The 144,179-nt window shown below is 32.7% G+C and overlaps 13 protein-coding genes and 1 long non-coding RNA gene across 16 annotated transcripts in view; 6 read left to right on the plus strand and 8 right to left on the minus strand.

Moving 5' to 3' along the window:
* Positions 1–2,111: 2,111 nt before the first annotated feature.
* On the minus strand, positions 2,112–2,741 carry LOC120577352 (uncharacterized). Its single transcript, XM_039828557.1, has 2 exons — positions 2,640–2,741; positions 2,112–2,517 (listed from the first exon to the last, which is right to left on the minus strand). The coding sequence occupies exons 1-2, from the start codon at positions 2,709–2,711 to the stop codon at positions 2,239–2,241; spliced, it is 351 nt and encodes a 116-aa protein (XP_039684491.1). The 5' UTR covers positions 2,712–2,741; the 3' UTR covers positions 2,112–2,238.
* Positions 2,742–3,888: 1,147 nt separating this feature from the next.
* LOC25502702 (60S ribosomal protein L34) lies at positions 3,889–7,721 on the plus strand. Its single transcript, XM_013590253.3, has 4 exons — positions 3,889–4,047; positions 4,135–4,214; positions 6,636–6,745; positions 7,358–7,721. The coding sequence occupies exons 1-4, from the start codon at positions 3,969–3,971 to the stop codon at positions 7,449–7,451; spliced, it is 363 nt and encodes a 120-aa protein (XP_013445707.1). The 5' UTR covers positions 3,889–3,968; the 3' UTR covers positions 7,452–7,721.
* A 10,043-nt stretch (positions 7,722–17,764) lies between these two features.
* Positions 17,765–20,620, minus strand: LOC25502704 (protein FEZ). The gene is made up of 3 exons (XM_013590255.3): positions 20,189–20,620; positions 19,321–19,625; positions 17,765–18,535 (listed from the first exon to the last, which is right to left on the minus strand). The coding sequence occupies exons 1-3, from the start codon at positions 20,367–20,369 to the stop codon at positions 17,834–17,836; spliced, it is 1,188 nt and encodes a 395-aa protein (XP_013445709.1). The 5' UTR covers positions 20,370–20,620; the 3' UTR covers positions 17,765–17,833.
* Positions 20,621–36,115: 15,495 nt separating this feature from the next.
* LOC25502705 (uncharacterized) lies at positions 36,116–38,231 on the minus strand. The gene is made up of 2 exons (XM_039829080.1): positions 37,388–38,231; positions 36,116–36,174 (listed from the first exon to the last, which is right to left on the minus strand). The coding sequence occupies exons 1-2, from the start codon at positions 38,229–38,231 to the stop codon at positions 36,116–36,118; spliced, it is 903 nt and encodes a 300-aa protein (XP_039685014.1).
* Positions 38,232–54,328: 16,097 nt separating this feature from the next.
* LOC25502706 (uncharacterized) lies at positions 54,329–62,064 on the minus strand. 2 transcript variants are annotated; one of them, XR_003007574.2, is made up of 11 exons: positions 61,673–62,064; positions 60,450–60,541; positions 59,951–60,058; positions 59,065–59,147; positions 58,735–58,868; positions 57,608–57,657; positions 57,229–57,321; positions 55,840–55,931; positions 54,913–55,019; positions 54,489–54,593; positions 54,329–54,376 (listed from the first exon to the last, which is right to left on the minus strand). XR_003007574.2 is itself a non-coding variant. In XM_013590258.3 (10 exons), exons 1-10 carry the CDS (start codon positions 61,889–61,891, stop codon positions 54,555–54,557), a joined length of 1,017 nt encoding a protein of 338 aa, XP_013445712.1. In that variant the 5' UTR covers positions 61,892–62,063; the 3' UTR covers positions 54,378–54,554. The 2 variants fall into 2 exon arrangements, 1 of the variants encoding a protein (XP_013445712.1); XM_013590258.3 differs by lacking the exon at positions 54,329–54,376 and having other exon boundaries at positions 54,378–54,593; positions 61,673–62,063.
* Positions 62,065–65,994: 3,930 nt separating this feature from the next.
* On the minus strand, positions 65,995–71,168 carry LOC25502708 (centromere protein C). Its single transcript, XM_013590261.3, has 11 exons — positions 70,936–71,168; positions 69,893–70,098; positions 69,705–69,793; positions 69,509–69,617; positions 69,245–69,405; positions 68,221–69,089; positions 68,056–68,131; positions 67,691–67,788; positions 66,809–66,920; positions 66,625–66,732; positions 65,995–66,392 (listed from the first exon to the last, which is right to left on the minus strand). The coding sequence occupies exons 1-11, from the start codon at positions 71,074–71,076 to the stop codon at positions 66,268–66,270; spliced, it is 2,094 nt and encodes a 697-aa protein (XP_013445715.1). The 5' UTR covers positions 71,077–71,168; the 3' UTR covers positions 65,995–66,267.
* A 2,355-nt stretch (positions 71,169–73,523) lies between these two features.
* Positions 73,524–77,298, minus strand: LOC25502709 (stemmadenine O-acetyltransferase). Its single transcript, XM_013590262.2, has 2 exons — positions 76,204–77,298; positions 73,524–73,622 (listed from the first exon to the last, which is right to left on the minus strand). The coding sequence occupies exons 1-2, from the start codon at positions 77,296–77,298 to the stop codon at positions 73,524–73,526; spliced, it is 1,194 nt and encodes a 397-aa protein (XP_013445716.2).
* Positions 77,299–78,899: 1,601 nt separating this feature from the next.
* LOC25502710 (stemmadenine O-acetyltransferase) lies at positions 78,900–80,099 on the plus strand. Its single transcript, XM_013590263.2, has one exon. It carries the CDS (start codon positions 78,900–78,902, stop codon positions 80,097–80,099), a length of 1,200 nt encoding a protein of 399 aa, XP_013445717.2.
* A 10,364-nt stretch (positions 80,100–90,463) lies between these two features.
* LOC11410435 (probable methyltransferase PMT2) lies at positions 90,464–95,428 on the plus strand. 2 transcript variants are annotated; one of them, XM_024772390.2, is made up of 7 exons: positions 90,464–90,705; positions 91,552–92,203; positions 92,568–92,778; positions 92,884–93,178; positions 93,546–93,917; positions 94,023–94,100; positions 94,838–95,428. In XM_024772390.2, exons 2-7 carry the CDS (start codon positions 91,559–91,561, stop codon positions 95,067–95,069), a joined length of 1,833 nt encoding a protein of 610 aa, XP_024628158.1. In that variant the 5' UTR covers positions 90,464–90,705; positions 91,552–91,558; the 3' UTR covers positions 95,070–95,428. The 2 variants fall into 2 exon arrangements, with proteins under 2 accessions (XP_024628158.1, XP_003628357.1); XM_003628309.4 differs by lacking the exon at positions 90,464–90,705 and adding an exon at positions 90,746–90,893.
* A 6,510-nt stretch (positions 95,429–101,938) lies between these two features.
* Positions 101,939–104,074, plus strand: LOC11409823 (protein PHYTOCHROME KINASE SUBSTRATE 1). The gene has a single exon (XM_003628313.3). The coding sequence runs from the start codon at positions 102,237–102,239 to the stop codon at positions 103,710–103,712; it is 1,476 nt and encodes a 491-aa protein (XP_003628361.1). The 5' UTR covers positions 101,939–102,236; the 3' UTR covers positions 103,713–104,074.
* A 6,804-nt stretch (positions 104,075–110,878) lies between these two features.
* On the minus strand, positions 110,879–117,654 carry LOC11407794 (protein HGH1 homolog). Its single transcript, XM_003628315.4, has 9 exons — positions 117,521–117,654; positions 117,304–117,426; positions 116,252–116,449; positions 115,674–115,752; positions 115,152–115,297; positions 114,384–114,497; positions 113,548–113,679; positions 111,349–111,462; positions 110,879–111,225 (listed from the first exon to the last, which is right to left on the minus strand). Exons 1-9 carry the CDS (start codon positions 117,572–117,574, stop codon positions 111,175–111,177), a joined length of 1,011 nt encoding a protein of 336 aa, XP_003628363.1. The 5' UTR covers positions 117,575–117,654; the 3' UTR covers positions 110,879–111,174.
* Positions 117,655–127,638: 9,984 nt separating this feature from the next.
* LOC11406253 (probable hexosyltransferase MUCI70) lies at positions 127,639–133,353 on the plus strand. Its single transcript, XM_003628318.4, has 8 exons — positions 127,639–127,965; positions 128,823–129,088; positions 129,227–129,340; positions 130,667–131,022; positions 131,720–131,931; positions 132,024–132,277; positions 132,377–132,555; positions 132,757–133,353. The coding sequence occupies exons 2-8, from the start codon at positions 128,863–128,865 to the stop codon at positions 132,826–132,828; spliced, it is 1,413 nt and encodes a 470-aa protein (XP_003628366.2). The 5' UTR covers positions 127,639–127,965; positions 128,823–128,862; the 3' UTR covers positions 132,829–133,353.
* Positions 133,354–133,402: 49 nt separating this feature from the next.
* LOC11405300 (acidic endochitinase) lies at positions 133,403–137,658 on the minus strand. Its single transcript, XM_003628319.3, has one exon. It carries the CDS (start codon positions 134,432–134,434, stop codon positions 133,541–133,543), a length of 894 nt encoding a protein of 297 aa, XP_003628367.1. The 5' UTR covers positions 134,435–137,658; the 3' UTR covers positions 133,403–133,540.
* Positions 137,659–142,843: 5,185 nt separating this feature from the next.
* LOC11410847 (uncharacterized) overlaps positions 142,844–144,179 on the plus strand; it is a 4,641-nt gene continuing 3,305 nt past the window's right edge. The window contains exon 1 of the long non-coding RNA XR_003007744.2: positions 142,844–142,956. This is a non-coding gene — a long non-coding RNA (uncharacterized lncRNA). The remainder of the gene's footprint in view (positions 142,957–144,179) is intronic.

Consider the following 144,179-nt stretch of genomic DNA (forward strand, 5'->3'; position numbering starts at 1 on the left):
AACAATTTCATTATCAAGTATTTACGTCCACACAATCAATCAAGTCATAATTCAATTAAGAGTCATCACCACATCATCATTAATCATTTAGCATATATGCAATCACCAACAAAATCACAATCCCTTAACATATATGCATTCACCGACAATATCACAATCAATTAACTTATATGTATTCACCAACAATATCACAATCAATCAACATAGAATTGACATATATATATATATATATATATATATATATATATATATATATAATAATCAACATCAACTATATAATATAACTCAACAACTTCATATACTTTCTCATAATCCAAGTAAAGAAGTAAATACAACACGTTACGATAAACCTCGTATTCAACACCGAAGAATCATTCACTTATCTTCATTTAATCATATAAATCTATTCACGAAAGATTTATAAGGTAATCGGTATTAAAGAACCATTTTTGACAAAGTCCGTATCAAGTAGCAAAACTAATTCATTTTTAAAACAAAACCAAGTTAGATTCAACAAGATATAGGTTAATTAATCTTAAACACATTAATTGAACTCATAGTACACAAGTTTTGAAGTTTGGAAACAAACGATAAGTTTTGGGTTGACTTGGAAATAATTATGCTAAGTTTCCTTAAAATTTCTTCAAGACCCTCTTGGAGTGTTTTCATTATAACTCAAAATCCACAAAACATTTTTAAGTCAAACTAAATCCATTGGAAAGCTAACAAAATTATCTAAAACTTTCATGTTTACACTAAAGGCCAATTCAAAACGGAAATGGGTTAAAAAGAACAAAAACGCAGAAAACGGAAGTCCTGACAGCACGCACGGCCCGTGCCGTGCAATCGCACGGCCGTGCCAAAAAAGGCAGAGTGTACACGCGGACTGTGCCATGCACACGCACGGCCGTGCTCTTCTGACAGCATAGCTTTTATCATTTTTTCCGTTTTCACCCTTTCGCGCATAAAATTCAAATCGTTAATCGGAATTTGATGTCGTTTTCGCCTACGCACTCATGTCATTCAGCTCTATCGTAACCTACATAAAAATTCAAGTTTCAGCCATCCCAAAAATCATTTTCCAAAACCTCACATAATCACTTATTGGCAAAAACGCTTAAACATCGACATTTATTCCGAAAAACTTGTTTTCTCCCAAACGTCTCGACTAACACAACCACAACATGAAAACATAAATTCTTCTAGGTTCAATTCATTCAACCATGTCAAAAACTCAGTCAACAACCTCATGCAACAAAATTCATTTTGGTCCTTCACATGAACAACTTAACTTAAACTTCACAAAATGAAATACCCATGGTACAAATCAGTAACAACAACATATCTAATTCAGCAACAACTTCATTTAAACATGAATTCATCACAATCAACAACAACAACACTAATTTATGCCAATTTGGGCAAAATCAACAAAGTATACATATAAACATATATTGAGCATGTAATTTCATCATCAAGAACTTGATTATCAACAAATTCATATACCCAAACATCACATCAAAGCATAAGCATGAATTTCATTAATTAAATTCAAAATAATCACTTATTTCAATTAAGCACTTATGCATAGAATTAGGGAAGAAATTAAACTAAAGGATTATGAATGAAATCTAACCCCCTTACCTCAATAAGCAATAATCCCAGCAAAAGCTTCAATTTAGCTCCTTGAATCTCTATCACCTCTTGGTTCCTCAAGCTTTCTCCCTTCTAACCCTTTTGCTCATTCTCTTGAACTTTCTCTCTCTACCTCTCTCAAAATTCTTATGAAATGAAAATGAAAACCTATTTTTTCTAAAGACAAGAGTTTATATAGGCTCCTCACAATTGGGCTTAACCCTAAATGTCTTAATGGGCTTAACCCATTTACTAAATCATTCACAAAAATGTTTCTACTCACTTAACAGTAAAATAATAATAACGGTCACTTACCGACTCACATCTAATTACCGCAATAGTAACTTAGTAAAATAATGGTTCTCACTTGAAACACTAAAAGTAACCCTCACATAGAAATTAACCCTTTTTACACTAGAACCCATTAAAATGCACCCAATGATAAATAATCACACACAAGCACATAAAAACACATATTAAAACAATTAAAATAAATCTAGCGAAAATCGGGCTGTTACAACATCTACCAATTCAATCAGAATCATCATAAACAACCACAACAAAACATAAACAAAATCATAGATAATGAAATTACTCAATTAATCAAAAACTACCAACTAAAAATGGATAATCAACAGTATGCTTGGACAAATCTTCAATCTTGCTGACTGAAAGTCCATTGTCTGGAATGGCAGAACTTTCAATCTTCTGAACCTTTGTCTTCATCTGGAAAATGAGCTTGAATTCCTGTGTAGTAGTGTGATAATAACCAACGTTTGGAGCAATTGAAAAATAGAACATCTTGTATGCATCTTCTTCAGCCAACTTTTTCTGAAAAACATACAACAACTGCTTGCGAACAGTGGCATGAATCTTGTCACCCTGCCAAAACAACAATAACAAACCAAATATCAAATATGATAAAAGAGGTACATGTCATCGTAATTGCGCAACAAACACACAATAAACCCCAATTCAAAAACACACCAATCAAATACACATACCTTCTCATCAATCAACACCATCTCCAAAGAGTTTGGCTGATCAAGGTTCAGAAATGCAGGGACCTCCCACATTCTAAGGATCTTGACCTTAAAACGCCACCCCTCCCTCCAAGGGACAACCGCTGCCAATGAATCAAAACAACTATCCATGACAAAGTCACGAAATCGAAGACAAAAAAAAAAAAACAGGAACTCAAACCCAACTAAATGACAAAATAAAACTAGAGACAACCAATTGAAAACAGAAACCAGACCACACAACTATTTATACACCAGGAAGAAGGCAATAGAGAGAGTACAACATAAAGATAAAACTGACAAAAAAAGAATATGTACATCCAAAATAAAACAAAATGGAAGATTAAGATGTGGGAAGATCTTCCCAAAAAGGACAAAAAACATCGCCATAACCAAACCTGATTGAAATCAAGTGATGTCTCCCCTCAAAAACGCAAAGCCATGTGGGAAAAAAAAAGTTGGCCGAAAAAAAAAACATAAACCACCGGAATTGGAGATGACTAGGAGAAATCACGCAAAATTGAGTCAAGATCTTCTCCATTTATTTCCCTCTCCATTTCCTCCATTTAGAGAGATAAAGACACATAAAAAGTAAAAAATAATTAATGATGGTGAAACCCACTTAATGGGGTCAATATCCTCTTAATTTATAAATTTCTCAATTTGTTCTATTTACATAGATAAAGACACATAAAAAGTAAAAAATAATTAATGATGGTGGGACCCCCACTTATTTTTTTGTGTCTATCTCTCTCTAACTTGCAACAAATGGAAAAATTTATAAATGGAGAGGATCTTGACCCCACTTAATGATAGAACCCACCACCTATTTTGTGTCTATCTCTATCCAAATTGTATCTTCAATTTATTTTTATAAATTGAGATGATCTTAACCCCGCAAAATTGACATGTCTTTTTATAGATAGACGAAATGACAAAGTCATTATAAATTCACACACACAAGTGGAGATACCGGAGTTCGAACTCCGATCATGGCATCCAACCTAACAATTTCTGCATTTTACCAGTTGAGCTATGACTTCTGGATAATTGGCATATGTCTTTTGTAAGAGTTATTGATTATTGATTTCTTTTATGAGTAGAGAGTTGCCATCTCATCATCAATATTTTATGAAGAAAATAAATAAATTATGATTCGGGTATTTTAGTGTAACGTGACACATGTTCAACTTGTGACCGTCCAAGTCTCATAAAAGACTACAGCCCTTAGATCTAGGTCACGTTGAAGCCCTCTTTTTATACATCTGCATTCATCATCCTTCTCCGTCTCGTCGCTGAAAGAAGAAGAAAATGGTTCAGAGGCTTACCTACCGCAGGCGCCACAGCTATGCCACCAAATCCAACCAACACAGGGTTGTCAAAACACCCGGTAACTAACTTCTCTTCTCTTCTTCTCTTCACTTTGTTGTCGTTTAATACTTGTAGAGTTCGTTCTAATTGGATTTGTTGAATGCAGGTGGTAAGCTTGTTTATCAGACAACCAAGAAGAGAGCTAGTGGACCTAAATGCCCTGTTACTGGAAAGAGGATTCAAGGGGTATGTCTGTCTTTTTCATTTCTTTTGATCTAGAATTTTTTTTTTGGTAGATAGACGAAATGACAAAGTCATCGTAAACTGACACACACACAAGTGGAGGTACCGGGGTTCGAACCCCGGTCATGGCATCCGGCCTAACAATTTCGGCATTTTTGCCGGTTGAGTTAGGACTTCTGGATTGATCTGGAAAACTTTATTAATTAATTTTCATTATTGTAATTGCAAAATGCTCCAAGATATGCTCTGATGGTAAATAACAATGTTACCAAGATTAAATGCACTGTCAGTGTAATCTAGTTTTACACTGATGTTCAGTGAGAAACAAAATATTTTGCCGTTATGTTTTAGAATGGGGTTTGAAGTGTTGTTATGTCGCAATATGACGAGTTCTCATTTTATTTGGGTGTGAAATTAATTTACAGCGACAATGCATCTTCGTTCAACTCATAATGTAATACTATTAGTATAGTAGCTGATCGAGTTGTGAGGTTGTAAGTTTATTGTAATAGTCTAAGGGTGTGTTTGGATGGAGAGTTTAAGAGGGAAGGGAAGGGATGACTTACTTTTCATTTTGAAATTACGACACTATAAAATGTCTTTTAAAAATTGAAATAATAACATGATAAATGATCATATAATACTTCAATCACACTTAATTAATTTGAAAAAAAGATCTCATATTGTCTGTAATTTAGAAAAGGAAAGTAAGCCCTCCCCTCCATTCCCCCTTAAACCCTCGATCCAAACACACAAGAATAATATTTTTTGTAATGAAGAATGAAATATCCAGCTAAGTAGTTGGTTTGATTAGTGATTTGGTGTTTTGTTTTACTTTTTTTGATTGCAAAGTGGTTGCTGTTATTGATGCACATAGTAATTTTTTATGTAACAATGAGGTTGGACTATCTTTTCAAAAATCAAAACAACTATACGATGTTTCCTAAATTTTTGGGATCTTATATATATATAGACTTTTCCACCTTGTTCAAAAGTTTAGTTCTATGTTGTTAGTAGCGCACTGTTGCGTTATTTGCGGCGAAAATTGCGGGACCTAATCGCTGTGGCATCCACTATTAGGGTTTTAGGAGAAATTCCTCATTTTCTTTTTAAGAGTATAATTGTCATTTTGAACCCTTTTAAGGGTAATGTTATGTTCTTTCTGTTATGTTCTTGCTCACAGACAATTGTTATGTTCTTCCTCCTTTTATTTCAACTCTGTTATGTTTTTATTCCCTTTTTAAGTTTTATTGCTTTGAGTATTTGTCTACTTTTTACACCGGTTTTTTGTCATTGCAATGGCGGTTATCCCTCTATCTGCTATACCGCTGTATCATGTTAGGGGATCGCTGCTACACTATTTGGGATTAACAACGTATGTTTATTTGTTAATCAACTAGACTAGAATAGTATTCAATTCAATATTCATTCCAAAAGAAAAGGAAAACTAGTACTGGATGTGATGGTGGACTGTGGGCGGAGTTTTTCATTATAATGTCCTGTCTTTGAAATTGTATTTTGTGGAGCTGGTACAGAATCGGTCTGCAACATCTTATTTTGAATTTAAGCTAAAATGTTGATTTGTGCCACACTTTATTATAGCTGGTCTATTTTAATTGCTGTCATTTGTATGTTGGTTTATGTATAGAATAAATTACCAGACATTGTACCAAAAAAAAAGAATAAAATACCAGACATAGGAATCACATAAATTGAGTGAGTTAAGTAGTTTAAACGACTAGAATAATGAAATTTGGTTGCATCGTCTCCGTATGATTTGCTGATGCACTTTAGCATATATTTATTTATCAAGGTTGTTAAAGGTTTTGCCTAGCCTTGAGGTGACGATTGCTAACATCCATTCATCTTACTAATGAAAGGTCTCAACACTATTAGAAAAATAACAGTAAAACAGGTTATAATTTTGCACTTTTTTGATTTTTTTTTTTGAGGGGCACTTTTTTGTTATTATTAACTAATAAATGATTACATGTATTATAGGATAAAGATGTATAATATTCTAATTACAAATGTCCTAAGCTGCTTGATGTTAAAAGTCCCAAAGTTTGACGAGTACTTATTTTAAAACATTGTAACAATTTTACATGCTTCCGCATTAGTCATGTTGGATGGCTTGTCTGTCAAATTATCTAACTGTTTCCAGAAAAGGCAGTCCTAATCCCTCGTGGTGCCTTGTATAAGTCCTTTATGCATGCCTTTTAGTGCCTTTAACTCCCCTGTTTTTAACCTAACAACCTAACTTAGTGATTGTTTTATGTAAGTGTATTTATGCTACATTGATACTTTTGGGCACTAGTTATAGCTTTTGCATTACTCAGGCACGTTTTTACTAGTAATTGGTGAATACGTATCAATGGTTTGAGTCATGAGGCTACAATGCTTATTAACACTTTACAATTGCAGATTCCACATCTAAGACCCACTGAGTACAAGAGATCTAGGTTACCTAGAAACAGGAGGACTGTGAATCGTGCCTATGGTGGAGTTTTATCTGGAGGTGCTGTTAGAGAAAGGTTTGTTCTGTTTAACTTTTTTTGGTTTATATCTTGTATAATTTTCATGATTTACATTAATGTACTCCCTCCGTTTCAAAATGAATGTCGTTTAAGATTTTTACACACATATTAAGAAATCCAATGATTAGAAAAAAGGGAATAGTAATTTTACCAAATTATCCCTATCAACTTTTGGTTTCCTTAATATTATAATAAATACAAAGTAAAAGTAATGTTTTGGAAGTAGTGTATGTAGGGGTACAGTTGGAAAGATGTGATTAGTATTTCATTGGAAATCAAAAGTGACAATCATTTTGAAACAATTTTTTTCCCTAGAAGTGACACTCTTTTTGAAGAGGGGTAACCTTGGGGCAACTGGTAAAGTTGTTGTCATGTGACTGAAAGGTCACGGGTTCAAGTCCTGGAAACGTCTCTTATGTAACAGGGTAAGACTACGTACAATGCACCAAAAAATTGTGGGACCCCTTCCTGGACCCTGCGTATGCGGGAGCTTTACTGGGTTGCCCTTAAATGATACTCTTTTTGGGAAACGGATGGAGTATTATTTTTTGTATCTTACATATTATAAAAATAAGTTGACATTGCTTAATCATGTCTCTGGTTTTGTAGAATCATCCGTGCTTTCTTGGTTGAAGAGCAAAAGATCGTCAAGAAAGTCTTGAAGATCCAAAAGACAAAGGAAAAGCAAGCTTTGAAGGGTTAAGTTTCATTAAACGAGATAAAGATCTTTTTGGAGGAGTTTTAGGTTTGAGTGATTATAGTAAAAGCACAAAATTTATTAGAGCTGTTCTCTTGTTAGTTTTGTGCTTGTTTGGCTTCTTTGAACTCATTCTAGTGCAACTGTTAGCTATCCATTGTGATACAGTTTTGTTTGTCTCAATTTTCTCTTGTTTTACTTTTCATGTTTTTCTCTAAATATATGTTCGTACTTATAATATTATTGCATTAACATATCTTCCATTCTTTACTGCAATTTTACTGCTGAGAAAATACCATTGGCTCTTGCGAAGCTAGAATCTTGAGAAAATACCATTGGATGTTGATTCCAGTTGTACTGAGTGCATGTTTGAAATCAATTGTGTTGACGAAGTTACGGTGCCACTTTTTTTGTTGAAGCTGTAAACATGCAGTAATGCTTACAGTGCTACAATTTCTATATATTGGTTTCCATTTACTGATACATACACTGGATTCTATACCTGAATATGCAGTTCAGTATAAAGAACCGTCAAATAGTGGCTATACCATTGCTGTGCATTGTATCGTAACATAATTTAAACAAACCACCTTTATTTAGGTGTTGTGATTGACAACAACGATGATAGCTGATTCGATTCAACTATTGGGACCAGGTTTTGCTGTTGTAAAAATAACATGCAATTTCACGCAGTTTTAGATCTCAGCTGTTCATCTTGCAGTTTTTATCTCAACTGTTCATCTCAAATTGAACAGTTGATATTGAAAAATGTGTTTTTTGTTAAAACAATTTTGGCCGTTCAATTATAATCGAATTGTTATCATTGATTACAGCACCCTGCGGTAACATCAAAGGAATCCTATTCCCAATTATTGGATTAAGAAATGGTAATGGATAAGTTGGTTAAAGCACTCAAAATATGGATTAGTTGCAATTATGACTTTTGAGTGCGGATGTTATTTGGCACTTCAACAACTGTTGTTTTTTATTTATTTATTTATTTTTAAGATTAAGAAGTTAAATTAGTCTATCTAAGTTGAACATCATATACTTTAACGTGGAGCACATTTTAAGATCTCAAACTAACATGACTTTACCAACCAAAGTGAATTGAATAAGTTATCGTTGATAATGTGTTTTTGGACTACCGAGTTGCATTTGAAAATGAACAATTCTGTTTTCGGTATTAATGCCAAATAAATGGCTCTCAGAAAAATTCACCTGTTAATCTGAATACTAATTTGAAGCCCTTTAAAACTGTATTAATCTTTAAATACCATAGAGATGGATAATATGATGTTCGTATCCATTTTATATTCATGCGAGTATCTGTCAAGTGAGTAATCTAATCTACTGATTTTTAAGTACCTAAAAGTATATATAAATGTCTATAAATAATATTTATGAATATTTATTTAGATGTGCACGAGCATATACAAATATTCAGGAATACTATTTTAACTGTTTTTGTTAATTTTTTTTAATAATTACTTATAATTTAACAACAAAGGTTAACATCATTCATTTTCTTTTTTTCTTTTCTCCAAAACTTAATAACATTCATACATGATAATTTTCATACATTTCATTTATAAACATAAAAAGTTCATCAACTTATATAAAAAAGATGTGTTTTTTAACAAGAATTGAAAAAGGTCTTTTATATGGCAATTTCTATGGTACACTCAATAAAATTGAGTGTACCGGTACACCCATATGTTAAATGAATAGTTTAATGAGTTATTTTTTTTTAGAAAAAATATATTTTCTATTGGTTACAATTATAATAATTATATTTTATTTCTCAAAAGTGTCGGCAAATCAAAATTCAAATTTTTTTAATTTTTAATACCCATAATAGTGAATATTGATTATTTTTTTGGATAAAATGTTAAAAAATTAGTATGATTCTTATAAAGGATGAAATGACATTTTTTCTTATAAAATAATATTTTCTAAAATATAAAAGTTGATAAATATCTCTTTATTACAGAAAAATGATCGATAACTTATTGATTTATGGAATAAGTGTACCAGTACACTTTAATTTAAGGGTGTACCATAGAAACTCCCCTTTTATATTACGTAATTTACTTATTTTAATAATGAATAAGGATATTCATGGTGATGGATAGCATTGAATTGGCATTTTTATTTATTAAGCAACAAGTAGTTGAAATATTTTATTTAGGTATCACCCTGTATCTGAGATGAATTTTAATCCAAAACAAAACCAAAAACAAAGTCTTACAAAAATATAACCCACTGTGAAGTCTTACAAAAATATAACCCAAAACAAAACCAAAAAGCAGAATTTAATCTATGCCCACACAAACAAAAGGGCTACGACATCAAGTATGGTAGTCAAAAGCATTATGAACAAATTTTGCCTTCAGTCACTAGTAAGAAAACAACATAAATTTGTTCAAGAGGTGATAATTAGAGCTTCCTTTATTATTAAAAATCATGCTGTTCCGATCTTTCCAAATAACCCATGCACAAGAGAACCAAATTAAGTGCATTATAGATCGCCACGATTTTGAAAAACCCTAAACTGAATAAAATGATCCGCAATTTCAGATAGATCAACCGATCAAATACCAAGCCAACTATAGAAAACATGTCAAAGAGAACTGAAAATATTACACAGAGAATAATTTACGCTGCACAACATGATATATATAATTCTTTAGGACAAAATTGACAAAAAAATTTCGATAAAACCTCAACAACACAACAAGGTAATCAACTTAATTTTTTCTAAAGATAAAATCAATTACAACGAAGAGAATAGTGTTCACATCTTACTGCTTATTTGTTTTTTTTTTAATATAAATAAAAATTTAGATTAGAGGAGAAACATATTATAGGATACTCAAAATAAGTAGCACTCATATGGTGACTCGCCTAGTTTTAGAAGCAAAGATAACTCACCTTAATCTATAATGATCTAATGTAGGGAGTAATATTGAGTATGGTATGATGCACTTGTCTTGTTGTGGGTGTTCGTTTACCTATATAAGTATTGTATGACCTTATATTGAATCAATGAAAATTTTCAGTATTATCTTTAGTTTCATAGATAGGAGTAGTTAGAGTAATTTAATACTTGTGATATTCATCACCTATCAATTGGTGCTTTCATTGAGAGAATGGTCAACATTTATGTGTGTCTTCAACATAAAGGTCCTCTAAGATGAAGCAGTGGGATCCTGGAAAATTGATTCAATCAACCTATTTTTACAACCTTGAGGACAACGTTGATATTGAAGGGGTAGATAATGATAGGATATTCAAAATAAGGAGCACTCATGTGGTGATTCGTCTAGTTCTAGAAGCAAAGATGACTCGTCCTTGCAAGTTTATGAATAACCTCCAACTTAATTCTTATTGATAATTTACAATGAAATTTACGTATAATCTACCAACTTTAAAATTACAGATTTACGTTCAAGTCGTTTCTACACTTGTGAGTGAAATGTCTAATAATTTGTATCGGTGTCACCAAAATTGGCTACTTGTTTGGTTTTAGGGGGAACTCTCCAACTGGAGTTTGCAATTTTTTTTATGATGTTTGATTTTCATAATGAGAAGTAATTTTGGTTTCAGAATAATTTTTAAGTCGAATGAACTATCCATTTGAACATTCACGTTGGAAAATTACTGTTGACATATCATATAAAGCTGAAAATACCAGTAAAAGACGCCAATGCCCCCGCGACAGTTAACTGCAGAGAAAAAAAATCGATGGCAGTTAACTTTCGAGGAAAACTTCGACAGTTAACTGCCGATGCATTCTGAACATATGCAGAAACAAAAACTCAGTTTTCCAGTTTCTTCATTCTTCAAAAACTTCCAAAAACATCTCTAATTCCTTCAATTCGATTTTGGAGCAAAATCAAGTTAATCATATCCATTTAATCACAAGTAAGTACCTTGACTCATTTTTAATCATGATGTTAGTTTGTGTAGGTTATTTTTTTTAAAAATTGAGTAGTTTGCATGTGGTTAGGGTTGATATAGGAATTGACAATTTGATGATTGCATGTGTAGTTTATGAATTGATAAATGAATGTAGTTGTTGTAATTGATGTTTAAGTATAATGTGGTTTTGAATGGTGTCAAATGAGCACATTTTGAATATGTTTGATACTTTGCACATAAAGTATTTGATAAAATGCCCCAATGAGAATTATATTGATTATTTAGTCAGTTTAGGTTATGGAAATGATGTTAATTTTAGTTTGATAAAGTGTATATTGATTATTGATTATTTAGTTAGTGTAGGTTATGAGAATTATATTGAATGATATTTAGGTTATGATGCACACAAATTATATTGAATGATGTTTAGGTTACGATGGAAATAATGCACAAATTATATTGAATGATGTTTAGGTTTATAGATCCGATCATAATAATGTTCAATATTTTGTTTGTTTCCGCTATTGATTCATATTTGTTCAACATGTTTTATGAAATATGTTTTTTTAAGACCTAAATTTTCAACAATTATAACAAAAAAAAGATGTATTCTTAATTAAAAACCATACAAAAATCACCTAAAGAAATACACACTTAATTTTGTCCCAACATAAATTATTCTACATCTCATATTTCTAAATGTTAACTCGTGACGCAATATTAACCCTAGATTTAATTTATGCAAAATGTCATCTCTAATTTTAATCTAATTTTTCCCTCCACACTTTTGCATTTAATGTTTATCTAAGTAAAATAAAATTATGTTCCTAATTATAAGCTGTTTTTTTTTGTTAATCCGTGACACAATATTAACCCTAGATCTAACCTAATTTTTTCACGTGACTTTACTATATTAACCCTAGATTTAATTTATGCAAAATATAATCTCTTATTTCTAAATGTTATCCCGTGACGCAATATTACCCCTAGATTTAATCTAATTTTTTCGCGTGACTTTACTATATTAACCCTAGATTTAATTTATGCAAAATGTCATCTCTTATTTCTAAATGTTAACCCGTGACACAATATTAACCCTAGATTTAATCTAATTTTTTCGCGTGACTTTACTATATTAATCCTAGATTTAACCTATATTTTTTGCGTGACTTTACTATATTAACCCTGGATTTATCTCTTATTTCTAAATGTTCACCCGTGACGCATATTAACCCTAGATTTCATCTAATTTTTTCGCGTGACTTTACTATATTAATCCTAGATTCAATTTATGAAAAATCTCATCTCTTATCACTACTAAAAAAACAGCGTTTTCGGACGGAATTTTCGGACGGATACAATTTTGTCTGAATTTTTTGGACGGATTTGGGACGGTTTTAACAGAGCGAAATTTCCGTCCCAAAATCGTGTGAAAATTGCATGACATGTTCAAACATGGTCTTTTCCCATGAATTTCGCACAGATTTCTTTAAAAAAACAATTCTGTCCCAAAACCGTGTGAAATATTGAGACGGATTTCGGACGGCTTATATTTTTGAGGGTTTTATTTGGGAGAGTTTCATCTCCCGCTTATCTCACAAAATTTCCCTCGCGTGTTCTTCTCTCATTACCCTAAAATTTCATCTCCCTCTCTCATAACCCTAAAACCCTCAAAAATCAATTTCTCAGTGTGCTACTCTTCAATCAACTTCTCGTGTCCTTCTCTTCAATCAATTTCTTCCAAAATCTTCTCAATCTGGTTAATCAATTTCTCAAGCTCACCAAGGTTAGATTCTCTTCTCTTCTCTTCATATCTGATGATTCTTTGTATTTTTTTAATTTCTCAATGTTTTCTTCAACAAATCAAGCATGTTACCATAAACTTGTACCTGGTTCTTGTTCAATTTTAGGGTTTATTTTGTTTTACTTATTAGGGTTTTTAGTGTGCTTAACTACCTAGACTTAGATTCATGTTTGCTGTTGAAAATAATTGTGGGTTTTGTGCTTAATTTTATTGTGCCTGCTTAATCACTTTCACGATTTCTTTGTTCAATTTCAAGTACTTGGATTTTTTTTCTTCTGTTTTGTTAAAGATTCAATTTTGTTTTCATCAATGACCTTATTGCATACCCTTGTTGTTTTTTTGGTATGACCCTTGGAGGTAGTTTAGACCAATAAAGACATTAATATTGGTATTAGTAGCTTACCCTAAAATATTTGTCAAAATAAAGACCACCAAATGTATTAGGAAGCTAAAAAGATAAAATAACTATTTGAAAGTTTGGCTCAAAGAGTTAGAAAGTTTTCTGTAAAAAGCTCTTGTCACAATATTTTCATTCATAAAACCACTATGTTAGAAAGCTTAAACATTCAATATTTCAATTCATCAGAAAAGCTTTGAGCAAGTAACAGGTCATTCTTTTGTCCTCCATTTATTATTTTCAAATCATGTCAATTGACATAAAATATTTGTGTGAACTTCTTATTGCACTTATTCTAATTAAATTCTAACATATCTCAATAAATTTCTAAAAATCATTATGTTACTGTTTTTGAGTTTTGACACAAATAGCTTGAAAAATATTGTGAAATAACTTTGATCTTGTGTGAAGCTTTGTTATGATTGTACAAGACTCAATCGTTGTAATGGTATTCACTTCTACTTTCTATTCTATTTCTTCTAGTTTGTATTATAGAGAAGTGTTCACTGTTATTATTAGTATCTATAGGTAAAGTTGATATGTGGTCTACATTTTCCATTAAAACAAATGCTGAACATCCTTTAGATTGGTACTGATGGATTGTTTATGATGCTTTTCCAAAGTAAAGCAAGCTCCCTTTTGCAACAAGTAATATTCTAAATTAGTAAAGCAAGCCCCCTTTTAGTGTGTGTATTTCCAACAATTGAATAAGTATCATCATCTATGGGACATCTCTAGAAGAAAAAAAATTCAAAACAATCATTAGTAATCTTAATTTCATTAGTACTTTGCATAGGTACATTTACTAGTAAGTGTTTTGAGGACCAAATATTTACCTTTACATTTGTGATGTCTACATTATGCTCTCCAAGAAAGCTTAAAAACTCTTTGAAGTTCTCTTCAATTGGATGATAGTATCCACTTTATGGCCAAATAGCCTTCATTTTTGTGTAGTGGATAATAATTAATAACAACTTCAGCTATGATGATTTATAGAAAGAGTTTAATTGGTATTTACACATATATTCAATTACATATCACCACGTAGATAACTTTGAAAATATTGTATCAACTAATATAACAGCATAACAGTAAGATATGATTGAATATATATGTGTGGAAAACTTTTTTCAAGTGTATATTGATTGAATCCTTATGAAAGCATGGATGGAATTTGAAAATAGTACCTCAAGAACACCTTGATTTGCTACTAGTCTACCAGCTGTTGTGGTTGCACCACCAGCAAGAAAGCTTGAATGTAGAAGAAGAAGAAGAAGAGATGATGGATAATGGTTGGTGAGCGAGACAATGATGAAGGGTTTAGGGATCAAAGTGATAATAAGGAATGAATTTGTTTCTGTTAATATTTCTAATAATTTTTTTACTATGTTCTGCCTTGATGTTTTACTATGTTCAGCCTTGATATGTACATTATGCCATTTGTTTTTCTGGTGTGCTTTTATTGTTAGTGCTGGTCTAATTGCCTTGGTTTGTTAGGTCTGTTTTGCTTGGGAGTTAATCAAATTGTTGTTTTAGATGTCTGGAAGAGGTACTAACAGAGGTGGAAAAAAATGCTTCGAAGTATACTATTGGTTCATGCTCAAATGCCTTTAAGGAAAAAAACATGGAACAAGAGCTCTTAAAATGGAAAGAAAAGGTAAAAGAGCAAGAACGTATAAACCAAGAGCAAAAACAAAAATTGGAGCAGCAACAAAAAAGAATTGAGTCAAATGAAAGCATGCTTGCAACTTTATTTGAAAAGTTGAATATGCCATTGCCTCCAAAATTTTCTTGTGCGACACTTATGCAAGATAAACCAAATGATGTTGGTGAAGCCTCTAATGGAAACAATGATGATAATTTTGGATTTGAATGATAAGTTTGGCCCAACTGATTTTCTGGTTGTTGCTGCCAGTTTCTCTGTTTTTTTTTTTATGAATTATGTGTTTGACTGCTGCTATCTTGTATTTGGCTTTGTCAAGGGAGTTCCTTTTGGTTGGAGTTATGTTTCCAAACCTGTTTACCTTGGTTTTTTTGGCTATTTACTTTTTGAGGGCAGTTGTTGGCTCCCCTATCCCTTCTAGTGCACTTGATTGTGTTACTTTTATTGTTGAGTATTGACTAATGAACAATTTAGTCATGTTAGTTTGTGATATATTGTGTTAGAACATTGAGCACTTTTATAAATCTAGTTTATATAATTTTGTTTCAGACAATGAGCATTCGTTTACTCTTGAATTATTATTTATTTTCATTTGATTTAGTATGTATTATTGAATATAAATTTTACATATTGGAATTTATCCCAACCTCATTAAATAATATGAATTATGGCAATTCTGTAAAATGAAAATAAAATTATAACCACGGTCGAAAAGCGTGGAAAATATTTTAAAGCAATTTTAATCCGTTTGAAAATCGTTTGAAAATTTATCTTAAATCCGTCTGAAAACCGTAGGAAATTATAACTCATTTCCGTCCGAAAACCGTTGGAAATTAAATTCAATTCCGTCCGAAATCCGTTTGAAATTTAGTCCAATATCCCACAAATTTGTTTGTGCGAAAACCGTACGAAATCCGCCTGAAATATATTTCGGATGGAATTTCGGAAAACGCATTTCCGTTCGAATTCCGTAAATTCCGTCCCAAAACCGTCCGAAATTTCGTCCGAAAATGACCTTTTTAAATGTTAACTCGTGACACAATATTAACCCTAGATTTAACCTAATTTTTTCGCGTGACTTTACTATATTAACCCTGGATTTATCTCTTATTTCTCAATTTTAACCCGTGACGCAATACTAATCCTAGATTTAACCTAATTTTTTCGCGTGACTTTACTATATTAATCCTAGATTTAATTTATGCAAAATGTCATCTCTTATTTCTAAATGTTAACCCGTGACGCAATATTAACCCTAGATTTAACTTAATTTTTTCGCGTGACTTTACTATATTAACCTTGAATTTAATTTATGCAAAATGTCATCTCTAATTTTAACCTAATTTTTCCTCCTCACTTTTGCATTTAATGTTTATCTAAAGTAAAATAAGATTATGTTCCTAATTATAAGCTGTTTTTTTTTTTTAAAAAGTAATAACCGTTAACCCGTCTCGCTATACTTAACCTAATCTCTTACTTATAAATGTTAACCCGTCTCGCTATACTTAACCTATTATGTTACGTTACTTATAAATGTTAATCCGTCTCGCTATACTTAACCTAATTTTTCTCTCATACTTTTGCATTTAATGTTTATCTAAAGTAAAATAAAATTATCTTCCTAATTATATGTTGTTTTTTTGAAAAGGAATAACGTTTAACTCATCTCTCGCTATACTTAACATAATCTTTTACTTATAAATGATAACTCGTCTTGCCATATTTAACCTATTATGTTACGTTACGGTATGAAGGACGATATCATATAAAATTATGTTATGGTACAGTACCAATGTCTATGCTTCTTAATATTATGAAATACTATATGACAATCATGACATTCATCTAAACTATTTTGTTACCTATTACCGTTAAATGTTACCTAGTTAATATAACTTTTAACCAAAATTAGTTTTTAGCACCGCATGACCAAACACATAATACACATACTTCGTTTATTTTTTGACCAATACACATACTTAGTTTACTTTTTGACCAAAATACACATACTTAGATACACACATTAAACGTTAAAATGGACGGCAGTGGTCAACACATGTACATGTCGAAGAAGAGGTCTTCTTCCAAATATGTTTTGCAATTACCGTCATTGATTTGCTTTATCTCTTTTAATTTTCTTTTGAAATTTAACATTACTACCAAAATTCTATTTTCCAAACTCTTGCATTCGCATCTCTTCTCAAGTTACATGAAATTCAAAGTCTCAAGAAATACAAAAATCTACAAGCAAATAAATAGTACAGAAATCTAAGTTGAAAAAACGTTAGACTTACTACTCTAGTTCTAGTTCCTAACAAAAGTTACTCCTAAGTAGACAACTCAATTGGTAAACTAAAGAACCAATTCTAATCGAACTTCAAACATTAATACTAACTACTAATTTGCTACTCCCTCGGGTCTTTTTTACAAGAAAATAATTGATTTTTCATATACATTGAATAATTTACGTATCTGGTCTAGAATCTAAACCAAATACATACTTTATTCAATTTATTTAAAAAAGTCATGTTTCTTTTAAAAAGGACGGAGGAAGTAACAAATAAACTAGCTCAATGACCTATAGTTTAACAAATTAAACCCTAAGTATAACACTTGGTAGTAGAATAACTAGAGGGTTCATCAGAAGTACAAGAGGAAGTATCCCAAACAAGACTTGATGACTTCCAAGCATCACCAATATTGAGAGGCACACTGAATGGAAATCCAATGGGTCGAACCGTATCCATCTCTTGTTGATCATCAACACGAGGCACGTTCATATTCGGAATGTTAGCCAATAATGGATACCCATTATTGTAATGGTCTTGTAAATTACCAATGTAGTTTGAAGTTGTTACTTCAGATGACATACCTAATAGCAAGGAAGAAAAATCCATTGAAGTTTTGTTACAAGATGTTTCAAGAGGAGATGAAAATACTAAGCCAGTGCTTAGGTTAAGATCTTGATCATTTGAAATTGGTAAACGGTATAAGGGTTTGTAAATCAATGGATCAATAATTGGATTATTATAAGATGGAACATCTAAGGGACAAAGTGTAGTACTACTAGAAGAGGTTAAGTTTTGTGTTAGGTTATTAGTAGAAGTACTAGAGTGACTTGCAAAGCTAGGTTTCTTTGTTAAGATCATGTTTGATGAACAAAATTGGTTATGGTTTCCATCATTTGTTGTTAGAACATTGGAGGTTGATGTTTCAAGTAAAGGAGGGACCCATGTGTGAGAGAGAGCTCTTTGAGCTGTTGCATTGGTTTTCTTGAATATTCTGCATATTGCCCAAGATTCCTACAAGTTGAATAGCATTTAATATTAGCCAGTCAAACACTTCAAAATGAAGTTATATATATAATATAATATAATATAATGTAATTATTTTTTAACAAGTGGAACTCAAATGTATCATTTTGGCCTGAAAATAACTAATTGGGTCATTTTGGATCCGCTCGTTTGATCGTATTAAGTATATTTTTTAACAACAATAATATTTGAACATCCTAATTTCTTATATATCTATTCAACTTTTCATTTTATCTATATACCTCTCTCTCTTTCTATCACATCATCAAATTATCACATCTATCACATCACTCTATTTTTCTCTTATTTTAAGGGTGTAGACACCCACATGTGGTGCAAACAAAAAATTAGGTATATAGTCCAGCTCAATCCCACCAAGTGCATTTTAGGTTAGACCGGATAATCTAAATACCATAACTTTACTAACTACTCATGATATACTATAAACCATTGGAGGATTATAGCCCCTGTTTGGAACAATGTCCAAATGGGTAGAAACGCACGACTGTGTAGAAGCTTGCAATTGTAGTTTCACAAAAATCGTATAAAAAATGCATTAAGAAGTGAGAAACATGATGCAAACTCCAATCCAAACACACACATAATCTCCCAACATATATTATTTACACACACTTAACCTACTCGATTATTTATCAAATGTGTCGTAATTTATATTTTATTCATATACTTAATATCCATTCTAACAAGATCTATCAAATGATACAAATAAGTTCAAACTAAATATAGATTTGGGAAGTAATTTTTTTACTTACATTGGCCGGAATGGTCTTGTCTACATATTTCTTTGGAGAAGATGATGAATCTATGAGAGAAGGTAGTCTAAACTCATGCATCATCCAATCAGTTTTGACTCCTTTGGCAGCTCTACCTTTGTAGAAAACTAAGGATTTTTTCAAGCCAATACACTTAGAACCCTCTGAGGAATAAATAGGTCTGTCTGTTCCTGTTGCTTTCCAAAACCCAGCTCTTGTTACCCTATTAGGTCTTGCACTGTTTCTGTACTTTCTGTCTCTTGGACAGTAAAAATACCACTCTTTCTCTCCTGTACTTGCCAACTCTATACACAAAATATCAGAACCATAGGATTAATTTGTTAATAAGTACATAGATATCGAAAATCAACAACAAAAGACATACCTATAGTACTATGTTTGGATAAACAATTTAATTAAGCGCTTGTAGCAATATATATAGCATAAGACTTATGAATATTTTTTTTTAATAACAAAAGATATAATAAAATCAAATCAAATCAAACTGTTTTCGTATAAGCTATAAATTGTTTAGCTATCCTAAAGAGTTTATGTAAATAAGCTTAAAATAACCTATGTACATGTCATAAATTGTTTTCACAAGCTCTTCTAAATAGTTTCATAAGTTTTTATACTACTAGATAAACTCAAATAAATCAATCGAAAGAGGATCTATATATATGTAAGTTACACATCTCGGTAGGGGATATAAGTTTCGCTTAGCATGGTTGATCTGAGAGAGTTAAAAAGTAAAGTGATAAAGATGTCAATACTAAATATCAACATTTCATGTTTCAAAATAATAAACACATCTAGGGTTATAAAGCATAGTTAATATATATTAGTAAAGCACTATTATGAGTCTTACTTGGTAGATCCCATGGATCAAATTTATAAATATCAAGCTGCTTGATGAGTTCAATAGCAAGAGGGCGTTGTTGAATCTTTTTCTTTAGGTAAAATCCAACAAGTTCTTCATCAGTTGGATGAAACCTAAACCCTGGAAGCATAACCTCTTCAAGTTTCTCACAACCATTTCTCTCTTCCATATCCTAAACTATTTTCTTCTAAGAGTCAAAGACTAACCTTATAATAAAAGAGAGAGTGGAATATATTTTCAAAATTCAAAGAGATCAAGGTTTAAAGCTTTGAATTAAAAACCCTAAAAGAAGTGCATGTGAGAGTTGTTGAAGAGAAAGTTGGTGAGAGTGAAGTTCACTCAATATGTGAAGTGATTATATGCTTCCTTAGAAGGGATCTGACACCGAAGGTTTAGCCGTCTTTAAAGGATTGTGTGTTTTGCGAGGATCACGTAGGTTTGGTTTTGCTCATATACACAAGAAAATTAAGGGCAAAGCTCTTAAAAAGAGAACATCTACCAAGGAAGTTATAATAGTCTTTTAATGATGAGATTATTGTATATTCATTTATTTGACCTCAAAGACTTCTTATATATCCCACACTCCCTACATTTCCAAATAACTCACTATCATTTCAATAACTCTCTCTTGTCATATTTATAAGGAAAATACAATTTTTTAGATTCATTCAATAACTAATGTATCTGATTCAAAAATATGATGAGATACATTATTGTTCAATGAATATAAAAAGTTGTGTTTTGTTTATAAATGTGACTGAAGTGAGTATGAATTAAGAAAAATAATAAATATATAATTTGTTGATTGAAACAATTTTACTAAACTATCCTTGGCCTTTATTGGATTATGGATATGGATTATGGAAGGGTTTTTTTAACAAGGCAAAATAAAATTATACATGACTAAAAAGGTTATGTTTAACACAGAGTGCACGGGAGAACTCATAGTACACATTAATGGATTAATCCACCTATATAATTAAGGTCAAAAATTTAAAAAAGATTGTTGGTTTTCAACCACCAAAAGGATAGAAAAGTTAAAACAATACTCACAATGTATAAATAAGATATGGACCCAAATGTACTAAAAAAAAAAGATATGGACCCAAATAATTTATTGGATATCTACAAAAGTACTCACAATGTATAAGTTAAAAATTCACATCATGAGATGCACACGAGTACGTATAATTATCCACAAAGTTGAATTTGTAGTTATCTTAGTATATATGTATATTTAAGCAATATATATTTTATTTAAAGAGTAAAATTTGTTGAATATCTCTTATCCTTTTTTTTTTTTTGAATATCTCTTATCCTTTAAAATGGTACTCCATCGATCAATTATTTTAGTATTAAAAATTAACTAGTAAAAAAACAAATACTAATAAAAGTATTGTTGTAAAGACTATAGACCAAGTGTATGTGAGACGGTGAGTTTGATAAAATCACATCGACATTATCATTTTAAAAAGTTTAAGCGTATAATTTTGCTAAAATTATAGTAGTTGTTCACGGTGATTTCAGATAAACTCACCATCAATCAAAATATATAAATTAATTAAACCATTTTTTCTGTGATTTTCCGAATAACACGAAAGGTAGAATCTCAATACACCAAAGTAGGAGCTTCTAGGGATTAAGATCTTATAATTAATCACCCTTTCAACATATTAATCTCATGAAAGTTTTGGCTTAAATCCACTACAAGCCAAGATAAAACAAAGTTCCAAGAAAATAGTATATTAATACCTTGTGTTTGAAACTTAGAATTCTATCATACGGAAACGTGGACCAACTGAACCGAATTCCAAAATGTAGCTCAAATACATAATTCAGCTCCAACTTCTAGTTAAGCAATTATATTAAATAATTGATTCTGTTCTCAGTATCCGAAAATCCCGTTTCTATTCCATTCCCCAGAGCTTCTATTCCACTGGTTTGTCAGATTGAAACATTTTAATAATCAAGATTACGTTAATGTCAATTTTTAGATAACAACAAACGGACGTGTGATCAAAGTCTAATACGGTTAAGGGAACCGTCTTTACTCTTATAGAATTTAAAATTGATTATTTTAAACAAGTAGTTGGGATCAATAGATGAACTTTAAGAAAAGTCGAATCATTATTTAGGAGAACTTGAATTCAACAAAACAATTTTTAGTTAGGTTATGCTTAATTTACTGTCGAACTTTAGATTATCAGGTCTTTTTACCTCGTAAAGTTAAAAACCAAACAATAAATTGATTATTTTAAACAAGCACTAACTTCGTCCCTAATTATATGATTCTTTTGAGAAAATAACGGGAATTAAGAAAATTAAAAATGGTAATAAATTTGTTTGTAATTACTATTGCTTTTACAATTCTATCCTTTAAAAGAGAGAATTAGTGTATGTTTTCAAGATAGTATTTAATACTGATTGAAGAAAAAGATATAAAATAAATAAGGGTATGTTGGTAAAAAATTAATTAATGCACTTGGAAATATCAAAGGGATCTTATAAAAAGAAACATATTTTTTTTTTCAAAATGATCTTATATTTAAGGACGGAGGTACGTAATTGAGATCAATCACTGAATTTTAAGAAAAGACGAATCATTATTTAGGTGAACTTAAATTCAACAAAACAATTTTTAGTTAGATTCTGCATAATTTATGGCCGAACTTTAGATTATCAGGTCTTATATTCCTCATAACAGGAGGGTTAACAACAAAAAACTAAATTGATTATTTTAACATTAATTTACTATTAATTCAACAAAAAACCAATTGTATATTGCCACCGATAAATCTAACATTGTCAGAATTAGCTTCAAATTTCTGCAACTTTATGTATTATGGGGTGTTGACTATTCCTTTGAATTTTCTTCTCACGGGAGACTACTAAATTCTTCCACTTTGTTAACTACAATATTATGGTATTCTTTAATGGGAAATGTTAATCGGTGTCTCTGAGGCACTGGTTAAGGATAATAAAAAGAGAAATTATATGTTAATTATTGCATTGAAAATTGTTTAATTAACCCATAAATAAGTCAACAAAACTTCCTTTTATGATAAGAATTTCCTTTTTTTGTATATTTAACCAGTGTCTCGGAGGCACCGGTTAACATGACCCTTCTTTAATTAATAGAAAAATGGTTGTTTGTAAGCAGATTTATAATGCACTATGTTGAATTCGGATGATTTTACCAATAAATTTAACTGTGTGGAGGAAAGAAAAGAGTAATTAAGAGCAAAGTACCTTAAGCAAGAATAACAACAAACATACTTAAATCTAAACAACACCACAATAAAACCAAAGCAACAAAGATAAAAAAGAAGAGAGAATCTAAGCACCAATATTTGTTTATCCCGTTTGGACAAATTTATCATACATCTTAGGGAGAAAACAACTCCCTAATCCACTATGAAATGGGTGATGTAAATATGTTATAAAAAAGTTAACTTACAAACTCATGAAGAACAACTTTAATTTCTATACCCATTTTTTAAGTCACTCAAATCCAAAATGAATCATAAGAGAAAACAATAAAGAAAGTTTTTGGATCCTTACTCTAATGAGATCTCACTATCTAAGGGTTTGTGAAGTGTTTTCTTTCCCAAGAACCTCTCACCAAAGACACTCAACCATAAAGTTTTCTTTTTTGGCTTACCTACATTCGCTCTCTTGAAGCTATCTCAAAAAATGAGATATGAAGCCTTATACGGTGGTCAGACCTAGGCAAAATTGTGCCATGATCTTGGACTCGTACAAAATATTGTAGATTGATTATTGAATGGATCTAGAAAATGAAATTTTGTTTATAAATAAAACCGAAGGTAGTACTCAATTTAAATAAATTGTTACCTTTATATTGTACATTACAAAATTTGTTGAGTAACACCACCTTTAGAAAAACAATCATTATACATTAAATATGCCACCCTTGTATGGCAATTTATTTTGTAAAATCCATGTCACACAAAGTATTGAAGAACAATTGGACATACTAATATTTGTTCAAGCGTGCAGGATCATATAATATATCCATCAAGTATTAAACAAGTATGAAAGCATTAAAAGCACATGATGGTAGACCTGCACTATTTTTAGTGAGCGAAAGGTTATTCTCTTTTAATGTCTTGTATAATATCAAAAGCTTGAAATACCCTTGAAAATGATATAGAAAACAAAATATCTTTGACATTATATTGTTGTTTAGCCCTTTGAATATAAGTCTAGTTGTGTAACTCATCCCAGAATTCACCAAAGTCTACAACTTTTGATCTATTGCCGAGTAGAAAGAAGAAAAGAAATTAAGACCTCAATTACTAATAATCTAAAGGAATAAATGCATAAATATTAAAAATCCATAAGTTGAAATAATATATCCTAAAGGAATGATTCCCTCAAACACATGGAATCACCCTTAAAGATACTCATAATATATCCATAAGAAAGCAATAAAATCCATAGAAAAAATATAACAAAAACAATCCCTCAATGTCACTATCAAAACGAGGGTACATAATCCCAAACATAAAATAAATACTTGGCATACAAACCAATCAAGCAATCTCATGGAAATAGTCTTCATGTAAACAACATGAAATAGTCCCTCCATTATTCTTCACCTTCTGTTGGTGGTGCTTCTGTCCCATCGTAAGCGCACAAACATGAATAAAGAAAAGTGTTGAGTAATCGAGTTACATAAACTATAATTGTAACGCCCACTTTCGTTTAATCGTTATTTAATCGAGTTTAGGCAATTATATTATAATTATATAATATATGCATGATTTTGATATGTTTTGATGAATTTTGATGATTTGATTGATGACGTGATAAGTTATGAGTTTTGGAGGATTTGATAAGATTAGAGAATTTATTTTATTGTTAAATAAAATAAAGATTTGAAAAATATTTAGTTGAGGGCTGTTTTGATATTTTAGATAGTTTTGGGGGAGAAAGTGAGATAAGATAAGTTATTAGAAAGAGGTATAAATAGGAGAAGACCTAATATTTTAGAAACTCATTGTACGTGAAAACTTTTGGAAAAGGGAGAAAAAGCTTAGAAGGGAGAAGAGCATAGAGAGAGCTGCGATTTCTTCATAACCAGGTAAGGGTGAGACTAATAATTCAATAATGTTAATTGCTGTGATTCTGATGATTAGTTGACAAAGTTAGGATTGATTTAGAAAAGTTTTGGAATTAGGTTAAAACCCTAAAAATTGGTGATCAAACGGTAAAACTTGTTTAGATTGATGTAGAAACCGTCCTTTAACCTTAGAACATGTTTAGGATGGATTATGGAATCAAAATTAGGCTTTGAACCATGTTGTGTGATGGATTTTCGAGGAAACCCATAGTCTGCCCGTGCCCCTGTTCATCGCTCGCCACGGCGAGTGATGATCCTCGCCTCGCGAGTGATGAACTTCATCGCTCGCCACGCGAGCCCTTCCTTTTCGCCTCGCGAGTTGTTTGGTTCAACTCGCCATGGCGAGCAACCCCTCCTCGCCTCGCGAGCTTAGGCAGAGTGCATGTCATATTTCGTGTTTCGACCTTTTTAGTTGAATCTTGTATGCCTTTGAGTGCCTGAGCATACCTAGTATTGATTAGGAATGAATGTAGGATCAGAGGGAACCCAAAACAACCTTAGTTTGGGAGTTGAGTGGTACTCGCCATGGCGAGTAAGTACTCTCGCCTCGCGAGTACAACCAGGATGAACTTGTTTGTGTGTTTGTGCGATCTGTGTCGCACTTGTTGATCAAGAGTGAACCCCTAATTGGTATTGAGACAATGATGAAGTTTAATGCAGTCTGTAGAGTTGTTAAGTTATATTGATATTAATTGAACATGAACTAATGTATTGTATATTCATGCAAGATATGAAGGTTGATAATAATGCAATTTATGTGCTATTGATATAATGATATCGTCTTGATATGTGACTTGTTTATGCGGCTTCCGTTATTTAACTAAGTGCATAAGTATATGATGAAGTTTAGCTCCAAATTATTGGATGCATGTTGATAAGTCGATTACGTTGTTTTGTTCATATGTGTCCATGCATAGCATATCATTGAGCTTAGTCCTCACCACGAAAATTAGGAGCTTTGTCCTCCGCACGTTTTTATAGGAGCTTAGTCCTCCGCACGATTAAAGTATATTAATACTTATGATGACGATTGGTACCACATGCATATAAGGAGTCTAGGAGCATTGTCACATTGTCATGATTAAGATGCCTTGTTGATAATGAATGAATATGTGATTATGTGATAAGTGTTTATTGATTATGTTACGTTGTTCATAATGAATTGGATATATGATTACGTGATAACTGTTTAGCATTTATGCAAAGTTAATAATGGAATGATTATGATGTTAATTTATGATTCGCAATTACATTGATTAATGTTATTTTATTATGAAATCTCACCCCTTCTGCTTGAAAATGTTGCCCTTCGTATGGGTAACTTGCAGGTGATCGTGCTTAGTGTGCAGTTGCCGTCGTGAGTGGCCTTGCCTTCACTGTGTCGTCTAGGTCGCTCTGATACGTAACGGGATGGGGTTATATGCTATAACATGCTTCATTCTTTTACGTGAACTGCTTATGTTTTGATAAACTCTTTTGAGATACTTGTTGGGCCTGCGTGCCAAAACGTTTATGAGTTATGATTATGATTTTCCGCTGCTATGTTAAAGATATTTGTGAAGGTTAAATTATCATTTAACTGTTTTTGGATTACGTTTCTATGTGATATCCCGTTTATGGTTTTTACTCTGATAATTGTTCATGAAATTTGTATATTGGGAAAACGGGGTGTTACAATAATGACATATATGTTAAACACAACTACTTAGTTTTATTTACACATAAAGTAGTCACATGATCCGCAATGCCACAAGTTCACGGCAGACAAAACACTTTCACATGATATGCATTTATTTTAATAGCTATGCATTGACACACATTACTTCTACTTAACTTTTCACCATATTGCTCATAAAAGTTTGAAAGTAAATAGAAAACATTATCTCAAAGTTGGACACATTTAAGTCCTCATAAGCTAGCTCAATTAGACTTGAGGTCCAATTAGGTGACTAATGAAGTTGAACTTAGGGTTCATGGTAACATCTGAGATTAGACAATTACACACTAATCTGTATATTAAAGCCCCTTAGATTTGCACCAATTTGTAATCAGTAAACACTCACTATTAGTATCAACACAATTGTGTTACCCTTCACTTAGATTTGTTATCTCCTTTCAATATGACGACCACATAGAAAAATTTCACTAGGTCTTAAACCCTACACATACCTCTCTCCCCTAGTTGGAATAAGTTACTCATAAATTGAGTATCACTGTTAGATAGTGGTACTTATCAATATAACGACTCAATGTACATATCGACGTAGCTCATATTATTCAGATTTCACTTTTTCACATAATTCACATATCTTATGACACACATAGGTAACATTATCATAATACACTCAAAATATTTACTCGAGTACAACACTTAATATTAATCACATATAGAAGCATGATAATTTCACAACATAACATCATCCAAAACTGTAAATATCATATAAATACAATACATGATTGAATATAAAGTGCACAATGCCTTAATAATATTTTCAAGCAGATCATGTTATCCTATCTTTATGATTATGACATTTAACTAATTAAAGTCACTTATTAAGTATAACAATCGGTCAAACCCCAAACAATACGAGAAATTTAGCATTCTCAATTTTTTCTACTTAACAATTTGATATCTACTGTAACGCCCTATTTTTATTTAAGTGATAAAACACGCGAATAATATAAATATTCAAGAAATAGACGCCACGTCATCAACAAAATTCAAAACAACATGCATGTATAAAATTCTCAACAGTTGCAGCGGATATAAACAATATAATTCAAAAACATACATGCTATGATGTCAACATACATCATCATCAAAATTCTCCGAAATCTCGACAACTGGGTAAATCTCCAAAACATAATAAATCCACAACAGATAATCTAGAATAATCATAAACAGACGCCTAGATCAAAGCCTATCCTAGACTCTAAGGACACGATAACGGAGATAGCTCCCGCTATCAAAGCAACCACCAAGCAACTCACGAAAGCATCTAACCCTGCACTTCGTCTATCCATCCATACAGACATGTAGGCGGTCAAAACCACTGGGGGTAAGCTTTACATCAATCATAGTCAATAAAATAAATTTGAGCATATATGAATTAAAATCAATTCCGAGTACTTCACATAAACAGTTAATTCAATATACACATTCACATAACAATCCCAAATATCACGATCAAGTACTCACCAAGCACACTTATCATCAACAATTATCATTCACAATCTCACCACAACCTTTAACAATTATCATTCACATGCAATAGTTACGACACATGTCAATATGCTATGCGCCTAATATCAACACATACATGCATGTGGTACCAAACAACAACAAGAACATGCCAACCGCACATCTTATGTAAGAGTACACCTCCTCTTACGCACAACTATGTAAAAGTACACCTCCTTTTACATTTCTCATATGACTCGATATGACAATGATGCACGGACATAAGCAAAGACTCAATAATGCAAACTACTAAACAAATACATACACCAACACAATGTAAAAGTACACCTCCAATTACATTGTTCAACTTTAACAACAATTGCATTATCAAGTATTTACATCCACACAATCAACATGTCATTATTCAATTAAGAGTCATCACCAAAATATCACAATTCATCAACATGTATTCATTAATCAACTTCAACTATATTCTATAGTTCAACCACTTTGCACAACTTATAACCTTCCAAGTAAAAAGAGAAAATACAACACCTTGTGATAAACGTCACATCTATCACTTACCATTTACTCACATATCTCCATTCAAACATATAAAACTAATCACAAAGGAATGTAAGATAATTGGCTTTAAGGAATCATTTTCGACAAAATCCGTATCAAGTGGCAAAACGGCCAATATTGATAATTTCCAAAATAAGGTAACTTATTAAATTTTAAAACCTACAATCCCATCTTAATCAATCATGTAGTCATGAGCTTAAGCCACTTACAAATTATTAGACATTAGTTCAAAGTATAGCTTAAGTTCGTATGAGAAAACCCAAAGTTCACATATTCCACATTCCCACCCGAAATTCAAGTTTAACATGATTAGATGTTTGGCCAACTTTACAAGTCTTGGCTAAGTCTATATGAACTGTAGGCCCAACTTGTAATCCCATTTAGTTCACAAAAGTTCATTTCGACAAAAATCCGAAATTACCAAAATTCAAGTTTCAACCCAAAATAGAAAATCCCAAATTTGAATGAGTAAAACATGTTCCAGTAGGTTTAGGAGTTCAAACAGAGGTTAAACAAGTTGAAAGAAGCATTTTACAAAGCTCGAATTGGCCCCCTAAGACCCGGAACGAAAGTCAAAGGTTGCTGAAACTAGGTAAGTTCGCTTAAGCGACCACCTTATTCACTTAAGCGAACAAGTTCCAGAAGCTACAACAAAAGTTTGATTGCTGTTCGCTTAAGCGACCCAGTCACAGAACCTACTGTGATTGTTTGCTTACCTGTTCGCTTAAGCGAACAATCATAATTATGCAGAAAAATATTACGGTTTTCAACCCTTTTTCACCCAAAATTCCCAATTTTGATCTCCCAATGCCCAAATATGTTTCCAAAGTTTGTTTACAGGTCAAAAATGTTGAAACAAAAATCTTTTTGATGAATGTTTTAATGATAACAAACCTTATGGAATAAACACTAAGTTTTATGAATGGTGATCTACTGATATTTGCACTTGAGTATTTTAACATAAGTAGACAAGAAGTAATACCAAACCAGTAGCATCCCAAATTCAAAAGAAGATATAACAATTGTTTGAATCAAAAGAGTGTTAAGTGAAGATTCAACAAGAAGATGGACTTTATGATTAATTGATTCATCATCGTGACCGCATGGTTTTGAACAAAGCCTTAAAGATTCGAGGAATAAAAGGTTGATATTTGAAAGGTACACAAGATCACTCTTAAAGTCATATGACAAAACACAAATTGAGTTGTGTTACATACCTTGAATATCTTCAAGATATGAAGATTCAAGAATGATCTTCGAATAGTTTCTAAAAAAGTTTTAGGAAAGGCACAAAAGTTTCATTCAAGAGAATGATTGTTTGTACCTTCTTGACCACATACATGCCTAGACTAAAACATCTCAATGAACAAGAAACATTGTGTACAATCACCAACAAAATAATTCAAGGTTAATTAACCGAGAATTTATTGTCATCTCATATAGAAGCGAACATTATCAACTCCGATGAAAGAATGATCTCATAATGAAGATGCATATTACACTCGAAATTATTCTCATCATTTCATCAAAATGATTATAATCAACTTTGAAGAGAAACCAATTCATGAATGAATTATTTATTAAGTCATTCATTAATGATATTGATTGAAAAAATATAAAAGAAGAAAATTCATGATCACATGCTTGATGATTCTATCGTAAAAGATTTAGGATGATCGAAGAATCTTCCATCATTTTTTTAAAGATATGATTCGGGAGAATAGAAATCAATCAAACGAATTTTTACTTTGAGAGAGGTTTCTCATATCCTTACAAAGAACATTCTGGTCAGACAAAGTGAAGAGAACATCCTCACTTGATGTTTTTAAAGATAACACATATTTACATTTATTATCTTGTTATCTACTAATGTGTTTTGTGATAAATGTTTCATGAGAATGATCTCAAGAATGTTCTTGGCACAACACAAAGAAAGGGCATTCACACAAAAGACAAGAGCAAGCTTTTATAAGGCAAGGCATCATTTTGATCAAGAAATTAAAATGTGTCTCACCATAAAAGAACATATGACTTATGCTTCTTTATGGACCTTAAAGATATTCTCGATCTATTAAGGAAAATGATCATAAGAAGCAAAATATCTCTTATCCAAATGACATACACATGAGATCATAACATGACATCACACATATCACTTCCTAATGGCAGTTTTCACACAAACAAGAAGGCAACAGCTTGCACATGTGCGTGACTCTCCCCTTTGCAAAGCTGGAACATTTTTCAAGTGAAAATTAAACATGCTTTTCCATCAAACAACATGTTGGAGCGCAAATGAATTTCAAAATAAAACAAAGCCAACTGTTTTATTAAGTGGAGAACAAGTTTCCAAAGGTTCTATAAAGGAATTTCGAATGTCAAATCAACGACATATCCATATCAGGCAATTCCCAACGTCCTTTATTTAAAGCTTTTCAATGACTCTTAATTTGTTGGCACTCTTCTCCAACATCTCTTTACCCTTTTATTGATTTTGGCTAGTTCCGCTTCAAGTACTTTACCATTTTCCTCTAAATAAGTTAGTTGGTCAGTCATATTTCTCGATTGTACTTTATGTGCAGATTAGGCAAGTGTACCAAATTATTTACCAAGTAATAAAGTGTAAGTAGAGTATCGTATCCACAGGGATTGTCGTTTCGTCCAAACAATTCACATTATTTATTTTTGTAAGTTTGACGGTATAAAAAATAAGAGTTTGAATAGTTGCAATCTTTATCTGTTTGCAACAGAGTAGTTTACCTGTTTTTGGTTGCAGAAAAGTAAGCAGCGGTTAGGATTCTTCGAATCCCCCCTGTTTATATTGTTGGATATTAAATATAAGTAATGTCGCGTTTATTTATCTTAGGTAGACTATACAAGTGATGAGGTCGTTGGAACGTTACTAACCCTAATTGGTTGCTCCCTCCGATGGCTAATTGCAGATGTTAATCACACGGCGATCCTTACGTGTGGGGTCTTGCTAATTCAAAGGTAATTGAAATATAAACTTAAATTGGCGTTACATCTTCAATTATTCCAAACATGTAAAAATAAGTTTTCAAAAATTCGCAGTGGAAAACAATATCATAATATTTCATCAACATATAACGAAATCTTAACAACCATGTCTCATAATACATCACCAACACTATCACAAAAGCTCGGACAAAGTCTTGACACGCCTAATCAAAGCCCTATCTATGACTCCAAGCAAGAAAAAAAGTAGCTCCAAATCTAGTTCCCGAGCAACTCACAATAAAAAGAAATCAATCATGCACACCGTCTAACCATTCGTACAAATAGGCAGGCGGTCAACCAAACGACCACTGGGGGTTAGATAATATTCTACATAAATAGATATAATCAAGTAATATGCATTCAAGGATTTCACATATATCATGCATACATACTCATCATTCCTAGAGTACTAGTTTCATGTGAATATTATATCATATTTCAACCATAACCTAACAAGCATATTCATTTTTAAGGTCAAGTAAATAATCTTCGAATCAAGACATCCAACAATGATTCATCACGTCAACATTACTTCTCATGGAAGCAAGCATATCAAGAAACATATGCAAGTCCACAATTACATCTAATCATAAAGCTTCACCAAATTCCATAAATGCACAAAATCACCAAATCACATATTCAAGTATGACACGTTTCACCAATTTCAAGTGCATGCAATGTTCTAGACACTTCGACATGCATGTGATACCAAGTTTTTGGATTCAAACATAATTTTACGGAGACTCCACTAACTTAATAAACACAACCAATAACATTCTTCACCAACTAACATAATAATCACCAACAATTACTTTCTTCACCAAAGACTCGACATGACCATGATGCATTGACTTTCAAGCAAAGACTTGACAATTCACAAATCACCAACTCTATATTATCCAATTTTCACCATCATATAATATCTTCACCAATTCACAATTGCATTATCAAGTATTTACATCCATACAACCAAGTAATAATAAAAAACGAGTCAACAATATAATCATCATCAACAGTTATCACTAGAAGGAAACAACATCTTTTCACAAAGAAAAATTCACATAATAGACGGAAAATCGAGCACATCAAGATAAGAAACATATCTTACACTAAAAAAATCATTGATTCATCTTCATTTCAACACATTATCATGAATACAAGGCATTTTCAAGTTATAGAATCATAAAACTTCATTTTCGCAAAGTTCGTCTATTTTCACAAGAATCGTCTATTTCCAATTTTCACGACAAAAGCTGGACAACATGCTCTTACTCATCATCGAAACATCCCTACATATCACCTAACATTTATGTCAATCAATCATAGCATATTTGTTTACCAAAGTTCCTTCATTTCGCAAAATTTCCAAAGTTCGTCTCATTTTCTTTAAGTTTCGAAATCATTTTCTTTCCTATGTTAATCCATTTAAATAAGCTCAATGAAACTCTAATCAAGTAGGTTTAAGTATTTGTAACTCAAAGGGATGCATTTTGAACCTTGGAAGTACAAGAATTCGTCGTTGCGAACCAAACAACACGCGCACAAACGTGCACGTTTTGCTTGGCAAAAATGCATGGCCACAGTAACAAATGCACGGTCGGTGCATTTTCACTCGCAGACCTTGCGTTTTACCCTGACAGCAAAACAACACGTTTTCGTGTTTTTTGCGCGCAAGGAAAATCCGATTTTTGATCCGCTTTTTATTCCGTTTTCACCGAATTCATCTCAAACACTTAAACAGATAATACTCACCTCAAAATATAGTTTTCTAACCCAAAACAACTTATTTCAAAACCCTCAAAACGACTTATTTATTAAAAGTCCTTAAAATGGCTTTTAGCTCAAAAATCCGATTTTCTCCCAAACGATTCCTCTCCAAAACTTAACAATCAAAAACATAAATCCAACTAAATTCAATTCTTTTAAACAACTCCACTAATCCATTGAAAATCATCACAATCATAATTCTCCTCTTTTGACTCATTTTCACAAAAATCACCAAAACATAACAACTTAACCAAAAATCACATTCCTGATAACCAATTACATGAATTCTCAACACAAACATATACCCAACAACACTCATATCATATAAATCATGAATTCATCATTAATCATCAACAAAATCATCATTTTCACCAATTTAAGCTAAAATCTCAAAGTGAACCACTTAACATACAACAACAATAGAATTTAAGCATCAACAACAAGTTTCTAACCAATTTCATATACCCAAATTCAACACTTAAATTCAAGCACGAAAATCCAAACATATAATCATCAATCTTCACAATTCAATTAATATAATTATGACCCATAAGCTAAAAGTTGACTATAAACTATATGTAGAGAAAACTTATCCTCATTACCTTGTTTTCCTTAAGCTTAGCTAATTCACCAAGAATCTTCACCCTCTCTAATGAATCCTAGCTTCCTCTTCACTTTTTTTTTTTTTTTTTTTTCAAATGGATCTTCCTCTTTCTCTTCTCTCTCAATTCTCTCTAGCCTCTCTATTTGTGAAATTGTGAACTGTTCTAACACTAATTTCTTCTCATGAGTTAGCTATATATACTCAAATAATGGGCTAGGTTACTAAAATTCATAATGGGCCTATAAACTCTTACCACTTAATTCTAAAAAGTTACTACACACTTAACTCGCTAAAACATCGTTTGTTTACCACATCAAAATAATATGCGCAAGCTACTACAAACTTAGTAAAAATAGTTATTCACACTAAAATATTATACATTCTAAAATTACTAATTTAACCTCGCCCCTCAAATTACCAAAATACCCTTAGTCCTAAAAATAACCAAAATACCCTTCTTGCCTAGAAATCCACTAATCCCAAATTAAACATACAAACAAGCAATTAAACACATATAATAAATAAATAAAATAATCCTAGCGAACAACGGGTTGTTACACAAGTGGTCAATTAGTTTCACCAAGGGTAAATCGTTCAGAATAATTTGAGTTCATTTCTATGCGGACACAACTTTTGGCCACAATGTACTTACCTCTCAGCTGAACTCCGAATTACCATGTCCATTTCCCTGGAAAACCGAATGGTTAACACAAACAAAAATATATTAAATGGGTATGATGGTAGACTTGGGCTATTTGTAGTGAGCGAAAGGTTATTCTCTTTTAATGTCTTGTATAATATCAAAAGCTTGAAATACCCTTGAAAATGATCTAGAAAACAAAATATCTTTGACATTATATTGTTGTTTAGCCCTTTGAATATAAGTCTAGTTGTGTAACTCACCCCAGGATTCACCAAAGTCAACAACTTTTGATCTATTGTCGAGTAGAAAGAAGAAAGGAAATTACGACCTCCATTACTAATAATCTAAAGGAATAAATGCATAAATATTAAAAATCCATAAGCTGAAACAATATATCCTAAAGGAATGATTCCCTCAAACACATGGAATCACCCGTAAAGATACTCATAATACATCCACAAGAAAGCAATAAAATCCATAGAAAAAATATAACTAAAACAATCCCTCAATGTCACTATCAAAACAAGGGTACAAAATCCAAAACATAAAATAAATACTTGGCATACAAACCAATCAAGCAGTCTCATAAAAATAGTCTTCATGTAAACAACATGAAATAGTCCCTCCATTATTCTTCACCTTCTTTTGGTGGTGCTTCTGTCCCATCGTAAGCGCACAAACATGAATAAAGAAAAGTGGTGAGTAATCGAGTTACATAAAGTATAATGACATATATGTTAAACACAACTACATAGTTTTATTTACACATAAAGTAGTCGCATGATCCACTATGCAACAAGTTCAATGCACATTAACAAAACACTTTCACATGATATGCATTTATTCTAATACCTATGCATTGACACACAATACTTTTACTTAACTTTTTACCATATTACTCATAAAACTTGGAAAGTAAATAGAAAATACTATCTCAAAGTTGGACACATTTAAATCCTCATAAGCTAGCTCAATTAGACTTGAGATCCAATTAGTTCACTAATGAAGGTGAACTTGGAGTTCATGGTAACATCTGAGATTAGACAATTACACATTAATATGTATAGTAAAGCCCCCTAGATTTGCAGCAATTTGTAATCAGTAAACACTCACTATTAGTATCAACACAAATGTGTTACCCTTCACTTAGATTTGTTATTTCCTTTCAATATGACGACCACATAGAAAAATTTCACTAGGTCTTAAACCCTACACATATCTCTCTCCCCTAGTTGGAATAAGTTACTCATAAATTGAGTACCACCATTAGATAGTGGTACTTACCATTATAACGACTCAATGTAGATATCGGCGGAGCTCATATTATTCAGATTCCAATTTTTCACATAATTCACATATCTTATGACACACATAGGTAACATTATCATAATACACTCAAAATATTTACTCAAGTACAACACTTAATATTAATCACAGATAGAAGCATGATAATTTCACAATATAACATCATCAAAAACTATAAATATCATATAAATGCAACACATGATTTAATATAAAGTGCACAATGCCTTAATAATATTTTCAAGAAGATCATGTTACCCTATCCATCTCATTATCACATTTTTCTAATTAAAGTCACTTATTAAGTTTAACAATCGGCTAAACCTCAAACAAAACGAGAAATTTGGCATTCTCAATTTTTCCTACTCAACATTTATACAAATAACTCAAATACAACCATCTTACCCTTATCTTAGATTTGAGATCTACCACCATGTAGGTTTTAAAAAATGAAAGCAAAGGTCTCAATGAAATAACCAAAATTTTAATAAAACTTTAAAAGATTATTTTACTACACAATTCACAAAGGCAAGGAAGAATGAACATACCAACTTAAAGTAAAGGACTCAAGAGATAACTTTGATCAATAGAGAGATTCTCCACTCAAGAGATAAGCTATAGGAGGTTCTTAAACCTTTTAAAAATTAACATCCATTTGAGAGATGAAAAACCCTAAAAAAATATAGGTTTTCTCTACTCAAGACTACTTTAAACTATCACAAAGAATCTCACACAAATTCTAAGGATCACACTCGCCTGAAATACAAATATATCTTATCGAGCTGCCACATTTTCAATTACAAAAGATTCACAAGATAGTCATGCACAATTAAACATGTTCACGCTTAGAAAATAAAATTACATTTTCACACAAATCACATATCCTTGTAATTAAGAAATAAAAAACTAGCACATTAAAAAGTGGGTGTTAAACATATTTCTACCTGTATTGTTATCCAAACCTCCAAAGTTTCTTTTAGAAAGACACATATCAGCACCACCATTGAAATTTTCAAGTGGTGGCATCTTCAAGCCTATGCTCATATTGTTATCAAAAGCTTTAAAATTTCCTTCAGAAATTAACATATCAGAACGGCTATCAATACCATTTTCATGTGGCAGTATCCTTGTGTTGCTTTCCTCATTGTCATCAAAACCACTACTCGTATAATCAACTTCCTTGATCAAATCTAATTGTGGTTGTTGGTTCAAAACTTTTCCATCTATGGTTACCCCAGAATCTGGTTCATTTTCATTGTCTAAAGCACAAGCCATTGGTGGTGGAGAAGGAGGAGGATTATTATGAGGCAATGGCACATTTTCAAAGCTCATACGGAACTTTCTAACCATCTTAATTTTTTCCAGAACAAAAGCAATCAGGCGATTTTTCACACTATTATCAAAATCATCTAAAGACTTACCTTCATTTTCTATTTGATGCATGAAATGTCCCATCAATGTCTCTTCATTCTCTTTATTGATTTTGGCTAGTTCCGCTTCAAGTTCTTTACCCTTTTCCTTTAAATAAGTCAATTGGTCAGACATATTTCTGGATTGTACTGATTCTGACATTGACTCAAATTTGTGTACTAGGTCTTCTGACAGATCATGAAATGACGAAATTGAAGATCTTGTATCACCTGGGAAAAATGCAACAGGACATGCTAAGGTTGTCACCTGCCCCCTTTTTGTGAACCACCTGTTCAATCTTTCCTTATACCATCTCTTTCTACGGGTAATCTTCTGAATCAATTTGGATGAAATCTTCTTTTTTTTGATTCCAGCCATAACTTCGATTCAGTGGTATTTTCTTTTCAATTTTTGTTTATATCATACTCTTCTTAAGATAAAATAGAATGGTTCAATGAATCTTTGTCCAATTAATACACGTTATTTTTCTCTGAACCACACAATTAATTCTATGTGAACATAAGTCAAAAGTTAAACGTTGTTAATTTATTTAATTAATTAATACATGATTAAAAAATATAAGGAGCTTTATAAAAAAGAGTAATATTAAATTTTCAAATCTTTTGACGTTTTTTCATTAAAATTTCCTTATTATTAAATTAAATATTGATATTTACATTGAAAATTGTACCATAAATATTTAATAAGCGTTCAATAAAATAGATTCTCTTTAACTATAAGCGTTCAATATTGATATTTTTTTAAACATACCCCTAATTAATATTACTAACTTGTTTTGAAATATGTAAAGTAAAATTTAATACACATACAAACAAATGACAATTTGGTAATATTAACACACAATAGACACATTAATTATACTAACAACTTTTTTTAAGAAATGTGAAAAAGGCAAAGAGGGTTTACATATAGGGACGGAGGGAGTATTAATTATGAAAAGAATCGAATCAATTTTTTTTACTTTAGCAAGTAAAGAAAATTTGGTTAAAATTAATAACATATTTCAAGGTATACATTGTAAAAATTGAAATTTTCTTATGTTACTTGTTGAAACAAAATTGGTTAGTACAATTTCTCTTGAGTTTTGATGATAACAAAGTATTGTAGAACAATTGGATATGTTAATATATGTTCATGTGCGTAGGACAATAGATTAATTTTTAACAAGGTCTGAACATGTATAAGAGCATCAGAAGCACAAGAGAAAAAATAGAAATTGTAGAATATATGAAGAAAGGTCAACCAAAAGTTAATGTCTTGGATTAGAAGAAAGGAATTCACTCACAAGCTGAAGATCTGCATTAGACTCCGAAGATATACAAGCTCTGAATAACAAAAGACCCACAGGGACCCAACATTCACGTCAGATTTGTCCTCTTTTGTGGATGTCTCTATCTAAACTCTGATAGTACACTTTATCTTCTTCTAACCACGTGTAGAAGCAAACAAATAACTTCAAGGACAAAGAGAATGAACGGATAATTTCAGTTTCAATAAAGGAATTTCAAATGTCAAATCAACGACATATCCATATCAGGCAATGCCCAACATCCTTTATTTAAAGCATTTCAATGACTCTTAATTTGTTGGCACTCTTCTCAAACGTCTCTCAAATCATTGGCCATATGAGGATCTGAAGACTTGTAGAACATTAATAAGACTCTGTTATTTTTATAGTGCCTTTACTCTGTCAAATTAAAAAGTGCATAGAACAATTAAGAACTTCTTATAAAAGTTTGTATCTTAGAAATTCTACTGTTTTTTATTGTTTAAACCTCTTATTATATATCAAGTGTAAGAGAAAATTTGTTTATTTGTAAACATTTATAAGTCTCTTTCAGTTATGATTGAGCACTGGAAGTATCTTCCTTGTATGCTTAAGCATTTGGAAGACTCTTGGTTATGTCCTTAAGCATTTGGAATACTCTTGGATTGGAGGAGGAACCGGTATAATTGCTTTCTCTCTCTCTCTCTCTCTCTCTCTCTCTCTCTCTCTCTCTCTCTCTCTCTCTCTCTCTCTCTCTCTCTCTCTCTCGCACGCACACTCACTCTTATCTTTGTGTTTACCTTACTTTGTTGCAAACAGTTTCTGAGTACTCCTCATATTCTGAACTTGACTCAGATTCTGAACTCATTCAAACTCTAACAAGTGCAAACAGTTAGGAAAAGTTGAAAAAGCCAACAAAATTAACCCCCTCCCCCTTCTTGTGTTTTTTTTCCTGACATTCAGTTAGTATTAGAGCATGGTATGTGCTCATCCACTTAACCCTACCACAATTAAAGATTCAGAGAGAAAAAAACATGTATGGTGATGAGAGCAACGGTGTTGTTAGGAACAACTCTAACGTTAACAATGATTACAATACTTCCACTTCTGAGAATAACATCTATTCTATGAGACCTTCATCTTTTGATAGAGATGCTGCTCAGTTTTCCTGGTGGAAGAGAAAGATATACATCCATATCATAGGTGTTGATAATGAATTATGGGACATCATTGATGATGGTGTAGAATTTGAAGTTGATACATAATGTATTGTACTAGATAGACATAGTCTGAATATTTCTTAGAAGATGATCTACAAGAAACATCACAAAGTGCGTGGTATTCTTGTGGATTCTCTGCCTTATTCAGAATATACAAAAATTGTGAACATATCTAGTACCAAGTCTATCTTTGAATCTTTGTGCTCTACCTATGAAGGGATCCAACAGGTTAAAGAAGCTAAAGTTAACCAATTGGTACATCAATATGAGCTCTTTAGAATGAAGGAAGATGGAGATATTGAAATCATGTACTCAAGGTTTCAAACTCTTGTGTCCAGCCTTCAGGTTTTGAACAAGAGCTATTATGTACTTGATCATGTCAATAAGATTTTTATGGGTCTTACTGTAACAACCCGATTATCGTTAGATTTATTTTTTAATTGTTTTATTATGTGTTTATTTGTGCTTGTGTGTGATTATTATCATTGGGTGCATTTTCATGGGTTTTCGTGTTAGAAGGGTAATTGGTCATTTTGTGAGTAAGGGTAAATTAGTAATTTATAGTGGAGTTATACGGCACCTTATTTGTATATACGGCACCTTATTTGTATTTTGCTTTATTGGCTTTATCCGTAATTGTTTTCTGTGTCTTGCCTTTTAGGGAGACCAAAATTGCAACTATGTCTTTTTTTTTGTTTACAATATAATAATTTTATTTAATGTTAAGTTAAAAAGTTTAAACAAATTTTCTTATTGTAGAAATATTAACATCACAGTGTTTAAAGAATTTTCCGAAATTTGTAAGCATGAGAAATTATTATAAATATATTAGCTTCTCCATTGTTTATGATCCGGGTGATAGCACGGGTAAAAATTCTAGTTTGATATTTAAGGGTACCATTTAAGACCTAACAAAATTTTTATCTCCCTTTCTTTTTTTAATTTAATCGTAAAAGTAAACATATGGGAACTATGTTTTGTATTGTTACTTGATCTTTTCAATTTTGCTTAAAGACTTTATTTTTTAAATATTACTTTTTTTAAATATTACTTATATTGTACACCTTTCTTCAAAATAATTTTATACACCTATATCTTTTATAATTATTACGTTATTGATTAATCATAAAATATATTAAACAAAACTAACAAAAAAATAGGGAATATTTTACATACTTCTGTTATTTTATAATGAGATTGTAAAATTATGTTAATTTGTCAAAAAAAAATTACATTTGTATAGATGTCATGAGTTTTTTTTTTTTTTTTTTAAATAAATTTTTACATGTCAAGTCACTCAATTTGATCTAGTTTAATATACATATAATTTTTTTAATGACCGAGTATAAGACCGAGTCCTCCGGTTTAATTCGGTTCTATCATGCGGTTCAACAAGTGACCCAATTATTCAACCAATGACTCAGTGACCCAGTAACCTCGTCAAGTCAATGACCGATCCGAGTTTTAAAACTATGCTTTAAAAGTCTCTATTTTTCACTTTTTTTTACCAACACTTATTTTATTTTATATAATTTTTTCCTAAATAAAACAACTTAATTTGTCCACAAATCTTAATTCAACCAGCAAAATGCCAAAATTGTTAAGTTTATTTATAATTTATAATGACTTTGTCATTTCGCCTATCTGCAATAAAAAAAAACTTTATTTTATTGTAATTAGAGTTATAAAGAATTTTAACTTATTTAAAATTAGTTCTTTTTTTTTTAGAGGTACTTAAACATAATTATTAAAATCATTAAAAAAAATTTGTTCAAATAGCCTAGTGGCTAGACATTCACCCCTTAAAATGAATAAATAGGATATCGATGGCTCAAACTGCGACCTCTGCATCTATTACGTGCAAATATAATCTAGAAAATATCTATAACCGAAATTTTCTTCCAAAAAACCCATGAAATTTTGTATACTATATAATAAATAATACTAAAAATCAAATAAATTTTGTCAAGTAAAAATTTAATATATCAAACTGCAACAACAAAAAATATACAAATTTAGTTACGCTCACCATGACTAAATAACCATTTCCCCTGGGCAACACATAATATGCTAGCGACGAACTAAAGATAGTTTACTATGTTAAAGTTCAAAATCAAAATCAAAAGCAAAACAAAAAAGGAAGACGCTATGTAACATATGACAAGCACTATAGATAATTAAGCCACCAACAATGGTAGTAAAAAACGAACGTTGTGTATTTCACTTTCAACCATCAGTAAGACTTGAGCTTAATTTTTTTCACATCGAGACTTTAAACCTTTCTCTTTATGCTGAAAAATGCACATGTTTCTTTCTTTCCAAAGGACCCAAACACAAGAAAGCCAAGCCATGTTTAAAGGCAAACAAGATTGCTTTGTTTAACCACCTAAATAACCAAAATGCAAAAATTTATCTAAAAGGAATCTCGTAGTAACAATAACAAAGCCGAACCAATCTGAAATCAAGTACCAAATTCTGCCAAAAAACTCGCACCTGGCGAATAAGTGATCCACACCTTCATTCATGTCGCAACTTCCTACACATTTATGATCATTACTATTAAGCACTCCCCTTATGAGCATATTATCTTTGGTTGGAATATGACTGAGAAGAAACTACCAATGTGAAAAGATTAACTTTGAGAGACACTAATTTTAGCCAATAGGTAACAAGCGCTACCCACATAGTAGCCTTTGGACGGATGTAACTGCCACACCCATTTATCTCTCACACCATCCTGTAAAAGAATATAATGTAACATAAAAAATAAAATAAAAAGAATAAAATGTAACAACTCACTACACTTTTCACCTAATCCTCCTCCCAAGCTAACAAACCTCCTTCCATAAATCCATGCTTCACAACCTACTCCCGAGCCTATGGTATTCATGTTAGCTACCGTCACAAATTTATTATCAGATAATTTATACAACCTTATGAGCTAACATTCAATGAGCCTCATTCCAACCAAGAATCCCTCCAAAACAACGTAGATGACCCATCACCCACTTTCCTCACTGTATTGTTGACAAACCAACTCCCCACACCCACACCTACTCTGTCACGAACCATGTTGAAATTCTTCCGTCAAACTGAAACTACTACCCCTCCATAACATAAGTCTCACTCCTCTCCATAACGGACAACACAAACCTTATACAAACACATGAAAATTTTCCTATCTCTGCAATAATTCTTTGATATCATATCCTTGCAACTGTGAATCAAATCAGGGGAAGCATTCTTAGTAATAAGTAAAGCGCCTAATTGCAAATACTAACTTGATTTCAGGTTACCATGCTTAAAACCGATCTTCATCCAATGATTATGACTTAATGATTGCATGAATATGTGCTTTCTCTGACTGTAATGATTCGAAATCCCAATAAAGACTAGCAACACATGCATTATGTTATACAGTATACGTGGAGAATAGTGATAAGTAATATATAACTCCTGAATTCCAGAACGCATGGATAGTGAACAAATTAGCCAACTTTGTGTACATTCATCGATCTAGTAGTGAACAAGTTGGCCAACTTTGTGTTCTCAATTGAGTTTTTGGGTTGATTATGAACATCAAAACCAATGTTCATGTTTTGGATGAAGATTTTTAGGATAGATTAATGACGGTTGATTTATAAATAATTATTGATTCAACTGGTAAAATGCCGAAATTGTTTGCCATTTCGTCTATCTACCAAAAAAAAAAAAAAATTGGGACAAAATATTTTAAATAAAAATTATTATTTGTAATTAAAATTCAACATATAAATATTTCAGATACATAGTACACTGATATTTTTATTATGACATAGTTTTAATTATTGAACAAACACAAATTCCTTCATTGTACCATCTCCTTCATTTGGCTCTAACATCTCACATTTTACTCCAGCATCACAGCATCATCACCTTTTGCATCATGCTCCAATGGCAAACACATCGGAACCTGTTGCATTTTAATCAATTACCAAACATTATTCTTTGGTTTTGTACATCCTTAACTCTGAACAATTAAAATGCTTGCTTGATGTTAAAAGTTGCAGTTTTATTATGCTTACAGAGTTCTTTTCTTGTTGTTCATCAGACTTTTTCAATCGTTTTCCGTCTCGACTGTCTGAAAAAACATGCAAATATTAAACTCATTCAAAATAGTATACATTGTATAGATAGAGAGTATTACAATAGATGTTACACTAAGAACAAAGACAAACTAGAAAACAATCTAAACTATAGCATGGGTACAAAAGTGTCCTAGCCACGGACGGACACAAGATTTCTTCCAATACAACGAGACAACATTCCAAATGCTAGAACATGAACCCTCTAACAAGGTTAATCAATGACACCTACCAACCAACACATTAGTACATTACATGAAACCATATTGTGTCATTTCATATGTAGCCCACAACAATGTAAATGAATTGGATATTATTATGTAGACCATGTTGTCCACAAGCAGAAACAATGGCAGGGAGCATATGGATTGAGTGATGTGTTTTGTTATATAGGGATGTGAGGAAAGAGTCTTGCAACTGTAGGAGCTTTGCTCTGTGGGCATCGGATATTAATTCATCTGTTAATTTCATAAATAACATACTCATTGTCGATCTATTTTTTCCCTGTAAATTACTTGCAACTGTGTGAATTGCTGATAACCAAGGTAATATAACTAATTTTAACCAAAATTAAAATTCTTAAAAACCAAACTAATTCGGGACTTACTTCAGGATTAAGATTGTTGATTGCAGAAATGATCTTCTTCAATCTGACACGACGAACACCAGCATCAGAATCAGCATCAGCATTGCGTTTAAGCCACCAGTTAGCAGTGATACATAAACTCGAAATAGCGTCCCTAACACGCATATTGTTGGAATCATCAGGTTTCGAAACAAATTGATGGATAGTTTCCAAACCATTTTCATCAAGAAGAAGCATTGGATCACGGCAAGGAAGGTTATCTAGGTTATCAACCAAATCTGGATTAAACAAACTATGTTCCTCCGGTGAAGCAAAGGAAAGCAAGTCGACAATAGCCGCAACGAGGCAAATTTTCTCAATCATCTCTTCAGAAGCAGAGGTATCTATGTGGTCAGTAGTGTAACGAACAAAACTTTCATGAAGCATCTCCAACTCACGAATAACTAGTTTGTTGGTTGGATCTTCCTTTCGTTTATCTAGGTTATCGATACGACTTTTGATTCGGTCTATTGCGGCCCAAGTCAAACTGGAATTTAGGTTTTTCATGTCGACATCTTCTTTGTTAAGATTAAGAAGATTTCCAAGAAGAATCTCCACCTCACTAATAACTTGTTTCGAGTATTTATATGACTTTAGTTCACGGATACGACTTTTGAGCTTGCATATGACGTCGCACCGTAAAAACTCATCCATTGACAAACTGGAATCAGCGGTGGCCGGCGGTCGAGGAGGGTTTGTAAGAAGAATTTCACGAAGACTCTTCAACTCATCAATAACTAGTTTGTTGGTTGTATCTCTCTCTAGTTCATGGATGCGACTTTCGATTAGGTATATGGCGTTGCGATTTGTTGAATCATCCATTATCAAACTGGAATTAACGGCAGCGGCTGTGGAGGAGAAGGGGCGTTGGTTAGGTTTTGCATGATTGTGTTGTGTGGATTCTGCATGTCATGATACACTTTAAAAGTCTCTATTTTTCACTTTTTTTTTTTACCAACACTTATTTTATTTTTATTATTTTATTTTATATAATTTTTTCCTAAATAAAACAATTTAGTTTGTCCACAAATCTTCATTCAACTGGCAAAATGCTAAAATTGTTAAGTTTATTTATAATTTATAATGACTTTGTCATTTCGTCTATCTACAATAAAAAAAAAAAACTTTATTTTATTGTAATTAGAGTTATAAAGAATTTTAATTTATCTAAAATTAGTTATTTTTTATTTTAGAGGTACTTAAACATAATTCTTAAAATCATAAAAAATAATTTGTTCAAATAGCCTAGTGGCTAGACATTCACCTCTTAAAATGAATAAATAGAATATCCATGGTTCAAACTGCGACCTCTGCATCTATTACGTGCAAGTATAATCTAGAAAATATCTATAACTGAAATTTTCTTCCAAAAAACCCATGAAATTTTGTATACTATATAATAAATAATACTAAAAATCATTTTGTCAAGTAAAAATTTAATATATCTTATACCAAACTGCGACAAAAAAAAAAACAAATTTAGTTATGCTCACCATGACTAAATAACCATTTCCCCTGGGCAACACATAATATGCTAGCAACGAACTAAAGATAGTTTACTATGTTAAAGTTCAAAATCAAAAACAAAAGCAAAACAAAAAAGGAAGACGCTACAAACATATGACAAGCACTATAGATGATTAAGCCACCAACAATGGTAGTAAAAAACGAACGTTGTGTATTTCACTTTCAACCATCAGAATTTTTTTTACATCGAGACTTTTAACCTTTCTCTTTATGCTGAAAAATGCACATGTTTCTTTCTTTCCAAAGGACCCAAACACAAGAAAGCCAAGCCATGTTTAAAGGCAAACAAGATTGCTTTGTTTAACCACCTAAATAACCAAAATGCAAAAATTTATCTAAAAGGAATCTCGTAGTAACAATAACAAAGCCGAACCAATCTGAAATCAAGTACCAAATTCTGCCAAAAAACTCGCACCTGGCGAATAAGTGATCCACACCTTCATTCATGTCGCAACTTCCTACACATTTATGATCATTACTATTAAGCACTCCCCTTATGAGCATATTATCTTTGGTTGGAATATGACTGAGAAGAAACTACCAATGTGAAAAGATTAACTTTGAGAGACACTAATTTTAGCCAATAGGTAACAAGCGCTACCCACATAGTAGCCTTTGGACGGATGTAACTGCCACACCCATTTATCTCTCACACCATCCTGTAAAAGAATATAATGTAACATAAAAAATAAAATAAAAAGAATAAAATGTAACAACTCACTACACTTTTCACCTAATCCTCCTCCCAAGCTAACAAACCTCCTTCCATAAATCCATGCTTCACAACCTACTCCCGAGCCTATGGTATTCATGTTAGCTACCGTCACAAATTTATTATCAGATAATTTATACAACCTTATGAGCTAACATTCAATGAGCCTCATTCCAACCAAGAATCCCTCCAAAACAACGTAGATGACCCATCACCCACTTTCCTCACTGTATTGTTGACAAACCAACTCCCCACACCCACACCTACTCTGTCACGAACCATGTTGAAATTCTTCCGTCAAACTGAAACTACTACCCCTCCATAACATAAGTCTCACTCCTCTCCATAACGGACAACACAAACCTTATACAAACACATGAAAATTTTCCTATCTCTGCAATAATTCTTTGATATCATATCCTTGCAACTGTGAATCAAATCAGGGGAAGCATTCTTAGTAATAAGTAAAGCGCCTAATTGCAAATACTAACTTGATTTCAGGTTACCATGCTTAAAACCGATCTTCATCCAATGATTATGACTTAATGATTGCATGAATATGTGCTTTCTCTGACTGTAATGATTCGAAATCCCAATAAAGACTAGCAACACATGCATTATGTTATACAGTATACGTGGAGAATAGTGATAAGTAATATATAACTCCTGAATTCCAGAACGCATGGATAGTGAACAAATTAGCCAACTTTGTGTACATTCATCGATCTAGTAGTGAACAAGTTGGCCAACTTTGTGTTCTCAATTGAGTTTTTGGGTTGATTATGAACATCAAAACCAATGTTCATGTTTTGGATGAAGATTTTTAGGATAGATTAATGACGGTTGATTTATAAATAATTATTGATTCAACTGGTAAAATGCCGAAATTGTTTGCCATTTCGTCTATCTACCAAAAAAAAAAAAAAATTGGGACAAAATATTTTAAATAAAAATTATTATTTGTAATTAAAATTCAACATATAAATATTTCAGATACATAGTACACTGATATTTTTATTATGACATAGTTTTAATTATTGAACAAACACAAATTCCTTCATTGTACCATCTCCTTCATTTGGCTCTAACATCTCACATTTTACTCCAGCATCACAGCATCATCACCTTTTGCATCATGCTCCAATGGCAAACACATCGGAACCTGTTGCATTTTAATCAATTACCAAACATTATTCTTTGGTTTTGTACATCCTTAACTCTGAACAATTAAAATGCTTGCTTGATGTTAAAAGTTGCAGTTTTATTATGCTTACAGAGTTCTTTTCTTGTTGTTCATCAGACTTTTTCAATCGTTTTCCGTCTCGACTGTCTGAAAAAACATGCAAATATTAAACTCATTCAAAATAGTATACATTGTATAGATAGAGAGTATTACAATAGATGTTACACTAAGAACAAAGACAAACTAGAAAACAATCTAAACTATAGCATGGGTACAAAAGTGTCCTAGCCACGGACGGACACAAGATTTCTTCCAATACAACGAGACAACATTCCAAATGCTAGAACATGAACCCTCTAACAAGGTTAATCAATGACACCTACCAACCAACACATTAGTACATTACATGAAACCATATTGTGTCATTTCATATGTAGCCCACAACAATGTAAATGAATTGGATATTATTATGTAGACCATGTTGTCCACAAGCAGAAACAATGGCAGGGAGCATATGGATTGAGTGATGTGTTTTGTTATATAGGGATGTGAGGAAAGAGTCTTGCAACTGTAGGAGCTTTGCTCTGTGGGCATCGGATATTAATTCATCTGTTAATTTCATAAATAACATACTCATTGTCGATCTATTTTTTCCCTGTAAATTACTTGCAACTGTGTGAATTGCTGATAACCAAGGTAATATAACTAATTTTAACCAAAATTAAAATTCTTAAAAACCAAACTAATTCGGGACTTACTTCAGGATTAAGATTGTTGATTGCAGAAATGATCTTCTTCAATCTGACACGACGAACACCAGCATCAGAATCAGCATCAGCATTGCGTTTAAGCCACCAGTTAGCAGTGATACATAAACTCGAAATAGCGTCCCTAACACGCATATTGTTGGAATCATCAGGTTTCGAAACAAATTGATGGATAGTTTCCAAACCATTTTCATCAAGAAGAAGCATTGGATCACGGCAAGGAAGGTTATCTAGGTTATCAACCAAATCTGGATTAAACAAACTATGTTCCTCCGGTGAAGCAAAGGAAAGCAAGTCGACAATAGCCGCAACGAGGCAAATTTTCTCAATCATCTCTTCAGAAGCAGAGGTATCTATGTGGTCAGTAGTGTAACGAACAAAACTTTCATGAAGCATCTCCAACTCACGAATAACTAGTTTGTTGGTTGGATCTTCCTTTCGTTTATCTAGGTTATCGATACGACTTTTGATTCGGTCTATTGCGGCCCAAGTCAAACTGGAATTTAGGTTTTTCATGTCGACATCTTCTTTGTTAAGATTAAGAAGATTTCCAAGAAGAATCTCCACCTCACTAATAACTTGTTTCGAGTATTTATATGACTTTAGTTCACGGATACGACTTTTGAGCTTGCATATGACGTCGCACCGTAAAAACTCATCCATTGACAAACTGGAATCAGCGGTGGCCGGCGGTCGAGGAGGGTTTGTAAGAAGAATTTCACGAAGACTCTTCAACTCATCAATAACTAGTTTGTTGGTTGTATCTCTCTCTAGTTCATGGATGCGACTTTCGATTAGGTATATGGCGTTGCGATTTGTTGAATCATCCATTATCAAACTGGAATTAACGGCAGCGGCTGTGGAGGAGAAGGGGCGTTGGTTAGGTTTTGCATGATTGTGTTGTGTGGATTCTGCATGTCATGATACACTTTAAAAGTCTCTATTTTTCACTTTTTTTTTTACCAACACTTATTTTATTTTTATTATTTTATTTTATATAATTTTTTCCTAAATAAAACAATTTAGTTTGTCCACAAATCTTCATTCAACTGGCAAAATGCTAAAATTGTTAAGTTTATTTATAATTTATAATGACTTTGTCATTTCGTCTATCTACAATAAAAAAAAAAAAACTTTATTTTATTGTAATTAGAGTTATAAAGAATTTTAATTTATCTAAAATTAGTTATTTTTTATTTTAGAGGTACTTAAACATAATTCTTAAAATCATAAAAAATAATTTGTTCAAATAGCCTAGTGGCTAGACATTCACCTCTTAAAATGAATAAATAGAATATCCATGGTTCAAACTGCGACCTCTGCATCTATTACGTGCAAGTATAATCTAGAAAATATCTATAACTGAAATTTTCTTCCAAAAAACCCATGAAATTTTGTATACTATATAATAAATAATACTAAAAATCATTTTGTCAAGTAAAAATTTAATATATCTTATACCAAACTGCGACAAAAAAAAAAACAAATTTAGTTATGCTCACCATGACTAAATAACCATTTCCCCTGGGCAACACATAATATGCTAGCAACGAACTAAAGATAGTTTACTATGTTAAAGTTCAAAATCAAAAACAAAAGCAAAACAAAAAAGGAAGACGCTACAAACATATGACAAGCACTATAGATGATTAAGCCACCAACAATGGTAGTAAAAAACGAACGTTGTGTATTTCACTTTCAACCATCAGAATTTTTTTTACATCGAGACTTTTAACCTTTCTCTTTATGCTGAAAAATGCACATGTTTTTTTCTTTCCAAAGGACCCAAACCCAAGAAAGCCAAACTATATTTAAAGGCAAACAAGATTGCTTTGTTTAACCACCTAAATAACCAAAATGCAAAAATTTATCTAAAAGGGATCTCATAGTAACAATAACAATGCCGAACCAATCTGAAATCAAGTACCAAATTCTGCCAAAAAACTCGCACCTGGCGAATAAGTGATCCACACCTTCATTCATGTCGCAACTTCCTACACATTTATGATCATTACTATTAAGCACTCCCCTTATGAGCATATTATCTTTGGTTGGAATATGACTGAGAAGAAACTGCCAATGTGAAAAGATTAACTTTGAGAGACACTAATTTTAGCCAATAGGTAACAAGCGCTACCCACATAATAGCCTTTAGACGGATGTAACTGCCACACCCATTTATCTCTCACACCATCCTGTAAAAGAATATAATGTAACATAAAAAAAAAAAAATAATAAAATAAAATTAAAAAAAAAAAAGAAAAAAAAAAAGAATATAATGTAACAACTCACTGCACTTTTTCAAAGAAGTGATGTTTGACGCCTGATTAAATTATGCTTTTGGAAAATGTAATATTTATACTTGTTTAAATTATGTCCCCTAATTAATGCCCCATGGTTGAGTTTCTTTTTGCCTATGTAATATTCATACACTTGTAGTGTAATCACTGAATTACGACTTATTTGATGGAATGTATGACCTATGACTTGTTAATGTCTCATAGTTGGATTGTTTTTTGCCTATGTAATGTTCTTACACTTGTAGTGCAATGACTGAATTACGACTTATTTGATGGTATAATCAAGGATCAAATTGTGTCTCTTAACCTTTTTACTTTATTTTGCACATATATGCACCAAGGATCACATTGACATGTGTTTAAATAAGTCAAGGGTTTATTTGATGGTATTTTTATATAATGTAGGGATCGATTTGATACTTAGGCAAATAATTTAAATACTAGTTTGATGGAAATATTTTGACATAAAGGTTGCATTCATTCATCTTCAACATCTTTTCATTACAACAATACACATACCTAGTACAATACAATAGCATGTTAAACAACTCAAACAAGCAAATTATGACTATCAAATATTTAATCAACTTAATCTCACTTCCTACACATACCTACTTAGTTTTGCATCGTGTACTCCTGCATTCTTTTTTATTTGTCCTTCCTTTATTAATGTATTTTTATTTTCAAATACAAATAATACAAATACAAATCAACTATATTGAGAAACTTAAACGAGCCATACATACAAAAATTGAGTAGTAAAAAAAAAACCAAAGCAAAAGTTACACATACAAAAATTCCTCTCTAATTGATGATACAAAAAGTTATCCTCAAATGAGAACATTATAAATCTATAGAAAGACGCTACTCCACATAAGATCTTTTTCTCATTCTTTTAATTTTACTGAAATGAGTGCAACAAAATGGTGGCATCAAATCTGACTTGTCATCATCAAATAACTAAAGAATAGGGAAGCAAGAAATGTGAAATCACAAACACATGAAAATATTTGAATAAATAAAAGAGGGATTTGAGAAGAACTGAGAAGATTTTCAAACATTTAGAATGAATTTTGAAATGGTGTGCAAATGTTGAAAGTGAGGAGCAGCATTTATATAGCAACAAAAAAAAAATCAATTTATGTATACATAATGACCAAATAAAAAAAAAAAGTATTGCTAACCAGTGCCCTCAAGGCAATGGTTACGGTAACCAAAATTAGTAGTTTTATATTAGAAACAATAATTTCTAAACATTTTACAAGTTGACTTGACCACTTTTTATCACTTTCCAACACAAAATTTCTATTTTTGTTCCTCTATCCAATGCCCTAGGGGCACTATTTACCATTTCCCTACAAAAAATAACCACCATAAATGTCAAATGCATAAGAATAAGAATGCTTGGTTTGGTTTATGGTGCCACGTGTCAAAAGTAACTTTGAAGAAGTTTGTTTCCATATATTTTTAAATGAGAGGGTGAGAGGATGAAACCACAACCATTAGATCTAAACAATGATTCAGATTTAAAAACTCTATTTCACTAGTCACGTGTCTGCCTTCTTCCTTTACTCTTCTCCCTCTCACTGTCACTGAAAGTCCCCTTTCTTTGTAATGCTACCAAAATCTAAAATCGTTGTTGTTGTGTTTGCTCTCTGTTCTTCTCAATTCCTTTAAAACACCCATTAATCTATGATGAAGAAAAAAAAAATCCTAAAATCAAGAAACCCATATATCTTTTACGAAGAGGAAAACACAACATTGTTCCTTTGACAGTGTTGATTGTAAGAAGAATTAATGGGGTTTCATGCCAATAATCTTTGATGAAGAAAATAATCCTCCAATCATTTAAGAGAACATTCACCATTAATCTTTGAATAATTAAGTGGACTCTAACAACAATGGAGTTGAAGAAAAGAATAGACCCGATAACCTTTTCGTTTTGTTTTAAAGAAAAACACCCATTAATCTTTGTTGAAGATAAACCTCAGTTTCAATTAAAATAACCCATTAATCTTACGAAGAAAAAAAAAAAAACTCCAAAAATTAGAAGAGGTTCCTTTGACAGTGGAAAATATTGTTAGAACAATATAATTGTTGGAAAATTGTTGTATGAAAGGAGTCTTTGAGATGATTAAACCATATGATTTTGCGAGATATTATTGTTTTGTTGATTATCCTATGAAGTACAGAGTCACGTTCATGAAAGAGAATAAAGGAAGAAGAAGAAGAAGCGGTAGGGAAAGAAAGAAGGAGACACGCTGAACAACACCAGTAGGCACGTGACATTTTAAGTGGAGTTTTAATCCCAGCCATTCCTTTCAATCATGTGGTTAACATTTCATCCTCTCACCCTCTCATTTAAAAAACCCTCTCATTTGAAATGCCCTATATATATATATATATATATATATATATATATATAATTCAGAATCAGATATAGATGTTAGCATGTAAAGATGTTCTTCGATTTGTTTCGATAAATATTTACAAAATGTTAAATTTTATACACCCTCCGGTCACTATTATAAGCAAAACTTTGCATTTTAGATTCATTCATTAAATGATGTATATGGTCTATAATAAAGACCATATACATCATTAACTGAATAAATCTAAAATGCAAAGTTTTACTTATAATAATGACCGGAGAGTGTAGTTTACATAATTAAAGATATTAACGGTCAAAGTTGTGCATTGGCATGTGTGAAGTCGTTGATTGCGACATGTATTTTGAAACGGAGAGAGTATGACTCTTGGCACTTTGTAATCAGAGCCTGCAAAAAAAGTCCAAGTTCATTGTATATATTTACTACCATGATCAAATAATCGTTGTCTACTTCATCGTTGTATAACATTTTACAACAAGTAAAAGGAGCATAAACATACAAACAAAATGGATCTGTGTTCTGTATGGTACATACTCCACATCTTTACAAAGGAGAGAAAATTTTCCTATCTCTGCAATAATTCTTTGATATCATATCCTTGCAACTGTGTATAAAATCAGGGGAAGCATTCTTAGTAATAAGTAAAACGCCTAATTTCAAATACTAACTTGATTTGGGTTGCCAGTAAAGCATGATAGAAATCCCTACTGTCGGAGAAAGCACACACTCAAGCAATAAGTTGGAACTGTTGGATGAAATCGGACGGCTCATGATTTCAGGTTACCATGCTTAAAATATCAGTTATCCGATCTTCATCCAATGATTCTAACTTAATGATTGCATGAATGTGTGCTTTCTCTGACCGTAGTGATTCGAAATCCCAATAAAGACTAGCAACACATGCATAATGTTATACAGTATACCTGGAGAACAGTGAGAAGTAATATAACTCCTGAATTCCAGAACGCATGGATAGTGATAGGAGTGAGAAGGTTGCGAGTTTGAGCATATGAAATCCCTAAAGCACTCCCTAGAAAAGATGTCACAAATTTATGTTGTTTTAGATACACAGTAGATGGATGAAAAATTGCAGCATTCAAGACATATTAGAGTATGTTTACTTCCCATTTTCATGTTTTTGTTTTTACTTCAACTACTAAACATAAGAGATTATCCACTGTTTTTCTCACCGATTTCTTTTGCAATTTTTGAAACCAGGTCTAACATTTTTCAGAAATTTTGAAAATGCCAAAACACTGATATCATTGTTTCTAAAATTGCACTCTTCCTAGCTTCCCTTCCAATCTTCTCTCTAGGGCCGGTTATTAAGGCGTACAAGGAGACTAACAACACAGTGCCTCGAAATCTCGAGGGCCCAAATTTTGGTACTTATTTGGTAAATTTTTAGTATTTTGATATAATTTCTAGGGCCCAATTTTTAAGTTTAGAACAGGGTCTTAAAATGTTTAAGATGGCCGTGCTTCTATAATGAATATATGTTTTTCTGGGGGGTAGTTCAACTGGTTTGAGCTAAGTAAGGGACAAGGAGTTGGAGGACCTGGGTTCAAACCCGAACGAAGGAGAAAAAACTAACATAACAACTAACTACTAACACATGCCGTTCAAGAAAAAAAAAATACTATATGTTTTATAAAATATTTCCACAAGTAAATTAGCCTTGATATTTTTCCTTGTTTTATCCTATCCCCCTTGTTCAATATTTGTACATTCAGCATCTACCTGAAAATTATATATGAAACTTGTTTATTGCCATTTCATAAGATCATGTTTTTACTTTATTTCATGTATTTATTAACATAATACCTTCCTTCAAAAAACAAAGACAATACCTAGAACAAACAACTGGGGAAATTCACCAGGAGTGAGATGAGCAAGGGCAAACACAGCCGCACTAAGGATGATAGCAACTGGTGTAGGAACCCTGCAATTAGATTAATCACGAATGAGAAATATTTTGCCCTTAGGTAACAATGAATAATTCACAAAACATAAACAACAAAAGTGAGGAATCCAAGAGTAATCACTTTTTCTCTAAATAACTGACACAAAAAGCAATAAAATTGCCACATTTTGAATACTTAGGGAATAATTCATAACTCAGTGTGAGCAATAATTGAAGCAAAAGGTGGACTTAAAAGGAGAAGATCTATATGGAGAAACCACCTAAAGTTGTTGCTTGGAGGAAGTTATGTTTTTTTGTAGGTCACAAAAATCCTTTTATGGTTTATACAATCACCATGAGTTTGGTTAGAGTGGTTAAGATATCTAGCACTTCAGCACGATTCATTACGACAGAGGTCATGTTTATTATTTATTCGGAACCATGATATAGGTATAAAGTATCCACCGCCATGTAGCAGAGAGTAAACCATCTAGACCAAATTTGTCCAGATCATGTTGATCCCAATCCACATTCCTCAGTATTCAGGGCTCTATCAAATTACAAGTTAATATCATTTTGTATTCTTCGATGCTCTAATGCCAAGTTGGACGGTTTCAATTATTGTGTTAGACCTATGAAGGACAGACTCGGACACGAACACCGGACATAGACAAGTCAACAAGACTATACAATGACCTTATTCAATTATTGTGTAAGACTATACATTAAGGAAACTAGGATACAATAAAACTACCTAAGGAAACTTTGTCAATAATAAGGAGAAAGAATAACTAATAACTGCAATAACATCAATGCTAACAAACTCGTGTCCTTTTATTAACATCAACACCAATAAACTCGTGTTCTTTTGTACATAAAATATATTTTGTAAGCTCAAGCTTATGTAAAACAACAATAGTTGGGGTTTTATGAACCAAAAGTTTAGACCATACAAAATATCTAAACCAACCCCCTACCAACCCATCCATCCCCCCCAATATATATAAAGCTCACCAATTGTCAGAAACAGAAACACAACATGAAAAAGAAAACAAATATTAGACAGTACAATGCAAACTTCTTTATGGAACCTAAATAAACTTTTCCTTCATTGATGACAGCAAAGAGAAGCTGCACTTGTAAAAAAATCATTTTCAATTATCTACCCATTCAACATCTAATTCAAAAATTAAAGAAAAAAGTCTCACTTGTGAGGCAAGCTGCGTTTCTTTAACCAAGATATATGAATATGAAACAAAAAAGTTAAGAGCAAAAAAATTTATTAAGAAATTACGGGGAACTAAATGTAAAAGGAAAAGACAGAGACAATCAATACCATTTAGTTAGGGACGTCATAAAAAAGCCTCGGAAAACTGTCTCCTCAAGAAGTGGAGCAAAAACGCCTGTGATGCCCACCAAACAAGCAGTGCTACAATGAAAATAAACACAATCGGTCGTTTGCTTGAGAATCTGTGATACAGAACCTAAATGAAAACGTTTTGACAATTCTTCTTTCTCTATTGATAGGAGAATTATGATTTTAAGTTCAATTCACAACGATCACAAAAATTATATTTTTAAATGCCTCTGCAACTGCAATGGCAGTCAGTCACATAAGCAACATTTCACTGCAACTATCTGCAAGTTTGGTAGTCGAAGTATAGCTGCTAATAAAGCCACAATTAACAATAAGGAACCTAGATACCTTAAAATACCTGATACTTGAAGATCCAATCAATGGAAGCAAGCGAACAAGAGCATCAGTCTGAAAATCAGTTTATAGAAGCTAGTAAGAGCTCTCCACAAGGTTGAAAACTCATAAAAACTAAAACATGTTATGTAAAGTAATCTTAAAAAGAAAAAAGGATAACTGATTCATACTCATCACGTGATGAAGCTACTTAGCATAGATGATTCATAACACGATAGGAGGTTGACAACATGGTTCATACATTTTGAAGTTCTTATAAGAACTAAAAAGGCTGTATCTCTATGCAATATCTAGCCTAACTCAACCTCACAAAAACTGACTTGTAAGGTGAAGGGTACCCACTACTTAGAACCATTATTGAAGTAAAATATCACTATCTAAACTCTCAATACACCTCCTCACACCCACGACAAGACATCTGGAACATGACCTGATAATAGTCTGATGATGGGGTTGCCTAACGGATCTAAGGTAAGCTTTAATACCATCATAGATTTTGGACTCAACCTCCAAACTGACATGAAAAGTGAGGAATGTAGACCTTTATAAAGTTATAAGCACTAGAAAGGCTATATCTTTGGACAATGTGGAACTAAACCAACACCCAGCATAATGAAGCTGTTGGAGACTGCATTGAAGGCAGCCTAAATTTGCTGCAAATAAGGTGGTTAAGGGAGACCACAATTATGGTGGAACTCCCAACATAGGTAACAAAAAACCAATAAAATTAACAATGATCTTTGAATGATAGTGAATGTGGATTGCCTCCTGGAAGACTGAAAAAAATATTTCAGCATATAGAAAATAAGAAAGGTTAAATATATTTTTAGTCCCTATAAAATCACAAACTTTCGAATTTAGTCGCACAAATAAAATGTACTCATTTTCAGTCCCTATTTGTATTTTACAGGGACTATTTTGAGGACTAAAAGTATCCATTTTTTATAAAAATCTTTTAAAATAGGGACTGTTCTTACAAACATCAATTTTATGAAGGACTAAAATTACAATTAAAATTTAATAGGGACTAAACTTGAAAGCTTGTGATTTTTTAGGGACTAAAAACACATTTAACCCAAATAAGAATTACATTTATGTCTTCCTTTGAATGATCTAAGATAAATTATTAACCTCTCTTTCTGGGGTTTCTCCATTAAAAAAGGACACAGCAACTCCTGTCAATCCAATGGAAACTAGGGCACCAACAAGTCCAACTCCTGCCCACAAAAGCCAACCCTTTTGAAGATTAAAAGGTTCCCTTAAATCTGCAACAAAGTTTTTACCATTAAATGGAAGTAAGCATCAGCACATAGCATAGTATAATTCATCTAGATATAAGCCAGTTGCAAACCGAACAATAAACCAACAAGCTGCAAAGTGAACTTAATTAAATTATTAATACTTTCTTACTAGTTTTAATGATGTCAATCACTACTTGAAAAGTTCTCAAGTTATATTTACCATATTTGAAGAAGCCTTCAGGGAGTGGTTGGTAAGTGTTGAAAACACTATATATGATCCCAAGTACAGCAGCAGTTGTGATGCTGCAAAATAAGAATAACAATAATAATAATAGAAGAATATCAGAATGTAACCCTGAACTTCATATAATGCATTTTTAACAGCAAAAAGAAAATTTAAAATTATTAGGTACAGACAGTGGAAATGTGTTTTATACTTTCATTGTTTCAAGATGGATCTAGTTGAATCCATACATAGGCCAACTAGTTAAAATGACAAGGCCTAAAGTTAAAAGCAAATGATACAACGAAACATTTAGACTAGTTAAAATGACAAGGCCTAAAGTTAAAAGCAAATGATACAACGAAACATTTAGACATTTGAGTTTTGAAAAAGAAAATAATCAGTAGATATGGTAGTAAATGAGATCCTAAAAACTTAATGCATCTAGCTCACTGCCATGAGCATCATGTGAAGCAGCTAAAGATAAAGCAGTAGTCTGGATAAACTTCTATATGATATGAAATCTCTATCTGGTAATTAATAGACTCATACAGATTAAAATTACTTTTAGTAATTCAAATATTCATAAGTCAATTAACTTCTCCATAAGCACCTATATAGTTAAGAGTGACTGTTTAACAAATTTCTTTTTCTCAATAACCTCGCAATCAGAAATATACGAGGAAAAAAAAAGAATAAAAAGCAAAACTAAGATGTCGAAAAGCTAGAAGCTGAGCTTCAAAACCCAAACGGGACCAAAATGTCAACTTCACATATTCCTAACAAGTCAATGACTAAATGAAGTGAAATAAAAATGTGGAAGTTGTTTCACAGTTGTTCAACTTCCAGAATTACAATGCTTGAGTCGAAAGAATTGCCATACCCCTGATCTATAAAGAGTAACTCTGCCTTTTCATCTAGACTTAGCATATCAGGTCGAATTCCGAGATATGGTAGAGCTGTTGCCTCAGCCAAACCTGTCAACACAAAACTGCCTGGGAATAAATTAATGGCTCAAACTTAGAAACATGGAAAGTAATTATAACATGCAAAAACTGTGAAAGAACACAAAATGATGATATCAGGAATAAGTTTTTAAATGATATTCCCCTAAGTACAGCATCCTCAATCGCAGATCATGAAAAATAGCAGTTTGTTCAAATTATGCTCGCTATAATGATATGGCACTGCTATAGCTGCTATATGACAACAATTTATACTTAATAGCAAGTATTTGACAATGCTATAGTAATTTGTTTAAATTTTGCTACACTATAGCACCTCTTTGGCCGCTATTTGACATTACTGCCCAAGTATACTTGCATTATTACATCTAATACATGAAACATTTTACGAATTCATAACAGCTATTTAAAACACACCCCAATCCACAAGCAAGAGATGTTAGTGAAACTGTTTGCCATTCCCAAGGTACCTCCCATCGTCTAAGAATAGGCCATTCTGATCTAGAGTCCTGAAAGAAGAACAATGCAGTTTATATAATCTATACTCATGCAAACAAAACTAAACAGCAAAAAGACATCTAATTATAGGTGCTATTCCATTAAGTTCAAATTCACTCATTTAAATAGAATCTTCTCATAGTACGGTAATGGTTGAATATATAATGGAGATGGAACAAAATGAAATGAAGCAAAAAAGTATAATGGAATAAACTAAAGTTATTGTTTGGATATTTTTATGATGGAATAGAGAAAAAGCTAGTTTCATCCTATGAAGCACCGACACAGACACTAACATTGGACATGGCAATGATACTAACACATCGACACGGGTAATATTTTGTGAAAATGGAACCACGTGTATCAGTGTTGTAGTAACCGCAGACATGCCTTCAATATGAAGTGTCGGTGCTACATATATTTCATCCCTTTCATACAAAATTTAAAGGGAACGAAAAGTGGGGTTGCTCACGAAATCTGAAAAAAACCAGAGGTTATCAATGATAATGAGATTGAGTTCATGCCCATAGTTTAAAATTGCAGTCCACAACCGCAATATGACGGTTTTAAAGGTCTCTGCATTGGCATCACAACCACAATTTTGTCTGCTTGATCACATTTACATGTATTTTACCGCAATATAAAGGTTTGCACGCGGCCGCAATACACAGACCCATTTGACACAATCCAAACAATGTATGATTCCACTCTATCCCTTTCCACTGTTCAAAAAACTCTATCCCTTTCCATCAGTCCAAACATACAATAAAATACAATACAGTACTAAAGTTATAGCTATGTTGCATATATTTATTATTTCCTAACATAACATACAATACAATACAATGTATTTATTATTTCCTTCAACAAGTTGCATATAAAGTTATAGCTACGTTGCACGGACGCTTCTGATTGAAGGCATGCCCCGGCATCAGACACCGACACTTGTGATTACATTAAATTGTGTCATTTTCTCACAATTTTATCGATGTCGACATGTCAGTGTCGTGTCTTTGTACGTGCTTCATAGAGTTATAGCCATTTTTGTTTTTTATTCAACACTCATGCAAACTAAAGCGCATAAACAAAAACAACGGGGGGTGTTAAAAGAACAACGGGGGGTGTTAAAAGCAAGGGAGCACCTGGTCCTGTAATTTGGTGTCAGATTTGTTGTCTCTAGAATTGAAGAAGCAAACGGAGGGAAGAATCCTTTTAGAATTCAAACGGTAATTGTGAGAAAGAAAGGCAGAGGATTGGTTTAAGGATGAAAGTTTGTGGGAATGGAAGAGGGTGCGAGGTAGAAGTGATGATGGTGAATAAAGAGAAGAAGTAACTACAATTGAGTTTGAAATTGAAACCATTATTGTGTTTGGAAAATGGAATTCAAATTTGAAAGAAGAATAATGTTTTTAATGGAATCAATGAAGTAAGGGTACACTGCTAGTAGTGTTGTTGTGCACACTGCACATCACCAAGCAAGAGATCGCATGGGGATAAGGCTAGTAGATAGCTAGACTTGGATTTGGATGTTAAATCTCAAAAGGGATGTATTAGATTTAGATTTTAAAAGACTATTTTGGTAATAAAAGTTTTGAAGATTTTAAAAAATTGTGTAGGAATATATTAACTTTTAAGATTTAAAGGGATTTTAACTTAAAGACTTTTTAAGATTTAAAATTATTTTATGATAATTTGTAAGATTTGAAGTGACTCAATCAAATTTTAGCAAAAATACAAGATTCCAAGAGTGGATGACTAAAGATATTAAAAAAATCAAAAGTTTGTTTGATAAAAAATAAAATCGATATAATTTTTAAATTTTTGAATAAAAAAGTAATATTTTTTCATACATAAACTATCATCTTTTTATACATGTTCCGTTTGAATAATAAATTGATAATATTTTTAAGACAATTAAAAATACTGAATTTGTTATACCAAAAAAAAAACATTGAATTTGAAATAACTTTTTGTTAATATAACATTTGTAACGTCATCTTGAGTGAAAAAAAAATTAAATAATATGATCAACACAATCACTTCGTTAATTTAAGAAAATAAAAACGACGAAAAACACAAAAGTAAAATTTGGAAAAAAGAAAAGAAACTAGGCATGATCCAACGACGCTCAAAGAAAAACGAAAGAAGGATATCAAGAGTAACACATGTTGATGAGTGATGTGGGAGAAGAAAGAAAATATAATAGAAGTAAAAAGTCTCAAGAAATCTCATGTCTTTGCATGAGATTGTTAGTTTTAAAATTTTCAACTAAAAAGTCTTACAAAATCCATTCTACCAAAGAATCCATTAAAATCTATACATTTTTGAATATCAAGAGACTATTTTTAAGTTATGAAATTTTTTTATTGAATACCATCAGATTTTATTGAACTCTTTAAAAAATCATGAAAATCCTAGTGGAATACCACCAGATTTATTTATAATCTTTTAAAATCATGATTGAATACCTCAAGATTTTTCTATAACCAAAAAGTCTTTTAAAATCTTTCGAAATCCCAATTCAATACACCCTCCTTAGTTTCACTCGTGTAATTAGTTATTTAGAGAGTAAAAGTGTCTTTGTTACCGTGTATGAATATAGTTTTTTTTTTTATCAAGTAGTGTAGTGGCTAGAACTCACACAATTTAATTGTGGAGAAGTGGGGTGTGGGTTCGAACCCCAACCCCTGCATATAATATGCAATATCCCTACTAACTGAGCTAAGCTCACGGAAATGTGTATGAATATAGTTTAGTTCTTAGAGACATAACATTATACAACACAAAAACCAGACTTTAAATATGGATTTCTTCTTATTTATTCATATTTTGCGGATGAAATTGTAGTCATTGGACTATTTAACCAAAAAAATGTGTTAGTCAAATTGAAAAAATGTGTTCATCAAAGTTGTTTAATTAATGTTGGTCAAATTGCTCCTTCCGCCAAGTTGATATAGTATAGATGTTGATGTTTCACATTAAATGGCATTATAACGTATCTACATGAATGCTACATTATAGAGTGTTTTGATAGAGAAATTACATACTAAACAGTGTAAAACTCTAACTGACTATCTTTTTTTCAATTTTCCTTGATTATTCCCTAAATCCCCATAATCCCAAAGTCTAAAAATCATCAAATATGAAAGGGAGGGATGGAAAGAAGATGAAAGGGAGGGATGAAAGGGATTCAACCAAACAATTGGTATTTAAATTTTTAGATTAAATTTTATTTTTGTAAACTACACTTTTTTGACAATTTTTTTGTGAATTACACTTTTATGTCAGCTCCCCTAAAACTCTCTTTCCTTAAAAACTAAAGGTTTACCGCTAAAAAGAATGTAGTGTGTGTTTGGTTCTGCGGTGATAAAAATTAATTTTGATAGAATTGATTTTGAATGAATTGATTCGAATCAAAAGTGAGTTGAGTGAAATTAATTTATATTTGGATGCATTAATATGAAAGTGATTCTTAGTAATGCATGTTGTTTGGATAGTTTGAATCAAAATTGATTTTACATGTATAATTACCAAAAATGGGTTTCATTATAATTATAAGTATTTAAAATACAATTAGATTTCATTTCAATTTTATATAATTATTCAAATTTAATTATATCATTAAATTTAATATTTTATAATTAAAAAAAATAAGTTGTTTATAAAATTATTTTGACAAAGTTGTTCATAGATTATTAAAATCATATATTAAGGGTTGATATGATAAAAACGTCAATGAAAAATGTGAATTTAAATTATTAAGAAATCCATAATATAAATAGTTAGGCTTTTATCATGTACAACGTTAAAATAAATAAGACTGAATTTAATCTTACAAAATATATCAGCAATTTTTTCTAATTAGCAATTTATTGTTTTAGTACAATTTATGATCTACAGGAAAAAACAATATTGCAGCTCCTAAATAATTAGTTGAGTGAAACGGCACAAAAGAAAGGATAAATATGTAAAACTGAGGGCATCCACTCATAAAATAATAAATAAATTGCAATCAATTCCCACCGTGTTCCCAAAAGCTACAAATACTAGTTTTGGCTGGAATTGCTTTTACATGTCAGACTCAATTTTAAAAATAGTTACCCAAACATCAATTTTTAACAAACTCACTTCTAAGATTTCTAAACTCACGTTTACGGCTCCCCACCATGTAACCAAACGAGTGCGTAGTAGTGTACTCCACCGTACAATGCTTTGTCACATAGCATTTTAGCGTTTTTCGATATTGTCATCTTCGTCATTTGATTTAGTAAAAAAAAAAATAATACATTCATTTGATTTTCTCAAAGATTTAGGATACTTCAAGATGTGTTGTGATTTATGGTGTTATCAGTTATCACATAAATACCGGGTCAACCATGGTGTGGTGTTGGATGGGGGGCTTAAGAGCTTCTTTGTGATGAAATTGCTTACATATTAGAAAATTGCTCCTTAGGTATCAAGTATTTACTCACCGCCACCTCAAATTAACGAAAACGTCTACAACAATAGTTAATTACCGTTTGCTTTTGAACGGGAGTTAACTACCGTTTTTTGGACAATAATTAACTATTGTTTATGTTGATTGAGAGTAGAATCCTTTTAAGCACGTTTGGTGCAAAAGGTTGTTTTGACGAGTGCAAAGAAGGGGATGAAAGGGTTGTTGACAAAGCTGTTGTCTATGCCACACCCAATACATACATTTTTCAACAGTTTGATAACAAGAATAATACAAAGGTTAATTTTATGCTGTGAAGACAGAAGTTACAACACAAATTAAGTGAATGTTATTAAGATTTATTTGCACAAATTACAGTTCCACTTTGAAACTACAGGGCCAGAGGTATGGGAGATACCATGGATAATGTTGATATATTGGTTGCTGCTATTGGAATTGGGGGATGGTTTACATACACAGGACAATATTCGAAAATGCCCAATGCCCTTGCATCGACCTTGTGAATCCACTTCCTCAAAACAACCTCTGCACCAAATGTGTGTAAAAGGATTCTGCTCTCAATATGAACGGTAGTTAATTATTGTTCACGTGAATGGTAATTAACTCTCGTTTGCTTTCGGACGGTAATTAACTACCATTTGGGGCATTTTCAATAGTTTGAGGTGTCTCTGGACAAATACACTATGTGTCTAAAGAGCAATTTTATACATATTAAAGAATGAGTTGTTTTGAATATATGGAGTTGATTTGATGATCAACTTTTGAGGGTGGTGGGTAATGGTAAAGATGTGTTTTTGGGATCATCCATGGTAATGTTACGCAAATATATGTTTTTGATATAATCTGCATACTTCAGCTCTCATTCAAACTTCCCTCTACTGTTATAATAATCAATAAGTGATCCACATATTTCATAACACTTCATTTTATCAAGAGACCTAACACATTCAACTGGCATTTTCAACACACCACTACCACACTTTCCCTTTCGCACAACTTCAACAGATATACAACCACATAATCACAATTCAGTTTATTACATCACATCAATTAGTACTGAAAATTTAGTCATGTTGGTTAATTTCATTGCTGACAGATTATAAAAACAAAAGGCCATTGCTGAATTCTGGATGTTTATAAGTATCACTTCATTCATCGAAAGAACACTTTTTACATGTGAACTCCATTAATAGACTAAAGATAAGTCATTCAAGAAAGAAAGAGAAAACATAAAGCTCTCTTTTCACTTTCAATATAAAGAAGTCATCTCAAATAGCACTTTCAATATAAGGAAGCTATCTCAAAAAGCTGTTTGTATTTATCAGATACAAATGATTTCACCTTCATGTTTGGTTTCCCATCACCTCCTGGAGAAAAGCGCTTCACCCCGATGACAGTACTCAAACCTGCACAATTAAATTGTTTTATCTTACAGTAAGCACGTGTGTAATTTCACAATCAAAGCAAAATTAATTAAACAGATACACATCTCAGGTGTCAATATGCAGATAGTTATCTACACATAATAATGGCTTAGTCAAAGTCCAAAAATATAGTCTAATGACACGTCTCCCCCATCAACAAATAAAAGGTTCGGCCAAATCTACAAATATAACAAAATACTACGATTGTACTCACTCTCATGTACACGGCCATACACCATTCTTTCCCCTTTCCAATATTCCAAAGGCCTTGTCCTGAACCTTTTGCTTCTCCTTACTCCAGACTCCCATGATGTACCAGCATCTGGAAAGATACGATAAGAATATATAACTTGACAGAAAACGAAAATTTTGAAAATTAATGAATGAGAAGTACAAACCTGCAAGGCTCATCCTGTGCTGTTCTCTCTTCTTACCCTTGGACACTTTCTGTGCACATACTTTAACTCTCTTTTGCCCATTAACAGGTGCCACAGAACCAACTGTGTTTTCCTGTATCAGAAGACAGGGATTCAATTCTAAAAGCAAAACTAGCCGAAAAAAATAATATTGGCATCAATCAGACCAACATCTAGAATAAAATTCCAAGGATTGTTTAGGTATAATAATTTTCGTACAATTGTATTTGTGTATCATAGAACCAATTAAACCCTATTACATATGTGCTTTAGCATGGTCTGGTAAAAAATAGCAACAAACAAAGGAGTGAAATTTTGTCACATGTAACTCATTAGAGTGAAGACTTTTCTTGATATATATAGATATATTGTGTTCAATTCTACAGAATCTATTTTCAACCTGAACTGTATAAAACAGTTTATTTTCCTTTAAAGAGAATAGCATGGAGGGAACTTAAAGTTTGGGGATAACTAATTAAGCTTTACGGCCATGCTACAAATGATCTAATAAATTACACTTGATCACCTACCCATTCCATAAAATAAACTGATAGTATTATATCATATTTAACTTTATTACTTTACATCCTAGGGGTAGAGCCCATGGAAACATGCAAGATGACCACTGTATATTTATTTCAAAGTTTGATGTGGACACGTGATGATGATGGTATTGATTTTGATTGTATAAGGGGAAAACCTCAGAAAATATATATGAAAAGGAAAAACTTTTTCAATACAATAAATTGTATGAAAATGTTACTTATCTAATTAAGCTGAAGTGCTATTAAATGATAAGTTGAATTGTTAAGCCCACAGTTTGAAGATTGAAGTAAAAAAAGAAAACCAGCAAAAGCTAGGAACCTGTAAACTCAGTTCTGGACCATCATTGGATCTTCCAGACCTTTTGTCCATAGAATTGGCTTGATGCTCGTCTTGATTTGAAGCATTTGATTGATCAGCTAATGCATATCACAAGTGAGTTAGTGGCATCAAAGGTACATGAACACTAATTTAAAACCAAATTCTTCTATAATTTCAAATCAGAGGAAAACCTGTGTTTAAAGAGTTCATTGCATGTTATAAAAAGTTCAGCAACAAAAAAATAATAATAATCAAGTCTTTGTTTCACTAAGAAAGGCCAGCTACATGTTGAAAAGATAACATTGAGCTTTTTGATAAATAAACTTAGAGTAAGGCCTTATAAAAAGTTGTGAATATATACATACCTAGTGGAATCACCAAGTTCAGATTTGCATCATCTGTTGGTAGAGAAGCTGTAAATTCATGCATATTTTCTGGCAGCTGTAATACAAAATTCACTCAGATTTCAGAGTTAAACCTTTGACAACAACTTAAGATTATTATTAAACTAAAATACACAGGTAACATACGTTGTCCTCGGATTGGTAAGGTTGTGGCTCAACATTTTGCCTTCCTACTATGTCATCCATAGCTCTCTTTCCCATACCACTGCTTCCAATATCTACATCCATGTCAACAGGAGGTTCATTTGAGTCAACATTAGCATTAAACTCAGGTTCCCTTGAATTATCCACCATGGACTTTAGAGGAGTACTGGTGCAATTTATGACAGGATTGTCAACCGAACTTGTCTCACTAACACCAACTTTATCTTCAATTAAAGGTGCATTAACTTGTTCTGATGACTTCCTCGAAACTTCTTCCTTGGATTTTTCAGAAGTGTCCAGAATTGTATTTGTCTCACCAGCAGCAATAACATCTTCAATTACAGGTGCACTCAGCTCATCTGCCGGCTTACTAGAACCAACAATATTGACTTCCTGGTTTATGGTATCAGTTGGTGAAGAGTTTCTTTTAGAAATATGATCAATTTCATGAGCTGAAAATGGATCCACTGATGGCTTTGACCGTAAAATCTGCTTCTGCAATTTTGAAAGCGAAGCAAATGGACTTCTTGGTGGCGTGGGGGAACCTAACTGCTTTTCAGTGTATCCTACATCCCGCCTAAGAGGTGTCTTAATATCTATTCTGTTCAACAAATTATCTATGTTGGATAAAGCCTTTCTTGGCTTTGACGAATTCTCTCGCAAAAATTTTAGATCAATCGGTTGGATATCTGGGAAGTCTGGCACAGATAATTTCTCGAAAACAATGGGTTTGATATTTAACCTCTCCTGCAAAAGATTCATTGCGCCATCCCCCTCTAGTTCTTCAGAATTACAAGTAAGCAATCCTTGTAAAATGTCATTGCCCTTGTTCTCTTCAACAGCTGGTGAACCTGCCACAATTAAGATCGTTTGAAATATGCAAAATAAGAGTGACAAAAAGGTACTGATATCAGAAGGGGGAAAAAACAACTGTAGAAGAATAACTGAATAAGAGCCACAGGGATAATCAAGTCTGGCCATATTGGGAAAAGATGTGTTCACTCACCAGCTACTTCATTATCCAATGATGTAGGTGAAGCATCGCCTGTGTCAGTGTTATCACCAACGAGATCAAGATTGTCAGATTCAAACACCTCTTGGGAGGATAGGACATCAACATTATTGTCCAAAGTTTCTTGGGAAAACCTATGTCTGTATTTAACTGGCCTGACCAATATAACATGAAGACACATCAAACAACCAAGAAAGAATGACAAACAACATAATCACAATGGAGTCTGACTGTTGAAAAAGTAAATATGGCCGGTACCCCCGATTAAACCCTGGAAGTCCCGGTCGACGATCCCGGGGCTTAGTTGAATCTTGATTTGGCTCAGAAGATACAATACCCAACTGCTTTTGCAACTCTCTTCTTGCATCTATCAAATCAAACAGCAGAAGTCAACAGCAAGCAAAAGAACAAGCACCCATGGTGCAATCATGAAAAGAAACAGAACGTCACTTACTCTCCCGCCGTTCATGGGCCAAGAAGAATTCCTCAGGATCTTTATGGTCTTTTATGTCCAAACTCGGTAACAAATCCTCAACAGAGGGCCTGTCAAATATTGAACACAAGAGAAACATGTACCCAAATAAAATTTCAAAATCAACATTGAGACAAATAAAAAGATCATTAACATCACATAAACTTTACTTTTTGGTCGGCTTAAGCGAGAAACGCGGACGTGCACGATTGAGGCCTAAACCCGGTCTCCGTTTTCGAGGAAATTCTTCACCCTCTTCCACAGCAAAAACATCATCATTTTCCACATCTTGAGTTAAGTTTTCTGTGTTGAATCCCAAATTATTCTCTAATATGGACTGTCCCTGCTCTGCAAGTCTAGTAGGACTTCCCAAGTCCTATACAAGCATAATAACAAACACAGATCTAAGTTATTAATTAATACTAATACAATAATTTACTACTTAATGCTACATTAATAAACTCTAAAAGGGCAAACAATTATTTTAGTCCCTGAATGTGTAAGGCGTTGTCACTATAGTCCTTAAATGTATCAAAATTGCAAACACATTTCTAGTGCTTCTTTTGTTAGTAATTTTATAGACTACTAGACCAATAAAATACACATTTGAGGACCAAATTGACTACCTATAAGCAGATTCAAGCACCATATTGACTCAACACTTGTGGATGTGTTTTCGAATATAAGATACATCCAGAGACAATAGTGACAATGCCTCGCAGATTCAGAGACTAAAATGGTTGTTCACCTAAATGCTAAATAACTAAAATCGACTCCAATCCTTGTAACTAACAACCATTTCAATTACCCTAATAACAATCACAGAACTAAAATCAACTCCAATTTCTCGTAACCAACGACCATTTCAATTACCCTAATAACAATCACAGAACTAAAATCAACTTCAATTACTTGAAACTTACAACCATTTCCATAACCCTAATAACAAAAATCAAACTAAAATCAACTCTATTTTCTTGTAACTAACTACCATTTCAATTACCCTAACAATTACAGAACAAAAATGAACTTCAATTTCTTGCAACAAACATCAATTTCCACTAATCTAACAATTACAAAACTAATTTCGAATTTTCCACTAACATAATAACAATGAAACTAAAACAAACTCGAATTTGTTGAAACAAACTAGAAACGCTAATGAAATTTGGAAGTGAAATGGAAAATGAGAGAGAAGAGAAAAAGGAGCTACCATGGATCTGAGATTGTTGTTAATGGCGTCGAGATCGTGAAAGGGATTGGAAGAAGGTTGAAGGGAAAATGTTGAACGAAAGAGAGAAAGACCAGAATAGTTTGCGATAGGATCTTCTACTTCACTTTCGTGCTTCTCCATTCATTCAATGCTTTTGTTCTTTCCGCTTCCGAACTAAATTCAAATTTTCGTTTTCGCCAATTACAACGTATCCATTTTAAACTAGTACTAGCAGGATACGAAGTAGACACGTATATAAATAAATATTAAAATATGGGTCTCGTTAACCGTGCTCTCAGGACAATGGTTAAAGAAATCAAAACCAAAAGTAGTATATTTACATTGAATTCAACAAAATTTTGATCTTTAAAAGTTAAATTCTTCACTTTTCACCGTTTTTCAATACAATATTTCCATTTTTATCATCTTAATCAATGTCCCTGAGATACTTAGGAATTACTCCCCTAAGTAATTCCTTGTTTTCATTTTGGTTCTATAACTAGTAAAATCAACATTTTGGTCCCCCAATTAATCAAAAAAGTCTTTGATTGTTAACTTTAACCCTAAATGTCTATGGTGGACCAACATTAAGAGTGATCTATCTTAGATCCTATTAATTTTTTAAACTTCAACTATTTGATCTTTTGTTTTAAAAGAAAATCGTTGGATAATGCAGGTTTATTATATCTTAGTGTGCATCATCGACATCTAACTTTTTACTTACATTTCTTCATCTTCATCATAATCTTCGTATATTCATCTTTAAATCCAAAAAATTGAAATAAAAAACACAAATTATTTTTTTATAATTAACTCAAATCATTCTTCTTCCACTACTATTCTACCTCACTCAATCATATATTCCTATTCCTTAAAAACCATACAGATCTTTCAGTTTTGCTCACAAATACGTCGAGGCAGAATTGGAAGAAGACGAGCACCAACTATGCTGAATAATAATGGTTATGTACACAAATAATTCCATCGTCACGAAGTTGAAATCGAACACCACAAGCTTCAATCAAGAAATCAAAAACTGAAATCAAACATGAAGCAGAAGCTGAAATCGATTGGAGTTGAAGCAGAAATCAAACAAGAAATCGAACACGAACTAGATAAATGAAATCAAAAACTTAACGAGAACCTTAAAAATGATACTGATTTGTTGCGATTTTTTCTACATAACGCATTTCAGATCTGTTAAAGGAAATGAATTGATAAGTTTGTCAAATGGATCTGTTAAACGCGTTTCAGATCTATTGCAATTTGATGTTGGCGTTTCAGATCTGTATCTCATTGTGTTGTGTTGTTTCTATGTATTTTCACAACAACAAAAAAACTGGTATTTTTGTGTTGTGTTGAGAGAAGAAGAGTGAAGGAATTCTAGAGAAGAAGAGAGAAGATGATGAAAAATAAAAAATAAAATCATGTGTTGACGATTCACTATTAAATACAATGGAGATCCAATTAAATGGTTAAAATTAAATCAAAATATTTAGGCATTAAAAAACTAACGGCATGGACCTTTTTAACTAACGGGGCAAACGTTAAAGGACCAAAATATTGATTTTACGAGTTATGGGACCAAAATGAAAACAAGAAATTACTTAGGGAACCAAAAGTCCTATTAAGCCTAAATTAAAAGAAAAAGGTTAGCAACACATATTTCAACACACTCTCTTTTATTGGTTGAAATTCATCTCGGTTCCACCAAATCATGGGGTCCCATATTAATGTTGTGGATCTCATATAAATTTTAACCAATCAAAAGAGAGTGTGTGTTAAAATGTGTGTTCCTAACATTTCTCAAATTAAAATAATATTTTACTCATATATCAACACGGGTACTTAACTTTTTTTTAAATGTTTATTCATATATCAATACGAGAACTTTTTTTTTATTTTTTCAATTTATACACGTGCTTATGTTTTTGCTCATATATAATTACGGGAACCTAACTATTTTAATTTATCTCTACTATTTAGAGCAAGCAGTTTAAGGTTAAGTCTAGTGAACCAATTTCTATGAGTGGCATCTATGTTAATCCAAGGTTCAGATAAAAAGATAAAATCAGGTTTGTTTTTATAATGAGGTTTTTCAAGGCCAATCATGAAGGGGCATTGGCAAAACCCTTTATATTCCAATCTATGACCTTCATTTGAAAGGTTTAGTTATGGAAACCTTTGACATGGTTTGGTAATTACTCTTGACTGCTTTCAACTGTTTTAGAATTTTATTTTTTGGCCTCTGCTTGAAAGGTAATTTCTCCACATTTTGGTCAGGATCTTCAATATGTTCTTGCTCCAAATTATGCAGAAGTCTAACTTCATTTTCTGCTATGTTGGCTCAAGATTCTTTTAGGAATTCATGGTTTCTATGGTTTCTAGGGTTAAAATCTGACCAAGTAAAGAGATTTAACATACCTAGATCTGACTCTGTTAACATCTAGGGTTGAGAAAACAAATTCGTAGTATCCTTTGCCCAGTGATGTGATCCCCCATTTGGATAAATCCTTCCAAAATGGTGTCAACTTGTTCTTCAAGGCAAGGAGTGTTAACGGAGTTGCACCTTTGGGTCATATTACTCTTCAGTGTAGATTTAGCTTGCATGCATCAATTCCTGCCATGTATTTGTTTTCTGGGATCATGATTGCAAGCTCATCTCCTACAATGCAAGGTTGAGGCAGCTGCGAAGCCAAAATCTCGCAAACGTTTAATACAACCTAAGCAAAAAATTTGTGGGTTTTCTATTGGATTTTGGTCGCAATGGTTGGTTTAGTGGTAGGGTTAAGACATTTCCATGGTATTTGGTAAGAATGCATGGTTGATCGGTGAAGAATTGTAACAACGGTGGTGGTTGTTGGATTGCTTTAGGGTGAAGCTAGGTGACGATGAACAATGATAGAAACAATGTTATATTCTCCAGACTTTTTCCCACATCTCTCTAACAGTTTGCTTGTTCCCAATGAACTAATATATCATATGAGTAAAAATATAGACACGAGCATAAATTAAAAAAGAGTTATGATACATAAACACCCTTAGGTGGCAATACATCCATTGACACCCACACAAAAATCTGATATGTGGCCATATGGACCTTTTAATGTTACATAGACACCTTTTAATTGCATACACCCTTGTACACCCCATGTATTAGGAAGAGAGAAGAGAAGAAGAAAGAGAAAGTGTACTTGTGCGGGGTCCATATGGCCACATATCAGATTTTTGTGTGGGTGTCAAGGGATGTATTGCCACCTAAGGGTGTTTATGTATCATAACTCTTAAAATAATTAGGTACCTGTAATTATATATGAGCAAAAATACAGACTCATATATAAATTAAAAAAATAGGTCCACATATTGATAAATGAATAAAGATATAAACACATATATAAATTTAAAATAATTAGGTGCCCGTGTTGATATATATGAGTAAAAATATAGACACATTTATAACAAAAAAAAAAAAAAAAAGCCAAGTCTAAAAGGACTAAGGAACTTAAAAGCAATCTAACTCGGTTTAATTTAATTTAACTCTGATATACTTAGAGCTATAATATGTTATAAGCTAAAAGCCAAGTATATATTAAGTATGCGCTCTAATAAGCAGTTTATGCTCTAATACGTTTTAATGTTTTTTTTTGTTACTCTGATACGTTTTAATGTGATTAAAAAGGAATTTATTTACCGTAATAAAAAAAAAAAGGAATTTATTTAACTTGGATAGAACTTAGGGGGAACTTACAAAACTCACCTCATGAACTATCAAACTCAAGGGGAGCTTACAAACCTTGGACTCTGGGACTGTCAGACTCCGGAGAAGCTTACAAATCTCAGACCTGATAGTCAACTTGTTAATTAGATTAATAACAATAAAATACTTGTATTTGTTATCATCAAAATTATAACAAAATTGGTTTGTACAATTCCTCTAAGGTTTTGATGATAACAAAGTATTAAATAAAAATTGGATATGTGAATATATGTTCAAGTGCGCAGGACCATAAATTAAAATTTAACAAGGTTTGAACATGTATAAGAGCATCAGATGTCCAAGAGAAGATCAAAGACTATGGTAGAAGATCTAAAGAAAGGTCAACCAGAAGTCAACACCTTGGATCAAAAGAAAGGATGCTACTCAAAAGTTGAAGACTCTCATCGGACTCTGAAGAATCATCAAACTCATAAGACCTCATCAGACTTGGAAGATCCCCATCAGACTTGGAAGACCTCCTGTCTCATAAGATCTCGAGGCAAAGGGTCAACATTCTTTATTTGAAGCTTCTCAAGGACTCTAATTGCGCTGACATTGGTTCTCCAACGTCTCTCAAATCCTTGCCTATATAAGGAGTTGAAAAATTGAAGAACAATAGCAAGACTGCTATGTTTATCGTGCCATTAATTTGCCAAAATCATATAGCGCAAAAATACTTAAGAACTTCTTATCAAAGTTTGTATCTTATAAATTCTAAGTCTTTAGAGTTTGTATGTTGATTTGTTTAGTTTACATCTCTGATTGTATATTAAGTGTAAGAACATATCTTGTTTATTTATAAACACCTAGAAGTCTCTTGTCTGAGTCCTTGAGCAATTGTAATCTAGTGAGATTATCGTGAAATCCCTTTGAAGTGCAAGGGGATTGCACTTTCCTATTTTGCGGGAGGAATCAGAACAAATTGTGTTTTCTCTCTTTTTCTCTATTATATCTGTGTTTCATATTTATGGTGTATACAAACTCTAAATCCATCCGACTCTCGCTAGTTCTGAAACACTTACCCCCCCCCCCCCCCCCCCCCCCCAATTCTCTTGTGTTTTTTTCACCTTCGCATTTTATATTTTCTAACTTAATATAATGTCGAACTTAACTTTCAGGTAAAAATCAGTGAACTCGTGGAAATGCACTGGTATTTTGCTAGTACCTATTATTAAACATTGATAAATAATTTTGATGCTAACAAGTTAAATGATTAAAATTAAATTTGAAATACATATAGTTAAAAGCATGTATTAAATATAAAATGTGCACCTATGACCATAATTTTTTTGGATTATGTCATGTGTGTTACATTGAAAGTTAGAAGGCGTAACAATTCTTATTATAGCATAAAAATATCAATTATTACTATTATTTTTTTTACTATGCTTATTATATTCTGGAGATTAAACAATAGAATGGTTAAAAATAATATTGGGGTTAAGAAAGGCAAATTTCAAAAATTCTTTGTTATTTTCCAAGTCATTTAAATAATTTTCAGCCATTGTTACCCATGCCTCAATTCCCTCATATGTTTCCATCAACACAACTGTGTTTGGAGTAGCTTCTTTTGTACCACCTCTTTGTGCAATCCATAAAGGCTTCCCCCAACCAAAATCAATCTCTTTGAATCTCATATTTCCCCAACTTGTGAACACAAATGAAATTGAATTTTTATCCATTCCTTCAAGCATTAATTCAGCACACTCATCACTCCATAAAAATCTAGGATCATCTTTCACTTTTAGAAACAATTCCTCATTAACATTTCCAATTTCTTCTTCCAAAATTTTAACCATATCACTAGTATTAGTATTTTTGTTGACATTATCATAAACCACCAATGCTGGCCATATTAAATTTCCTATTGAATTTTGTAACACATTTTCTCCCATCCTTCTCCTGATGTCTACAACATGTAAATTCACCACTTGCTTCTTGCTTTCGTCACAAAATTCCTTCATGCATGCTACAATCATGTGTTTACATATAAATGAAGACACTACCTTATAGGAAGTAGGTTTTATAATTCCTTCATTTTTTGAAGTTTCCTTCATTTCATTTATTGATTTGTTATCAAACAAGAATCTTCTCATAGAGCACTTGATTTCTATCTCTACTCCATCGTTCATTTTCAACACACCTGATCTAACACCAATGGTGTTTCTTGGAGGGAAAAATGAAGAAGCAATTGATAAATTTGGCTCACAAATTTTATCCCTTGAACCATTACAAATAGAAGACCATGTTTTCAAGAATATACTACAAGAATGTGCATCTAGTATTGTGTGGAGATTGCACAAGCCAATAGCTATCCCACCACACTTAAAAAGGTTGACTTGGACTAATAGTTGAGGCAATACTTCATTGTAAGGTTGTGTTTTGTTTGGCTCACAAGGAAGCAATTTGTTTATTAATTCCAATTTGGGTGGACTTAGAAACTCTTTCATTTCCATGTTTATTGAAGCTTCCATGTAAATTGCGCCCTCATCGTTGCAATCGATGGAGAAGATATCACTTCTTCTACCACCAAGAGGATAGAAAATTGTTAATGCCTCAGATAGTGAGTTCTTAAGCTTTGTTGACACATTTGAGAATGCTTCCATGCCATTGATTTTTTGATAAAATATGATTAATGGAAAATAGGTGTTTAGTTGAAACACATCAAACAAACATAGTTTGTAGGTTTTGTGTTTGCTTGATGTAGGAGATGATGGTTTAATGGTTTCTATTGATGTAATGTTGATTTCCATTCTTAGAAGCTAGAGCTTATTACAAGATGTAATGTTGATTTAATGGTTTAATGGTTTCTTCCTTGTGTGTTTATATATTATTTATTTTGGTGAACACTAAAAATGTTAAATCAATAACCACAACTTATTAATTATCATTAATTTTTGTATACTTAATTTATTTTGAAGAAGTAGATACTTGATGTTATATAATTAACTCCAATTTATCAAGATTAAACTGCTCATATACATATGTAACATATGTTTGGTTTTACATTTAATTTTTGTTTCTGGTTCTCTCACTCAAAAGCAATTTCACCATCACAAATTCTCCACGAAAGTAGGGTATTAATTTTAACTTACTAATAAAAAGATGTGAGTCTTTTAAAATAATTCATTATGATGAAGAGAAAAAAAATTGTTTTTTTTTTTCCTAGAATAGGATAAAATTCTAGTTAGAGATGATACGTTTTATGAAATAATGAAAACAATTTTTTGTAGCATTTTTATTATTTCAAAAGAACTTAGATTGTTGTTTACTTCTAAAGTTTTATTTTTCGTCTTATAAATTCTAGTTAGAGATGGTAAATTTACACGTTAAACAATAGTAGTATAAGTGTATATTTAGTTATGTTGTGAACATAATTGATTTTTTCAGAATCGAGTTAAACAAAATTGATTTATGTTTTGATGCAATTATGCAGGATTGACTAAATAGATTCTTGTTATTGACTAAACAAATTCTTGTTAGATTTTTATATATTTTTAAATTATTTGTGATAATTTTTTTTATATATTTTGTCACTTAAAGAAAAGTGGTGTGAATTGATTTTTTTTTTAAAACTTACATTGTCTATAACAGACTTTCGTGAGAATTCTATTAATTTTTTTTATTTTTTTCACATTGAATAGTTCGCTTCAAAACAGAAAATCAATGGTTAATTTTAACAATTCTATCTTTTTATAGTTTGTTAGATGAGTCTTATACAAAAATTTGAGACAATAAAAAATTGAAAATAATATAAAAGTTGAGGTTGCTCACAAGCCAACACATCTACATTTTTTTGAATGTGAGAATGAAAAACTAAAATTGGATGTAAAACTGAACAAATGTTACATGATATGGACAGTTTAATTTTGATAAATTGGAGTTAATTATATAACATCAAGCATCAACTTATTAAAAAGAATCAAGTATATATATATAAATTAATGATAATTAATAAGTTATGATTTTTAATTTAATGTTCTTAACGTTCACAAAAATAAATAATATATATACACATATGGATGAACACAATTCTTGTAATAAGCTCTAGCTTTTAACAATGGAAAGAAATGTTAAATCAATTGAAATCATCAAACCATCAGCTCCTACATCAAGTGAACATAAAATCTACAAACTATGTTTGTTTGATGGGTTTCAACAAAACACCTATTTTCCATTAATCATATTTTATCACAAAACCAATGACATGGAAGCATTCTCAAATGTCTCAAGAAGGTTAAAAAACTCACTATCTGAGGCACTAACAATTTTCTACCCTCTTGGTGGTAGAAGAAGTGATATCTTTTCCATTGATTGCAAGGACGAAGGTGCAATTTATATGGAGGCTTCAATAAACATGGAAATGAGTGAGTTCCTAAGTCCACCCAAATTGGAATTAATGAACAAATTGCTTCCTTGTGAGCCAAACAAAACACAACCTTACAATGAAGTATTGCCCCAAATATTAGTCCAAGTGAACCATTTTAATTGTGGGGGGATAGCTATTGGATTGTGCAATCTTCACACAATACTAGATGCACATTCTTGTAGTTTATTCTTGAAAACATGGTCTTCTATTTGTAATGGGTCAAGGAATGAAATTTGTGAGCCAAATTTCTCAATTGCTTCTTCATATTTCCCTCTAAGAAACACCATCGGTGTTAGATCCGATGTGTTAAATGTTAACAAAGGAGTAGAGATAAAAGTCGAGTGTTCTATAAGAAGATTCTTGTTTGATAACAAATTAATAAATGAAATGAAGAAAATTTCAAAAAATGACGGAATTATAAAACCTACTTCCTACAAGGTAGTGTCTTCATTTATATGTAAACACATGATTGTAGCATGCATCAAGGATCTTTGTGACGAAAGCAAGAAGCAAGTGGTGAATTTACATGTTGTAGACATCAGGAGAAGGATGGGAGAGAATGTGTTACAAAATTCAATAGGAAATTTAATATGGCCTGCAACGGTTGTTTATGATAATGTCAACAAAAACACTAATACTAGTGATATGGTTAAAATTTTGGAAGAAGAAATTGGAAATGTTAATGAGGAATTGTTTCTAAAAGTGAAAAACGATCCTAGTTTTTTATGGAGTGACGTGCGTGCTGAATTAACGCTTGAAAAAGTGGGTAAAAATCCAATTTTATTTGTGTTCACAAGTTGGGGAAATATGGGATTCAAAGAGATTGATTTTGGTTGGGGGAAGCCTTTATGGATCGCACAAAGAGGTGTTACAAAAGAAGCTATTCCAAACCAAGTTGTGTTGATGGAAACATATGAGGGAATTGAGGCATGGGTGACAATGGCTGAAAATCATTTAGATGGCTTGGAAAATAATATAGAATTTCTTAAATTTGCCTTACATAATCCCAACATTAATTTTAACCGTTCTGATATTTAATCTCCAAAACAGAATAAGCACAGGCAAAAAATAATAGTAATAATTGATATTCTTATACCATATAATTGATAAATATTTCAACTTTTATTGTAACACACATGTTACATGACCCAATCCAAAATAAATTAGGGTCATAGGCGCATATTTTATATTTAATACATGTTTTTAACTATATGTATTTAAAATTTTATTTTCTTCCTTTAACTTGTTAGATTCAAGTGCCAATGGATGTTGTTCTACATACATGTCATAGTTGGTCGGATCATTTACGAGCTCAAGTATTGGAGGTACTGGTACATTATTACTAAGTCGAACAAATTCATCTGTCATATTCTGAGTATAAGAATTCTATTTTGTTGGCGTGTTATTCAAAATGATTAAAATTTATATAATATTTGTTATATTGTTGGTATCATTGAAAAAGTTAAATATAGTTTTTTACAAAATGAAAGTGCAATATATATTATCTATACCTATAATTTAATCAAAATTAAAACAATTTTAATAAAATATTTACAAAAAGTATTGTTCGTAATTTATACATATTAATACAATAAAATGAGCGGATAGACGGACGATTCACACTTCCATATGTCTTTGGTTAAAATAAGTTCTTGTATAGTTAAGATCAAAATCATTCCAATAAATTTCGTAATAGTTAAGTAGGGACTCCTCTCAAAAAAATAAGTAGGGATTATTTTCCCCTAAAAAAAGGTAGGGATACTAAGGATAGCTGCGGCATCTGTTGTATCAAATCATGCACCAATAGATTATCCATGTTGGGAGGTGGTGTAGTAGAAGATTGAAGTGTAGGAAATGTGTGCAAATATTAAATATTTATAAATTAAAATTATTAAATATTATCTATGATCTACCATGTTACAAGATAGATTAATAATCACTTCTTTTAATTTTTTTTACAAATAGTCAAATTTCTGTCAAAAACTTTTTTTCTTAAAAAACTTGATTGTTAGAATATTATTATGACATTTCAATGCAAAAAAAATGCAAGAAGAAGAAAATAACTTAGATATTATTATAAAAGTATTGATTTCTCTCTGTTTTTTTTTAGACAATCAAAATTTCAAGACCAACCATCTTTTGATAGTACAAAATAGTAAATACCAAAACAAAGAAAAAAACAAGGTTGTACGAAAGTTGAAAACTAGTTAGAGATGTAGCCACTTTAATTAAATCATGAACAACCTCATTATATATCTGCTACTAAATTTAGAATGAAAGTTTCTATAATGAGATTTCAAAAAGCTTTTACAATGATTTATAATTTAACCAAAGCTAGAGATCATTTATGTTACTATTATGAAAAGTATCAATATAATATTTTGAAGTTGACAAAAGACAAAAACATTGCCTATTGCTATTTGTAAATAGTAAAAATATAGAATATTGGGAAGGAAGTATGAATCGCTCTGCTAGAGTTTGCACCTAGCATGAGCGCTGCCCTTAATTTTAAATTCATCACCAAATTTCTTTTAAATTATTTCCTCCACTCACATATTCATCTCATGATTTAATTCTTTCAGCTGGAATTCTTTTTGCTTCACGTTTGTTTAATTTTCAAATGGTGGTGCTATTTCGAATTGGTGATTCACGTGACTTTCCACTTAGTCTCTACAACACCAATTCCACTGTTTAATCCAATATAACGTGATATTGGTCCGGTCTTTTTGTGCTTTCTCCGCGGCCATGCCGTTTGATTGGCAGGCCAGATATTTTGCACCGACGGCTCCAACTTCTACTGCGCGGGTTCAGCCTGTACAATCGGTGAAAGCTACTGCTCTTGCGCCTTCCTTTGCTCAATTGTTGTCCTCGTCACAAACTACTCCTACTTCTAATGATGCTTTGCCGCAACCAACAATCCGAAGTGAATTGGTCAACATTCGTATTTCACAGACGTTGTATGAAAAAGGGATTGAATTCTGTAAGAGAAATCTCCGAGGGAGACTGATTTTGAATAAGGGTGATAAGCTGTATTCCTCGACTGAAATTCAACATAAGCTACAGAAACAATGGAATACTTCAGGTCCATGGTCTCTGTTATCATTGGGCAGAGGTTACTTTGAGTTTTACTTCGCTTCCGAAGCAAATATGCGCTCTGTTTGGGCTATGGGAACAATACATATGAAGTCGGGTGTCTTGAGACTGTTTGAATGGACGCGTGATTTTAATATGCATAAACATAAAAACATGCACGCACAAGTTTGGATTCGATTAATGGAACTTCCACATGAATATTGGATGGAAAAAACTCTCCGAGAGAATGCAAGTGCGGTGGGCACGCCATTGGTAATTGATAACACGACATCGAAAAGATTATACAGACACTATGCTAGAATCTTAGTTGATATGGACTTGTCGAAGAAGATGTTTTATAAGATTTTGGTAGAATGAGAGGGTTTCTCCTTTCCTGTTGAGGTTATCTATGAATGGATGCCGAAATTTTCCTGTTAAGGTTATCTATGAATGGATACCGGAATTTTGCTCGCACTGTCAGAACCTTGGACATAACGTATCTCGCTGTCGGTGGTTGTATCCAAGGAAGCAAATTAATGAGCCTTCTGCGAATGTTGACAAAGGGAAATCGAAGGTAATATCTAAGAAGAAAGAATGGGTGCCTTTAAAATCCAATCCTTCCGGCATTGACTCTTCCAATGCCTTTGCGGCCTTGGATGTGACACAAACGCAAGATGAGGTTCCCATGAAAGGCGTTGCAGCCAACTCCTTTAGTTTTGCGTTGCAAAACATGACTGATGAAGTTCCTCAGTGTGTCTTGCTTCAGGTAGATGTGCATATTTTGACTTTGGTGACGAATGTAGCGCACGATGACATGTTATCTGGTGAGGTGGACATAACACTTCTGGTGTTTGATGATACTCGGTCTCCGGTTGCTTCTGTTCTTCCTTTGATTTTTGTTGAGCACGTTGTCGTGCAAGACAATTTCAATGAGCAGCATGTTGACATTATTCCATCAGGCAATGCTTCCCTTCAGCCTGAGCATAATGCCACCCTTGATGACTCACATGTCGCTACCTTGGAACCACATATTAACACTTCTCATGTAGATGGTAAGGTCTCGACAATGGTACAGTTTGTGGTGCCTGATGGTATAGTTTCAGAAGTTGTGAACATCCCCTCGATTGTGCGAGAGGAAGGTATGACTCATCCTAATCCTCGAATACAGAAGGACCTCGATCTCTGGCAGAAAATAAAAGAATATGATCAGTGTGCAGCAGAGAATCCTCCCGTATTATCCAAGAAACAAAAACAAATGTTGAAAAAGGCTGAGTTTGACGGAAAGGCACCTTACCAAACCCGCTCCACAAGGAAAGATTCACCTTCGGCCCAATGAATTCTGGAATGTCCGAGGTGATCTCATCCCATATTTAACGAGAAGGTAACGAATGGGACACGCGGTTCTATGTGCAATCTGGTTAACTGTTTTACCGTCTGAGTTGGGTTCTATTTTTTTTTTTTCGGGACGGATATGGTCTTCCTAACTACAGATTTCCATAATCTATGGTAGTTTTTATTTTGTTGTTATTTTTTTAAGAGGGTTTTGGCCTAGTCCCCCCTCTTTGTATATATATATATTTTCCCCCTTTTAAAATTTGAGATTGGCGGCATAGGATAGAGGTTCCCGGGGTGCCAACCTAGTTGGTATGTTGGTGTTTCCTCTTGATGTATGTTCTCTCTCCCGGCTTATCCAAAAAATAGTTAAGATATAATTTGATTAAAAATAATCGTAACCCAATTTTTTTTTTTAGGGAAAAAAGTTTTGGTTACGATTATTTTTAATCAAATTATATTTTTACTAGTTCAAACAATCTTTAATCATGTTCTATTTATCTTCGGACCAACTTTCATAATACTTGAGGTCTTTCCCATGTATTGTTAAATAAAAACGAGGCATTTCTCATGTATTAAGGAAAAAACTCTTCGATGGAAAAATAAAAACATGAACGATAGAGAAACTCATTATTAAATATTTAAATGAGTCTTACGTGTAAATATTTCTTAAAACAAAGAGTCTTATGTGTAAATATTATTTATTTATATATATTTTAGTAATAGTATCTAATAAATTTATGTTATTTATATATTATTTATCAATAATTCTATATCATTAAATTTTAATATTGTGTATTGGATTGAGATTTTAAAAGTTGAATATAAAAAAGTCTCGTGGTATTCAATCAAGACTTTTATATAATATAAATTAATCTTGTGGTACTCAATTAAGGCAATCAAGACATTTTTTTTCAATGCAACGAAATCCGTTGGTCATTCAAAAATTAGGATTTCTCACAACTTATAAAATGTCTTTCGGTATTCAAAAATTGATAGATTTTGATGGATTCTTTTATGGAATGGATTTTGTGAGACTTTTTGGTTAAAAATGTGAACAAAATGCTCATTCAACAATCTTACAAAAATTTGTGAGACTTTGTGAGACTCTCACACTTTTCTGTTATGTGCCGTCCAACGAGATTCATTTTCTCGTTAGTTTCCAGGTGCACAAAACATTATTCCAGGTATCTGTTCAATGAATCAGGCATGGCAGCTTGTGGAGGTGTGCTTCGTGACAATTCTGGTAGAGTTATCTATGCTTTTGCTTCCAATTTGGGTTTATGCTCTATCATACATGCTGAGCTTTGGACTATTTTCTTGGGCGTCAAATTAACTTTAGAGAGGGGTTTCCAAAGAATCATTGTTGAATCAGACTCTCAAGGTGCAGTGAGTTTATTGAATAATGGTTGTCCTTCATATCACCCTTGTTCCCCCTCTGATTAAGAGTATTTTGAAAAAGAATAGGTTGGGATTCATCTTAACTTGGTCTCATGTGCTTCGGGAGGCAAATTAGGGGTCTGATAGTTTAGCAAAGTTTGGTCTTTCTTTAGATAGCTCTACTCGTATTTTTTATTATGTCCCTGATTTTAGTTTAAATTATGTTGTTGCTGATACTTTAGCGGTTAGTTTCTCGCTTGGTTTCTAGTTCTTTTTGGGCTGTTAGCCCCTTTGTTTCACCAAAAAAAAAGGTATATGTTCAATGTTATTGTTTTGGGTGTAGAAAACTTTCAGTCAATATAGTTCAAGCTACTTTCAGTTAATTTTATTCTCATAAATTTTTTGCTATATGTTCAATTTATTAGTTCTACTTCAAACTTTAATTTTCTTTTAAGATGATTTTGTGTCTAGAGCCTTTTTTAATATGTAAGACAGCTTCAAAGTCTGTTATAAGTTAGAAATGAATATATGGTGTAATACACAGCGTTGGAAAAAATAAAAAACATCTCATAAGCATCTAAAAAAACACAATTGACTTGTTCATACAAGTCCTTTGAAATCCTGCTAGTCTTTTAAAATATTATAAAATCTTAGGATATATATTTCTTGAAATCCAAATTACAAATCTTGAAAATATTTTAAAATCTTAAAAGTCATTAAAATCTTTTAAAATTCAGTACACTTTTTCAGGCAAAATTGTCTTTTAAAATCTTAATCCAATAAACCCCCAAGTCACACCCACAAAAAGAGTGTTTATTTAAACTAAAGTAATGATATTTGTACAATCATTTTGTGACAACTTCTTTTTAAATAACAAAAACTTTTGCGACAACTTTAATGACAACTTTCTTTTTTATATATATAACAAAAACAATACCTGAGCTCCTTCTTTAAAAAATAAAAAAAATATATATATAGAGAGAAAATAAGAACACAATTAGAATATAAGAGTTCAAAAATAATCTTACATATATAGTTTTTTTTTAAACTACTTTTCCTACTAAGAGCATCAAGAATGGTAGTAAACTAAAAAAAAGATATTTAAATGGGTCTCATGCGTACATGTCATTTATTTATAATTTTTAAATAAAATTACCTATTAAGGATTCAATGACTTCAATGGTACTAAACTAAAAAAAAGTCTTTAAATAGATCCACCTATATGTACTTTAACATGCACATTTAGAAAATAAATAAAAAGAAATTGAAAAAAAAAGAAAAATTCACATTAACTTGAAATATGGGACCTACTTTTATATACTTTATTTCTTATTTTGATCGTGGGATCCGTTAGTTGCTAAAAAGAGAAAGAGTCCTTGTATAATTGCCGACAACTAATAAGTACCTGTTTTTTTCTTCCTCCAATGAGAGTCCTTAATAGGTTAAGGTCATTGTTAAGTAATGACTCTCCATTAGAGATGCTCTAAGAACATCATAATGACAGTAAACTATCATGCATCTTTAAATGGATCCCATGTGTACATGTAATTTAAATATAATTGTTAAATAAAAGTACTTATTAAGGACTCAATGACTCCAATGGTACTAAACTAAAAAAAAGTCCTTAAATAAGTCCACTGATATGTACTTTAACATACAACTTCAGTAATTTATACATCAATGATTAATTACACACGAATAGAAGACAAACAGGCAACAAGCTGCACTGCTAGACCTTTTTGGATATCAAAATCAATCCTCGTAAACACAACATTCATGAACCAATGAGTCATGATGTAACGCCCTAGTCGTTATTTTATTATTTTTAGAATTAGTTAGAGTCTTTTGTGTGTTTTTAATTAATATATGTGATATATGTGGTGTGTAGTATTTATTTATATAATTTATTTAATATAAATAGAATAATATGAATAATGGAATTATTTAGGAGGTTGGGGAGTAATTAGAAATTAATAGTAATAAGGGAGGTTTTAATGAAAAAGGAGAAGTTATAGTTTTGGTGAGTTAAGAAAGAAAGTCAGAAAAACAGTTTAACGTAAAAACAAGTTGGAGAGGAGAAAAGCTAAGGCAAGAAGAGAAGACCAAGAGAGAAGAACTTAGGAACTGATTTGCTGTGCTTTTTGTCTTTGCAATTCTAAGGTAAGGGTGGGATTATCTTTCAATAGTCATAATATATAATTTCTGAAAATTAATCAATTGAATTGTTCTTAAGGTAAAATTGGGAAATTTAGGGTTAAGGATGATTTTGAAAGAAAAGGTATAGGGATCAGGTTTATATTGTTGTACTTTGATGTTTAGTATGATTTCTTAATCTATGTTGTTGATGCTGATCGTAATTGGAATGAAAATAGAATATGATGGATGAATTTTGGAAGCTTTGCATGAATGCTTGAATGAACCGAATTGATGTTGTTGATGTTTAGTTTTTCCGTTCCTTGATGTCTGGTTGTGTATAGGACTCGTAAACATTTCAGGAAAACGTTTTGGGTGATCAGGGGATTAAAATTGGGTTTTTGGAGTGAGGAGAAGTCTGAAAATCGTAGCTTTTACCCTGCCCAGATGATTGGTCGCTTAAGCGAAGCATCCGTCGCTTAAGCGAACATTCACGTGAACTACCCAGAATTAAGTTTGATTCACGCGAACTGGTAAGCGAAAATTAAGTTTGATTCTGCCAAGAATTCGCTTAAGCGAGCCGTGAGCGACCCGTAAGCGAACTGAACCCAGACCTACTGTAAGCTGGTCGCTTAAGCGAACTAGCCGTCGCTTAAGCGAATTGAGTGTTAGACAGCCTTTTCTGAATCTCGCTTCGTACACTAGGGGACCCTTTTGAGTACTTCTAGGTGTTTCTCTTAGCTTGTGTAACTTTGTATAGACATGAAATCCTACTTAAAATTCACGATGTTAATTACTTGGGTATTTTTATGAATTTGAAGATGTTGATGTATTTGAATCCAGTGAATGTACATGTTGCATGAAAAAGGTGGTGAGTCATATAAGTACATATGCATTTGTCGTTGAGTTGTATGCAGATATACACAAGTGGAGTCAGTTGCATAAGCATAAAAACGATGAGGACTTCGGTCCTGGAACGCTTTGTCGTTCAAAACGATGGAACACTATGTTGTTCAAAACGATGTTAACGATGAGGACTCATGTCCTGATAAAAGAATGCTTTAACCATTCTATAACGATGAGGGCTTCGGCTCTGTTATGGTACCACATGCATAGTTGCATTTGTTGAGGAGTCTTAGTGGAGTTGTCATGTCCTGCATGAGTCTTAGAGGTGGAGTCGGGTTGTTGCATGAGTCGTTTGTTTACTGTTTTTATTACTGTTGGATGTTGAAGTTGCTAATGATGCTATACTATATTTGATGAATGATTAAGATGATAGGGTGTTAGATTCATTTGTGTTATTATATATTATTATTATTGTTTGAGAATCTCACCCCTTCTGCTTGAAAATGTTGCCCTTCCTATGGGTAACTTGCAGGTGATCCTGAGTAGTAGGTGGTGGCTCACAGTGTCTAGGGCTCTAATATGTGGGATGGGATTTTATTGTTTGAATTCTTTCCTATGTATCAATTTTGAAATATTGCTGATGTAGCCCTTTGGTGATTGAATTTTATGTTGAAATGGGTCTTATGCCAAGAATATTTATTGGAGACTTATTGATGTTGCAAATAAATCCGCTGCGAGTTTAATGACAATTTTATGAATGACGTTTGATTAAATAGATTTTTATATACACTCTATTTAGAAGATTTTAAATGAAGAAATGTGGCATGCCCGTTGTGATTACTCTGATTATTGATGTATTATTATTATTTTAATTGATTTTGGGAAACGGGGTGTTACACATGACATTGTTTTGCATGACCTTTTTGGACACCAATGCTTATATCCTGGAAGCCACAAACACTTATGAGGAAGCCTCTGATGATGAGTACAAACCCAACCCCCAACCCTAATAGGTAAAGAAGCCAACCTCCACTGGAGGTCCACAAAGAAAGGACCTCCACCAACCACAAAGTCCTTAACCTCTCCACGCAACTCTTTATCAAACAACATAGCCTCCTCCTCCATGTGAATTGGTTGACACGTCCTTAGACTAAAGAAAAGTTTCGCGATACTCATGCATGATCGAAGTAGAAGAAACTCACTATTCAGCTCTCGTAATTGTGGAAGAAGATGCATTAACTCAGTAGCCCAGAAGCTCTCTTCATGGGTAGCCCCTCGATAAAACATGTATCTCGGCTAACAGCCCCTCCGAGCAATTTCACCCCTAATGTCGGCTTCCCAATATCCAAAGGGAACAAACCCCCTGATGCTTATTACCATCACATGAAGGCCAAAAGATCTCAGTCTTATGAATATTCAATTCAAGACCCAATTTTGGCCCAAATGATGTCTAGAGCTTTAGCCTCCTCCTCTGAATCCCTTATAAGAGTCCCATCATCAAGATACCAAGCATGAAGAAGAAGCTTGCAACTATCTTTGATATGCTGAATAAGAGGGTGCAACATAAGAGCAAAAAGGAGCGACCTTAATGGGTCGCTTTGTTGCACTCAAGTGGAATACATAATATTTCCATCACCAAGATACAATTTTCCTGCCTGTCTATAAAGAAACTCAACCCATAATGAAATAGACGGGCATCTCAATCTTACCTCACGTAGCAGTGCCGACATGTCTACCAAGTTGAAGGCATTCAAAAATCTACTGTGAGCATAGTCAATGAACCATCTCCATGTCACAGGCTCAACACTTTGTTAGCACTATGCAAAATCGTCTCTGCCCTACCTGAAACTCCATCACCAAACTGAAAGTCATTGAGATACTTAGCCATATTTTTACCAACTCCTTTCATAGCAACTTTGGATATCAGACGCCCTCCAAATAGTGCTTATTACAATAGGGCGTATTCCACCATCAGACTTTAATAATGGCGTAAAGGGTGCATAAGCTACAAACTATGCCAAACTCTAGGGGCATCTTCCTCCTAGACATAGGTTAACCACTAAAGTGATAACACATAAAAGATCTCTTGCCACAACTGAACCTTCTCCACATAATGCATCTAAAAGTGTTGGGCTCGCAAGCCATCTCTACCACAAGATGTCTCTTTGAGGAACGATTTAATGCACCGGAGAACAGTGTCAACTTCAACCACAAGGGGAGCTTCAAAAAACATGGAGGTCGGCATACATGGAAGGATCAAAACCTATTAGTTATTGAAAACAAAGAGTCCTTATATAATTGTCGATAACTAATAAGTACGCACTTTTTTCTTCCTTTAATAAAAGTTCTTCCTTTAATTCCTATTAAAAATGTTCCTTTTAAATGCCACATTTCTTTTCTCCACCAATGTACGTACGTACTAGGTAGTAGGTACTAAACTTCATTAGTTAAACAACTCGGATTATGATGAATAGTCTAAACTCTAAAGATATGGTAGGATATCTTAAATATAATTAAAAAACCCCCGAATCTCACTCAAACAAAAACAACAAAATAGGAAAGAGAAACAACGTGTGTACACGATCTACATTAATGTCCAATCCAATCTGAAATTCAATTCAATCAATTCATCTACCAATCATCTAACACTGTAAAAATTAAAATTTTAACATTAAATTGTAACAGTCTCATAAGCTATATCCATCAATTTCCCAGCACCGCCACTATAACAAAACACACAGATTCATTTCATATCTTTTTCTTTATTTTACCTTTCTTTTCTTTCTTATATATATATAAATAACATTGCTTTATTTCTCATGTCACTGTGAGTGTCATACATGAAATTCATCATTGTTTTGTTTCTCACACAATAATTAAGGTTGTCTTTTTTTCTTTTTCTCTTTCTTTCACTCTTCAAATCTCAGATCCATTGCTTAACCCCATTTCCATATCATCTTTAATAGATCTCATCTTTCACTCCATCATCTAAATTTTCAACCTTTCCAATTTTTTTCAATGTTTTTCTGAATTTGCTTAAATTTTATTATTTGGTATTTCTGATCCAAGGTTGAGTTTTTATGCTTCATTTTTTACCTTAACTTGATTTTTATCTAATTGGCTTTAATGGGTTTTCATTAATTACTCTTAATTTGGTTTTTTGTAAAATTCCCATTTTTATAGTTTAAGCTGGTTTCATTCACATATTTGGTTAGTTTAGTTCGTGTGTTTTGTTTTTTTGCTTGTTTTATATCTCTTTTGTGTTTTTGTGTGAAGTACATATATGAATGTTTGTGTTTTTGGTTTAGTTTTAGTTCAGATGTTTTGTTTTTTTGTTTGTTTTATTTAACTTTTGTGTTTTTGTGTGTAGTACATATATGAATGTTTGTGTTTTTATTGTTTGATCAATAAGAGAAACATGTTTTGTATTTATATGTAGTTTAAGCTTGTTACTGTTATGTAGATCTGAAGCTACTGTAACACTTTTCTTTTAATAGTATGTATTATATATACAAATAGTATGTATTAAATATGGAAAGTGATTCTGTGATCTATAGTTGGATAAGTTGTTTATGTACATCATAAGCTGATTTGATGAAAGTATGTTTGATTTGACTTGCTGGAGATTTTTGTGCTAGATCTTGATCTGATGTTATGGATCATAATGTTCGAGCTTTTTAGTTTTTTATAAGTGACGTACTTCTAAATAAGATTCGGTATTTTTTAGGTTCTAGATGGCAAAACCGAGTGCTGCTGATAATAGGACTAGAAGTTCAGTGCAGATCTTTATAGTAGTTGGTTTGTGCTGTTTCTTCTATATATTGGGAGCATGGCAAAGAAGTGGTTTTGGAAAAGGAGATAGTATAGCATTGGAGATTACAAAGAATAACGCCGAATGTGATGTAGTTCCAAATTTAAGTTTTGATTCACACCATGCTGGTGAAGTTAGTCAAATCGATGAATCCAATTCGAACACTAAGGTGTTTAAACCTTGTGAAGCTCGTTATACCGATTACACTCCATGTCAAGATCAACGGCGTGCTATGACGTTTCCGAGAGAAAACATGAACTACAGAGAGAGACACTGCCCTCCAGAGGAAGAGAAGTTACATTGTATGATCCCAGCACCAAAAGGGTATGTAACACCTTTTCCATGGCCTAAGAGTAGGGATTATGTCCCTTATGCTAATGCACCTTACAAGAGTCTCACAGTTGAGAAGGCTATTCAGAATTGGATCCAATATGAGGGAAATGTGTTTAGATTCCCTGGTGGTGGAACCCAATTTCCTCAAGGTGCTGATAAATATATTGATCAACTCGCATCTGTTATTCCTATCAATGATGGGACAGTGAGGACAGCACTTGACACCGGTTGTGGGGTATGTTTATGTTTTTATTTATCTCAAATTCCTGATCAGTTTTGTTAAACCTCATTGGCGCTGTTTGGTTAAACAGCTTAATTAATTACTTATAGTATAAGTTATTTCTATAACAAAGATAAAATATTGTCAGAGTGTTTTTCCATATAAGCTATATGTAGCTATCGTTGAGAACTTAAAGAAATAAGCGGAAAACAACTTATGTATATCATAAACTGTTTCCATAAGCTCTCCCAAACAGTCTCACAAGTGCTTATGCCAGTAGATAAGCTCAAATTAGCCACAATCCAAACTGGCTTGTACATATTACTTTGATTATTAGGTTCATTATTTGTATTAAGCAATGTTTGTATTCATATGTCAGGTTGCAAGTTGGGGTGCATATCTTTGGAGCAGAAATGTTGTTGCCATGTCGTTTGCACCGAGGGACTCTCACGAAGCACAAGTACAATTTGCTCTAGAAAGGGGTGTACCTGCTGTTATTGGTGTTTTTGGAACCATAAAGTTGCCATATCCATCAAGAGCCTTCGACATGGCTCATTGTTCTCGCTGTTTGATTCCATGGGGAGCAAATGGTAAGAACATCAAAGTTAAAGCAAACAATGTTTTACCATGTAAAAACTATTAGCTGCAAGTAAAGAAGCACGATTTGACATCATATTTTGGTTGTTGATTTGCAGATGGAATGTATATGATGGAAGTTGATAGAGTTCTAAGGCCTGGTGGTTATTGGGTGCTTTCTGGTCCTCCAATCAATTGGAAGGTCAACTACAAACCATGGCAGAGACCAAAGGAGGAACTTGAGGAAGAACAAAGAAAGATTGAAGAGGTTGCTAAGAAACTTTGCTGGGAGAAGAAGTCTGAGAAGGCTGAAATTGCAATTTGGCAAAAGATGACAGACACCGAATCATGTCGTAGCAGACAAGACGACTCCAGTGTAGAATTTTGCGAATCCTCAGATCCCGATGATGTCTGGTATGCATGCTTAGCCCCCTTTTTGCTGTTATATAATTAATATTTATTTATTGATGTTCCTTTTAGTTCTCTCTATTTGTCATGAGAACATACATGTGTGTGATATAGTTCTAAGTTGTGATTGCGATTAAACTCAAACCTTTATATTGCAGAAAAATGAGATCAATTTTAAAACCATGCATCTCAGCATACGACTAAAAGAATCTGATATTGTCTAGCAATGTATTAGATATTGACACTTGTTGTATTGTATATGTTATTGATATCGTCTCTATTGATTTTTAATTGTATAAATATGAGCAATGTTTAATGTTGTATAGAAATAAGAGGTGTACTGACTTGAAATGCTTTTGTTCTGTGGCTATAGGTATAAGAAATTGAAGGCTTGCGTTACTCCGACTCCTAAAGTTTCTGGTGGCGATCTTAAACCATTTCCAGACAGGCTATATGCGATCCCTCCTAGAGTTTCTAGTGGCTCTATTCCTGGAGTTTCTTCTGAGACATACCAGAATGATAACAAAATGTGGAAAAAGCATGTCAATGCATACAAGAAAATTAATTCACTGTTGGATTCCGGAAGATATCGCAACATTATGGATATGAATGCTGGTTTGGGTAGTTTTGCTGCCGCTATTCATTCATCTAAGTCATGGGTCATGAATGTTGTGCCTACTATAGCTGAGAAAAGTACGCTCGGTGTGATATATGAGCGAGGACTGATTGGCATCTATCATGATTGGTATGGTTTCCTAACTATTCGATCCTATTTTATTCATGTCAGATCTCAATCTTTAACTATTCGATCCTTTTTTTTCTTATATATTTTTGTTGCTTTTTTATCCAGGTGTGAAGGCTTTTCCACATATCCAAGAACATATGATCTCATTCATGCTAATGGCCTCTTCAGTTTGTACCAGGATAAGTAAGTGTTCCTTCGGTCAAATGACTATTTAACTATTCGTCTTGTTTAAGTTTTATAAGCCAGTTCTTTTTCCATAGGCGTAGACAACTAACTTCACCCAGCATTGCAAATTGCAATGGGATCTGTAGTGAGCTTGTTTGTTGAGTCTCCAAACTGTTGCATGGTTAAAAAACACTTTTTACCTGTGCTTGAGTGTGTACATTTCAGTCCCTAAATATGGTCGTTATAAAAAATATGAAAAATTACACTCCCTACACCAGAAGAAACTCGAAATACTCTCCCCTCCCACATTTTGTTAAAATTTACACTTCTCTTGATGATAAGTGAATATGCACATTTAAATATAATCAAGATTCTTATGCACATTTTTTCTTCAATTTTCGCTCTTATTATGATTTACATATAGTTTTGAAATCTTACTAGTATCAATTAAAGATAAACTAAAATTTTGAGCATTCTTTCAAAGCCGATAAAATGGATATTTAAATCTTCATTTCATCTTCTAAAGTCATAAAATCAATAATAAGGTGTTCAAATTTAGATAACAATGATACTGAAAATCAATAATAACAGCTTTTGCATTTGTTACTCTTTTTTTGTTTTGTTTAATTAAGAAGCATTCAATTGTGTCTTGATTTTGCATGCCATTAGCAGAAAACTTGTTTTTAGTTTTGTGAGTTCTCCTTTATAGTTGTGTTCCTGTGACTCAAGCATGTCTATGATGTAATTGAACGCAGATGCAATACAGAAGACATTCTTCTCGAGATGGATCGGATATTGCGACCAGAAGGCGCTGTCATAATCCGTGACGAAGTCGATGTGTTAATTAAGGTAAAGAAGTTAATCGGAGGAATGAGATGGAATATGAAATTGGTTGATCATGAAGATGGTCCTCTTGTTCCCGAGAAAGTACTAATTGCTGTCAAACAGTATTGGGTTACTGATGGAAACTCCACATCAACACAATAATCAGTGAAAAACAAGTTGAAGAAATTGCACTCCTAGCCTTAAGCTGCTACTACTTTTCTATATACAAACAATAGTCACAGAGTTCATATGGTTTGATTCATTATCACAACTGTGGTAGAGTGAGGGGTTCACATAACTTGCTCCAAGTTTATGTTACAAATCAGTTTTGGTGTTAAATTAATTAACAATTTAGAATGTTGCATTCAAGAATAGAAACACCCCTCTCTATGTGCCACTATTTTCCCTAATAGTTTATTTATTTAAATTAAATGTTTTGCTTTGTACCAAAAGAAAAAAAGTAGTTATATTTCTGAATTTTAAGTTGTAACCAATCCTTTTGTTAATTGTTTTGATGATAATAACTTTTCAGCATTTTTGTAAACCCTAGGTTGCTATTCTTCATTTACTTATTTTAAACAAATTCCTTCCATGCTTGCAATTTACCAGGATTGTTCAGTGATTCAGCTTTGCCTTATTTCAGTTGTGTTAAAAGAGTAAATTATAAGACTACTTTTGAAAGAAGTTTAGGGCGTGTTTAATTTTCATCAACATTTTCTATTGTCATTTTCTTGACATGAGTTCTGAAAACTATTTTGTAACAAACATCTACAAGTAGAAATAATACAACCAAACTCACTAATACCATTTACATCACAATTAATACAATCAACAACTCTTTTAGAATCCAGTGCAAAGTCAACATTGTCGAATTGAAGGTTTGACACCCATTGCAGCGCTGTGTGTAGACCAACGGCTTCCCCCAGATCAACATCACACAGTGGAGCAAACCAATCCGTTTTGGCCAGCACAAATTCCCTGACATCATTCCTAATGCACATTCCCAAGCAATCCATGTTTAGCGACGAAGAAAAAGACGCATCAATGTTACATTTATACCTGCCAGCTGCCGGCTTTTTTCATTTTTCCTCCTCCGGCCATATAGATGTTTGTCGTGTTATAGTTGTTATTCCTTCGCTTCGGGGTCTGGTAATTTGAGCTACTTTCCAATCATCCAATAAATAAGTTGCACGCTGAACAACTTGGGAGCTTTGTTCACTCTGTTGTTGTCAAAGTTTCAAATCACGACTTTTCCCAGAGACTCCACATAATCTTCATAAACAACTCGCTTTGACCTGGAGAATTATCTTTGTTAGTCACTACTCTCTAGAAGATTTACAGATTGATACAGTTTAGATCAAACTTTAACTTTTGCCTTTTCACTTTGTGAGGTTTCGAAAGAACTAATCTGCTTACGATCAGCAGAGGTAGATGATGATGATTCGTTTTATGGTATTGCGTTGATATAGATTGTGAATATTAGATCAACTAAAACTATGGCAAAAGCTTGATTTCAAATTTTATGATTCGTTGGACTTGCTTCTCTTGCAATAAATAGTTCTGCAAGTACAAGTACCACAAGACTCTTAGCTCATGCATTATTTGATATGTATCTCTATTGATTAATGTTCTCTTGCTTTCTTCTCTATTGATTAACTTGTTTTTAACTTAACAGACAGTAAAGCTTCATTTGCTCCTAGATGATCATTCAAAAAATGGGGTGACACTGACATCAGATACCTCAATCTAACCATAACAAAGTTACAAAATAGAATCTCACTATTTCTTCTGTGTAGAGTATAGTGAATCTATTCAGTTATCCGATAAAATACATCACCCACTTTACGGATGATTGCTTGCGACTCACTCAACTCCTTACTTATAGACTAGACATAACACGTTCTGGATCACTGCAATAGGATGTCCTTGCTTCTCATGAAAAACCTATTGCAGCGATCCAGAACATGTTATGTCTAGTCTTTTGAACTATGGTGCAATTGTGTCAGAACTGCAAAGTATACGTTACTTAGTCATGACTCATGACCCTCCCCAAATTCTTCCTTGACCAATTCAGAAAAGGTTGCCAATTTTTACTTCTTCGTATCTGCAGTTTTACTACTTGTTGTGGTAAACAGATCTGGTGTTCTAATCATTATTTCAGCATCAGCTAGTAAACAGGTATGGTGTTCTCTTTAGTCTTATGCAAATTGAGTGTGTTAATAAACTAGTAATTTTATATATATATATACAAGACTTTTAGTGATAATGTTTTATGATTTAATCAGGATATAGAAATGAATAACTGCAAAGTAAAAGTACATGAATGAGAGTGGGTGATGTTTTTTACTATTCAAAAGTAGAAACCAGTTAAATTTATCAACCAAGTCCCACATCGAAAACTGACTCTTTTTTTTTAACAGTTATAAACCCTTTTCATACCATAATTTGCATCTTGGGGTATTAGGCTGAATGAGGCATGTGGGTTTTTAAACCCTAAACCTTTCCCCCCTCTATTAACGAGGTGGATCTTTATTTGGGGGTGTTTTTCCAGTGTTTTCCCCTTTGTGGTTAAAAATTTTAAACACTGATGCCTTGCACATGCTGAATTCATGATGAGCCATTGGAAGGGGTTTGCAGGTGTGAACTTGCCTACATCACTCCCTCATAGGATGATGACTTGTGGTTCACTATATTCCTCACCTCTCCCCATACCCCACCACCATTTTTTACAATTTTACTCCTCATTTTATTTACAATTTCTTTTTGGGTTAATAGTGTTTTATCCTGTAATATAAGTCATTTTCGTTTTCCTTAAAATATTTTTTTAAAATTTTTATGGTTTTAGACTTTCATGGAAAATTTCACCCCCTTTAATTTGAGCAAAATTAGGTTTACCCCCTTGTAATTTGAGAAAATTTTGGTTTACCCCCTGTTAATTTGAGCAAATTTCGGTTTACCCCTGCCATATCTTCGATTTTGTACAATCAAAATTCATGAAGGTCCAAAACCAAAAATCTTCAAATTACAAGGACGAAATCCAAAAAAATATTTTATAGATGTAAAACTGGAAATGACCAAACGGAGGGGTAATACATTATTAACCCTTTCTTTTTTGTTTTATTGGTACAATCTTTTATTTGTTCTTCAATTTGATTTGACAATCTTCAAAGATAATATTTCATAATATCATGTTGTGGAATCTAGTGAAATGAGATGAATTTTCTCCTAAAAAAAATCTCAAGTTGTGGAATGGCATACGGAATTTATTTAGTTAATATAGGTTTTTGAATTTGAATATTTTGTTCTTTTTCCTTCGTTGTTTTTGAGTAAAAAAATATTTTATCAAAACGTTATCATCATAGTTTTTAAATGTATTAAAAAATAATTCTTTGTCACGTGAACTTATCTCATTTGACAGAGATATTGTATATTAAAAAGGGACGCTTTTATCTCCGGCAACTCTGAACACATACCCGGACTCAACCCATACTTTGTTTGTATCAATACATGAAACTTGACCTGTAGTGATAACCAAAATCCGTCACTATTGAGCTAATTTCCATAGCTAAATGTTTACGTCTGTTGCCAAATTGTTATCGGTGTATGTTTTTCACATTTACCTATGGTTCTGTAGGTAATTCTAAGGAAACTATTTTAAAAACATTGCTTAAATATGAAAATGATCCTTGTAAATATATGACGTTTTGGTTTTAATCCCTATAAAAATATTTTTTTTGGTTTTAGTCCCTGCAAATATAGAATATTTGGTTTGGGTCCTTGGTATTTTGTTTTAATCCTTGTAAAATCATTTCATATTGAAATTGGTCCCTATAATATTCATTTTAGTCCTCATTTTGAGGGACTAAAATCAAATATTCTACATATTACAAGGACCAAATTCAATATGAATCAATTTTACAAGGACTAAAACAAAATACCAAGGACCAAAACCAAATTTTTTATATTGCAGGGACTAAAACAAAAAAAAAATTACAGGGACTAAAACTAAAATGTCAGATATTTGCAGGGACAATTTTCATATTTAAACATAAAAACATTAAGGACCTCTACATACGGTCGTGGGCTGTCACCAAAACTTATAATTTATTTTTTTTATATATTTTCTATTCTATTATTAAATTCTAAAAATGAATAATTCATTAATTACCACTAAAATTATTATAATCAATATCGTTGGAATTTGAAATTGATTAATATAATCAATTTTTAAATAAATTATTGAATTGACTTAACTAGAATAATTATTCCTAACTTTGAACTATTATACCGTTCACCCAAACCAATACTAAATACTCACATAAATACTTAATACTCACTCGCAAAAATCAAAATCTATATATACTACGTTGCTCATTTAATTTATGGTAACAAAATTTGAATCATTATTTATAATATTCCCTCCGTCCTAAATTGTATGTCACTTTAGAAAAAATATTTGACCCAAATTGTATGTCACTTTACAATACCAATGAAACATTAATGTTATTTTTCCTATTTTAACCTTAACTATTTATTACTCTATCTTCTTTCAAGTCTTTTATTTATCTTTCCCATATTATTTATTAAGGACAATTTTGTAAAACAACTCATAATATCTCTTTTCCATACAATATTAATTACATTTCTTAATATGTGTGAAATGTCCAAAACGTCATACAATTTGGGACGGAGGGAGTAGCTTATTAGATAAAATGGCATACTATCAAGTTACAACTTACAATCACTTCATACCTAAAAAAAACTTACAATCACTTCTACAATAGGTCATAAAAAAATTAGATTTCAACTTCTAATTATGGATCTTCAGCAAATCTCACTTGGAGAAGCTATGCTCGTCAATGATCCTGCATAACCTGCACTTCACTTTATCAATATTTGTGATCAACACATAATGAACAATATATATAAAAATAGAAATGCACTCAAATCGTCTATCTAATTGTTAACCAGCGTTATTCATTAACGAAGTTATCTTCGACAATAGCAGGTGCACCAAAACTATTACCAACATCAATAAAAGTTGGAAGTCCACCGGTTGTCAAGTCTTGTCAATAAGCTAGTAAAATAATCTTATAAGCCCGTGAGAAAGAATTGTTACCAACAAGATCAACGATGTATGATTCAATGACTTTATGATATGTTACACTGAGCGGGAGATATTCAAGTCACTTGATGATGTTAATATTATTCGAACATTATTCACCACAAAGAGGTCTCGGAAAGAGAATTTACCTCATGATTTTATTTAGCACACTATTGACCGGTTATGTTTCATCTCTCTTATTTCAAATTGTACTTTTGTTGACAAATTGATGTGCCTATTTTATTTCGATTTATGACTATTTATATATTATATCACATGTGAATTTGTGGTTACATTTTACCCAAACTCTATAAAATTTATGGCTCCGCCACTGATACTACATGTAGGGGTCGGGTTCGAACATCAGAAACCCCACTTTTCCACATTTAAAATCTCTCAGATAAGTGAGTTCAACTGTGATTTCCCTTAAGCTAAAAACGATTACGTTGAAGAACAAACTTTGTTCTCACCTATTGGTACATACCCTCCAACATGTGTTAAAGTTTGGAGTTTGTTTTTTGTTAGCTATCAAACGATTATTTCCACTTAATAGACTATTTCTAACACTAATGTAACTTTCATGATGAACCTATGTGTATTTGAGAAAGACTCGGTTGTTTAGTATTTAACAATTTTTTTCATTCAGCTAACCTTCATTTGGCTAAGTGGGATTTGTGTGTTTCGGTTCTTAACCGAGCTTATTTATTTTCACGATAATGTTAACTAGTGTCTTTAGGATATTGGTTAAAGTATTAAAAATAAAATAAGCAATTTTGCAATAAAAAGTTGTGTAATTATTACCAAGAGAAAAGTAAAAACTTGTATTTTTAAAACAAAATTTCTACTAATGAATTCCTTAACCATTATTCTTAGGACACTGGTTAGCATAACCCTTATTTTTAATTATAAACAAAAAGTGTAGTATTTAAGTAGAGTAGACTTGTAAAAAAAAACTAGAGTAGAGTGAAAACAAGTTAGACTTAAATTAGAAACATATACTATATTATATTGAAGGAGGTTCTGCTTCCATTCTAGGACAAAGATCGTATCATTTTTGTTTTGTCGGCTTCCAACAAAATTGTACCTAGTAGAATGTTTCTCTCTAGTAATTGCTACCCCTCTCATGAAGGAGACAACTCATATGGGTTTCCAACATCATAGAATTATTAATTTTAGCATCTAAACTTGCCATCCATATTATATTACTCACCAAATAGAGAAATCTTAGTTAGACAAACATTTTGTTTGTTTGTCCAGCAAAGTATTTATTTATATACCAATACAATTTTGTTTTTTTATTAATTTTTTTCTTTTTTCTCAAATCAAATGAATAATTATAATAGTATTTTTTTTTTTCTAAAAGCTAAATACCTCTTTTGATCCTTTAGTTTAACAAAAAAAAAAAATTTTAGGGAAAAATATCATCTTAATCATTTAAGTTTTTAAAGTTTCAAATAAGTCCTTAATACTCTTTTAAGGACCTATTTAAAACTTAAGAACTTTAAATAGATGCATTAAATTAATAACTTAAAACCCTATTGGAAACTTCAAAAAACTTATAGAACTTGTTGAAAACTTAAAAAAAAAAAAAAAACAAAAAACTTAAATAACTTAATTAGAACTTAACAAGCCTAAAGGACTACCTTGATATTTTTGTCAAACTTAAACCATCAAAATAGGTATCTTGCATTTTGTAAAGTATCAAATACATTGTCAAACTTTGATTATTTAAATAACATTTCTTCACCAAATATATCTCTAATTTATGTTATTATGAAGACAAATAAAAATTTATAAAAATATAGTTTATCAGCATTAAATCCACCTGAAAAATATGACCATGTGTCATGGCCCCTACCTACTTGACACTTGCATACTCCACTAGCCTACATATAGTGCTACTCCTTAATACACTACTCAACCAAACCCAATCATCCCTTCACTTTACATTCTCTCTTGTCCATTTTCCTTTCCTCTCTCCACCTTTAGCCTTTTCATCACATATGATTACTTTTCCTTTCAAGTTTTTTCCTTAACTACATAAACAATTGTTCCTTACTTTTCCATCTCTTTGTTCTTAAACTTCCCATAATAATAATATATTTTTTTTATTCTTAGATTTTGTTCCTCTTTCTTGTTTTTCTATTATTAATCTTTTCTTGAAACAAGTTGTTTTGGGCCATTTTCTCTCTTTGTTTGTGTACTCAACATAATTTCCATCAACAATGTTTACTTTATCTTCCACTACTAAAACAAACCTTCATCAAATGCAAACTTTCAACACTGAAAACAATAACAATAACAACCACCTCCATGATGCTGTTTTCTCTCCATACTTGAATATCAAAGAAGGAAACTTTATAGCAAAAATTGGTGAATCAAGCCAAACAAACAATCCCTTTATCAATCATAGAAACTCTCCTCTTCATCAAGTTGAAAAGGCAGAAGAAATTGGAGTATTTGGAGCTGAAAAATACTTCAATAGAGGAGAAGTTGATACTCCAAGACCTTCTACAAAGTACCTTCCTCAGAGAAAGGAAACAATGGCTATAGAAACTAGAAAGTACCAAGTTGAGTATGGAACTCCAAGTATTAGCTCTGTGTCAACATGGAACAGCCAAAATGCACTCTTGAAGAGTGGAGTGAGAAATTCTATAGGGAATAGCAAAGAAAAAGAGCATGCTAAGAGTGTTCTATCGAGTCTTCGTCTCAAATGCTCTTGTTCTGATAAGAATTCTGTTGATATAAATGACCATGCAAGTGAAATCAGTTTTAATAACAAAACTTCTAAGTATGGTGCAGTTCAAGGTAAAACAACGCCGAAAAAAGTGTTTAATCTTGGTCTTGATGATGATCTTTCAGTAAGAATAAGAAAGCCTAGCTCAGAAATCTTGATCAATAAAGATGTTTACTTTCAAAAGCAAGAGAAGTTAAGGGTAGGATTGAACAATGAAAAGAATAGTTTGGCTTCTAACTCAAGAAATCATCTTGTTCAAATGCAAAATCCATTAGATGGAGAAAAGACACCAAGAAAATCACTTGAAGTATTTGGTTCACCAAATCCAATATTGATCAATACCAAAAGAAATTCATTGACCAATGATAAAAGGTTGATATTTCCAAAAATGGAAGAAATTGATAATGCAAACTATGATGATGATGATGATGATGCTGCAAGTGATGCAAGTTCAGATTTATTTGAGATTGAGAGTCTCAAAGGAAAACCCTCCAACAACAATTTTCTTACTAGACAGACATCAGATGCTGCTTCAAGTTGCCTTAGCCCGAATTGTTACGCGCCGAGTGAGGCAAGCATAGAATGGAGTGTGGTAACTGCAAGTGCTGCAGTTATGTCAGATTGTGAAGATCAAATGTCTGAGTTTACAATAAGGAGTCCAATAAGGACACCATTGAAACCAAAGGTTGCTAAGGAGACACCGAGGCGGCGGCCTGGCATGTTGTTGGGATGCAAGAGCCACAAAGCTGTTAGAGTTTCTGGTGATGCCTTTATAACTTATGAGAAACAAAGTTTAAGTCCAAAAATTAGTAGCAGAAACAAAAACAATACTAATTCTCAGGTGGCAAGGTTTCCAGGAGAGACAAATTATGGTGCAAAAAGACATGGACAACAACATGGTTATACCACACCACCATTGCAGGCCTCTAACTCACCACATGCTTCAAAGTTACTATACATTTAGCAATAGTTTGCTATGTAAAACAAACACTTCACATTTGAAGGCGTGACTATATTAGTGTATGGTGTCCGACACATTTGGTTACATTGAATCATGTCCTTCTATCACATATGTTATTGTCGTGTCTGGTGTCTGTGTCAGTGCGTTATAGATAATTCGAGACTTTTTAGTTGTTTTGGAATATATGCATTATGAATTAGTATAGTGCAAAAGGCAAAGAGGTATGGCTTCAAAAGTAAGGGTGTTTTTTTGTTTAGTAATAATGTTGATGTATTTTTCAGTTGAATTTTATATAATACTATGTTTGCTTTTAGTAATGGCAGTTTATGGTTAAAAAGTTGATGAAAATGAATGGTTTGTAGTCATGCTTTTGTTCTCTTATAAAGAAATGGATGTAAAAGATGGCCTCAAATTGTGAATACATGAGGTGGGATAGCACTTGTGTACCATAATGGTATATACCATTGTCCAATTAGAATGTGCTATGTGGCACACCCTTTAAAAATATATATCAAATAAAGCATCTATAAAGTAACATTGGTAGATGGCACACTCTAATTGACCGATGGTATATACCATTGCTACCTTAATAGTACACAAGTGGTATCCCATGAGGTGGTGTCTTTTCCAATGACCCCTTAAGCAAAAGATTGCTTCTATTGTATGATTTTGTTTTTATGCACTTTGTTGGGTATTTGGTATTGAAAAGTTCATTTAGCATACGGACTTTTAATGAAAAATTTCACTATTACAAATGGTGTTTCTTACTACATTTGATTGTGTTGTGGGATTTTTTTTGGTGGTCGGGGTTTGAACTTCAGACCTTGCATATTTTATGCATTATCTATACCATCTGAGCTAAGCTCACAAGGACCGTTGTGGGATATTTGAAAGAGTGATTTCAATCCTACATATATAAGGTGGCATTTGATAGGAAATTAAAGTTATGGTGGTAAGATGAGTGAAAAATACACTTGGTGGTTGACCTCGAGGTGAACCACTTGATTTTTTTGAAGGAAGGTGAACCACTTGATTGTTGTCGATTAATCAAGCATAATATTAACAATAATTTTACAAAAATCGAGCAGAGGTTATCCGAAATAAGAAAAGAGTTTTGGAGTATGGATATAAAGATGCCGATGGATAGATAGAATAATACATTTCTACAATAATGAATGTGGTATCGTGTTTCATATTTAATTCTTTTCGGTATCAATTTCAGTAGTTCATTTTTAAATATGCAATACAGAATATCCCTGCATACTCTAACATCTTGTCAACTGATCTATTTTCACATGAATATCACAACCAACCCTCTATTACATATCTATTAGTTGTTATTTATACTACGGAATTTCCTTCACTACCACATCCTCTTCAATAGACACATCACCAAAATCATGCATTATTTTGTCAAATTATTGCATTTTCACCAAAGTTCAGTATGATTTAACTTTTTAAATAAACTTCATCAATGTAATAATGTACTTTCACGAAAGTCCTATTTGGTTTAGCTTTTAAAACACATCTCATCTATTTAAATGTAATTTTTAGATTTTGTGCTATTCTCTCACATGTCCTTTTTTTATCACTTTTTTCAATCCATTCACTCTTTTCCCCTCCCTTCTCACTCTTACCCTTACCCTTTCATCTATTTAAATAGGCACCATAACTCTTTCTCCATGTCCATCTCTATTCTAAAAAAAAAAAAAAAAATTGGTACAAAAAAAAAATCATTTTAATTACTCAAGTTTCATTTTTATTCCTTTTAGGATGCACTATTTGTAGTTGTACGGGTAAATATTAAAAAAATATTTATTTTTCTCTTTCACAAAAATTTATTATTGATACATAAAAGAACTGCCGGACAAATAATTAGAATTGAGAAATATATAAAAAGATGATGGGTTAAACAATACATTAAAAACATGGTATACATATTAAAGTTAAAATTTAATGTTTTGATAAAAAATGCCATTGATCAATATACGAGGTCTGTATTTTAGGGTGCCTATTTTTTTTTTTTATTTGCAATTTATATGTTTTTATATTTTTACTCATATATATGATAATGGAAGTCTATTTTTTTTTTTGGAATTTATGATAATGGGAGTTTTTTTTTTTCTTTCTGAATTTATACATGTATCTATATTTTTACTCATATTTTATAACAAGGCCCTATTTTTTTGTGACTTATACATGTATATATTTTTACTCATATATATATAACTCGGTATCCAATCTAAGGACCGATTAATACGAGAGAACAAATCCTACCGCCCACTTATGGAGACCCCGTTTAAAGCCAAAGCAAAGCTTTGTATGAACTTATCCACCGAAATTGGTACAAGAGAAAATCGAACCTAAGACCTTGAGAGAAGCACAATCCAGGACTCACAACCCAACTACTAGGCCAACCTCAAATGGATTATTTTTACTCGTACTACAAGAATTAACTCGTTTGATTAAAGTTGATGGGCACAATTATGTGTGTGAGTATTATAAACTCTAAGGCTCTGCTTTCGAGTTTTGAGGGGAGTGTTTGTAAAAAACGGAAGGAAGAAGTAGAAAGAATGAAGAACTTTGGAAGGGAATGACTTTGGGCGGTTTAATTTCTTTCATAATACAAAATCTTTTTAATTTGGAGGAACTAAAAAATTATATTGGATGAGGAGTTTATAGAGTTACGGGGAGTTTATAGGGTTACGAGGAGTGGAATCTATGTAGTTATAATTGTTTTAAAATTATAAATACATTAATTATAAGTGTTAATTATCATTATCCACAAACACACTTCTAAAAAAATTGAAAAATTTCTCTATATTTTCTTCTAATTTTATTCCTCCAAATTCTTCTCTCCCTTTCCCTCCAACCTCTCAAATAGAGCTTACTCACAAAACTGAGAGTGAGAACTTAAATCCAATATAATTAAGTGTTACAATCAATTCTTCCACTGATAAGATGAAGAATACTAATGATGAGATTATAGGTCACATAGCTGTCCAATAGGGAACCTTCAAGCCTCAAAAGGATAGAATGTCTTTACAGTGACACACAACTAACAATAGTGACACCAGAACATTAGCACCAAGGAATTTTTTCCGGATGCATTAAATTTCAAACCACCTCTTAAATATGGTGGTCCATTTAGCTAATAATACATCTCTTTTGCCATTGATCGGTAACCCTTTTATCGGTTGAAAAAGAATGGTAGTTACAAGCCCTTACTATCGACAAGACTTTATGTCTGGGCTGCCTTCAAATTTATCTAGTCGCAACTACTCGAATTTTCATATCATGTAGTCATGGGAATTTCAAATTCATGTATTTGAAACATATGTGATATTTCAATCAAGATTAGACGGTTCAAAGATGCGAATTTTAATTTAAATTATATAATTCAAAATATTGAGTGTTTTCGAATGAGCCAATATCAAATTCATTAACGAACCGGGTTATCCTAAGTTACTTGCTCTTAAGGACCACAAGATAGGCTTTTCCTAGAGGCACACTCAACCAGGGCCTATAAGACAATTGTCCAATCATGGTTTTGAGATTGTAAAACCCTGATCCTCACACAATAAAGCCTAACTCATGGCTCCGAACTAGGTGTATTGTTTTCTAACCCTAAAATCTCACACCCACAAGCTTGCTTAATTGATCGTTCACAGTCTTTAACCCACCAAAACACCATTGGACCAAAGATCTTAAGTCAGGAAGGATCTTTTTGACCGGTGTTACCGGTATGGGAGTACGAGTAGTTGGTGGCGAAGGCAATGATAATTGTCATCGGGAATATTACTTGACTTAATGTCTACCCGATCCCAGTTCTTTTTGGTAAATGCGTAGACATAGTTGGTGAAATAGGGTTTAGGGTTTATTTGAATTTGAATGTGTTTGATCTTAATCAAACAATCACTTATATTACAAATACATAAAAGCCTGGAATAACAACTACATGATCTCAATTACTTGACTCTCTTTTTCTAACATATAGAAAGTGAGTTATTAATAAACAAATGATAATTCACATTTCATATAGGATTGTCCAAGTTCGAAAATGAAATCTTAAATTAAACTCAAATCTTCAAAGTCAAATTGATATGAATCGAACCCAAGAACATTTTGATAAGATGCTAAGTGATCTCTTCTAGTTTAATCATTGGTCATGGTTTGAATTCATGCGAGAAAATAGAGTTGTGTTAAATCTCTTGAGAGTTTTGCACCCCATTACGGTTCTATTAGGTGATGAGTCAATAATTAGTGATTTTAGTATATTATTTGAGTCTATTTAATTTAGTTTTATATGATTTTATTTCCTTTTTAGAACTATTTTACTTCAATTGCAAGTTATTTAATTTGAGGAACAAATATTTGAAAGATTGAGTCTTAGAGCAAAAGAAATGAGATTTGGAGCTGATTTGTGCCAAAAATATGAAGATCTTATACAAAAATATCTTGTGCAAAAAGTTTGAAGATCCTTCACCAAAAATAGAAGCATGGCGCGCCCCATATTGCCCTTTTGCGGCTTTTGCTTCTATGACAAGATGTCTGTTTTAGTTTATTTCTGACCTAAAGCCTATGGTGTCTTGTGCAACACTTTAGTGATTTATTTCTTAGGGCTTAAGTCAATGTTAGGCTATAAATAGAGCAGTCATCAAGCTTGTATAATCATCTTTTGTTCTTAGAAATAATAAGTGACAATTGTTTCTTTTAATAAAAGTTCTTTATTTTCTTGCTATTTTATTTTATGTTATTCTCCTTCTTCTCTTCTATGTCTACGATTAACATAAGTGAGTAGACTCTTCTTGTCTTGGAATTGTTGGATAAGTTTAATGACCTAATCCTAATCAAACCAAGCCTCGAACCCTAATTTTATGTAAATCTATTTTCTAATTTAATTTCACCGTTTTTATAATGAATTAATAAGTATCAAACTCATAATGCGACTGCGGAGGTTGTGGGTTGCTAGAGGAACACACTCACTGAAACCGAAAGGAGATGTGATAGGCCAAAGATAAACTTGTCTTTAGAAAATAGGTTCAACGTAAAGTTCTTGGTTTAGGGTTTGGTTTGTGAAGGGTTTATCACCATGACGAATCAATAATCCCAAGACGTTTTTTATTATTACTTTTAAACCGTTAAAAATCCCAACTTTTCAACTGAAACTCTTTTCTAATCATTCATAGAAGTTAATTTGAATTCAACAACTCCCTGTCAGAACAATACTCTTTATTACTACACTGGTAAACCATGCACTTGCGGATTTACTACATCATTAGGCTCGAGAAATTAGTCTCTACAATTGCTTTTAGAGGATAACCTGTTTATACCAAAATAAATTGATATGAACTAAAATCACTAACCACTTAAACCTAAAGATGTCATCTTAAAATCGTAAATGGAGATCCCCAAGGGGATTGCCATTTGGGGATCCATAGGCAGAGTATTCTTTTCATGTGGGGATGAGGATGGGGGAGAAATTCCCCTTGAGGGACCATGGAAGGGTTAAGACGTGAGAATTTTTTTTTTAGGAAATGGGGGGAAAAACTTGATGTGGATGAAAATGGAGACGGGGGACAATTTGAGTTGTGGGATGGGAAGTATAGAAGTACTCCCCGCCCCCACCGTATCATATTGACATTCCTACTAACCTAACTATTTGGTTAAGTATTACTCTTTTTAGAGGTTAAGTATTAACTTTAAAATTAATTAAAGATTTTTTTTTTTGACAAGATTAATTAAAGATATATAAAAATAATAAAATTGAAAGGCAACATTTTTTTTTTTTACTTAAAAGAAACCATATATATGAATGATATTATAGAAAAATAAACATAAAAAGAACTTTATCGTTTAAAAAATAAAGATTTAAGTTAAATAAATAAAGTGGATAATTGAATTTATTGCCAGATAGCATTGAGGCTTTTAGATTTGGCAAGTCGTGGAGCCAAGTTAGCCTCTAAATTGTCAAAAGTTCAATTGTCGGCAATAAATGTTTGTCTAGGGTCATATTCTAGTGTACAATATCTTCATTAATAGCCAAGAAAATAGTCAAGGTATTTATGTTCCTAGATAGAGGACGAATACGACCTATTCCCGATTTGAAATTTTAACCGCACATTCTTGATATACATCAGGGTCATGCTAATCGGTGCCTCGAGGCACTGGTTAAGAATACTAAAAAAAGAAATTTCAGTTTGTGGGTCAAAGGTCCGATTTGAAATTTTAACCACACATTTTTGATATACATTAGGGTCATGCTAACCGGTGCCTCGAAGCATTGGTTAAGGATATAAAAAAAATAAAAAAAAAAATCAGTTTGTGGGTCAAAGGTTTAGATGAATATGGCACATAATGTTATAGTGTAGATGAAATCATAAATTTAAACGGAATGTGGCTTAAAGGTTTAGATGGATGGTATATTGTCAAAGAAATGACATCTCCAAAAATTGTTACAAAAGAAATTACAAAGAACTTGACATATGATATGCTCAACGATTACATGGCTCTAGGTTGTATTTAGCTTCCAAGGTAAATTAAGTTTTAAATATGTTTTTACACAATGTAGGAGGATCTTTAATTTTTAACCCTTGTAAAATTTTATGTTATTTGGTTTTTGGGATTTTTAGAACGATCTTAGTTCTTGATGCATATTTTTATTATCTGTCACTAATTTTTAACCCTCAAATTTACTATTTAATGTACTGGTATGATAAACAAATCACATTATTAATCTTATCCTATTTACTTGTTCAACTTTTATCCTAAGTATAGGTTAAGTTGGTAACTTAAATTAAAAAAAATCTCTCGGTGTTGCGTTCCAACATTCCACTCCCTCTCAACTCCTCATACACCTCTTTAAAAATTCTAACCAAACTTTCAAAATCAGGATCCTGACAAAACAACTCCAAATACCCTAGACGAGTATTCGTTACACTCCCATCACACCGCCTATACCGCACTTCGATGCAGTCAGCGGAAGTAACGGCGCCAGAATTTGAATTCTTATTCGCAGAGCACTGGGGATTCCCGAGATTAATCCTATAATACAAAACACATGGTTTCTTTTATGCTTCACAGCAGTTTCCAATTTTCTTTGCCTCATCGTACATGTGGTGGTAACCCACCTATGAGATACTGACAAGAAAAGTTTTTAGCACAGGCAATGGAGAAATCATCGGAAAGACGATGCGTGAGGACTCCCTCTTAAGTTTAGCAAAAATGGAGAATCTAAATACAACTGAAAGCTCAAACTAAACTTTAGCAACATCGAGAGCATTTACCGCTCACTCTGTAGTGTGTATAACAATTTTGACAAGCTATTCTAAGTCACATAATTTACATATCCTAAAAGATATGGTAATTCCAAATTCAAAATGGAAAATTTGACTTGGAATGACCTTTGCAACACTAGAGTTCTTATGGTGATATGTGTTGAGTACATAAAACAAAAATAAAGTAACTACTCTCTCGTCTCAGTGGATGGTTCCTCCATACCGCTGCCGTTAATCAACTGGATCAAAGAATTAGAGTCAGTAACATGCAGATGATTCATTATAAAAGCAACAGAAAGATGGGGATTGTGGAGGAGGTTCGATAATTTTTTTGTTTATAAAATAAAATATCTGGTATTTACCAAGGATCCTAGTTGCTCATACGCTCCCATCACTTTTGGATCTTCCTCATCTTCGTAACCGACTTGGACTATTCTAGGCCCATTTACAGACCAAAAGGCTCTTCGACCTGCCTCCTGCAAAACAATGGCAGTTCCCAACATAAATTTGATGCATCGAGAAGGTATATACCAGCACGCAATTTACAAAAAGCAGTGTTTTTCCCAAATTTCGCTCTCCTAATCCAATCTCAAGTCGATAGAGCAATGCGTATTAAAATTCTTACCGAATATAGCATATTTCCGGATCTTAAAATATTTATTTATACAAATTAAGAGTGGGAGCAACCATTTAATCAAGCCAGACTGAGGTTTAAATTTCCATTGCCAAAGGAAAAAAGCAACCATTTCCAACACCCAAGGTTATTGAACTATAGAGTCTATGTACACATGTGAAGTATCCATAGACTTGTAAAGTTGTAACAGTTTCCGTGATACAAGATAATAATAGCATCCATACGAAACACAATTTACTACGTGCATAGTAAATATACATTCTAACTTAGTAATAATCCTTCAAAAAAAAAAAAAAACTTAGTAATAAAGTTATGTTGAAAAACAAAGCAAAACACAAACAAAATTTAAATATTCTGTAAACAACTGATAAACTAGGCGGGGGGGCTCATAGCTCCAGACCATAGACCTAATCAAAATGCATAAGTCATAAACATGGCATCACAACTCACAATTAAAAAATAATAACACAACTCGGCACACAAAACTAACAAACCATTTCAACATCAATAGACAACATGACAAATCATGAAGCTCAAAATTGCTATAAGGTGAAGGATGGTGGGACTGGATTCAGCTCGTAGGGAGAGCTTTCAGTTTATAGAGTTGGGATTGTTCACCTCGTTGGAGCTGGATTCAGCCCACTAGAACTAATTTCCAGTTCATCAGTCTGTTGGGTTAATTGTAAACTTGAAATGGTATCTTTGTTCATGTTTTCTGGTTTGCAACTTTGTTTATGCTTGGAGAATATGGGCAACAATGTCCACCTCCTTTGCAGATGGGTTCACGTTGCATTTGGGGGGAATGGGTGTCACAGCCTGTGATGCTCGACCTCGCAGCTGAGGCTTATGTTTCGTGCACTTTGATACCTTGTCATTCATCCGCTACATTTTGGGTTTTTTAAAGAACTGAACCACTGTCATTCGAGACATCTGGGGAAAAATAACCATCCCGTTGAAGACTCATGGCTTAATTATAATTTTGGTACCTCAAATTTGTTGTAACTTTGGTCTCTAGATTTGAGCAATTTTAGTGGCTCACATTTTAATTGTTTCAATCAAGTCATTTCATCCCTTTTCATTTGTTTAATTAAAATTTACAAATGAAAATGTCAAATTGAACTAAAACTAAAATTCACAAAGTTCTTAAAACCCCAATATCACTCCGCTACTATTACAGCCTAGTGATGATATTTTATGTGGAATCCCAGTTTCGAACCTGGGTCACCACATTTCCCCCTCCCTGTGTGTTCATTTGAGTATGTGTTGGCCACTAGGCCAATGGTAAAATAAAATAAAAAATCCTAATAATAAGTTCTACAAAGTTCTTCAAATTTCATCAGATTTCTTACTTTTAACTTTTATTTAATATTTCAAATCCATCATTGAGCCCCAAATATTTTAAAAACAATTGATGGTAGGACCATATTTCATTAATTTTCGAGGGACTAAAATCGCTCAGAAATAATAGAGGGACCAAAGTCGCACATGGCTCAAACTACAGGGACCAAATGTGTAATTAAGCCAAGACTCATTTAATTGTCCTTGAGCTCTGTTTCTAAGTGAGTCTACATGAATCTACTTGAATGAGTTTACTCCATTTTATACACATGATTTTTGAGCAAGTTAACTACATTACGATATTTGGCGTCATAAACACGAACAATTCTGAGTTAACTTGAGAGTTGAGAATTCTTATACTAAACATATGAAGTAGGGGTTATCGAATACTAAGTGCATAAGATGTTCTGGCTAATATCCAAAGAACAAAAAAAGCAATTTTTCGATTAAGATTCTGAGGAGACTATTGTTTCAGTGTATAATGGCCACAAGGATATATTAGAGGAAACCATTTTGTCTTCAAATCTAGTATGTAGCAAAGAAGATAGAACAATTTAAGGGAAAAAAGAGTAAACTTTTTCAAATTTACCTGTAATAAGATCAAGTATATGGCTTCCAATACTTGAGTGCGAATTTCTGGATCATTAACAGGTTCACGTTCGATCGATAGTGCAGTCCCAAGTTCAAGTGGCATTTTTTTTCTGTCCTCCTCACTGTAGATCTGCGTAAAAATAACTATATAAATGCAAGTGACATGAGACATGAAATAGGAAACAAACTTAAGTACTCAAGATTACATTCATAGTGAAGATTTTTTAACCTTATAACAAAACAAGGACAAACCCAAAATGGACATGGGAGATAATCTATTAGGATATAGAATATTGGATAATTAAAGTAGTTAAGAATTAGTTGGTAGAAGTTAATTAGTAAGTTGATAAGTTTGTTGGGTGGTTGTCAACGGTTGCTATTTTGGTTATCCTTATAAAGTCTTTAAATATTCCTGAATTGGTAGGGGAAAGATAGCTTTGAATAATTAAGTTCTGTGACTAGAGAATTATCTAGTGTGAAAGGAGAGTGCTCCATTGGGGTAGCCTTGTGTGCAAGGTTATCATCTTCATTGTAAGCCTTTTGTATCAACTCTTTCAATCTCCCTACACCAATAATAAATCCTTCATTTGTTAGCAATCTTCATTCATTTGAATCTGTTTTTATATCATTATTCTAGAACTTTTGTCTTGCTCAAAGAAAGGATCCTAAGAAAATCACAGATAGACATAAAGCAGACTACAGGCATTATCAAGTGGAAAGTGGTTAAGTTCATCATCTTGAGCACTTAAATATCTTTCAGGCACGGTTGAACAAAATCTATTCCACAATATGCAAACGATTAATGCTTTGAGGTCAGAAAAAGTAGTGTATAACCTTGTTGCCAGCTACCGGAAGAAGTAATGCAGGCCAGAGAAACTCAGATACCAAAAGCAAATTCTGTAGCTGATTCTCAGCTTCAAAACAACAGTTGCGAATAGTTCCAGAGACCTGATAGCAATATCACAATAGTTTTTAGCTCAGCAATGATCCAAGCTATTAAAAATTGGTCCTCGGTAAGTTTAGCCCATACAATTTTTAACATTAAGGAAAATATAACTACCACTGTAAGCTTAGCCATTGGTAATAATATCTGAATGTAATCACAAAAATCATTGCTATTGTATGACGAAACCAGTAATTAACATAAAGCCAAAACTCAAGCAAATCCATTAAGTTTAAATTCACCAGGAACCAAACAAGAGTCGAGACTCAAGACCATGTATTAAATGCACATTATATAGTCAGTTTAAATAATCCTTTTCGCAAATGATAGGAGGTAGATTAGGGGTGCCAACATAGTTGGGATTTCCATTATCTCATTTGATGCTTTTGCACTCTAGTTTTGCTTTAAAAAAAAAAAAGATATTAATCCTTTTTGGGGCCACAATGTTTGACTTAGCCAAGCATCAGACCATCAGCAAGGAAATCTGAGAATACAATAAATCATCTTATGACCACTTCTTTCAAAGCTAGTTGTAAAATCAGATCAATTAAATATAGCATACGTCTAAAACACCACACCAGAATTCAAAGTAAACTATTCAAACATTTTTCCATACTAGGAAACTGAAAGCAGTTAGGATGCAGTTATTTTGCACATACCCCTTTTTTTCTCAATGAGCTGTTTGAATCGAACTGTCTAATTATCTGTTTCAAGAGACCCCGTTTTGGGTCGAGTAGAAGCTCCCTCCCTGCCCGCTGCTTTGTGATGTTAACAAGTATGGAACCGACATGTTCAAAAGAATCATCTGGTAAAAAACAATTTGTTGAATCAGCATGGCAATTACTGAAGAATCATCTAGTAATACTATTCGCAAACTGTTAAACACCCAAGTTATATGTTTCTCTACAATCACTATCTTTGTATTTTAAACACATTTGAATATTAATCCTCAAGTAACAGGTGCCACCCTCAGCTGCTTGGCCTAGAGAAAAGTGTTCAGAATTCAGTAATATACCACGAGATCCAACGGGCAACAATCAGTAGACATTAGTCTATGAATACGAGGTTTAAGATATAAGGAAAAGGTAAAAAATTTATAAAAAAAAAATTAAAAAAAAAGAGGCGTAGAGCTTTGAAAATGCTAACGAAACAATTAGTTACATGAGTTCAGAAGGACATACCGTCCTTCTCATGGGTGGTTCTACAAAATGACCTCACAAGCTTCATAACATATAATCCACGCACCTTCTCATCATCAATCTGACAACCAAAAGATAATGGTTAATTGACAGTAAGGGAAAAACAAACAAACTTCTTTTTTCTTCCAACACAGCAAATAACATCGCCCTGCTACATTCTTTAACTTCATAAAATTCCATAGTTTTGTTAACTTTTATACTTAGCTCCTCTAAAACAAGCAATTCAGTGCAAAGGATAAAGTAAATTACATCCATTGTTGATGAACAAATCAACTATTGGTATTACGCGTACATGTAAAACAAATCAAGTATACATTGAAATACAAACCGCTGATTTGTCCATTCATATTGATATTATTTCATTCTCCTAATCAAATTACCCAATTCAAAAGAGCCAATCCCTTTTTTTTTAAATGTTACCATGACCATTATATGTAATTATAATTACAGCAAACAGTTATTTTGATAACTTCCAAAACTTCACTCATTTTGTATTTCCCAATTGAATTGAAGGAACGGTCCAAATTACTTTCAAATGTATATAAAAAACAAAAGCACACCTGAAGCAAGGAATCAGTACCAGCATCAAGTTGAGTGAGATTAACCAAAAGCATAACAAGTAAACGAGTGACACAACACTCAGGCTTATACAAAACATCCATTGTTGTTTCAACAAGTTTCAGCTTAACCATCTCCTCCGCAAGATTCGAATTTTGCGAAAGGTTCACAAGAGCTTCAGCAGCAGCCTCAGAAACCTCCTGAAACAACACACCCCATCATCATCAACTCCAAAACAATAAATAATCAATACCCATAAAAAAAGTGATACCATATTTTGGTATATCGTTTTTTTTTTTTTTTCCTTCTAATTTTACTCTTTATTTAAACTATTGTCCACAATTTTATCCTTCTCTACTCAACCAAATAACTAAAGCACTAAACTTAGACAAAGTACATACAGGTCCTATTTGGATAGACAACTTAATTTGCAACTTATAGCATAAAAGCACTTATGTCTAAGCTATTTCTATAACACTAAATTGAAGGCCCGTTTGGAATGACTTATTTTTGAGCTTATGAAAACTAGCTTATGCAAATAAATAAGATTTTATGTTAATTCATAAGTTCTTACTAACGAAAATTATATCTTCATAAGCTATTTTTTCATAAATTACGTTGACAAGCTTATGAATAATATATAAAAGCTTAATTATTTGCATAAACTAAAAAATAAACCAAACCAAATGGGCCTTAAATTGTTCTGGTATAAGAGCTATAAGTTGTTTCATAAGCTATCTTGGACGCTTATAAAAATAAGCTACCTCATAATAAGCTGTTTTCACAAGTTCTCCCAAAAGTTTATATCAATACATAAGCTCAAATATGTCAATCCAAGCAGACCCATAGTATTGTTCTCACTTTCTCACTCACAAAAACAGTTTTTTTAAAGATGCAGGTTTTTCACTTCACACCCCTTTTTTGTATGCTCCTTTTACACGAAGTTGTGTTTACGAGGATTGGTTTTGCCCTCCAAAAAAGCCTAGTGGCCCAGCCTGTTGCCCGCTTATCTTCTATTCATGTGTAATTATACAAATGTGTTTTCGGCTTTTACCTCTGGCGCCGTTAAGAGACGGGACAACGCCGAAATCAAGTTCTTTGATTGATTGGCTAAGGAATGTATGCCTTCCTCAGAGCCGGTTAATCCGCGAACTATGTCAACGGCGGCCTTCGTGATCTGTAACAGTAAACAGAAACACAGTTTAAAAACAACTGTGAAGGTGTAAAATTGAAGTGGAATGAAAAAAAGAGAAGTTCGTTTGATAGATTACCTGTGGTGATGGAGAAGATAAGAAGCTCACTAGTTCTTCAAGTTCCGTCGCCATTCTTTCTTACTACTCTCCTTCCCTCGCCGCAACTGTTTTACAAAAACCTTTTTTGGTTGGGTTGATACGACACCGTTTTACTTGTTGCTACCAAGATGGGAAAATTGCTCAAATGCCCCTTTATTTAATTTGCTTATAGGCCCCTCGGAAACTCATAAATGCTCCTCTTGGAACTTACCAAGGGGTGGGTACCTTGGATTTGGGTTTAACAATGTAATTGTGCCACACGGTTATTCATCATGTTCGTCCGATCTAAAATCAAGGTCCGAGATTGATTATAGTCGATACACGTATTGTCTAATCTCAACTGTCCGATTTGAAATCAATGGCTAAGATTTAAAACGGTGTCCAGTTGTATGCTTTTATAACAGCAGGGAATCTGGATCCCGAAACCTTTCGAACTTAGGAAACGATCTAATGTTATTTTGAAGAAGCTAAATTAGCTCATCCAAATTGATACCGAAGAGAATTGAACTTGAGACCTCAAGGAGGAGTACACTCTCATGTCTCGAGTTACTACCACCAAGTCAACCCAAGTGCGTTGAAACGATCCAATGTTTGAGACCTAGTAAGTGATCCTTCGATCGAAACATACGAAGCAAATGGCTTGAAGACAAAAGCAAAATACAAAACACAAAAAGGGGCATGTGACATAATGTATTGACACAACCCACTCGCATACACTTAAAACATTAAAAAACGTAAAATCTATGTGTATCTATGTGTATTTCATTCAACATTGAAACGTTAAAATATCCATACAAATTCAAAAAGATAAATGTGTCTGAATACATTCGTACCACCTCATCACACACCCTTACAAGTGGCGATAAACTATTTGTTGGCATCATTTTATCCAACCGAAATACCAACATACGTCGTTGAATGGACACATCTAGCGACGTTTGTAACACCCCGTTTTCCCAACGTAAAAATTTCATAACAAATAATCAGAGTCTTCCACATAAACGGAATGCTACACTTCTTAAAAATCGTAAATGGAATAAATAACAATTTATCCTTCATAATTCAATCAAAATAAATATTCAAAATTTCGCAGCGGATTTAATTCAACGACATAAATAGTCTTGGCACGAAGGACTCATCAAAACATCTCATAAAAATCCAATTAACAACTTAATCATATAAAGTCATAATCAAATACGTAAGAAATAGAAAAGCATGCAACAAGTTCCCATCCCATTACGTATCAGAGCACTTAAAGACACACGTGAGAAGGAAACCACTCACGACAGCAACCTATTCTCGATCACCTGCAAGTTACTCATACGAAGAGCAACATTTCCAAGCAGAAGGGGTGAGATTTCACAAAACAATAATATTAAGCATATAATTTATCAATTATATTTAACAACTTAACAACATCATAATTTCATCATAGATAATAATATAATCATATAACACTTCATTAACAGCTCATGTATAGAACACAACTTAATCAACTTGACAACTTAACAACTTGACTCGACAATGCGACTTCAACTTGACTATGCAACTTAGACCTCTTATTCATGCATGTGGTACCAATCCAGGGCATCAAGCCCTCAACGTATTTAAGTATTAATATACTTCCAGGGCATCAAGCCCTCAACTTAATTGAGCAAAGGCTCCAAGGCATCAAGCCCCCAACGTGTTGAGCAAAGGCTCCAGGGCATCAAGCCCCCAACAATGAATGAGTATGCATGGACTCAACAACTTACATCTTAGAACATGGACCTCTTATATAAATCCAATAATTTGGAACAACATCTTTCATCTTAGACCGACTCATGCAGCTTAGTTAATAAACAAACAGCAACATAGGCAGTACATAAAACAGTTCATGATATAACAATATCAATGCAAATCAACAACATCTCAAACATCGTATACAATTCATGTAATGCATATACATTTATATCATATTATTAACAACATCAAATCATATAATTCAGGCTTACTGAAACAACAACAACAGTAAGATAAGCAACTTAGTTTCTTATCCCCATGATCAACTCACATCAACTCGTGCGACAAAGGTCACATTTATCCTAACAAGGTATTCTGTCTCACAAGGGCTCACGAGGCGAGGGCCTCTACTCGCTATGGCGAGTTTAGGAAATTGGCATTCGCCTTGGCGAGTAAGCTACTCGCCTTGGCGAACAAGAAACTGGGTGCTCTCGGGAATTTGACAATTTTCACCCAAAAATCCATTTATAAACTTTCCCAGGTTCAATCTCAATCTAAAAACTTGCCTAATCATTATTATACATATTCAGGCACTCAAAATTATCTAAAGTTCGACTTAATAAGTTAAATCACAAATCAGGTTTCCTCACTGGTCAAACTCGCCATGGTGAGTGATCTGCTCACTATGGCGAGCTGCAACATGCAACTCGCGAGTTGAATGAAACTTGCTCGCGAGGCGAGCGATGAAGATCATCACTCGCGAGGGCGAGGATCATCACTCGCGAGGCGAGCGATGAATGTTGGCTCGGGCAGAATGCAGTTTTTCACGAAAATCCACCTAAAGGCATGGTTTTAAGCTTAACATTGATTCCAGATAGCAACCTATGGATTGTCTAAGATATGTACATAGTTTCTACATCAATCTAACAATTTTTCATCAATTAATCATCAATTTCTCACCTTAACCTAATTCTCAAATTCTCTAAAACTAACCATACACTTGTTAAATTTAATCATCAGAATTACAGACTTAATAAGATTGAATGCTAGTCTCACCCTTACCTTAGAAAATCAAAATCGCAGTCTCTCTCGGTCCTCTTCTCTTCTCTTGACTTTTCCCCCTTTTCTCCTAAACTAATCGTACGTTCAAACTTTTCTGACTTAGGTTTCTCCTATTTATATCTCCTCTATCTATTCTATCTTATTCCTCTTTTTCCCACAAAACTCTCTAAAATCACAAAACAACCCCTCATCTCAATATTTATTTTATTTTCAAATCTTATTTTATTAAACAATAAAATAAGTCACAACACCTCATTAAATCACATAAATCACTTAAATCATCTAAATCATCTTAATAGACTCTAATTTCAACAAAATAATTAAATAAATCAAAGTGGGCGTTACATCATCATAGGGATTGAAGGTCATGTTGTCAAGCTTTAGGTGATCAAAGAAGATCTTGTAATTGTTTGGTGACATGTGGGCCCTTGTCGGGAAAATAAAACTACAATTACTCGCCCCTATGACATTTATGCCTATAGGAGGATGCATTTTGGCTTTGTGTACTGGACCCATTATTTTTCAGTGTTGCATGATGTCTATCTTTTCTGATCTTATTGAAGATATAATGGAAGTTTTCATGGATAATTTTTATGTGTATGGTTCTAGTTTTGATAATTGTTTGGTTAATCTAGAAAAACTACTTGAAAGATATGAAGAAAAAACAGTATAAAAATACATCCCAAGTATGGAAACGGGATATACCCAAAACCGGTCACGGTATGGGTAAGAGTTCTATTTTTTACCCCCTATTATAAATGGTTACGGGTATGGTGATACATGAATCCCAACATGTTTATAGAAGGCAAAATCTGGCATCGCCCTACCTCGTTGCCATGTCTAATGATAAGAGATATTCTATAACTTAATCAGAAATACTAGTTCGAATTCAACTCTTAGATAATAAACATTGTTAACGCGGTTTACATGATTCAAGTGATTAGTTTGTAGTTTCACACTGATGATATTATATTCACATTAAACATGACAAATTTATAACTTGGATGAAAAATTATTCACATTAAACATGATAAATTTATAACTTGGATGAAAAATAACAAATTAATACTCTCCCTTTGTTCAAACCAAATTAATACTTTATCCGATCATATATATAAAAGAAAGTTGGGTCAATAAAAATTGATGTATTTGGTTTGAACAAAATACATAAAAAAAGACCTTTTGAGTATTTTTTTCGTCGCTTTTTATAATACCCCTTTGTTATTTTTAACTACGTTAATTATTTATTTACCTACAATCCCTATTTATTATACATCGTTTTTCTTAAATCAACAATATTTTTAATTTTTTTAGCAAAAGAGAGTGGAACAACAGAGAGTTGTTACCACCTAAAATACATATAGATAAACCAGAAAATACAAAGAGGAGGGGGACTAGGCCAAAACCCCCTCAAAAAGGAACAAACCCTAAAGCTAGAGAGAAATAAGAAGGAGAGAGTTAAAGAAGAGAGAAATAGAAGAGAGACACTGAATTTCTTTTGTTCGGTGAGCAGAGAAAAAGAGAAGAGAGAAGACTGCAGCGTGGGCCCCAGTCAAAATCTCTTTCTTCTCTCAACAACGAAGAAAGTGGAAAGAAACACACTGGTCATTTTTTTATCCTTTTTTTGCCCTTTTCTTTTTGGTTTTCGCGGCAAACTCCTGCGCTTCCTCTCCTCCCACCTTTTTATTCATTTTGGTCATTATTATCTTCCTCACTCATCCTCCAAGTTTGGTGATGGACCTGAAACTTCTCTTGATATATCCTTCTTAGATCTCTACAGTACCACATCAAGACTAGATCTGGAAACTACAAATCATAGGTATGGATGTATTAAATCAATCTTTTTAATGTGTTTTTTCTCTATTCAATATAGATGAATCTGTCAATAAATGTTGTTGATCTTATATAAAATGGCATGCAGTACCATGGATGTAGTGTGTTTGTCAAATTTTTGAAACTTTTTTTATGAATTTTTTCTTTGTTAATATAATCATTTGATTGAGATTATCCTTTGTAAATTGGGTTGAAATGCTTGGTTTATTGTCTTACATCATATGTTGAATGTTCAATTTTATGAATCAATTGGGTTAGAATGTTGGAAGGATTTCTTTGTGGTGTGTGTTATGCCTAGTTTTGGGATAAGAAGTATGTTGCCTATGTTGCTGTTTTTTTTTTCTTTTTTTTTCTTCATGTTGTTAGCCGCTTTTGGCATCTAGTTTTGGGATTTCTAGATAGTTTCAGCCTAAGGGGTTTGAAGGGGGAGCAGGTTTTGGTTGTTATATGGTGTTTGGTTATAGTTATATGTATCTGTCATTAATATGGCAGCAATTGTGTTTATAGCTTTGTTTTTAATGGGTTGCGCCCCTGCCTTGTTTTGTCTCTGTACTATTTTTGATTCCTTTTACTATTTGATCATGTCTTGTGTTCATGAGGCCTTAATAAATCTATGTTGTTAAAAGAAAAAGTTTTGGGATTTCTATATATTAATCTTAGTAATTGTTTCATAATTTGTATTGTATTTACAATAAAAAATTAAGAGTATATATATATGTCATTTCCTTTTTATTTACTATGTATTGGAACATTTATTCAATTGCTCATTTGTGCTACATGTGGGAAGCCTTTGAGAGTGTCATATTGTTGTGGAAGTAATGTCAAATCCAGATAGTGTTGAAGACGTAAGCACTGATGAACGAATTGAAATAATAGATGAAGTGGACTTGGATGAAGATGAAATGATTGATGTTGGAATGTCTATTCAAATGCTAGTTTTAAATCATGCTAAAAAAGAGATGGAAAGGAGGCAACATATTGGTTATGTTGTCTTATTGTGTCATGATGTCCATGCATTGTATTTGAATCAAATCTTATCAACATGTATGCATAGTCGAGTCACATATTCTCCACAAAGTGAGCGTAGACGTTTTGAGTTAATGAAGTTCTTTTGTGTATATGTAATGAGGAAACATTCGGTGCCACAATTTCGTTTTAAGTTCTATGAAATTCTTTAAAATGATAACAAAAAGAAGGAGCTGATTTTTGGTGTGCCCACTGACATGCGCTTACAGGTTCTCTTACAAATGATGGATGCTAATTTATACCACTGATGTTATTTTGTATCTTTTTGTGTCATGTATATGACTCTTTTGTGTATATGTAATGAGGACACATTTGGTGCCTATAATTATGCCTTGTAACATGGCAAGTATTTTGGCATGAAACATGCAGTAGGGAAAAAATAGGCAATATGTAGTTGCCACTTTAGGAAATTGACAGTAGATGATATATATATATATATATATATATATATATATATATATATATAGTATAATGATTTTGTGTTAGGCCAACTATGGCATTTCTTATGGTTTAAGTGATTTATGGAAATTCAATTATCATTTTGAGAAGGTAGTTTTCTAATTATACACCTTTTTTTTAGTGTTATGTGTATGAAGTTTATGACAGGTTAAACAATCCAAGATGCCATAAGTGTTTTGGTTGTTGAGTATCTGTATTTTCCGTTGTAGTTTAGCAATTTTGTACAGGTTCTATTATGTGTTTTAAAGATTGATTTTTACATATGTTTGAAGATTAATTATTTAGGGAAGAATGATTTTGTACTATGAGTGGTGTTGGGCTCCCCGGGACTGTTTGATGAGGCAAAGTTAATGGTGTCCGCTTGCGTTTGGACAGTTTCGATGTTTCGGGCTGTAGGGGGCACTGGCGCTGCTGCTGTCATGACAGTGCAATGCCTGTTTTCTGCTGTTTTTTTTTGGGTCTGTTACCTGTTTTGCTGCTGGTGGTTTTGATCTGTTATGGCCGTTGCAGGTGCCTGGGGGTTCCGGATTGTGGTGCTGCAGTTTTCGTAAGTTATGGGTCTGAATTCCGTAGGTCATCTTTGGATTTCAATGTCATATCTTACACTATTTAGCCTTATTTCCTATTATTATGTTGTTGCAATTCACTTTTTATTGTGTTTGTGTACTTCTTCTACAAGATACAATGATAAAAAAAAGTTTTGGTTATTAAAAAATATCACTAAATTTTGATTGTTTAAAAAAAATTATCGAGAGCAGGATCTCACCCAAAATTAAAATAATGAGCTTTTGTAGTATTTTATTGCAATTCAAGTTTTGGTAATAAGAGTGTTCAATTGTTTCATTATAACAAGGCTATTTTTGTCAATGTCTAAAATATTGTCATTTCTCTCTTCTCACTTTCTACTCAACCAAACAAGAGAGAGAGGAGGTTTACACTTCTCTCTCTTCTATTTCTCTCATCTTTCTTTTATACCAAACAACCTCTTAAATCTACTCTATTTCTTACATATTTCTCTCTTCTCATTCTCTCTCTCTCACCTCTTTCTCTCTTCTTAATTTCTTCTCTTTGCCAAACATAGTGTTAAAGAAAAACCAATATTAGCTAAGCCATCTGTGCACTGGTTACCCTCTCTGTAAATGTGAGAAACAATGAAATTCATCGAACTAAGAAGCTTCTTGCAATTAATCCATCCGTTTCTTAAGTTGCAAGGAACCTGTGTGTTTTTGTTTAAAACATGAACCACCATTGCTGAATCCAGCTCAAGCCAAAGATGATGCCAACCCTTTTGGTGAGCAATCTCAATTGCTCTCATAGCTCCACAAAGTTCAGCCTGAAACGCATTACCTTCTCCTAAGTTCTCAGCAAAGCACAAGGTTAGGTCAGAGCTAGCATTTTTGAAACTACCACCACAAGAGGATGAGGTAGAAGTTGAGCACCCATCCGAATTACATTTGATCAAAGGCGCAAAAGGAAGACGCCACACTATTTCTATTATTTTAGGGATAATATCAATAATGTTGAAACATGTTAAAAACATAAATTAACTATCTCTGTTAAAAAGATAAAGTATAAAAACAATAATGATTACAAACAACTTAATACAAATATCAATTTTCTTAATTTCAATAAGGGTTAATAATGTTTTACCCCTTGCAATATAGGTCATTTCCATTTTTTCCCTATAAAATTTTTTGTTTAGATTCCGTCCTTGTAAAATAAAGATTCTCCTAAGTACCCGCATAATCCCATCTAGCTGTGCAAAAATGACGATGTGGCACGCTGAGTTACATATTTTTGATGACGTGGCGCGTAGACCATATAATTAATTTTGTTTTTCATTGGTACACGTGGCATCTGTTGCTACTTTTTTTTAAAAATAATATAATTTATTTTTTTTATTTAGAAATAAAGAATAATTTAAAAAATCTGAAAATTAATTTTTGAAAATTAAAAAATTAATTTTTTTTCCAAAATTAGGAAGATTTTTTTATATAAAAAAAAATCCTGGAACTTATTTTTCAACATAAAAAAAAGTTAGTAAAAGTTCAGATTTTTTTTTTTCATAATTTTTTTTATCTTGAAAATTAAGATCCAAATTTTTTTATAAAAAAAATCTTCTTAATTTTGAAAAAAAATATAAATTTCTTTTCTAATTTTTTCGATTTTTTGAAAATTAATCTTCAGATTTTTAAATTATTTTTTAGTTCCAAATTAAAAAACAAAGAATTTTTTTATTTTTTTATAAAAAAATTAGCCACAAATACCATTTGTATCGATAAAATTTATTATATGGTCTGCGCGCCGCATAATCTTTTTTGTCTAATTAGATGAGTACTTTGAAGAATCTTTATTTTACAAGGACGAAATCTAAATAAAAAATTTTACAAAGAAAAAATCGAAAATAATTTATATTACAAAGATAAAACACGTATTATCCATTCTATAACATTACAAGGAGATAATATAAGTAAGGCTAAAGTGCTCTTTTTCCCTCTAACTTTTAAAAAGTTGCGATTTTTGCCTCTATATACAAAAACTACAATTTTGACCCCCTAAGATTTAGCCTATTTGCATCTTTAGTCACTTTGGTCAATTTTGACCAAATCAACGCTTATTTGGCATGTCATGTGTGTAATTAACAATTTTAAAAAATAAAATAAAAATGCAACATTTTAAATTGTTGAATTAAAAAAAAAAAAAGGAAATGAAGGAGAGGCACGTGAGAGGTTCATCAACCACCTTCTTCATCAACCTCCTCAACTCTTATCTTTCCGGTTAGACCATATCTGTCGTCTCTCTCTCTCTCTCTCTCTCGCCCTCTTTCTACCGCGTTTCTTCATCCATTCTCCTACACTCAGACAACAACAATCAATTGTCAAGATAACCCCGATTACGATTACGATTACGACAATCAAGAAATTTTCAGAAAATGGTGAGACAGATTTGGTGATTGGTGAGGTCAGTTGGTAGACGTCCATGTCAGCAATGACGTCGGACATCGATGTCAGTGATAACGTCGACCTCAAAACAATAATTAAATCTATAGGTTTTTCAATTTTTTAAATAAATCATATATTTGTACAATTTGATAGCATACTTTTTTGGTGTTTTTGTTCAATTTTATCTTGGATTGAGTAGGTCGATAGGTGAACCAAGTGAATTGATGATGAGTTGATATGTAATGTTGAAATCCGAAGTTGGAACCGGGTGGGTAGAAGCTTTAATACGTGGTGTTGAAATGGAAAGTGTTAGGCGGTGATGGTGATGGAGTAACAATGTGTTGTCGGTGAAGTTGGGAGAGAATTATGGGGTATTAGAGCTTGAAGATACAGAGGTGTAGTTGTTTAGAGAGCAAATACAAGAAGACTCAAATCTGAAAGACGATTTTTTTAATGGAATATGAAAGAGAGCAAAACTCTTTTGTGTTGTTTTGTTTCAATTCAAAAGCAATAAACTCTAAGGTGAAATGTAAGGAAGATAGGTTTAATATTAAACTTTGAGATGAGTGTCAGGAAACGAGGAGACTCTGTGGATGTATGTTTATGAAATTGAAAATGTTGTTCGGATCTTTCTTTTTCACTCTCTCTTATCGAATCTCGATTGTTGTTGTTGAAAAGATTCGTGTTGTTATTTTCTGGTGTTGGTTGAGAAGAAGATGAAGTTGTTAAGAAAATGACGGAGAAATGAAGGAGAATAAAGATGTTGCTGGGGTTGATGAATCTCTCTTTATTTTTTTCATTTTTTTAATTCAACAATTTAAAATGTTGCATTTTTTTTTAAATTGTTAATTACACACGTGGCTGGCATTCCAAATAAGCATTGATTTGGTCAAAATTGATAAAAAAAACTAAAAATGCAAATGGCTAAATCTTAAAGGATTAAAATTGTAATTTTTGTACATAGAGGACCAAAATCGAAATTTTTTAAAAATAAAGGAAGAAAAGTGCACTTTAACAAAGATAAATAAGTGTAAAAGGCGATTAATTAAGGCAGGGTGAAACTGAGACCAGAATCATAATCAAAAGACAAACCAAATCGTAAAAAAAGAAATCACCGACGCGTCGACAGTGAGTAATTACCCAACCCACAATTAACGCTGCTTTCCACTGTCGGTGTCAGAAACCAAATCAAATAAAAAGCTCCGAAAAAGATCAACATCTGCGAAAGAAAACCAAAAATTATAAACTTTTTTTTTATTATAAAGTTAGGATCGTGACATTATTATTCGATTCACCCTCATTTTTATTCTATGTTATGCCGCTACATCACCCATCATACACCCTCTTCTTCATTCGGATGATTTTCAATGTTCTGCATTGGTAAGTTCTCTTCTTTTTTTTTTTTTTATTCATTCAATTTAACCTTTTTCTCTGTCTTTATCATTCTGTTTTTATTTTTATCTAATGTGAGGGAATGAATGTTATTTTTTTATTTTTAAATGTGATGTTTTATTTTATTTTATAATTTCAATGTATAATCCAGTGATTCTTGCGGAATGGATTAAAATTTGTGTGTATTAATGAAAAAAATGGAATTTTTGTGATAGTTATTGCAAAAGTTTCATTTTTTAATTTGGTTTTGATATGATGTTTTTAATTTCATGCCATTGTTACCTGCTTTGAAGGGCTAGAAGGATCATGATAGTTGTTGGTTGAGAAATTTTGAGCTTGATAGATACATTGATTGTATTGTAGAGCTCTCATTGTATTGTTAGAAGGGTAGGTGTCAAATACCAACACCTATCAAGCACTAACACAGACAAAAACATCGGACACGACACTGACACGTGACCCATGAAGCATGGACACTCTTCAAATTAGACGTTATTCGGTGCCGGACACGTGTCGTGTCCGGACACCGACACGACATTGACACATATAATTACACTGAATTATGTGATTCTCTCAAATTATTAGCGGTGTCGGCGTGTCGGTGTCTGTGTCGTATCCGGTGTCCGTATCCGTATCTGTGCTTCATAGCACGTGACACAAGTAAAAATTTGAAAAAATGAATTAATTGAATGTAATCACATTTGAAGTGTCGGTGCTACATAGTTTTGTGTTGTTGTATGAGTTCAGTATATACTGATTATGGATGGTCAACATGGGTGATTGATTGTTTGTTATCATCTTTTTGTTGAAACTTTAAGCTTTTTTGTTGTTTGCTTGTTTCACAGATATTTTGGCCTATGTCTGAATTTTGGAATATGCTCTGGCATGGCTCTTCTAAGAAATTATGGTGAATTATTTCCAGAGAGAAGAATCATTATTGACGCAGCTTTCAGTTCTTTTGGTAAAAGTGATCATGGCTCTAAAGTTTCACGTCGTAGTAGAAGGTTTGGAAGGATCATCAATAAACACCGACTTTTGCGATGGATTTTCCTCCTCCTGGCACTCTTTTCAATATTTTTAACTATTTATGGATTGAAAAATTTTGTACAAGGTGAGGCCAGAGACACGGGAATTTCTTCCTGATATTTTGTAAGCTTATATACAAATAGTTTTCTGCTGTCAATTATGTGTTTGAAAAGTCTAAGTTGCTGAAGTTTCACTTGTGTTTCTTCCAATGCTTTTGTTGCAGCTAAAATTGAATCCAAATTCTCAACACCACTTGATCTTCCGGTAGAACGTAACCTACAAGAGGATAGTTTTTCAGAGAACGTCGAAAAGCCACCTAAAAGCAAGCGTCGGAAGCGTAAGAGCCATGCTTTGCAACTCATTTATCATTATATTATGTTTTGTGAATTTAAAGTTGAACGAACGCCTATTGTTTAGTGGCTAGAATAAGAAGTATAAGATAGGATAAGCATGCTATCCTATTATCATCTAGGGTTTGTTGAGGCAATGGAAAATGATATGCTTATCATGTATGCTTATTCTATACTACTCATTAGTCATTAGTGTAAATTTTGTCCTAAATGGTAGCTGGGTTAGAATAAACAAGATAGAATAGGGATTTTTTTCACCCTTATTTGTTATCCTATGTTCTTTCTTGTTCTCTCTCTTGCCCCACGGCAGCACCTATCTACCTAGACTCTCCAGCCTCTTCTACCACCTCTGCCTCCCGTCATCCTCGTCCACCTCCGCCTAAGACCTCGCTCGTTGCCACCTGACATCCTACACCACCGCCGCTGCCATCCGATACTTTCCTGATTCTTTTTTCTCGATACTTTACGACCATCTTTGCCTGCTAGTCAAAAGGATAATTTTGTTGTTTGTATTCCACCTCAAATGTGTGAATATGATAACATAATACTATTTATGAAACATAATACTATTTATGAATTATCTGATGCTCATCAAATATTGGATATGATTAAAGCTTATCCGGCTCATGTCCTATCTCAGTCTTGTCGACCTCTCTTGTCCTATTTATATGTATGCTATCTTTGCCACCAAATATAGTTTCCACTCCCCTGGTTTCTTTCTAAAATGATGATTTATTGAGATATCCATTGTAACGAAAAATGTTTGTGAAAGAAAGTACTGAAACATTGGACAGTAGATGAGTTATTTGCATTGTTTTGAAATTCCATAAATAAATAGAAGCTATTAAACTGTTGCAACTGTAAAAACCAAAAATTGGAAAAAAAAAAACCATTTAGACAATGGAGCACTTTTTAGGACTATGACAGTTATACTTTTCTAATAGTCAAGAAAAAAATGAAAAATACCGTGTTACATAATCACATGATGCCGGCAAAACCTGATTATGCATCTGTCATTGATATTTTCCTTGACATCATAATTTTTAGCATTTTGGTAATGATTTCTGTTTCTGTATATGTTGATTAATAGTATATGTTAAACACAACTGGTTTTTTTCCAAATCAAAATGAACAACATAAAACCTGAGATTTTTAACTTCATGGTTACATCACTTCCGATTCTAGAGTTTTGTTGAGTAAATCAACATTGTCTATAATCTATCCTGATTATTTGAATTTGTTTCTAACTAAGCTGGCTCAGTATTAACTATGTTCTTTGCCTCCAATAATTTCCTTAAACTCAATTCTTTCAGATTTTCCTTGTGAAGTTGGACTTCTGCAATCAGTCGATGGCCTTGTTGAACCTAAAAATTATATGAACTTCACATGGTTTTCTCTAGACTATGTTGACCGTGAAGAAAAAACAATGGAAAATAATTTATTTGAACCTCGATTTGGAGGGCATCCAACTCTAGAGGAAAGAGAAAATTCATTTTATGCGAAAAACCAGACAATTCATTGTGGTTTTGTCAAGGGGCCACCGGGATATCCAAGCACTGGATTTGATTTAGATGAAAAAGATAGAGCATACATGTCCAGCTGTAAGGTTGCAGTTTCTTCATGCATTTTTGGAAGCTCTGATTTTCTTCGGAGGCCTACAAGTAGACTGGTAACTCAGCTATTTTTTCTTCTTCTGTTTTTTGCATTATCGATACAAAAAGCAAAAGTTTAAGTCAAGGCTTTGTTTGAGATTAAGATGCTGAAATGGAACCAAAAAGTCCTATTAGTTATAAATCTTCCAATTATTAGAGTCAGAAAAGTAATATGCATGTAGAAGATATTGAGTCAGATTATCTATGTTACAAGAAACTAATAAGAGAGAGGAGAATCTTGCAGAATGCAGATTTTAATCTCTCAAACAAATGTTCATTTCAAAAAATTTCCATTTCAATAGATTTAGTTTTCATAAAATATATTTGTTTGCAAGTTTTACCATTAAGTTTTGATTACATATAAACGGAAGCACGGTGCACAAAGCTCCCACATACGCAGGGTCCGGGAAGGGGTCCCACCATTTGGTGTATTGTTCGCAGCCTTACCCTGATTTTTTACACAAGAGGCTGTTTCTAGGGCTTGAACCCGTGACATTTTAGTCACATGACAACAACTTTACAATATAATCACATGCTATGCTGTAGTGGATCTTCCTGTCAAAAAAATGTTGTAGTGGAACTTAAATATCCACTTGGATTATGTGATTATAATACTTAATTGGAAGATTAATCATTGATGTATCACATCTTCAATTTATAAATAAAGCATCTTTTAATTATATATAAAATTTAATGTATGCCTCTTTGCTACAGATCAGTCAATATTCAAAGGACAATGTTTGTTTTGTTATGTTCTTGGATGATCAAACACTGTCCAAACTTTCATCAGAAGGAAACCCTCCTGATGAAAGAGGTTACATTGGCCTGTGGAAAGTAGTTGTTGTAGAAAATTTGCCGTATGAGGACATGCGAAGAACTGGCAAGGTGCCAAAATTTTTATCACACCGCCTCTTCCCAAATTCTAGGTAGGTCTCACAATTTGTTCTTTGTTCTAGCATCCAAATTTCTTCAATTCTGTTCTCAACTTTAATATTGTTTGAAAATACTTGTTTGGCAGGTATTCAATTTGGCTTGACAGCAAGATGCGACTCAATTCTGACCCTATGTTAATTATTGAATATTTTTTGTGGCGAAGGAAGGCAGAATATGCCATTTCAAATCATTATGATCGTCACAGTGTCTGGGAGGAGGTTCTTCAGAATAAGCGGTTAAATAAGTACAACCACACAGCAATTGACGAACAGTTTAAATTTTACGAGTCCGATGGCCTCCCCAAGTTTGAACCATCAAACCACAATCCTCTTCCGAGCTGTGTGTATCCTTCACATCTTTGTTCATTATGGATTTTTGTTGGCTCTACTTGTGCATAATACGATTCCGATTCCAACTATTGAGTCTTTCATGTTGCAGATGTTCCTGAGGGTTCCTTTATAGTCAGGGCACACACACCAATGTCAAATTTATTTTCATGTCTTTGGTTCAATGAAGTTGATCGATTTACATCCCGTGATCAACTAAGCTTTGCTTATACTTATTTGAAACTCAGGAGAATGAATCCCGATAGACCATTACAGCTATATATGTTCAAGGTGAATTTTTACACCATCTCTTTTCCTCGCTCTGTGCGCGCACTGTGTGTGTTAATATCATGCATATATGTTGAACAATACTATTCCTCATGTTTTATGTGTTCTCCATCAAAAGGCGTATTAGTCACTCTAATAAACTACCTTAGCGCTGAATGAATATATTGGTATGTAACGAAAAATGTCTGTCTTCAATATATGCAGGATTGTGAACGTAGAGCATTGGTGAAGCTATTCCGGCACAGGGCAGTTCCATCTCCGCCAGGGACTGCTTAAACAGTTCTAAGCTCTTGACTTGACATAACATGATATGTGGAGGGATGCACGGTGAAGGGAGAGGTAATCCATATTTGACATCACTTCCAGCTTGACTAGCTGGACCAAAGAGAGGCAAACACAACTGTAGCAAAGGCGGTTTCCGGATCTTGTATCTGTGGTTGAAATGTAATTGCCTTTGCAATATTGTCACGAAGAATTTAACTGTTATTGGGTTCAATGGAAGACCTGGTGGGCGAAGGGCAAGTTGATCGATGTTTTAGTTTGTTCAGCTTCCTCGTTTTTGAGTTAAGTATGATTTTGATAACATGTGAGGTTAGTTTATCTTTCCTATTCATGTAAGATGTAACAGGTCCTCCATTCTCTCAGTCAAAAGTAGAGGTTATTGGTTAGTGGCTTAGTGCTGTAAGTTTTTGGTCAATGAGGAATTTTCCTTTTGTAACTTGTCTCCGTATCAAAGAAATTAACTACTTTGATTCATAGCCATTGAATTGGAAAATATTAATAACATTTTTTTTATAATTATTATTGTTTGAGTTTCCAGTCCTTCAAAATAGTGACCATAAGTGGCAAAGAACTTGGTTCAACATTAGAATTCATTTCAACAAAACATCGTCATATTATATAGACATAGATATTTGAACATACACCAACCAGCACACAAATAAATATCACGTATTACATATACATAACTACCACATATATTTAGATTTCACACATGGCTCTTGATGGAGGAGCTATAACCACTCTGAACATCATCATACCTAGACCACAGCATAACACCACCATATTTGGAAGAACCTTTAATAACTGGAAGTACAGTAGAGGTAAGATCATCTGCGGAAATAAAACCGCTTCCTGCAGCCGTTGGAGAAGCAGGTAACCCTAAGAATATCTTGTTTGCAGGGATACCTGATGTCCACTGCTTCCACGCATCTTCGAAGTTCATAAATGCATCAGGGTTGTATTGACAAGGAGGGTTGTTGTAGAATTGTACCCAAACATAATCAAAAAGTCCTGTTGTAAGTGCATTTCCTATCCAAGCATCAGGAAATGGACATTGAGGAGCTGCAGTTATGTAAACTTTCTTGTTGAACCCTTTAAGGTACCTAGCAAGATCACCCCAATGTTGGCTTGATCCTCCTTCGATATCAAAGTCAATGCCATCAAGAACAGCAGGACCAAGAGGGCGAGATGAAGATTTTCCACCCAAGAAGTTATTCCAAAGGTAAGTTGCTACACTGTTTGCATCTTTTGTGGATGCAATTGAGTAGCTTCCAGCACCTCCTCCTATCGACAACAATACTTTGATTCCTTTGGCTTGACATGACTTGATGTCTGAGCTTAAGCCAGTGCATCCATTACTGTATGGATCACAATGACCAGCTAGATTAATCATCGGAGTTTGGCCATCTCCGAAGGTCGGTAAGAAGGCTATGATCACATATTCATAGTTTCCTGTGGCACAAGCCTCAGCTAACGTGCCCTCGTTTCCGTTCTGGCCCCAGTAGATTGCAATTTTTCCTGCATTAGAACCATTCGCTAGTGCTAACACGAGTAAAGAGAAAAATGTGAACGAGATAGTCGATTTCAATTCCATTTTCATGTGTGTTGTTGTTGCCTATATCTATTGAATGTTCACAAGATATATGTGTTGATCATTTTATGTGGCAAATCATAGTTGTGGGGGTGGCCTTTATAAGGGTGACATTACTAAGTATGTGGTCCTTTTGATCATAAGAGCGTTGCTTGGCAGTTACATTGGCAAGGGTTCCATGGTTTAAACGCAGTCATTGATTCTGACCCAATTGACATCCCTCTTGTCTGTTTCTTTTTCTTGCTACTCTTTTTCTTGGCATTATGCTTTTGTAAATTTTCAGTTACAGAAAACAGAAAAGTAGTCACAGCTATTCAATTATTTTATTGTTTAAAAGTTCATATCAGAGTGTAGGCAATTTATTTTATCAAAGTTTATGCAATACTCTCTGTCCTTAAATATAAGATCTTTTTTGTTTTTTTTTTCTCACTACATCTTTTTTACTATAAAACCATTTTTAAATTTTCAAATGTGTTAATTTTTTTTTACCAGTATACCTATAATTATGTCAACAAAAACTGTTAACAGATTTAATATTGTTATCAATTTTTTTAATTCCCGTGGTTTACGTCAACAAACTCTTATATTAAGGGATAAAGTGTTTTTTTTTTGTTACAAGGCAAAAGACAACGAAATAAAAAAAATCAGAAGGAACTACTCTCTAGAGTAGAGGGTTTCAACTGTGTTCATCCTAAGAACATGCAAGAGTTCATCCGGATGAGAGGCATGATAGAGCAGCTCAGTATCCGAATTAGCTCCAAGTTTAGCAAAGAAGTTTGCACAGTGATTTCCCTCTCTAAGAGTATGACAAACAATGACATTACTTTACCCAATTAAATCCTTAACATCTTGAATCAAGAAAGCATAAATATGGTATCTCATTGGTGGCCCTTTGAGGAGGTTGATACAACGCAAGGATTGGTATAGCAAACAAGCTCAATTATATTCAAGCTTTTTGCAAAATAAGCCCATGGTAGATAGCACAAAGCTCAGGATGTCAAAAGAAACATCGATGCAGCCAGAAAAACCTGATAAGTAGTATCCGACACTATTTCGGATAGTTCTACCAAAACCAGCTCGCACGGGTGTACCCATGCAACTACCATCGACATTAAGAATGACACAAGAATAATTATCATTATTCCATCTAATGAATCTGTCAACCTGATCAATTTGAGAATTATTTTTGAAACAAAGATTGAAAGAATCTACCATAATGTGAATGTTGTAGGAGAGATGACTGACAGTCTAAGTCTCGTTGTGGAGACACATGAGATTTCGATGACGCCAAACCCACCGAACAATGACCGCAAAAATGAAAGATAGATGACCTAAGGAACCCTCTTTAACCAGTGGCTCACCTCCATGATCAAAATAAATTAAGACTAAACATCCTCGTTTATATTTTTACTTTTGGCATGTCTAATGCTCCTTTTAGATTCAAATACCACCGAAAACTTATTTTTTATTTTTTTTACAATAACATCTTTGTGAGAATAAATATTAAATCTTAGATCACAAGGAGAGTTTGAAAGAGAGCGAGATCTCCACATTTAACCAAGAATAATCATACATATGGGTTTGTACGCTACATACATTCATAATTTTAAGGCATTAAGCATTACTCACTTATATGTTTTTGACAAGTTCATTTTATGTAATGTGAGATTCTTTTATTTACAGTTGACACTCAAATATTAATTAAAAGGATCGCTTAGAGTTTAAAAGGACTTGATTTACATTTAGACATCATTGATCATTTAGACCTGGTCATTGATCATTGATTCATCCTTATTTTATTATACTATCATGTATACAAAGCCATTTACAAATTATCCGATCATAAAACCTCATTTCAATAAAGCTCGTCTATTTTCACAAAATTGCCGATTTTCAAATATTTCACCAAAACAAGGTTTAAAGCATCAACGACACTCTCATGACATCCCTACATATCATCTAACATCTAGGAAAATTATTCATGACATTTTCGTTTCACAAAGTTTCTTCGTTTCTCAAAATTTTCCAAGTTCGTCTCATTTTTAACATGTTTTGAAATCAATTATTTTCCTCAAGAATAAGCCATGTTAATCCACTAAAATAAGCCTAATTAAACTCTATTCAAGTAGGCTTAGGTTTTAGGAACTCATAGGGATACATACGGAACCCCAAAAGTACGAAAAAACACTGTTTCCAGACCACCTAGAGAGTGCACGATCGTGCACTTTTGCACAGGCAAAAGCGGAAGGTCCAGGAACTTGTGCACGGGTCGTGCACTTCCTGGTGCAAACCGTGTACTCTGCTCTAATAGCAAAGTTGCATGTTTTCGTGTTTTCGCGCGCAGGAAAATGTCTGATTTTTGATCCATTTTCGATCCTGTTTTCATCGATTTCGTTCCAAACACTTAAATAGTTGATTCTCACCTCAAAATATAGTTTTCTAACCCAAAACAAATTTATTCAAATCAACCAAAATGACTTATTTTCAAAAGTTCTTAAAAACGGCTTTTAGCTCAAAAACTCGATTTTCTCCAAACGATTTCTCACCAAAACACATTGATTGATAACATAAATTCTCCTCAATTCAATTCATCAAAACAACCCCTTTAATCCACTCAAATTCATCAAAATCAACCTTCTCCAATTTTGATCCATTTTTACAAAAATCACCAAAACACAACAACTTAACCACAACCACACATTTATCATCACCCAGTTCATGACTTATCATCACCAACATATACCCAACAACATTCATAGCATAAAATTCATGAATTCATCATCAAACAACAAAAACATCATCATTTTCATCATTTTAAGCCAAATTCTCAAAGTAATCACTTCAACAGATATCAACAATGAAAATTAAGCATCAACGACAATTTTACCACAAATTCACATACCCAAATTCATCACTTAATTATGAGCATGAAAATTAACAACCAAAATCATTAAAATCATAATTTATCCAAAACACATACAATCCATAAGTGAAAAAGTAGATTATAGCTTATTAAGTAGAATCTACCTATCCCCCTTACATTGTTTCCTCCAAAGCTAAGCTAATCTTCAAGAATCTTCATTCCTCTTGTGATTCCAAGCTCTCCTCTTCACTTCTCTCCAAATGGGTTCTTCTCTTCTGTTATATTCTTCTCTTTCTCTCTCAAATCTCTCTAGTCTCTCTATTGTGAAAGTGTGAAATGATTTCTAACCATAGTTTTGCACTAGTGTTATGTTTATATACTCCGACCTATTGGGCTAGGTAACATCAATTCATAATGGGTCTCAAAACTCTTACCACTTAATTCTAACAAGTTACTACACACTTAACTTATTAAAATTTCTAATTATTACCGTCCTAAAATAATTACTGCAAGTCATCACTAAACTTAGTAAAAATAACTATTCTCAATAAAATACTAAAAATACTCTTCTTCCTAACATTACCAAATTACCCTCGCTCAAATTACCAAAACGCCCTTATTCCTAAAAATGACCAAAATACCATTTTCGTCCAAAAATTCACTAATCCCAAATCAAACACACAAACCAGCAACTAAACACATATAAACATATGTAATAAATAAATAAAATAAACCTAACGAAAAACGGAATGTTACATTTCAAATGATCATGCATATTTGTTTGACAAATGCATTTTCAAAAAACTAACAAACCAAATCCACTAAGGCATCCTAGAACAAAAGCAAGTAAGCAACCACAATTGAATTACAAGCAAGCATGCAATATAAGGCACAAATGAAAAAATAGCACGCAAAAATGTTGAAAGAAGATCAACAAGAAACAAGTACTCATGTAAGAAATCGACATTGTAGCATGAGAAGAACATATCATACATAAGGTAGGGTAAGAGGTGATTTTCAAGGACAAGTCAAAACTCATTTGACTCTCAATGAAAAATTTACCTATAACTAAAGGCTTACTCCCTTGTAAGAGTGCTTCATGGAGGGATGATTAATGAGATGTCTATTGTGACAATCTAACATGATAAGACTAATGGAGAGGCTAAGTATTTGAAATACTTGTATACGCCGTCGTCACACTTTTTCGCATGATGTCCTTGAAATGTAAGGTGCTTATAGTGGAGTATCATCTTTGAATTTTCTCATTCATCACCAAACCTATAACACACTAAAACAAACACACCTTTGCCAATCTTTTGGGAGCAAGAGAAAAACAAGGAACACCATAGTTTATTTCTGAGTGTTGAGATGTGTCCATATTCCTGTTATTTAAGGATAATAGTAATGGACCCACCTTAACTAAGTGTCTTGGACAACCTAGAAGGAAAAGTTCCATCAAAGGTTGCAAGACACATTTACACTAATCAATTAGGGATCCTTGGTCCCCAACTAAGGTTGTGTCCTTGGGATTAATTTCACAACTTAAAACATTGGTCACACACACCATTACCCCTCAGGAACTTCAACTACCCTAATGTGGCAATGATGTGTGGTATGACCACATCTTCCACAATAATGGCACCTAATGTTAGGTCCATGAGATTTTCTACGCTTTTTGTTGTTTTTATCGTAAGAGTATTTTTTGTGTGGCCTTTTAAAGAAGTTCTTTCATCTTTTGAGTTCATAGCAAAAACCATGGAACCTTTGGATACTTTTTCTAGTTTCTTAGTTAGAGATTTGATCTCTTCATACAAACTAGGACAATTTACCTTTGGGTGGATTTTCCTTATGTGGCTCTATTGTAGGATTTACAATTTTCTCATTTACAAGTGATGCATGCTCATCCTTCAAGCATTCAAAAGCTTCTTTTAGTTTGGAAATCTCAGATTCTAGTTTTAAAATATTTTTCTTTTTAGCAATTAATTTCTCAAAAGCATTTAAGGATTCCACATGCATTTCATCTATGGAATATTGTAAGTCCTCATAAGTGGGTTTGAATTCAGAGACGGAGTCGGAGTAAATTACCTCATTTTTTGTTTTCTTCCTATGACCCATGAAGCATAAGTCGGCAACTTCATTGTTTTCGATTTTAGCCGGATCTTTCTTTTCCCTTAGCTAGATCTAGACATTCATTTTTGTAGTGACCTACTTTTCCACAACCATAGTAAAATTATTTTTCTCCTCCTTTTGTGATTCTTTTCCCTTATGTTAAGCCTTCGTAAAGTTAACAAGGTTCAGTCCATTTCTTTAGCCCATTTCTTTAGCCTTCTTAAAGTTTACTTGTCATTATGCTTTAGCCCATTTCTCTTGATGTAACAATTATATCGTCTCACAAACCAGCTCATATCTTCTTCATTGAATGAATCTTCATCGGATTCATTTTCATCTTGAATCAAGGAAGTGGTCACGAACGAGGTGGTGTTTAATGAAATAGATTTCCTTTACTTCTTCTGGGAGTCTTCATCACTAGATTTTAGCCATATGATCTCCTTTTCATGTTCCTTGAGCTTGAAAAAGAGTGTAATGGTGCTAAGAGTGTTGATATTTTGTTATTCCTTAATTGCGGTAACCTTGGGCTGCCAATCCCTTGTCATACATCTCAAAATTTTATAAGTGAAATCTTGATTTGGAATGTCATTACCTAGGATTTGCAATTTATTAACAATATGGGTGAATCTCATTTGCACGGAGGAGATGGATCCACCTTCCTCCATGCGAAAGAGTTCATATTGTTGAACAAGAGTATTGATCATTGATTGTTTGACGTTGTTCATTCCTTCATGAAGGGTTTCCAACGCGTCCCACATAGCCTTAGAGGTTTTGCAATGAGATACGAAATGCTACTCATTCACTCCAAGAGAGGAAATGAGAATGTTTCGCGCCTTCAAATCAAATTGAACCTTCCTTTTGTCATCATCACTCCAACCAACTTTAATTTTGTCTATAGTGATGACATTGGAAACAACTTGCGGTCAACCGCCCGTTGACCACGACATCCCAACATTCATGTCAACCGATTGGATATGAACGCTCATGCATTCTTACCAATATTAATAGTTTTTGCCGTTGAAAATAGGTGCCCTATTGTACGTAGTCCCCATTTGGCTCCTTATTTTCCATATCAATCAACTCTTATGGTAGTTAACCATTAGTTAAAAGACCAAGATCTTGATGCCACTTGTTGGTCTATATGGCCAATAAGGATATGCATAGGGGGGTGAATAGCGTTTTCAAATTTTATCGAGTTTTTAGCGTAAGCGATTTTGAAAACAATTTAGTAATTGGATTTATGCTTGAACAATAACAATAACAATGACAAAGAGATTAAGACTATGCAAATATAAGATTTACTATTGAATTGAGAGATTTTAAAGCTAAATCTTAATACAACCAAATATCGATAATTCTTATACAATTTTCAAAACAAGACAATTCACAAACCAAACCTATAAACAATGAAACAAGCTACAACTAATAAACACAAGGTATATGTGTTTGATGAATTGATACAAGATTAAATTCTAATGTGATCAATGTGATTTGGAAATAAACCTAATTCAAATAATTAAGTCAAGGTTATCAAAGTTGAAATAATATCACATTCAATTCAATTCTAATCAATTATCAAACAAGCATTTACACAAATTATATGAAATTAAAGAGGAAAGGGGAGAGAAACGACACCGAGATTTTATAGTAGTTCTCCCTTTCGTCCTCCCTTCGGGGTACGTCTACTCTTTTTGGTGAAAAACGTCACCACCAAGGACTTCCACTAAAATTGAATGTATGATTACATGAATTCCTTTAAACTACTCTAATTCTTCAATTCCAACGTAATCACTCCCTCAATCTTCAAGTAACCCTTGAAATTGGTGTTTCTCCAAGTCTTCGAATCTTGAATCATCCATGCAATCCTTGAAGCTCTTCAATTGAACTCTTCTTTACTATGTCTGGTGACTAGATCCCCTTGAACTTGAAAAGATTAGAAAGAACCTCCAAGACCTTTGGAGGTGGAATGAAATCCTTCAATTCACTTTAGTACCTTGATTCCTAATCAACAACCTTGAGAGCAATCAACTTACACTCCATACAACTCTCTAGAAATCTATGACTTAATGATCAAAGTGACTCTAAGAAATAGTGTTTAATCTTGAAGATTATATGAACAATGTGGTTTGGAGACTGTAGAGAGAATATATGCAAATGATTCAATTTTTTAGGTGGTATGAGGAAGTGAGTATATATAAAAAAGGGTGGAAAGTGCAAAATTTCGGCCAAAAACAACATAGTGAATCGAGTCACTTAATGCGTGAATCGATTCAGATAGAAAAAAGATAAGCAAGATGAACAATGAAGATTGATACGTAACAGAAAAAAGTGAATCGATTCAAGACACCCAAGATGAAGGTTGATACGATTCAAATTCATATGAATCAATTCAAGAGTGACACGATTCAAAAACTTATGAATTGATTCAACCTAAGTCAGAAACTTTTCATGATACAATTGAAGTACAACTGAATCAATTCAGTACTAAGAGAAATTGGCTACATTGTAGAAACATACTTACTCTATGCGTGTGTTACTTAAAACACAAGAAACAAGGGAACAAGGTTGCTAGAGTGCCTTAACATAATTCTAACATATGTCAATAAACAATAAACATCCTTGTAAAATAGGTCATTTTTGGGTTATCCCCTATTATTTTTTTACTTTTTTAGATTCTATTTTTGTAATTTGAAGATTTTTTGTTTTGGACCTTCATGGCATCAAATTACAAAATTTATGGTACTTTCGTCCCTTGTAATTTGAGCAAATTTCAGTTTACCCCCTGCCATATCATCAATTTTGTACAGTCGAAATTCATGAAGGTCCAAAATGAAAAAATCTTCAAATTACATGGAATCTAAAAAAAAAATTACAAAGGATAAACCGGAAATGATCTATATTACAGGGAGTAAAGCAATATTAACCCTTAAAACTATTTAAGTCTTTTTATAAAGGGGAGGTGGTGCTTTCTAGGTTTTTATGGCTGAGAGTTGTTGGTCGACAGTTACAAATGGTGGAATCCATAAAAGCCGAGCATTGCTTAATGGTGATGATAGAAGAAGCAGTTATAATTAAGTGTTTTAAATTGTCGATTGCAGCGAACAAATCTCCTCGTGATGGAAGAATATGAATAGTTTTTGGTTCAAAGTGAATTTGGCATAGTTTTTTTTACCCTGGATTGCGATAGTAGGCTTCTGAGCAGTCCAAAGTCCAAAAGACACTCCATTAATATATATATATATATATTTTCAAACAATATTAGTCATCCCTCATTTGGTAAAAAAATGATTACTTGTGGTTGATCAGTTTTTATGTGGCCCTTTTACAATGTGTGATAACTTGAGAAAAAGAACACATTAATATACTTAAGAGACATTGAATAAATACTATAATATTAGGATGGCTTTTAAATCTCCATAAAGGTTTATATATACTTAACTGATGTATGGAGAGCATCGATTTTATATGAAAAGGGTGGTGAATATGGCTAAAATTGTCAAGTATGTTTATGTTATTATTATCTTCCTTTCTCTATTTCTTGTTGCAACAAAGATTGAAGGTAAGCCATTTTATCTTTTTCAAATTTCCTTTTTTTTTACTTCTTACTTAATATTTTATCGTATTTTGGTTACATTATCTTAATATACTTCTTCATTATAGGGTATTATTATAAATGCTTTAAAGATTCAGATTGTGTAAAATTGTTGTGTCGAATTCCTTTGAGACCAAAGTGTATGTACAGACACATATGTAAATGCAAAGTAGTGCTCACCCAAAATAATTATGTGCTCACATGATTATGTATTATAACCATATCTAAAAGAGTACACGTACACTTAGAATATTCCACAAGTTGTCATTTTGTTATTGGGTTAGCACCCCAATAGTTTTAATTGTTTGTGTTTTATTTCGAATTTGAAGAAATTTAATGTATGGCTTTATACTCTAAGATGATGGTAAAAAAAATAAAATATGGCAAAAATAATAATATTTGATTGTCTTATTCTCTCATATTTTTTTTAAAATTTCCATGACATTCAATTTAGACATCTAATTTTTATATTGAAACAAGAGAAATATTATTAAAATTTGGCTAAAATATGCATTTCATTCTTGCAATTAGGGGTCATTTGAAGTTTCATCCCTGAACTTACTAATCCTCCCATTTTTCCCCTGCAAATATTAAGCATTTCAAAATTCGTCCTAATTAAAAAAAAAAGGAAAATTCTACGGTACACCCAACATATTTGAGTGTACCGGTACACCAAACCTTTAATTTTATAGGTAAATGAGTTGTTTTATGAAGAAAAATATTATTTTTTTCTTATTTATAATTATAATGATTAAATCTTATTCATCAAAAGCGTAAACGAAATAAAATTGATTTTTTTTTTTAATTTTTATCGCTTATAATAGAGAACTTTGATTATTTTATACGATAATATCTAAAAAAATTACTATGATTCTTATAAACAATGAATGACGTATGAAATCGTATTTTCTAAAATATAAATGCCGATAAATAACTATTTATTTCATAAAATTGATTGCTAGTTTATAAATTTATGAAGCAAGAGTACCGGTACACCTCAATTTACGAGTGTATCGTTGAAGTTGCCAAAAACAAATTGCTGAGGTGGATGAAAATTAGATACGTGGCAACCGTTGACTGGGTCTTCGTCAGGACACCTAAGCAGAAGCCTCTTGCAATGACATTTTTGCCCTTACTGAAGCAGGACTCGCACGTAAAGACCATTTTACCCCTGGCTCAATCTTCCTTCT

This window comes from Medicago truncatula, chromosome 8, assembly GCF_003473485.1.
Source record: "Medicago truncatula cultivar Jemalong A17 chromosome 8, MtrunA17r5.0-ANR, whole genome shotgun sequence".
In the NCBI taxonomy this organism is placed as follows: domain Eukaryota; kingdom Viridiplantae; phylum Streptophyta; class Magnoliopsida; order Fabales; family Fabaceae; genus Medicago; species Medicago truncatula.

Bases quoted from the DNA above. Each gene is read 5' to 3' on its own strand.
- LOC120577352 (XM_039828557.1), bottom strand. From the start codon at position 2,711: ATGTGGGAGGTCCCTGCATTTCTGAACCTTGATCAGCCAAACTCTTTG. The intron at 2,518-2,639 runs GTATGTGTATTT...TTGTTTTGGCAG, and splicing joins TGGTGTTGATTGATGAGAAG to GGTGACAAGATTCATGCCAC.
- LOC25502702 (XM_013590253.3), top strand. From the start codon at position 3,969: ATGGTTCAGAGGCTTACCTACCGCAGGCGCCACAGCTATGCCACCAAA. The intron at 4,048-4,134 runs GTAACTAACTTC...TGTTGAATGCAG, and splicing joins CAGGGTTGTCAAAACACCCG to GTGGTAAGCTTGTTTATCAG. The intron at 4,215-6,635 runs GTATGTCTGTCT...TTACAATTGCAG, and splicing joins CTGGAAAGAGGATTCAAGGG to ATTCCACATCTAAGACCCAC.
- LOC25502704 (XM_013590255.3), bottom strand. From the start codon at position 20,369: ATGGAAGAGAGAAATGGTTGTGAGAAACTTGAAGAGGTTATGCTTCCA. The intron at 19,626-20,188 runs GTAAGACTCATA...TTTTGTGTATAG, and splicing joins TGATCCATGGGATCTACCAA to AGTTGGCAAGTACAGGAGAG. The intron at 18,536-19,320 runs GTAAGTAAAAAA...TTCAACTTGTAG, and splicing joins ACAAGACCATTCCGGCCAAT to GAATCTTGGGCAATATGCAG.
- LOC25502705 (XM_039829080.1), bottom strand. From the start codon at position 38,231: ATGGCTGGAATCAAAAAAAAGAAGATTTCATCCAAATTGATTCAGAAG. The intron at 36,175-37,387 runs GTAGAAATATGT...GTCTAATCTCAG, and splicing joins AGGTTTGGATAACAATACAG to ATGTTACCATGAACTCCAAG.
- LOC25502706 (XM_013590258.3), bottom strand. From the start codon at position 61,891: ATGGTTTCAATTTCAAACTCAATTGTAGTTACTTCTTCTCTTTATTCA. The intron at 59,148-59,950 runs GTATGGCAATTC...CTTATTTTGCAG, and splicing joins TTACTCTTTATAGATCAGGG to CATCACAACTGCTGCTGTAC. The intron at 55,020-55,839 runs GTATTGTCTTTG...CATCTTTTCTAG, and splicing joins TCCCCAGTTGTTTGTTCTAG to GGAGTGCTTTAGGGATTTCA.
- LOC25502708 (XM_013590261.3), bottom strand. From the start codon at position 71,076: ATGGAGAAGCACGAAAGTGAAGTAGAAGATCCTATCGCAAACTATTCT. The intron at 68,132-68,220 runs GTATGTTACCTG...TTTGTATTACAG, and splicing joins CTTACCAATCCGAGGACAAC to CTGCCAGAAAATATGCATGA. The intron at 67,789-68,055 runs GTATGTATATAT...GATATGCATTAG, and splicing joins GAACTTGGTGATTCCACTAG to CTGATCAATCAAATGCTTCA.
- LOC25502709 (XM_013590262.2), bottom strand. From the start codon at position 77,298: ATGGAAGCATTCTCAAATGTGTCAACAAAGCTTAAGAACTCACTATCT. The intron at 73,623-76,203 runs GTAACAATGGCT...TTGGCTTCGCAG, and splicing joins ATGAGGGAATTGAGGCATGG to CTGCCTCAACCTTGCATTGT.
- LOC25502710 (XM_013590263.2), top strand. From the start codon at position 78,900: ATGGAAGCATTCTCAAATGTCTCAAGAAGGTTAAAAAACTCACTATCT.
- LOC11410435 (XM_024772390.2), top strand. From the start codon at position 91,559: ATGGCAAAACCGAGTGCTGCTGATAATAGGACTAGAAGTTCAGTGCAG. The intron at 93,918-94,022 runs GTATGGTTTCCT...TTTTTTATCCAG, and splicing joins ATTGGCATCTATCATGATTG to GTGTGAAGGCTTTTCCACAT. The intron at 94,101-94,837 runs GTAAGTGTTCCT...AATTGAACGCAG, and splicing joins TTCAGTTTGTACCAGGATAA to ATGCAATACAGAAGACATTC.
- LOC11409823 (XM_003628313.3), top strand. From the start codon at position 102,237: ATGTTTACTTTATCTTCCACTACTAAAACAAACCTTCATCAAATGCAA.
- LOC11407794 (XM_003628315.4), bottom strand. From the start codon at position 117,574: ATGGCGACGGAACTTGAAGAACTAGTGAGCTTCTTATCTTCTCCATCA. The intron at 113,680-114,383 runs GTTATACACTAC...ATTTTTACGCAG, and splicing joins TTCCGGTAGCTGGCAACAAG to ATCTACAGTGAGGAGGACAG. The intron at 111,226-111,348 runs GTAAATACCAGA...TCTTTGATCCAG, and splicing joins ATGAGCAACTAGGATCCTTG to TTGATTAACGGCAGCGGTAT.
- LOC11406253 (XM_003628318.4), top strand. From the start codon at position 128,863: ATGGCTCTTCTAAGAAATTATGGTGAATTATTTCCAGAGAGAAGAATC. The intron at 129,089-129,226 runs GTGAGGCCAGAG...CTTTTGTTGCAG, and splicing joins ATTGAAAAATTTTGTACAAG to CTAAAATTGAATCCAAATTC. The intron at 132,556-132,756 runs GTGAATTTTTAC...CAATATATGCAG, and splicing joins TACAGCTATATATGTTCAAG to GATTGTGAACGTAGAGCATT.
- LOC11405300 (XM_003628319.3), bottom strand. From the start codon at position 134,434: ATGAAAATGGAATTGAAATCGACTATCTCGTTCACATTTTTCTCTTTA.